The sequence below is a fragment of the Artemia sp. Qi Xiang Cuo genome, chromosome 2 (assembly GCF_049724085.1).
Source record: "Artemia sp. Qi Xiang Cuo chromosome 2, ASM4972408v1, whole genome shotgun sequence".
NCBI lineage: Eukaryota > Metazoa > Arthropoda > Branchiopoda > Anostraca > Artemiidae > Artemia > Artemia sp. Qi Xiang Cuo.
This window is the reverse complement of record NC_142795.1, coordinates 57,120,057-57,264,235: the sequence shown is the minus strand read 5'-3', so window position 1 is coordinate 57,264,235 and position 144,179 is coordinate 57,120,057. Positions and strand designations below refer to the sequence as shown.

The following is a 144,179-nucleotide window of genomic DNA, read 5'->3' as shown; positions in this document are numbered from 1 at the left end:
GGTTGACAAACCCCAAAAAGCCCCCTGGCAAGGGCTGTCACTTAATTTAAATTGATAGCATATAAGGTTTTTTTATTAAGAAAAGAGGATATGTTTGATTCTGGGTCTCCGGGATGCACTGCTAGTTTTGCACTGAGATTTGTCACGACAGGGCCACCGCGTAAAGGTTGTGCACAGCCAGCCCCTTCCACCCCCTAGCATCAAACCCGACTCTCTAGAATCCTCCCGCTAGCAGCGCATGTGCATATGTCTGTGTGGGTTTCATAGGTCTATATACTGCTTGTGCATGGTTATCTCCTATTTAAGTTTGTTTAATTCATTGTCACTATTCTTTCAGATAATTTAATAAAGGCTGCCTACAAATAATGTAGCCAGTTAGGTTACGATGTTTTTATCGAAACTAATATTGATTTGTTGTAATATGAAGTAAAAATAAGACATTTAAATCAAAATATAACCTAAGATCAAACATTGTAGAGTTGCACTTTATCATATTTCTCCTATTAAAAAGTTTTAGACAATAGAAAACTAAAGGCCAAAAGGATTCAACATTTTATTATTTATTTATTATTTTCCACCCAGAAACTCCTCATTTTCTAAAAACAGCTCATTTGACTGGAAATTGAGAGTTCTTATTCTCTTTATAGAGTGAAAAGTGATCAGAGGGTAGCCAACCCCCTTACACTTTGGTCCCTCAAATGGACTCGATCAAATTTTTGAGACAGCTATTTTGTTCAAAACAGTCAAAAATAAAAGAACTAGGCATCCGGGGCTGACCACACCCCAGCCCATGGGGTAAAGGCTATAAGCTTCTCTAATTGCCTATTGTTAACAAATAAGGTTTTTATTAAAGAGGTGGTTGTGCGAACTTTGGAGGAGCCTCATTTGATTGGAAATCAAAAGTTCGAGTTAGCTTTTGAAGAGTCTAAGGGGACCGGGCAGTAATCAGCCTCCCATCATGCCCTTCTATCCCCAAATGCATCCGATCAAAGTTCTGAGATAGCCATTTTGTTCAAAATAGCCCAGAAGTAAAATAAATATAACTCTGGGGTTGACAAACCCCCAAAAGCCCCCTGGCAAGGGCTATCACTTATGCAAGTTCCCTATTGATAAAATATAACTGTTTTCTGTTCAGAAAAGAGGGTATGGGGGATTCTGGATCTCCTGGAAGGGCTGCTGTTGTGCACTAAGATTTGTGAAAACAGGGCCATCGCGTAAAGATTGTGCACAGTTCCCCATCCACCCCCTAGCATCAAACCCGAAACCCTAATATCTTCCCACTATCAGCGCATGTGTATATGTGTGTGGGTATCATCTATGCTGTTTGTGCATGGTTATCACCTATATAAGCTTCTTTAATTCACTGTCAGTTTTTTTTCAGGTCATATAATGAGGACTGGGAAGGGCTGTCACTTATACAAGTTTTCCATCGATAACAATACAAGGCTTTAAAAAAAGGGTACGTTTGATTCTGAATCTCCTGGATGTGCTGCTAGTTGTGCACTGAAATTTATGAAAATAGGGCCATCGCATGAAGGTTATGTACAGCCAGTCCCATCCACCGCCTGGCATCAAACCCAACCCTCTAATGTTTTCCAACTTGCAGCGCATGTCTATATATATATGTGTGTGTGGGTCCCATAGCTCCATATACTGCTTGTATGTGGTTATCTCTTACATAAGTTCGTTAGTAGTACCCCTACTCTGCTTACAAACAGAGCCCTATCCCAATTCCATAGGATTCAAAGGGAGCCCACCCCAGTTTTCAAACGGAGCCCTATTCCATTTCCATTGGATTCAAACGGAGCCCTCTGACGTCACGGCAGCCAAAGGGAAATTAACATTGGATTTTAAATGGAGCCCTCGGACCTCCCACCAGTCAAATTCCCACCCTTGGCAAGAGTTCAAAGGGTAGATCAGGTGTTTTTCTGTGACATACCCTCCCTTTTCCCATAGATTTCAAGCACATGTCCTCTGACGTCACGCGGCACACCTGTACAATGCGGTCAGCTGTTTGTAGGCGACAGCTGGCAAGATTTAAAGGATTTCAGTTTTATAAATACATTCTTAGACCACACTGGCTATACATGACAAACGAAACTCAGAGAAGAGAGAAAGTAACAAAATGAAAAATAAAATCAAAAAGGGTGAAAAAACGAGGATTTTGTCAGCCAGTGAACCATGAAGAAGACAAAATATAAGTGAATATTTCGACAAGGACCTCCGCCAAGTCGTCCTCAGTGCTAAACAAAAAAAAAGAGAAGAAAAAAAAAAAAAAAAAAAAAAAAAAAGAAGAAAACACAGTACAAACAAAGTTGTACAGGAAACTTCGAAAGGTTAGATTCTCGTTTTTTTTTCTTCTCTTTTTTGTTTTTGTTTAGCACTGAGGACGACTTGGCGGAGGTCCTTGTCGAAATATTTGCTTATATTTTGTCTTCTTCATGGTTTGCTGGCTGACAAAATCCTCGTTTTTTCACCCTTTTTGATTTTATTTTTCATTTTGTTATTTTCTCTCTTCTCTGAGTTTCGTTTATTTCAGTTTTATATTATATGATTACTTGGAATGTGATCCGTATAATACACAAGTTTTAATAATCAACTCCCAACCCCTCACCCATGTTTCTAGCGCATGCCCGCTGACGTCACGGTGCACGCCCCCGTTTCAAGCGCATGTTACACCACGCGCCACACCCTCGCCTTTAAAGGGTCAGATAAGTGGAGCTACCAACCCATCGCCCCTGCACAGTGCAGTCACCTGTTCTATTAAAGGGAACAGACATGACAAGACTCCATGACAAACCCCCCTGGACTCCAATGACATCATACGTTGTACCCCATTTGAAACGGACAGGTCTAATATGCTTGACGTAATTTTGCGTAACCCTACCACAGGAACCCATGGGGGAATCCCCGCATGTAACCTGACAATACTCGAAACCCCCAAAGTATTGTTTTTTGATTAGCGTACTAGCGGTACACATTTTATGTAATGATTGCGCATCCATCACTGCCAGATAATCCATTTTGAAATTTTTCGTTGAGAACTCTCAAGATATTTTCTTTTTCGTCCTTTCTTCTTTTTCCCAAAACCCCAAGACTTTGTTCATTAACTTAATGACCATACACACTTTACGTAATGATTGGGCATCCATTACTGCCAGATAAATCAAATTTGACATTTTTTCGACGAAAAACCTTTCTTTTTCGGCGTGTCATTTTTCGCTCGAAACGCCACTCATTTTTTTTCTATAGTTCTTGACCTCCCCAGGACTCGAAAGGTCATTCCCTTCCAATTGAACACGCTCTAACCTAGAGAACTAAGAAGACTTTGTCAATATTTTGTATCTTAAACCATATTCTAAAAATAAACTATTGCACGACACCTGAGATTCCCCATTTCTGGCAAACACTAGAACAGCGTGTTTACAGCCCAAATTTGATACAGTCCGGGGGGTATTTGCTTTCAAGATATTAATAAAGGGAAATGCGTGTTTACTGCCATTTCTGATACACTCCGGGGGGGGGGGTATTTGCTTTCAAGACATTAATAAAGGGGAAATGCGTGTCTTACTCGTGCTAGAGACTAAAATCTTTAACACACAGATACTGTAAATGAAAACAAATTGACGAGCAATAAAACATGAAAAAAAACACGACAAAAAATAAAAGATGAAAATGTTATATTATCATATACCCAAAAAAGAACCATCTATTATAGAAAACCGGGGCTTCTAGCCTGCAAATCCGGGGGGGGGGGGTAGGGGAGGGGGAGTGATATTAGATGCAATTTAAGACATAATAAGAGCTTTTAATGAAATCCCTTTTCATTAACATAAATTCATGGATATTTCACAATATCCTATCAATAGCTTCTGGCTCGCACCTGGTAGCCTTCATTTTCAGAGGATGCATTGATAATAGATGTAGTTTTTTAGGTGTTATTGTGGCTTTAAAAGGATAAAGAATAACATTCCAAATTTAAGGAAAGAGGAAGGGAGAGGACTCCAGGGGAGGGGAAATCGTCTGTGGGGGAGGATATTCAAGCGTATATTTATTGTTATCCAGCCTCCATCCACTAAGGTACCGACCTGCTCGCTGCTCGCCTCCGGGGAAGTGTCCAGTCCCCCTGAACGGCTTCTCTTAGCCCAGGGTACATTTTTCACTAAAATATCAAAACACGGAAAGGAGGGGGAAATTCTATTTCGTGAAATTCTTGTTACCACCCCATGCGCTGTGGGGGGAATTTGGTCAGTGTTGTTTCATTACAGGGACGGAATCCAGCCATCCTAGGCACAGTAAGGGAGTTTGATCTAGGTCTACTGATTTCTGGGTCGGAATCCGGGCTTCGGCTAGGTGATAAAAGAGGCTAAAAACGGTCTCGCTCGAGATAATTTAAAAATAGGCTTTAGTAAAGGTTTTATCCTTGTATGGTATACCAGACAAATACATTAGAGTGATTAGTGCTATGTACGACAATAACACTGCTGCGGTTAAGGTAGGTAATGAGGTAAGCAGCTGGTTTTGTTTTGAATCAGGAGTTAAGCAGGGTTGTGTTCTATCCCCCTTTATATGGATTATTTTGATGGACTTTGTCTTAAGGAGCACAGGAAAGGCAATGGGAGACCACGGAACCAAATGGGAAGAAAAAGTCTCCTGGACTTAGATTATGCTGATGATTTAAGCATCCTAGATGAAAGTGTGAGCAAAATGAATGAAGTTTTAGAGGTTTTGTGAGTTCAGGGTACTAGAATAAGTTTGAAAATTAATGCTAAAAAGACTAAGTCACTAAGGCGAGGAATAAGTGAAGATGAAAAGGTGAAGTTTGGTAATGAAAAGATTGATCAGGTGGACAGCTTCACTTAGCTTGGTAGTCTAGTAAAGATGGTTGGAGCAGTGAAGATGTCAAAAGTAGAATAGTTAAGGCTCAGGGTGTTTTTTCACAGTTACAAAAGTTTGGAAAAATAGGAAGATAAGTCTGCAACCAAGATTAGAATATTAGAAGCTACAGTAATGACAGTGGTCAAATATGGCTCTGAAGCATCGGCGCTCCGAAAATTGGATGAAGATTCGCTTGATGGTTTCCAGAGAAATTGCTAAGGGATTGTTCTGGGTACACGGCTGACTGACCGTATTTCAAACAATAGGCTATACCAAAAATGTGGTTCAATGCCGCTCTCTAGGGCTATAACGAAAAAAAGGTTGAGGTGCCTAGGGTGCATTGTGTAAATGAAGAATGACAGATCTCTGAAGATGATTCTTTTCGGCTAACCATCTAGGGCTAAAAGGAGAGCGAATCATCCTCGTAAGGGGTGGGAGGAGTTCATAAAGAAAGATTTAATTAGAATGGGAACTTCATGGGCGTGCGTAAAAAGGGAGGCTTTGGATAGATTGGGATGGAGGAGGAGCCTGCGTAGCTGTGTTGGCCTCAGGCGGCTTGGTGCTGCGATGAGTTGTTGTTAGTAGTAGTAGTAGTAGTAGTAGTAGTAGTAATAATAGAGAAATTTTCGTTGAGTTTCTATGGCAACCCTCTAACCTCAGAGCAGCCCTGTTTCTAGCGCTCAGCTAGCAAGATTTGTGCCCTGGCAAAATTCCAATCATTGATATATTATTTTTTCTGGAAGACCCCCTGGATTTCCCGTGATGAGGTTTAATATGAATTATTCAAGCGTATCTCAGAAAGAAGTCTCAAAGGACCCCATGGAACTCCAGCATGCCACATACACATGCGTATTGCTTATTAACGGCGATGTATATCTTAAGAAAAAAATACCTAATGGTAGAGCTTGGAAGATCATCATGCGAGAAGGGCAGATGTCCAAACCGATAAAAAGTATACTTATGGTCCAGAGCGGAATGGTGCTAAGACACTGTTTTCACACTAGCAACAGCTCTCTACATGACCCCCCCCCCTACTTTGAAAACAGAGAAATCCTCCCCCTTTCTTTACTAGTGTTTGATACACTAAGTATTTCATCTCACAATGTTACACTATTACTCCCCCTGTGACATACCACTGTCATCCCTCCCCCCCCCCAAAATAAACACTTTTCAGTCATTTCTCGTTAAAAATTCTATTTTCAAGTCATTAATTTGGGTTTTTCGCAAAAAATTCGTGCCACAGTACAGCACTATAACTACTCTAAGACACACCTCTGTCATCGCCCCATCTCCCCAAACACACTTTTCAGACATTTCTCGTTAAAAAATTTATTTCAAGTCATTCATCCGGGTTTTCACGAACAATTCGAGCCATAGTACGGCACTATAACCACTCTGACATCCTTTTACCATCGTCCATTCTCCCCAAAAACACTTTTTAGATATTACCCATTAAAAATTTATTAAGTCATTCATCCGGGTTTTCGAGAGCAATTCGTTCCACAGTACAGCTCTATAACTACTCTAAGACATCCCTCTGTCATCGCCCCATCTCCCCAAAAACACTTTTCAGACATTTCTCGTTATAAAATTTATTTCAAGTCACTCAGTCGGGTTTTTGCGATCAATTCAACCCACTACAGCACTATAACTACTCTAAGAGCCCCCTCTGTCACCGCCCCATATCCCAAAAACACTTTTCAGACATTTCTCGTTAAATATTTTATCTCAACTCATTCATTTGGGTTTTCACGAGTAATTCGACCCACAGTATCACAATATAACCACTCTAAGACACCCTTCTACCATCGTTCCTTCTCCCCAAAAAACTTTTCAGTTATTTGTCGTTAAAAATTTTATTTTCAACCCATTCATTCGGGTTTTTGCAAGCAATTCAGCCCACAGTACCACACCGTAAGTCAAACAGTTCGTGGTAACGAACTGTAAGTAAGGAGCGACCCGGCTCAATGGTAACCGAAACTCTAAAAAACGGGATTTTGATACCAATAGATACATCAAAAGAATCAGATTTTAATTCTGATTTCAAATATATAAGTTTCATTAAGTTTAAGCTTACACATCAAAAGTTACGATACTAATAAAATTTGGCTGATTTTCTAAAAAAGGTGAAAAGGCCCCATAAAATTTATATAACATTAATTAAAATAAAACAATCAGATTCAGTGTATAAGGGAACCCTACTGTAGAGGTTTCAAGCTCCTATCTACAAAAAATGTGGAATTTTCCATTTTTTGCCAGAAGAAAGATCACGGATGCGTGTTTATTTGTTTTTTTTTTTGTTTTTGTTTTTTTTTTTCCCCAGGGGTGATCGTATCGACCCAGTGGTCCTAGAATATCGTGGGAGGGTTCATTGGAACGGAAATTAAAAGTTATAGTTCCCTTTTAAAGTGACCAAAAAAAATGGAGGGCAACTAGGCCCCTCCCACGCTCATATTTTTCCCACAGTCACACGATCAAAATTTTGAGATAGCCGCTTTGTTCAACATGGTCTAAAATATGCTAAACATGTCTTTTAGAATGACTTGATCCTCCAAAGTCCCCAGGGGGTGGGTTGAAAGTTATGACCTTTACTGAGTGTTAACATATAGTATTGGTGGTTGGGTAGTATACAGACTTTTTCAGAGGAGATTTTTTCTGGTAGGTGGGGGAAAGAGAGGGTCGGGGGCTATATGGAAGGATCTTTACATGAAGGAAGTTTTCAGGGGGGAAGGGACCTGGCTAAGAAGGGCGCGCCGGATTTCCCAGCATTATTAAAGAAAAAGATCAGGAATTAAATAAAAAAAACAAGTTTTTCAACTGATCAACTGATTGTGATTAAGAGGTCATTTTTAAAGAACTGCAAAAAAAATTCGAACTATAGTTTAAAGAGCAGGGTATTGACTAGGGGGTGAACCCCCTAATATACATGTTAAAATTTTATGAATATAGAAGTTCGTTACGTAAGTTAATTCTAAGTTACGTATATTTATTACTAATAAAAACGTTCGTAAATAAAATTAAACAAGTTTCGAGAAAGCCATTTAACCAAATATAATATGAAAAATTTGTTTTAATTATTCATTTACGGTGAGCCAAAATCAAAACCTGTATTAATTCAAAAACGTTCAAAAATTAAATAAAAAAAACAAGTTTTTTAAACTGAAAGTAAGGAGCGACATTAAAACTTAAAACGAACAGAAATTATTCCGTATATGAAGGGGCTGTCCCCTCCTCAACGCCTCGCTCTTTACGCTAATGTTTGACTTTCTCACAACTCTATTTTTCTAAACAATAAAAAAACTTTAGCGTAAAGAGCGAGGCGTTGAGGAGGGGACAGCCCCCTTCATATACGGAATAATTGCTGTTCGTTTTAAGTTTTAATGTCGCTCCTTACTTTCAGTTTAAAAAACTTGTTTTTTTTATTTAATACTCTCTAGAATCACTACAATACCTTCCATCATCATTGTAAGCGTCTTCGAACATTTGAAACACACACACACAAACACAAAAAAACACACATGAACAAAAAACACACACACAAACTCCCCCTGCGACACAACACTTTCATCCCTCCCCCCCCCAAACACTTTTCAGTCATTTCTCGCTAAAAAATTCTATTTTAAGTCATTCATTTGGGTTTTTCGCAACAATTCGTGCCACAGTACAGCACTATAACTACTCTAAGACACACCTCTGTCATCGCCCCATCTCCCCAAACACACTTTTCAGACATTCCTCGTTAAAAAATTTATTTCAAGTCATTGATCCGGGTTTTCACGAGCAATTCGAGCCATAGAACGGCACTATAACCACTCTAAGACACCCTTCTCCATCGCCCATTCTCCCCAAAAACACTTTTTAGAAATTTCTCGTTAAAAATTTTATTTCAAGTCGTCATTCATCCGGGTTTTCGCGAGCAATTCGTGCCATGGTACGGCACTAAAAATACTCTAAAACCCCCTCTGTCATCGCCCCATCTTCCCCAAAGCACTTTTCAGACATTTCTCGTAAAATTTTTATTTTCAAGTCACTCATTTGGGTTTTTACGATCAATTCAACCCACAGTACAGCACTATAACTGCTCTAAGACCTTCAGCTATCATCGCCCCATCTCCCCAAAAACAATTTTCATACATTTCTCGTAAAAATTTTTATTTCAACGCATTCATTTGGATTTTCGCGAGCAATTCGACCCACAGTATCACAATATAACCACTCTGAGACACACTTCTACCATCGTCCCTTCTCCTCAAAAATACTTTTCAGTTATTTGTCATTAAAATTTTTATTTTCAACCCATACATTCAGGTTTTTGCAAGCAATTCAGCCCATTGTACCACACAGTACTCTCTAGAATCACTTCAATACCTTCCAACATCATTGTAAAAGTCTTCGAACGTTTGAAACACACACACAAACACAAAAAAAACACAAACAAAAAACACACATGAACAAAAAACACACACACAAACAAAATAAACAAACACAAAAACACACAAAAAAAGAAAAAAAACAAAAAAAACACTCAAACACACACAGACAAACACACAAACACACACACTCACTCACACACACACACTCACATACACACACACACATACAAACACTCACACACACACAGACACAAACACACACACACACACACACATACACACACACACACACACACACACACACACACACACACACACACACACACACACACACACACACACACACACACACACACACACACACACACACACACACACACACACACACACACACACACACACACACACACACACACACACACACACACACACACACACACACACACACACACACACACACACACACACACACACACACACACACACACACACACACACACACACACACACACACACACACACACACACACACACACACACACACACACACACACACACACACACACACACACACACACACACACACACACACACACACACACACACACACACACACACACACACACACACACACACACACACACACACACACACACACACACACACACACACACACACACACACACACACACACACACACACACACACACACACACACACACACACACACACACACACACACACACACACACACACACACACACACACACACACACACACACACACACACACACACACACACACACACACACACACACACACACACACACACACACACACACACACACACACACACACACACACACACACACACACACACACACACACACACACACACACACACACACACACACACACACACACACACACACACACACACACACACACACACACACACACACACACACACACACACACACACACACACACACACACACACACACACACACACACACACACACACACACACACACACACACACACACACACACACACACACACACACACACACACACACACACACACACACACACACACACACACACACACACACACACACACACACACACACACACACACACACACACACACACACACACACACACACACACACACACACACACACACACACACACACACACACACACACACACACACACACACACACACACACACACACACACACACACACACACACACACACACACACACACACACACACACACACACACACACACACACACACACACACACACACACACACACACACACACACACACACACACACACACACACACACACACACACACACACACACACACACACACACACACACACACACACACACACACACACACACACACACACACACACACACACACACACACACACACACACACACACACACACACACACACACACACACACACACACACACACACACACACACACACACACACACACACACACACACACACACACACACACACACACACACACACACACACACACACACACACACACACACACACACACACACACACACACACACACACACACACACACACACACACACACACACACACACACACACACACACACACACACACACACACACACACACACACACACACACACACACACACACACACACACACACACACACACACACACACACACACACACACACACACACACACACACACACACACACACACACACACACACACACACACACACACACACACACACACACACACACACACACACACACACACACACACACACACACACACACACACACACACACACACACACACACACACACACACACACACACACACACACACACACACACACACACACACACACACACACACACACACACACACACACACACACACACACACACACACACACACACACACACACACACACACACACACACACACACACACACACACACACACACACACACACACACACACACACACACACACACACACACACACACACACACACACACACACACACACACACACACACACACACACACACACACACACACACACACACACACACACACACACACACACACACACACACACACACACACACACACACACACACACACACACACACACACACACACACACACACACACACACACACACACACACACACACACACACACACACACACACACACACACACACACACACACACACACACACACACACACACACACACACACACACACACACACACACACACACACACACACACACACACACACACACACACACACACACACACACACACACACACACACACACACACACACACACACACACACACACACACACACACACACACACACACACACACACACACACACACACACACACACACACACACACACACACACACACACACACACACACACACACACACACACACACACACACACACACACACACACACACACACACACACACACACACACACACACACACACACACACACACACACACACACACACACACACACACACACACACACACACACACACACACACACACACACACACACACACACACACACACACACACACACACACACACACACACACACACACACACACACACACACACACACACACACACACACACACACACACACACACACACACACACACACACACACACACACACACACACACACACACACACACACACACACACACACACACACACACACACACACACACACACACACACACACACACACACACACACACACACACACACACACACACACACACACACACACACACACACACACACACACACACACACACACACACACACACACACACACACACACACACACACACACACACACACACACACACACACACACACACACACACACACACACACACACACACACACACACACACACACACACACACACACACACACACACACACACACACACACACACACACACACACACACACACACACACACACACACACACACACACACACACACACACACACACACACACACACACACACACACACACACACACACACACACACACACACACACACACACACACACACACACACACACACACACACACACACACACACACACACACACACACACACACACACACACACACACACACACACACACACACACACACACACACACACACACACACACACACACACACACACACACACACACACACACACACACACACACACACACACACACACACACACATGCCATACACATATAGTGTACGGCAAGAGTACTATGACAAAATAAAGAGTATTGCACCAAGCATAAAATTCATACGAGGACTTGACGTGGTTAATAGTATGGAGCTATACTCATGGTTGATCATTGAAGATTTAGCTGAATCTATTGAAGAATGGTCTAGGAGATGCCACAATTATTCACGGTCCGGTCACATACTGAAAAAATTTCCGTAAGAATTTTTCTTCATAATCTTTTTCATCAGAGTAAATGTATGAGAACACTTGCTTAGAATTATACTTACTATATTATCTATAGGGTTGTTCGCGATTCAAGTTCTTTTATAACTCTAAACACACAAATCTACCCTGGGGAAGCAAAATTATTACTTTCCGCGTGCAATCAAGCTACTAATAAACCTTATGGATACATTTTATTGGATCTTAATCAAAAGACGCCTGATCAGTTGGGCTTAGTAGATGATAATTTTTATAATACAATTAATGTATATCTACCCGTGAATAGTAAAAAAGGTGATTAGTTGCCATCATGAAGCCGAAGAAGCTAAATCAAAACAGACATTTATTTTCCGTCCTAGCTAATTCAAAACCGCAGCTTAGGACAGCTATACTGAAACTTGGAATTAACAACGAATTCATTAATCTCCTATCTGAACTCTATTTAAATTTAACTGAAGGCAATGTTTAACTGTCAGAAGTTTAGACAACAGAAAAAACAACATCGTTCGCTTGTACGTGCCATAGCCATCAAAAAGAAAGGAAATAGCAAAAGAAAACGACTTATTTAAGCAGTTGGTAGTTTTTTTTCATTGTTACTGCAGATAACCGACGGACTTATACACACTATTCTCTAGAAATGGCTAAAACCTCTAAATTGATGCCGATTGAATTTGCTCTTTCACCAAAAGAGCACTTTGAAGATAATCTTGATAAATTTATTAACTATGAAACAATTGCCGATGATGAAAAATTGATGTTGCTTCAAAATTCCCTTCGACGTGTCAACAAACATAAACCTTAATGTGAAATAGCATTTAAAGTAAATGTCATTGATAAACCTACTGAAAGTGCTGCTAATTCTGAAAGTTTGAAATACTCGAAAAAAGAAGATTAACTAACAAGTGTTGTAGACATTTTACCCCCATCCTATCGTGAGCAAAGTAAAATACTCTTGACTTACAGCCATATATCTTATAGTTAATCTTTAAATTTATGGTTTGAATGAAATTACCGGCGCCAGTATCGCAGGTGCAAAGCAATGATGTCTTTAAGTATTGAATAGCATCCGCAGGTGCAAACAAAGTAGCCAATGGTGAAACAGTGTTTCACCAATAAAAAAAGATACAAAGTAGGATAGACATTGTAAACCAGACTTTTGTTCGACAGAGAAAAGTTCAGAAGTGTCCTTCTCTTAGCTATAAATTATACAAAGTAGAACATTAATAATGTAAAACATAAACTTTGTATGACAGGAAAAATTCTGAAATGTCAATCTTGCAGCCATAAATTACGTGAGAGTTAAAATAGCTAATTGGTGTATTCCCTGTCCAATAGGAATATAGGACATACTGTCTGACCAATAGACCCAATGTAATACACTTTTTAGCAACGCCTAAATGTAACCTCTGGCGAAATTGGACAGTATAATTAGTGAGAACTTAGCAATTTCGCACCAGTCTTGGAGTAGAGTTTGAGAGCAGTCTTATGTGAGAGAACTTATGATCTAGCTATTAATAACTTTTGATAATTTGAGATCACGAGTAAACCTATATTAAGCTACATATGCCTCAGTGTTTAATTTCGTCAAAGGGTCTTAACCGTGAATTGAAGTGCAGATTATTTTGATATTCCCGAGATCAACATTGTATTGCAAATGTGAGTAAAAAATAAATACATTACTTTCTTATTTCTTATTCTTCATTTTAGTATTTCTCAAGAACAATTATTCCTTGTGGCTCCAACCGCTCTATAGGGAACCTGAATCCAAGTAGTCTGATTTCAACTCAGTATAGCCATTAACATATGCTCCCCACTTGAACCGCTGTCTTAATCCCCCGTCATACGAAGTCCCCCCTCAAACTATGGTATAAAATCTACTAAATCCCACCAAAAGAATTACACAAACCCAACTCCCCCCATTAGATTTGCAGTCGACGCCAGCACCCGGCACTGGCGCAAAAAATTCAAACTACCGTATTAATACATGGCAAAATTGGCAAACAAATGTAAATCAATTAGCTAGAGATTCCATGGGCATATTTGAATCTTTATTGCAGACACCGACGTATGAAATAAATCCACAAGGCAACGTGTCAGGCACCTCAGAACAATAAATTGGGCCCAGAAGGGGCCTAGAATATTTTATAGGTCCAACCCAATAGTAGTACCGTCTTTTAGTGATAGTAATAATATGTTACCTATATTTAATGATTTTTGTGTGGCAAATGCTTACTTTAATGCACAAATTGACTCTGGTGCAACAGTTAATATCAAAAACTCTTGCGTATTTAATAAGTTGCCTCCGCATATTAGGCGGCAGAGGAATTTTAATAGTCCCAACTTAATTAGCGTAACAGGGCATAAATTGGATGCAAAAGGTTCAATCCGCCTAGATGTAAAAAGGGATAATAGAATTTTTCCGACAAACTTTATAAGGTGCAACAATTTTGTGTATGAAGCCATCATCGGCTCAATTTTTCTAAGGTCTAATAGAGTATTATTAGACGTAGCGAACGAAAGGCGTGTGTACCCGTCAAATACCCCTTCCCTTGCCTTAAGAAATTGTAACAGAAGTTACACAGAGAATGTAACAGTAAATAAATTTCTGGCGGTATAATGTCGCAATCTTTTGAACCTCATGTCTCGCTACAAAGAGGACATGGCATAATCAGAAATTTGTTTACTTATTCTGGAAGACATTGCAGAAATGAAGTAGATTTAAATAATAAGTGGATTGAATCTGCAAAAATAAAAATAGGAGGTATGCGACGATATAGGTCGAATGAAATCAAGGAATTATGGATTATAGTGGAATTATGGAAAAAAGTAAGGAACCCCAATGCGGTTCAGGCGCAGCCAATGTTATTGGCGTATAGCGCCAGTCTAAATTTAATAGACAATGAAAATAAAGAAAAATATTATGGATTCACAATACGGAAAACAAAAGTCCCTCCCAAAACGATACAAAGAATTCAAATATCACAGATGATTCAACCAGTGGATAGCAAATCCGAAATCTGGTTCTTGATCCCGTCGAATGAAATTACTGAAAATATGTTATGCGAATAATAGATTATATCTTACTACGAAGGAGAAGGTTTTATTTGGGTAACTAATAACCACGAAAAGGCTACTACTACAATAAAAAGGGGAACATGTGTAGTTCAAATCCAAGTTATCTCGGAGAATGATTTAGATACGTGGGACAATTCCGAAAGAAACCTAGTTAACGGCATTAGAACCTCAATTAACAAATACCCTCTAACTAAATCGCAATTTTTAAACAAAGTTGAATTGAAGTTATCAAGTATTTTGTAATAGGTTGCATAGGTTGCATCAAGACGCTGGGTAATTGTAGACAGAGAAAAGCCAAGACAGATAGTCCATGTAATTGAGAGGCAAATGTTTAAATGGCAGGGGCACGGGTAAATGGCAGGAGTATGCATGACTCTCTTATTGGACACATACTTGTCAGGTTAGTTTTTCAAAAGGCATGCCTGCCTAGAGTCTTAGGCATGCTGATCAAGAATTCAAAAAGAGGCAAACAAGGCACACCTGCCTATGGTCTTAGGAAGGTTGACCAAGAATTTAAAATTGACATAGGACCATAAATTTGCTTGAAATAACAGGCAAACAATCGTTTAAAGCCATCTTTATCTTTCAAATAGTACCTATTCGTTGCCTAAGCTTAGCCCCACATTCTGAAAAAAATTTGAGTTTTTCCCAAATTTTTTAAATTTTTGGGTCACTTGCCCGAGACTCTGTGCGGGTGGGCGCCCCCAAATATTCTCCCAAATTCCTCTCTCAATTTAGCACTTATAAAGTTCCTTTACCAAGAATAGATGAAATCCTTGACTCTATCTAAAGCAAAAACAAAATTTTTACTTCTCAAAAACAAAACTTTTTTGGATCTTACCCAAGGCTACCACCAAGTGAAAATAGCCGAAAAAGATGTTCATAAAACTGCATTTTCTACAACTGAATGCGGTTCCTATGAATACTTAAGAGTACCTTTTGAACTTAAAGACAAGTTCAATCGCGCTATGTAGACCCTTATCGCATCTATTAAGAGGATTAAAGAATATCATTCACTTTTTTGATGATGTCATATGTGTAGGAGAAAATGCTGAACAACACTTAGCAACACTTGCTAGTGTTCGAGAAATTCAGAGAGGGCAATTTAAAATGCCGGGCCGAAAAAGTAAATCTATTACGACCTAAAATTAAATTTTTAGGAGTTGTAGTGACGCAAGGAGAGATATCCCCAGACCCAGACAAAATAAAATGTGTTGAAACCTCAAACCCCCTAGAACTATGAAAGAATTAAGAGGAATTCTAGGTCTTACTGCTTACTTCAGAAAATTCGTGCGCAATTATGCCCAAATTGCGAAACCCCTCACGGAGTTAACTAAACGGAACTCCCAAAATGTTACCTGGTCCCAGGAAGCTCAAACTTCCCTAAACCGTCTCAAAAAGGCACTGTCTTCGGAACCCATATTATCGTTTCCTGATTTAGAGAATTGAAAATTCTTAATTACGACTGACGTCAGCTCGAAGGGCATTGTCGCTATTCTTCTGCAAATAATCCCGATAGAAAACCCTAATCCTCTAGAGGGAACGCCTAAACAAAAAAAAATAGAAAAAGTTATATGCAATTCGAGTAGAACTTTATCAAAAGGCGAAAGTACTTATTCCGCCACAAACTTAAATTATTATATATAATCCACCACTTGGACAAATTTAGACACTATTTAATTGGTATAAAATTTATGCTACGATCAGACCATAAAAGCTTGCAGTACCTGCGCACTTTCAAAAACGCCACGGGAATTCTAGCTAGATGGATTATGAAAATCCAAGACCTAGATTACGAATTTGTATATTTAAAAGGCAAACAAAATGCAGCTTATGACTTCTTGAGTAGATTCCCAGACAATATGCCGTCGGAAGCCGAGGAAAACGAAATTAACGATATCAATACTAAGAGTAAACTTAAATATAAGAAAAACAAAGTCAAAGACACAGTAAAAGAAAATAAGGATAACTATTGTCCCTTGTCTTTGGAAAATATAAAAAGAAATAAAAAAACGATGAAATGTGTTTATCACTTATTAATTATTTTGTGAATGATGATGCGTAACCAGATAAATTCCAAACTCTTAGAAAAGAAATAGATAATTTTTACTATGATCTTGATGAAGAAATATTATGTAGAATTGTGACTGCTGAGGCAAATAGAAACCAAACTTCAATAATACCTGTATTACCCCAAAACTTAATGATACCTGCCTCTGAATATTTTCATTCAGATATAGGTGGACATTTAGGAATAAGTAAAACCTTCCATAAATTAAAACAATATTTTTACGTGCTGTCAGCATTAACAAAACTTAAAGAATTTGTGAGTACATGCTAAGCGTGTAACTTATTAAAGAATTTGTGAGTACATGCTAAGCGTGTAACGTGTAAACATGCTAAGCGTGAAAATACCCCCAAGCCTCTCCTAACCCCCCAATGGGACGAATCCCGGTAGCGAGGTTCCCCTTCGATATCGTCTCATTTGATTTGACGGAACCCGTGGAGGCTTACCTGTTTCCAACGGAGACCACAGTTGTATTCTTTGAGTTATAGATCACTTTTCTGGTTTTACTTTTGCTAAAACATTTAAAAATCAAGGCACGTACGCCACGAGTAAGGAGTTAGCGAAATTAGTTTTAAAGTTTGGCATTCCAAACAAGGATATAAGTGATAACAGAAGCAATTTTGGTTCAAAAGTAACAAAGACTCAATGTGTTTTCTTAGCATAGAGAAATCGGTAACGTCCCCTTATCTCCAAAAAGCAACTGTTAAAATAGTAAATTGGAATAAATTTTCTCTGAACGTATTAGAATTTATAGAAAAAACACCAGGCACGGTTGGGATCAATTCTTACCCTATTTAACCAACATGATCAGTATTGATTGTCCAAAATAACCAAAGAGAACCCTTTTTATTTATTATTTAACCGCAATTTGAGAATACCGTATTAGTATATTATTGAACCCTGGAAGTACTATAGTAAAACAGAGATTTACACACAAGAGTTCATAAATAGTATGAGAAAAACCTACAAAATAGTTAAACAAAAGTTGGAAAAATGTAAAATAAGTCAACAGCTAAGAAACCTACCCAAAGTCAAAGGGAATATAGATTTTAAGATAGGAAATTGCGTCTACCTAAGGAACGAGGCAAAGACGGAAGGCAAAAAAATTTCCAATAAATATTCTGGACCGTATAGAATAGTCAAAAAGTATGATAACGATTTTACTTCTAAAATGGCGAACCCCGATAATGGAAGAATCTATAAGGCACATGTATGCTGAATAAAAACAGCCAAATTCCCGGAAAGATGGGTATCGCGTCCCTCTTCTACCGAATCGTCAGACGCGGAAGACGAACCCCCTAAATCAAGATTGGCAGAGCTAAAACCCTTTAATTTCAAGCAAGACTATTTTGAGAATGATAGTGATGAGGAAAACTTTGAAGAATTTTTAGCTATGAAAAATCTAGTTTTTCCCAAAAGAAAATCCTTAGTACATGCGAGAATAAAACTGCCAAAAAGTCCAGAAAACTCATCATCAGAGAGCGCAGGAGAATTATATTATACGATATCTCCAAAACCTCAATTTTTTCCTGATAGAATTTCGACACCTTGTCCCCCCAAAAGATTTCCAGATGATATGGTTTCCCCAGCAACCCCAATAGAGAGACCCCTGTCACTACAGGAGGAATTAAACGGAGCTGTAGAAACTCCGGGTATTACTGTTAAGAAAACTGCTCCCAAACATTCAATTAAAATAAACCTGCGAGAAGCTATGGATTTAAAAGCTTTTCCCAAAAAAAGGAGGTAAAGTGCTTTGCCTTGGAATCAAATACCCAAGGATACCCAGGAATGACAGTATCATGATATAACCGTGTCTGAGACCAAACCCAAGCCATTAACTTCATGGAGGGACACACTGGTGAAAAAAATGCTCTATCCCCCTTAAAACAAAGCATTTAAACAATGAAGGAGCCCCGCAAAAACTTTTAATTCCTCTCAGAGTTCTCAAGAGTCTTTCAAATCTTCCGAATTAAAAACTCAAAGCGAGGACGTATAAAATAAACCCTCTACTTCCAGAGTAGAAATATACGAAGGAAGGGCAGGTGATACCTCATAAACGCAAAGTGCCACTTCTAAGAGTTCTAATGCGGAATTCAGTTCCGAAGAATCTGACGGCGAATCAGACCACATGGTAGTTAAGTAATAGGGAAATCAAAACCGATTTCAGCGGCCGCGCACGCGAAGGAAACAAAATTAAAGGGAAAGAATTTTTGAAAAAACAATACAAAAATTTTGATCTTATATCCCTAGCAAAACCGAAAAAGAAAAAGCCGCAAGAAGTCGAGGAGAAAGTAACGACACAATCGGGTAGAACGGTTAAAAAACCTGATAGATGGAATTACCCTTAGTCAGTACAGGATTAAGAGATTTTTAATGGATGGGCGTCATAAAGGAATAATAATTTAAAAACTTGTAGCTCACAAGTAAAAATTATACAACTATAAAAATGCTATAGAAAAATTTTTCTCAACATATACCAGTTCTCGAAAACAAATTCTAATTAAAAAGTCACATTGCCCATAATTAATTCGAATAATTTTCCTTAATATAAAAAGTCTACCCGTACTATTCCAGTACGATGTATCCAGTCCAACTGAAAGAAGCCGGGGAGTTGCCTGACGGTTTGGAGTGTAGTGGAGAATATTACTGAAGTTTCCCGGGCCGAACCCCGAGCCGGTAGACTGGCTCCAGAATCTCCCAATTCCAGGACAATTCCCAATTCCAAAGAACATTTCAAGTGAAATTATATTGAAAAATTGTGGAGGCACTGTTAACTATAGGAAAAACCCAAAGGTCAGGCTAAGAGTTTTCATATAAATGAGAGTGTCTCATATGGTACTCCCCAAAGCAGTATTATCAACCGTAATGCAATATAGTTTAACTCAAAATATAACTGGCTAACGAAAAAGGCCTGATGTAGGAAGTTCGTGGTCAACTGATGACTACAAGTGGTGTTTAAAGTTCTATTTGGCACATTATGCCTACTGAGTAGCTCCCTTACGAAAGACAACCGCATCTCTAGAAAAATGAACCCATCAATCGAAACAACCAAAATGAACCCAGTTATTGGGATTAAAGACGGATTCTTTAACGTGGGAAGTTTGGGCTCTGTTTAGCCTGCGAACGGTGTTTTGTTCAGTTCGTTGGTGAAACGGTGACTATACTCCCCTACGACAGTCAACTTGTATTCCTATAAAACCGACGAGCCGACAAAAGAAGGTATCGAACCATTACCTAATCTAAATGAGAAAAACGCCCAAAAAGTTTCAACTCATCAATCCTTCTTAATATTATACAGACAAAGACTAAAAGCCTTATTAGAACTATTTAATACGGAAATACAAAAATTAAAACAAAGTACCACGAAGATTTTTGAAGTATTTTTTCGAAGAAATAAATACCGTAGGTCTACAAGCCTAATTCCCATCATCGGAGAACTCGCCTCTCGCCTTTTTGGTTTGACAACGGAGGAAGACTTAAACATCCTAAGGGGAAATGTAAAAAATTTGAATAATGCCATGAACGTAACGTTACACATCCAGAAGATACAAGCCAGTATAGCAAATTACCAGAGGGATAAAGTTGAAATGATACCTAAGAAAAGCTCAAAAACTGTAAACGTAATGAATTATTTAAGGAACGAAGTGGATCGCGTGGTGACAGACGCGAGCCTTACCATGGTATCACTCGATATAATTACCATGTCACTACTAAATCTGGCGACAGACGTTAGTAAGTTTGAATTCGCATTATTTGCCCTCTCGGGAGGAACCCTGTCTTAAGACCTGGTAGACCCTTCTAACCTAAAAGGTATTCTAGATGAAATAAAAACGCACCTAACGTTTGGTTTACATTTACTCATAAAGCCAGAAGTATCAAATTTATTCCTTTATTATACAAAATTAAAAGTCCACATCACGGAAATAAATGAACAATTATTCGCAGTAGTAACAATTCCATTGATAAACCAACAATCCGTACACGACTTGTACAAAATTTCGACCTTCCCTGCTAATATAAAGAAGACAAATTCATTTATGACTATCACACCGGAAGCAGAGTATTTACTTGTTGATCAAGAAAGACGAAAATACGCCGTAGCTAATCCACAAGACTTAAAAGGGTGTGTATCATTCAAAAACCTAGTATGCTAGGCTACGTTACCTGTATTTAACGTCGTATCTGGATTTTGTATGTTAGACATATTTTTAAAAGACACACAATAGGAAGAAATACCTGATTCGTTCAAGGCCTTGGTAGGAAGTACTAAACGAGAAATATTCATACACCTTAGATATGATCTTTGGTTATTTTCTGTTCCAAAAGAAACTATTGGAACTTTGTCTTGTTATAATAATGCTGAAAGAATCGATCCAAGTTACAGGACCGATTTACTATTACAAGATGTGGGTACGATAACCATAAAACAAGGATGTCAACTTGTAACTAAAGAATCAACAGTTCAAACGCCGTTAATTACCACGAGCACGAATATAATAAGTCCTAAAATAATCAAAATTAAGGCAATCAACCTGTCTTCCCAATATAGAAAGTGAGGAAAGAAAATTCTCGTTATGGTCCAAATGAGAAAAGAAGAAAGAAACATGAGGGTTTACAAAAATAATAGAGCCGTTAGATTTACATGTTCCCCTATTTACTAATGAAGAATGAAGATTTACGTATGTGGATAATAGATACGAAATATTCTCAACCAATTTTTGGTGTAACATACTACTGACCGTATGTTTCGTATTCGCGATTTCCCTGACTATGAGAGCCTTAGTAACTTTTAATTATGGAAGAACTTTGAGACTAAGAAGGCAAAACTCAAAGGAAGAACACGGGGAAACGGCTGAAATGCAGAAGTTAAACCCGGAACCACACGAAAACGTCGTTCTAACGATGTAGCGTAACTTATGTTTAAATGGTTATTTTAAATCTAATGTAGAATTAAATAAGTGTTGAAGGAAATTAAAATAAAGTGTGTGTGATAGCGTATACTAAGGAACATAATAAGAGACCTTAAGGAATTAATCTCTTATATCGTCGTTATTCTATAGCAACTTAGAAGAAATTCCTATGTTATAGGTTTCCCAATGGAAATTCTATATATTTGAAACCCAACCAGCACTTCGTCCAAGATGAACCCAACCATGTTCGAACTATTCCGTGAAGAAACTATATTGTAAGTGTTTTAAAATTTTTTGCCAAGACGAAAAGAGTGAAGGACAATAATTTACAACAGAAGGAGTGAGTACGCTAAGAGACACGTAAGGTGGTGAAGTAGGTGTGAATTTACAAATTTCACATTTTAATACTTTTGATAATTTAACAACTTCGATAACTTATTATCAGAATTATATAACGAACAAACCCAGTGAAAGTGTTTTAATGATTACCAGTGAATGTATTGAATATATTATTATATGCTTTAAGTCGTTCTTATATATATATATATATATATATATATATATATATATATATATATATATATATATATATATATATATATATATATATATATATATATATATATATATATATATATATATATATATATATATATATATATATATATATATATATATATATATATATATATATATATATATATATATATATATATATATATATATATATATATATATATATATATATATATATATATATATATATATATATATATATATATATATATATATATATATATATATATATATATATATATATATATATATATATATATATATATATTGCTAGTTACTTAGACAGGGTTAATGTAAAATCGATGTATTTACCCATTAATTTAGCGTAGATAGGAAGCATAATTATTCTATAGTTAGCAAAGGATAAAAACTTGTAAAAGGTGAATTTTAAAAAAAAATCTTGTAGTAATAGTAGAATAGTCCCAACCACATAAAACATTTCCCATGATAATGTTTGATACAGTTGGAAATGTAGGAGTCATCAGTGTTAGATGTAAAAAAACAAAAAAAATATTTAGTAGAGAAGCTAGGCTATAGCCATAGATAATCTTAGTCCGGTAGAGGAACTTTAGAAAGGGATATATAATAAATTAAGAAAAGTAATAGAGAAAATTTTAAGCACCCCTGATTAAGCTTAAATAAAAGCATAAAATAATAGAATGTCAATTAAAATGACGTAAGACAAATAGTAAATAAATCGAGAATATTTCAAAAACCCAAGAGTAAGCAAATCCTAATGACGGAATGTCACTATATAATGGGAAAGATAATATATAGGGCCTACCATTAGTAATATGTGATATATTTAATATACAAAAAAATAAAATTGTTTTTTCATTAGGAGGCTTCTGATACAAATGCCTCGTAGAATCTTACACATTTTACTTTTCAGATATAAAGTGTTGAAAAGCTACCGGTCAAATCACGACGCTAATCAAGGTATAGGGTTTTGAGATTCGTGAAAATGCTTGGCAATAAAAATCGTGATATACACAGTTCACAGGATGTTTTAAGTCATCATAGGAATATGAATGTCTAATCATCAGAATATTGAAAATAAATTATTGGGCGCTCAGTTAGCATAATGAGTTTAGTTTGTAACCATAATGAAAAAGTAGCGGGCCCTCCTCAGGAGTTGGGCCAGTCATGTAATAGTTCTTAGGGCGCAGAATCAGGACTGGAAATATATAGTGATGAAAAGTGTTTTTCGCAGGACTATTATTATTATGATTAACTTTGCCTCTATTGTCGTCAATTGAAGTGAAGCCTTGCTCATATACATACATTGTTGCATACCTGAAATGTAAGTTTCAATAAATCCATTACTTTTCTATTTGTGTTTGTTCTTATTATAGGCCTGTATCTCACCGTATAGTAGATAACTAGTTCAATTGTCTCCATCGGAAACGCTCCCAGTAAATCTGATAACCCTAAGAAGAATGATTACGCTCCTGGATTGACGGCTCCCCAGCCTAATTAATCACCTCGCAAGAAAATTCAAATTTATTTTAGTCTATTTTATTTTCTTTCATAGGGATTAGTATGGCTATTTACCTACCTCGGCATTGTACTCATCCCTCCTTCCTGCACAATGAGTACGGTCTGTAGTAGAACAAGTTTACATTGACTCAGCGGATCAAGGCCAAACATAAGTGTCACGAGTAAAACACTTTCATAACGGCAAAGTTGGCGCGATCCTTGATAATACTAAATAAAAAAGTGTTTTAAACTGAAAGTAAGGAGCGACATTAAAACTTATAACGAACAGAAATTATTCCGTATTTGAAAGGGGTTGTCCCCTCCTCAACGCTTCGCTCTTTACGCTAAAGTTTTTTATTGTTTTAAAAAATAAAGTTGTGAGACAAAGTCAAACTTTAGCGTAAAGAGCGAGACGTTGAGGAGGGGATAGCCCCTTTCATATACGGAATAATTTCTGTTCGTTTTAAGCTTTAATGTCGCTCCTTACTTTCAGTTTAAAAAACTTGTTTTTTTATTTAATTTCTGATCGCTTTTTAGTTAATGAAGCTTTTATTTTGGGTCACCCTCATTGAATAAGTAAACAAAATTTGCATACAAATTTTACTTTTCTTTTGCTAAATGGATGTCTCTAAATTTGGTTATGACGTAATTTACAAATTAACTTACGTAACTAACTTCTATATTCGTATTTTTTTCTTCTGGCAAAAAATACAAAGTTGCAGATTTTTGCAGATATGAGCTTGAAACCTATGTAATAGGGTTTTCTGATACGCTGAATCTGACGGTGTGATTTTCATTAAAATTCTTTCACTTGTAGGGGATGTTTACCCCCCTTTAAAAAATCGGGTAAATTTTCTCAGGCTCTTAGCCTTTGATGAGTAATACTAAACTTAATAAAATTTATATATTTAGCATCAGCATTATAAGCCCATTCTTTTGATACATTTATTGACATCAAAATTCCGTTTTTAAGAGTTTCGTTTACTATTGAGGCGTATCGCTTGTTTTTTTATTGTTTTTTTTATTACGTATATGTTATTACGTATATGAGGGGGTTCTCTCTTTAGTCAATACCACGCTCTTTACGTTAAAAGTTAAAAAAATTTTGATTCACAAACCCCTGGATCACAAAGGCCGTTTAATTAGAATAGATAGCTCTTTTGATACCACTAAAAAAAACTGTAGCGTAAAGAGCGAGGTATTGACTTGGGGGAGAACCCCCTAACATACGTTATAATTTCTGTTCGTTTTAAGTTCTAATCTTGCTTCTTACTTTCAGTTAAAAAAACTTTTTTTTTAAATAATGCTTGGAAAATCCAGCGCCCCCTTCATAGAAATGTCCCTTACCCCAAAGAAACATCCTCCGCGGAAAGATTCTCCAGAGTAATCCCCTCCTCTATCCCCCCCCCCTCCAGAAACAAATCCTTCCTGAAAATGTCTGTATACTTCTCAATAACCAATAAATCATGCTGGCAAGTCCGGCACCCCCGTCATGGCAATTTCTCTTCCCCCATGAAAACTTCCTTCATGGAAAGAACCTCCAACATAACCCCCGACCCCCCCCCCCCCACTACCAGAAGGAAACCTCCTGAAAACTTCTGTATACTTCCCAATAACCAATACTATATGTTAACATTGGGTAAAGTTCATAACTTTTAGCCCTCTATCTGGGGACTTCGGGGGATTAGGTCATCCTAAAAGACATATTTATCATATTTTCGACCATGCTGAACAAAATGGGTATCTCAAAATTTTGATCGGGTAACTTTGGGAAAAAAATAAGCGTGGGAGGGGGCCTAGTTGCCCTCCATTTTTTTTGGTCACTTAAAAAGGGCACTAGAACTTTTAATTTCCGTTCCAATGAGCCCTCCTACGATATTCTAGGACCACTGGGTTTGATATGATCACCCCTGGAGAAAACAAAATGAATACGCATCCGTGATCTTTCTTCTGGCAAAAAATGCAAAATTCCACATTTTTTGTAGATAGGAGCTTGAAACGTCTACAGTAGGGTTCTCTGATACGTTGAATATGATGCTGTGATTTTCATTAAGCTTCTATATTTTTAGGGGGTCTTTCCCCCTTTTTTTAAAATCAGCCAAATTTTCTTAGGCGCGTAACTTTTAATGGGTAGCGCCAAGTTTGATGAAAATTATCTATTTGAAATCAGCATTGAAATCTGATTATTTTGATGTATCTATTGGTATCAAAACCCGTTTCCTAGAGTTTCGGTTACCATTGAGCCGGGTCGCTTCTTACTTACAGTTCGTTACCACGAACTGTTTAACAGCTTAAATCCTTAATGGCACAAGTGACACGGTCACAAGTGGTACAGGGCCGACATCCATTGACATTCACCAGCCACACAAAATTCCCCCGGCAGAATATTGTCTGTAAAAACACGGATAAAATTTATGAAAAATTTGGTTTGGATACAGGGTATAATTTTTCAACTCTTCCTCTGGTGATGAATTAAATTCTTAAAATTAGTAAAATAGTTCTGATCACTGAAGTGGATCAGCACTTATTTGTAGAGAAATACATGCTGGGAGGGTATGTTTTCAACGGGGATCGTATCCTTGATACCGACCCGACTGGACAGCGCACCGGTGAAACGTTAAATGCGGTGTTCTTGCATACGATTTGCTTTTTTTGTCGGCAGTGTCTCACTTTTATTGGCCGTGTGGGAACTACCAATGGCTTGAGTCCTTACAATTCATCTTTGTTAGAGGAAAGGGATATGCACTTGACACCTTCAAAGTAAAAGCTAATTGCCGACCTTGAACCGAAACAGAATATTCCTGTACGTCACGTTCTTTTGTGGTGGATGCTGGCCAACTGTTTCAAGTTCACAAAGATTCATAGAGCCCTTCAATTCGATCAAAAGACTTATACGAAGACGTTTGCTGACACCTTTTTCAAGAAACGATCTGAAGCGAAAACAAAGGCAGAAAAAGAGATATTTAAACTTATTTTGAACTTGGCCTTTGGTAACATGTGCGAGAGTGTGCGCAATAGGAGTCGTTGTGGCGTTGTAACTGACCCAAAAGAATGTGCCCGAATCATTGCAGATCCAAACTTCACATCGTGCAAGATAATAGAGTCTAATATGGTTCTTTTACATAGAAAAAAAGAAATATAGTTTTAAATAAAAACATTGCCGCTGGCAATGCCTTTCTAGAAATTTCAAAGAAAATCATGTTGGGCTTTTAGTACAATGTGTGTAAGCTTCAATGGCCGAGGGAGGGGCAAGTTCAAGTTTATTACGGGGATACAGACTTACTATTGCTGAATTTTGAAAAATGGAAAATGGTGACGATTTTGACGATTTGAAAAATGGTGAGCACATTGGCTCCCAAATGTACTACACCAACTTGGATGAGGCTTTTTATCCCGAGCTAGTGAGGCGCCAGACCCGACATCAATTTTGGGGTCTGACTTTCCAAACGGGCAGTGACTTTGTATCCAAATGTGTGTTTCGGTCGAAGGTGTACTGTGTGCAAACCCAAAATGAGATTATCAGACAAGTTTGCAAGGGGGTACCTTCGCACTATATAAAGGGAATTCAACATGAGTGTTTATAGCAACTATATAAAGAATAATCTAGTTCCAAGAGAGAGTTTCATGGCTATTCACTCTTTAAAATAAAAAACTCTACAGTTCCAGTAGAAAAAATGCCATGCCCACCATATCGGACAAAGTCTATGTCCATGCGGACGGTGTGAGGGTACTACCACAAGGTCACTATCTTACTGCAGATCAAATTAATTGTGTACATTACAGAAAAAACTAGGTTTGGAGAAACCCTTATAGTTGGGTGGGGGGGGGCATTTTTTCCGTCAGTGGAGGGAGGGTTATTGTTTTTCTGTCTTCAGGTCAGTAGTGTGTATTTTTTTACTTGTTTATATATAAATATATGTATATATATATATATATATATATATATATATATATATATATATATATATATATATATATATATATATATATATATATATATATATATATATATATATATATATATATATATATATATATATATATATATATATATACTTATCTATTTTTGTGCTGGGCAAAGCGGTAAGTTTAAAGTGTTTTATGTTACCACCCAGTCCTGCCGTGGGCCCTTGCCCCACCACGGCACCTTTCGGAAACTGGTCACCACATCCTCTGGAGGAGGGACCAGCCCTCCGAGGGGGGGGGACCTATTTTCTAAGTTCTTTTTAAAATGTTCCACTGCCATTATAAGCATATAAATGTGTTTTAAATATGCTTGACTGCCATTGTAAATATATTTATATTTATTTATGAATTAAAGAAAACATGTATATTCTATTTCTTTGAGTATTTATTCAACAGATTGAGTTAACTTTGTATTCTGACATTGGAGGAGTATGTATCAATTATAAAAAACACCATTCAGATTCTTTATTTGCGGACCAACAATGTGGGGAAAAACAACACTATTAACGGAAAAATTCAAACTCATGATAAAAATTTTTTAGAGAATCCGAAAAATATCTATTATTACTAGATTGTATGGCAACAGTACTATGACAAAATAAAGAGTATTGCACCAAGCATAAAATTCATGCAAGGACTTGGCGTGTTTAATAGTATTGCGCTATACTCATGGTTGATTATTGAAGATTTAGCTGAATCTATTGAAGAATGGTCTAGGAGATGCCACAATTATTCACGGTCCGGTCACATACTGAAAAAATCTCCGTAAGAATTTTTCTTCATAATCTTTTTCATCAGAGTAAATGTATGAGAACACTTGCTTAGAATTATACTTACTATATTATCTATAGTGTTGTTCGCGATTCAAGTTCTTTTATAACGCTAAGCACACAAATCTACCCTGGGGCAGCAAAATTATTACTTTCCGCGTACAATCAAGCTACTAATAAAGCTTATGGATATTGGATCTTAATCAAAAGACGCCTGATCAGTTGGGAGTAGTCACTGATAATTTTTATAATACAATTACTGTATATCTACCCGTGAATAGTAAAAAAGGTGATTAGTTGCCATCATGACGCCGGAGAAGCTAAATTAAAACAGACATTTATTTTCCGTCCTAGCTAATTCAAAGCCACGGCTTAGGACAGCTATACTGAAACTTGGAATTAACAACGAATTCATTAATCTCCTATCTGAACTCTATTTAAATTTAACTAAAGGCAATATTTAACTGTCAGAAGTTTAGACAACAGAAAAAGCCACATCGTTCGCTTGTACGTGCCCTAGCCATAAAAAAGAAAGGAATTATCAAAAGAAAACAACTTATATAAGCAGTTAGTAGCTTATTTTCATTGTTACTGCAGATAATCGACGGACTTATAAACACTATTCTCTAGAAATGGCTAATACCTATAAATTGATTCCAATTGAACTTGCTCTTTCACCAAAAGAGCACTTTGAAGATAATCTTGACAAATTTATTAACAATGAAACAGTTGCAGATGATGAAAAAATTAATGTTGCTTCAAAATGCCCTTCGACGTGTCAACAAACATAAACCTTACTGTGAAAGATCATTTAAAGTAAATGTCGTTGATCAACCTACTGAAAGTACTGAAAGTTTTGAAAGTTTGAAAAAGCCAAAAAAGAAGACGGAGATTTATTAACAAGTGTTGTAGACATGTTACCCCCATCCTATCGTGAGCAAAGTAAAATACTCTTGACTTATCTAGCTGAAAATGAACAAATAAACGAGAAAAAGAAAGAAGTTATAATCCAGGGCAAACCCTACAATTTAATTGATTTGTTATCAGATTTGATTGTGAATCGTAAAAGACTTGTACCCTTTTATAGTCATTTATATAAACTTTTAAAATCATCAAATTTTACAAAAAGTCTTAATGGGAATAAACATGTTTTAAAACGATTAAGGGAATTTGAAAAATACAAAGAGATATATCATTAGATAGCGCGCCAAGTGGGTCTGGTAAGGGTATTTAGCGAACGCGTCTTTCCACCTCATTTAGTTCGCGAGAGAGTTGCTAAAGTCGTTGGAGTTGAAAAGAAGATGACAAGCGAGTATTTACAGAAGGAACCCAGCTAAACTCTTCACCAAAATCATAGGACCAGAGGTCGTGACTATCAAAAAACTAAAGCCTTTTACCCTCTGCATATATTACATACAGATTTATTGACTCTAGACAAGATTCAAAGACGTGATAATAGACCGTATAAGTATACTTTACTTGTAATAAGTGCTATTAGTCGCTATGCATATGCAGTTCCACTGCACTAAAAGAGAGGTGAGGAAGTTGTTAAAGCTCTTGAAAGTATTCTTGAAAAGGGTTGCTACAAGAAGATTCAAACAGATCGGGGATTGTGAATTTGTTAATCCACGTGTAAAATGGTTTTACTGAAATATAATAGAGTACTCTATCATACTCATAGTTCAATAAAGGCGGCATTGGCTAAAAGTTTGATAAGAGCTGTTCAACTTTTAATTTCAAGATATCGTACATTGAAAAATACTGCTGCTTTTACTCATGATTTAGATAGAATCATGATGATTGATAATCAACGTCCTCATCGATCCTCGTCCAATGTTAGTCCTCTTGAAGTTCATCATAGTGACAATACACTTGACATTTACCTTAAACAGTATTTTAATGTAAAGGCTGGGAAGAAAAAAATTAATGTTGACGATACTGTTCGAATCAATCGAACAAGAAATGTTTTTGAAAAGGGGTCCACTGAACTTTTTAAAGTGTCAAAGGTCTTAGACACTAAACCTGTAATGTATTGTCCTCGTGATATGAAAGATGACGAGATTCTTGACAGTTTTTATGGTTATGAAATGCAAAAAGTTGGAAATAATGGAATGTATCAAATTGAAAAGGTATTAAAGACTCGTACTCGCAAGGGTAAGAGATAGTTGCTTGTTTTCTGGCTAGGATACAACTCTGATCTTTATTCCTGAATTGTCGTTGAAGACGTCCATAATGTTTAGCGATTTTTATGTGACATTCATATCCAATATTTCTGACCCCCTCAACGACGATTTGAATAAAGCAAGGGATTTTTGGAAAAAACTCTCCCCTGTCATTAAATTCGAGGGAAGGTATAAAGTTACTCTTGTTGATTGTATTCTTAGAAATGCATATGGTATCCTAAGAAAGGAGCATACATATGAGATTAAAGTAAGACGCTTCGGCTTTTCTGACGAGGTTGCAGTGTCAAATTTCGGCTCTGATGATTACCCCTATGCAATTATACCTTATGGTTAATACAGCAATATAAGTGATTTGTGTTGAGTAAACAAAAACACTGCATGTCGAACAAAGGGTGGCTTCATATTCAACTATTCACCAGAACAGAGGAGAATTTGCATTAATGTCTGGTTACGGTCTCGGCACTTGGATTGCTGAGCTTGTTCTGCACTATCCCTGGCTAAAAAACATATTTCATCGGTTGCTGCGGATTTTTGCGTCCTCTACACTACATGATTGGGGCTCTGAAAAGGATTTTCAAGAAAGTGTTTCACAAAAGCTCAGGTTCAGTTACCGATCCCTCGGCGAAATTGAAATCATGACAAGGCAGGAAAGGTTTAAAAAGGGCAAGAAAGACCTCATCAGCCTTCAGTCTCAAGTCAGCGCGGAAGCGTAAAGCATCAAACAAGAAAGTAAAAACTGTTAGATAAAAAAAAATTATTTTCCTAGGAATGGCCTATCTACCCCATAAGGAGTCTCATCCCACAGTCGCCTTACCTCTGAATCTTTTCAATACAGAAAATTTAAATGTCAGTATAAAACATGGTAACTATGAACAATTTTATACACAACAGCCACTCTCTGAAAACGCCCATTTTCAAATTTGTTTCAGTGAAGATTATTTTATAGATTTAACTTCATCATTTATAGATTTACGTGTCAATGCTAAAAGATCTAACAATGAAAAACCAAGTGCAGCCGAAAAGTTATACTATGAAAATCGTGTACTACACAATTTATTTAGACACATAAGCGTCTACATAAATGGAACGTTGGTGAGGACGAGCAACAATCTTTAACAACATACAAGCGCACAAACAATTCATGATGATGACTCCAGTGTCCTATAAGCTATTGGAAGGTATGGCTATTGGATATGAAAATAAAACGGACCCTGAAACTACCAATATACTTGGAGCTGTGACAACTAAAGATTTACACTTGGTCGGGAAACTAAATCTTAAGATATTTAATATACCGCAAAGGTAGGCTCCCAATGTTGAGGTTGATATAAAGCTACAGCTTGCACCGTCCAATTTAGTTTTGTGAAAAGTACTTGGCACTGCACCCGGTGTAACAGTCTCTCTCTCCTCGGCAATACTTCAAGTACAAAAACAACAAGTTAGGAGTTGTTGCCCTGGCAATTGAAAAATTAATAGCCTCTGGAAATAATATCAAATTGCTTGTTCCTCATACGGGCACGAAGCGGTGGGATATCGCTACTGTTTCACGAAGCTAAAATGCGTCATCATTTATAATCAGTGATCCCCCTTCCCAACCTAATTTAGCTTTTGTAACAAGTGCTGTTACCACCTGTTGGATCATGGGTAGATTCTCCATATAAATTTGAACTGCTCGGAATCTCATCTCTTGTATGTAAAAGACATGGAATTTTACTCTACAATTTATCCTTTGATAAATCCTACAGGACCTTATATGAATTGACAATAAAATCCCTAGATCGAGATTCAAAATTATATGAAAATGGCATAACCGAAGAAATGTTTGCCAAAGCTCATGGTATCATTGTATTGAATTTGTCCGGTACTCAAGATATGACTATTGTCCGAGCAAGTACTCTACATTTAGAGTGTACCTTTGCTGAGCCGTTGGCGGAGAATATTGCGCTAATCTCACTAAATGAATTTGAGACCTATTGGGTAACTACCCCTTGTGCCCGTGTTCTATTATACGTGGTGCCTGGAACACGGATCAAATAATCAATGTATTAAATTTGGATCCATAAATATCCAAATGCAATTACTATTGCATACCTTCGGATATACTTGAGCATATTCAACGCGTTAACAATACCCTTATCATTGTTAACAGTAACCCATCAAGTGTAAAAACGGGGCATTGTTTATGCATCTCAAACAAAAAAGAATATAGACTTTATTGATCTTCTTGGTTTACCGTATGTTTTACACGCCTCACATTTAAAAATTTCTTGAGCATAGTGGAAACTCTACTGTTCAAAATCGGAAGCGAGTACAAGATTTATCTACCGAAAGCTGGGGGTTTCTTGCACTATTATACTTTGTTTTTCGATGTTGTGGACATACTTACAGTGAATTCTTCATCATTTATTGTGACAGACCTCGATTGAACGACTTTCTAGTTGAAAATACTCTTTCCTACCTCTGTGATATAAATTTCGATGCCTCAAGACTAAAAAGCTTGAAAAATGTATGTAAATTTGTTAATTAATAAAATTTATTTGTACAAAAACACTGTGTCATTTCAGATATCTTCTTCTACGTAAAGGTAATCACCAGAAACGATAAGTGGCGGCAGCTCTTCGGGATTCAACTTGTACTCATTTTGACATACAAAGTCAGGGTCACATTTTCTACAACATAATGTAACTTCACTTTAATTATATCTGTTTGTAAAGTCAATAATGCTATTCTGACTCATACTAGAAAATTCACGTGTTTGAATTTGTTTATTTGGAGCAATGTCACATTCAAAATTATCATATGAAGAGTCACTTTCTTTAACAGCCAAATAAAAGTCTGTAGGTTTATAATCATAGTGACCAGTGTCTTCCCAGCGACGACGTAAAAACTCGACTCTTTTATTATTCCAGCAATTGAAGCGTAGTCCAGATTCTTCTTCCCAAAAAAATTTAAAACCACGACGATACCAGTCTCTTAAAAATAAACTAAACTCGCGCTTAGGGTTTTTCGCAATCATGCCAGGGTAGAGATTTTCACATTCAACGTATTTTTCACAGCAGTAGTTTGAACATAGAAAACCTCTAGGATCTCAGTTACAAATTTTTTCAAGACAGGAATTACAGTCTTTAATTTGCAAAGTATATCCTCTATGTAATTTAAATGCCTTGCATAATCTATACTTTTCCTTATAGTCATCAACAAAAGTCCAGTTCTCACAGGATGACCAGCAGCCGAATGTATACAAGCATAATGGACATGTGTAAAACATTTTTCGATGTTTACTGTCTCACCGCCGAAAAGAAACTGACTGGAGAAAATGAATGTTCTTTGCTAACAGTTTTAACTTATTGGGTCACTAGAGAAATAGGAGGAGTAACTAAAACTCTGGGTGGTCTTCAAACAGATGTGCAATATAATTTTGTTTCGTTTCAACTAATATATTTATACATTGAGTAAATGCCTGGGAGCCACGACACATAAGTCTCAGACAATAGTCCAAAGATGGAGAATCATTTCGTATTATGTCTTCAATCATTCTCTTAGTGAATATTCTTTTCTGCACCGACAATCTTTGAAAATTATCTTCTAGAATTGCCCATTTATGCAAAGTAACAAGATTTCCTACAATTTTCTTTTTGTCCACTTTATTCATTTTAATCCTGACACTCTCACTGCCAATTATAGACTAAGATTGCGTCATCTATATTACACCTGGAAACAGGGGTGTGACGTGGGAATCTTCCCGGCTGGCCGGTTGTATTCCAGGGGTACTGACCGGTTGAATCCTATGGGCTGCGCTGGTATTGCGCAGGTGTGACGTCTTGAGGTACTAGTTGCTCGACTTATACACCCCCTATCTGTGCGTTTAAAATAGCAGCTATCTGTGCGCTTAAAATACCGGCTAGCTATGCGTTTAAAGTGCCTTTGGGGATACTACTTGTCACCTGTAGCACGAAAGTGCTATTTTAGCACTATTTTATCATGAATAGCGCTATAGCACGTGCTATATTAGTGCTATATTAGTTAAAATTGTAGCACTTTCGTGCTACAATTTTTCCTTTTTGCCTTGGACGAAATAATAAAGATTCTGAAAAAAGGCAGAGAAATTAACAAAAAGTGCGCAGCGCCTTTTACCCGTATTTTTGAAAGATTGGCACAAAGTTGATAGAACCTTGACCGACTTTTTGTCGTATTTGTTTTGAAAGATTAGCGCTATGTTTGAAATGACCAGACGAAAATTTATATCCTAAACTAATGTAAGTATACTTTAACGGACCATGCGCGTGTCGCAGCGCAGGCCGCGACATGCACAAGTATTTTTTTTTTTACTGTATCACCGAGAATCGCTGTGTAGCACGTAAATTTGGAGCAATTTCAGCACTTTTGGAACTGACCGGGGTGGCAACCCTGCTGCGGAGCCTGGTTAGGTTCAATTTTATCTGTTGAGTTTGGTATGGGTTGAATTCTGCGTATGCCAATTAAAGTCGCATCCTGTTTTAACTTTTAAGAGTTTTGTAGGAAGTATACGTATGAATCAAGTTTCCATTTTAAGCTACAGGGAGTAATCGCATATAATTCAAAACATGGTACAAATAAGCATGCCTGTCAAATGATAACACCCATAAGCGAATGAATCATCGCTTAGACAATAATCTGAGGCAGATTATCTAATTCAGCGCCTATCTTTTGATAGGAATAGCCCTAAGAAAAAATGCCAGAGTAATTTACAGTGTGCTTATTTACATCAGCCATATACGGATTGGGAGATGTTTCGTTTGAGAATATGCAAGGCTCACCGATTCTTCAAAGCAGTAGATCTTCTTCTTTTTGGGTGGAAACATTAAAGAATTAGGAATGGCAGGGAAACCCCGTTGGCAGGTAATGAGATATTGTACACCTTCCATTTGAAACTTGAGAAATTTAAAAAAAAGGTTAGGCGTTCATTAATAGTTCAAATAGGTAAAAATATAGGCTAATTTGCAGTAGATTTTTAACCTTTCAAGAAGCTGAGGGCCGTATACGATAACTATGGAGAGGTTTTGAAATATTTACTCCAATAAGACGCTAAAAATGACATATTCAAATAAAAATTCAGAGTTTATACGCAATTTTTAGGGGGCCTAGCCTATCAGAAGGCATTTAATATTAGGCCTGCTTCCCGTGGTTTTATTTTTAGAAATTGCTTTAATTGTTGAACTAAGGTATAATAGGTTCTCTGGTACCAGTCTAGGATGGGTCCGGTAAAGTTCTACGAAATCATATTATTGAGTTAGGACTAAAGTGAATACAACACTCGATGCCTTTTGTTATGCTGTCTAAGAATGTAATAATCATTTCTATAGGAAATGAATTTAGGCCCCCCCCCTATATATGACAATTCAGGGGTAGGTTGGGGTGGGTTAGGTATAGCCTATATAGGGGGGGGGCTGAAATTAATTTCCGATAGAAATGCTTATTATATTCGTAATCAGCATAAAAAAGGCATCGAATGGTGTATTCACTTTAGTCCTAACTCAATAATATGATTTCGTAGAACTTTACCATGGATCCTTCTCTGAACTAAACACTCATTAAGAGTGCAGTGTATCCAGTCTTCTGAAGTAATCACAATAAAAAAAAATAGCTTGCTTCATTGCATTCAGAAGATTTATATGAATTCGACTTTTACCTCCAGTCACTTCCATATTAATTCGATTTTGAAATAACTTCCAGTTTAACTCTATCATAAGACCCCCTCACCGAATAGGCCTCTCTTTATACAGTCCCATGTTCAGGGATGTCAAGTCGCGTAAATTTAAGAAGGGGGAAATGTACTTATAAATATAGGTTGAGGGGGGGGGTAAATTAATTAATTTAGATTAGGTGCCATTAGTGGTTGCCCACTTTTAAGGAAAACGTTCTAATAAAATAAAAGTATTACCATAAGATTTCCTATTTTATGTTCTTTCCAAATATCGTAGTTACATTAATGACAATAGCATACACCATGGGCGCCCATAAGCTGAATTCCAGGGGGGCAAACCTCATCTAATTGGCACTTTTAATGATATATAATAGAAATCTCAGAACAAAAATATAAAAATAAGGCAGCATCATTCAGCCAGGGGGGCGGGAGCCCCCCCAGCCCCCCATATGGGCGCCCATGGCCTACACCCCACCCCTCCTGATGGTGCCAAATATAGTCCTAAGAATATATGAAAAAATAAAAGAAAATAATAAAACAATGAAATTGTTACTTTATAATATTTAGCAATATTCTATTAATCAGAGTAATTTAAAAAAAACAACGTTTTTCCGATGGAAGTAAAAAGCGAAGATGAAACTTCAAAGAAACAAGAATTATTGCTTCGCAGTTTATGCGTCATATTTGTGCAAGACTGGTTTATAGAATAGATATTTATTTCAAAAAAAAAAAACTCAATAAAACACACAGAGATCCCACATAGGCTCCATGGCCCGTAAAGGAGAAGAATCACGAATTAAAGCATTCATATATCAAACTATTAATCAATTAAGCACATAAAATTTAAAAACATTTACTGACAAAATAAAAAGGAAAAAGATAAATAGAAAGAAAAAAAGAAGTAAAAAGATTTCATTAAAAAAACAAAAGCCACAACTGAACTCAGGCGAAGCGGGATTCCACAGACCTGGCGAAAAAAAAACTGACTCAAGATACTTCTCAATATTTTTAAGCGGCGTTCACAAGCGTGTTTAGCTAGAATCCCATGTTTAGACACGTGTCTAGCCAGAATCCCCTGTCTAGGCAACGACCGTTCACATGTAAAATTCGGTGCTTAGCTAAAACTACAAATCTAGTTTCAAATTGTCATTTCTAGCCAATCAACAGAGCTTATGTGGCCTTATAATCAACAGAGCTTATATATATATATATATATATATATATATATATATATATATATATATATATATATATATATATATATATATATATATAAGTATGCGGAGGATATCATAACACCTCTCTCCCCCCTCCTCACATTTTCACTGAAAATTAGGAGATATTGGGCTCTAAAAACACTTTTTTCAAATTCCAGGGACCCTTTATCTCCTTACAAAAAGATCCACTGACCCTCTTTTCCAATAACTGAGTCACGACAAAAAACTGTCATAGCTAAATTCCATGAAACCGGACATGTATCAAACTCAGTTGAACGCGTTCATTTTTATAAACTGCTTATAGCTTGGGGAATACATTCAATACCACGCGATATTATTGCTTGGGAAGCTGAAAAGATGAATGTATAAATTCTCAATATTTCTAAATCGATGGACTGTCTCATAATTTCCTCTTGATTGTATGTTCACCATCTGCGTGCCAAAGTTGTTATAGTAACCGGGAACTGCTTGGCTTTAGATTCTCGCAAAGAGAAAAATGTATGGTAAAAATGCTTCCAATCCAACAGAAATGGGGAAGTTAAATTAAAATGAAATAGGACTAACCTCTGTGTCGATCAGGAGTCGAATTGCTGAATGTCCCATTCTTCGAAACTGGTTAAAATAGTCTGCTGACAGGACACTTACCTTCTTTACAGATGATCGAAGGTTCGCGTCTCGTTGGATGCAGATTCTTTTTTATAGGCTATTTCGTTTTCTATGTGGATTCAGGCGATATGAATTTTTTTTGAATGATAGAAAGAATTTTGTTTACGAAATTCGGTAAAAACATCCTAAATCATTGTCCACGTAAGACCAGAAAGTGGGCTTATTTATTTCTCAAATATTAAGCGTTGAATTAAAAGTTATTTATTAATCTTTGAATTTGAGAGTTTTATACTGTTTTCAGTGTCATTGAAAACTTTAGTGGAAGAGGTCGAAGTGTTGGGCGAAGTGAGACTAAGAACTAAACTCATTTTCCGGCTTTTACGAATAGGACCCTTCTGCGTAATAGCGAAGCACAATTAGCCGTCGGAACTGTTGTACTGAGTTCTGGTTGGAAAGTTTAGGGAAAAGAGTGGGAGCACGAGCTCTTTTCCAACTTGATCAGCTAATTATAACTTTAGAAAATGAGCAGAGACTCGACAAACTTTTTATGTTTCTCCGGAATAAACCAAAGGAATGTTTTGTTACGGCCACCTTAAGCAAACATTTGCTTAGTTTTTTTTTATGCAGAAAGAAACGGCAAGAGACGATCTCTGCATAGCGGGTACTTTTGAGGAAGACTTATCTTTTGGGCGGTGTCGTTTTTCGGACACAGAAAAAGGTATAATGAAGAGGGACTAGTCAACTCTGGATATTGTTCATGGGCGTGAAGAAACTAAGCTTCCTGACAAGAGTATGGGGAACTGGTAAGAGTGGAAACTTGCACTAGCGTAGAAGAAAAAATCACCAGCACCAGCTACCTTAGATGTTTCTTTCCACTAAAGTCATAATTCATTTGAACACGAAAAGAATTTCTCGGTGCATATTTTAGCTCTAGTCAACACCAGTTTCTAGTTCCCGAGCACTTTGCGGCGTACTGCCGTTAACTAATTAGTCGAGAAACCTGTTCTTTTTATTCGAAACACCATATCGAATCTTGGCTCATGCTCTGTGAAAAGATGTGGCCCCCTAGTACGTTCCGTGACGATGCACGGGAGTTCAGCGATTAGGTATATGCTTTGTTAAAGAATATGGTGGCAGAAAATGGATCTGAAGTTGAGGAGTATACTGGCAACAGAGAAGATATTGGATATAAAACAGACAATGTATATATAGAAGTTCTATTAGCAATAAAAGCCACCAAATTAATAACAGTGATAACTTTCAAGGAAGACTAGGATATTTAATCGAGGAGTGATTTTAGAAAAAAACTGCGCTATTTGATTCAAATATCTAAATGATTGCTAAATATTAAAGCGACCAGCACAGGATCTCCTTCTGAGTCCTCGGATCATCTTTGATGGAATTTCGAAGTTCCTCAGTTTAGCATATATGGATTATGTTTGAAACTATTCGAAAGAAAGTAATTTTTATAAGTCATTCTTTCTGCCTTTATTAGCTATTTCAGCAGTCTACGTCATAGAAGTTTACAGCTCTTTAGGGAGAGAAGTCGACTTTCTCAAAACAATACGTAGAAGTATTTCGTGCCTCTTTCCAATGGTTGCGAACAATTTCTTAAATACAGGATTTATGTCTTTCCCTAAACTTTATTGGCAATCGGGAATCATCAATTTTTTGAAAAATAATGGCTCTTTTTGATACAAAAAAGCTAAAATTTACTGCTGTACCTTCGCATCAGTCAATGTGATTGGTGCTGAGGCTATCAAACAGTTCGTGGTAACGAACTGTAAGTAAGGAGCGACCCGGCTCAAAAGTAACCAAAACTCGAAAAAACGGAATATTGATACCAATAAATACATCAAAGAAATGAGATTTTTATTCTGATTTCAAATAAATAAGTTTCACGAAGTTTAGTCTTACCCATCCAAACCTACGCGCCTGAGAAAATTTGCCTTATTTTCGAAAAAAGAAGGAAACAACCCCCTAAAAGTCATAGAACTTTAATGAAAATCACACCATCAGATTCAGCGTATCCAAGAACCCTACTATAGAAGTTTCAAGCTCCTATCTGCAAAAATGTGGAATTTTGTATTTTTTGCCAGAAGAAAGATCACGGATGCGTGTTTATTTGTTTGTTTGTTTGTTTTTTTGTTTTTTTTTTTTTTTTTTCCCTGGGGTGATCGTATCGATCCAGTAGCCCTAGAATATTGTGAGAGGGCTCATTCGAACCGAAATTAAAAGTTCTAGTGTTCTTTTTAAGTGACCAAAAATAGAAGGGCAACTTGGCCCCCTCCCACGCTCATTTTTTTTCCAACGTCACCCAATCAAAATTTTTAGATAGTCATTTTGTTCAGCATAGTCGAAAATCTAATTAATAAGTCTTTAAGAATGACTTAATCCCCCAAAGTTCCTGGGGGTAGGGCTGCAAGTAATAAACATTGCCCATTGTTTTAAATATTGTTTTGTTTATTGGGAAGTATACAGCCGTTTTCAGGAGGAATTTTTTCTGGGGGGTGGGCGGGGGGTCGGCGTCGGGGTTACGGGGGAGAATCTTTCCATGGAGGATGTTTCCTTGGGGGAAGGGACATTCCTATGAAGGGGGCGCCATATTTCCCAGCGTTATTTAAAAAACGATCAGAAATTAAATAAGAAAACAAGTTTTTTCAATTGAAAGTAAGGAGCAACATTAAAACTTAAAACGAACAGAAATGATTAAGTACATGAGGGGGTTCGCCTAGTCAATACCTCGCTCTTTACGCTAAATTTTTTTTTAGAACTTTCAAAAGAGCTATCTATTCTAATTAACCGGGCTTGTGATTCAGAGGTTTGTGATTCGAGCAAAATTCGAACTTTAGCGTAAAGAGTGATGTATTGACTAGGGAGCAAACTCCCTAATATACGTAATGAAAACATACGAATATAGAAATTCGTTACGTAAGTTAATTCGTAAGTTACGTCAGAATAAAATTTCGAAAAAGCCATTTAGCCAAAAAAGTGAAAATGAATATGCGAATTTCGTTTTAATTATTCATGTACGGTGAGCCATTTCAAAGCTGCATTTATTCAAAAACGTTCAGAAATTAAATAAAAAAACAAGTTTTTTTAACTGAAAGTAAGGAACGGCATTTAAACTTAAAAAGTAAAGAAAATATTCCGTATATGAAAGGGGCTGTCCCCGCCTCAACGCCTCGCTCTTTGCGCTAAAGTTTGACTCTGTCTTACAACTTTTTTTTTTAACAATAAAAAACTTTATCGTAAAGAGCGAGGCGTTGAGAAGGGGACAGCCCCTTTCATATACGTAATAATTTCTGTTCGTTTTATGTTTTATTGCCGCTCCTTACTATCAGTTAAAAAAACTTGTTTTTTCATTTAATTAGCACACTAAGACATTACAAGCAATGACAACTATAGTCGTCGAATTCTACAGCATTGCTTTATTCAGTTTTAGTCAGCATTGCTTTATTCATTGCTTATTTAGTTAGCTTTCTTGTTGTCCTCCATAACCCCTGTGAGTTTGTCCTTCATAGATTTGCTTGAGGCGATTTTAATTGATATTCGATATTCCCAGAAATTCACGTTATTATTAAAATGTCGTGTTGCGTATCGCTGATAGTTCGCAATAGTATATTGCGTATCGTCATTTTTCATTGTGTAGCAATTATTGAGTTCGCCACTATAGAATAGCTAATTAGGCTACACTAACGACAAATATCGTGCTAATTTTTGTATTCAGTTGAGCTGTTGATCACATTTTTGAACGGAGATAATGCCACTAGAGCATTAAAATGTCCGGCATGTGATTTCACAGAGACCGCCTAGCTCTAGAATATAGCTAAAGAATATAGCTGTAGCTGTAGAATATAGCTAAATATAGCGTCAAAAAGTTTTCACTAAAAAAAAAAAAAAAAAAAAAAAAAAAAAAAAAAAATCAATTTGTGGGGAGGCTGATGAAAAATATCACCAGGGCCTTATGAAAACCATACAAGCTTCTTGGGGTATTTCGTCGGGTGATGTTCCTTTGCAGGCAAGTTATAGGTCATTGGATAATCAAAATAATTTTGCTAGGGATCAGTTTTGAGAGATTGAAACGTATCAGTCTATAATATCTAAGGCTAACACATGTGCGACTTCTATGACAATGGGGATGGACGTGGTATTTCGTAGGAGAGTTAAAGAGACGGAAACGACAAGGCCTGTTCAGCGGAGCTATTTTATTTCATAGGCAAAAGTAAAGAAAACTGAAAGAGAGAAAAAGGATGTGGAACGAAATTACAATATAAGAATTCAGTCTGTGGCAAACACTAGAATCGAATTCGCATTTGATGATGATTTATTTTTCCTGACAGAGAAAATGAAGAAATGTAGAAGAGAAAAAATAAACGCAAAAATGTGACATAATTTGAAAATTCAGTCTGCAATAGTAGCGGACAATAATATTTCTGGCAATATTCATTTGTTAACACAGCAATTTTTGATAGGAGAAAAGAGCTTAAGAGGAAGAAGGAGGAGGTCATTGTCCTCTTGGCGAAAAATAGAGATAATCGGGAGATGGAATCGGAAAGACTACAATGGATCTCGGAAAGTTTGGATGATATCGAAGATAGGGCTGGATTAGGAAAGCCTGTGAAGGAGATTGAGATCTGTCTTATCAATTTTTTGGGGCCCTCTTGGGGAAAAGCCTCCTCGGAGGCTTAGAGAAGATTGTCAGTTCCCTCAAATAGCAGTTTTTAGACCAGCTGTGAATACCCTGCCGAGAAAAAGTCTTCCCAAAGTATAATTCCTTGGAGATATTCTATCCCGTTTCCAGTCACTACCAAATTCCCCTAAACCGCTATCCTGTATAGGCCATTGCTACTTTCATTAGTATCAACACTTGTTCTGTATTTGATCATCCCAAGGGGTGGGATCTGGACAAAGCTTATTCACATTCCTTCAGATTGGTACCCCATTTCCCACCTTAAACGTCACTACGAACCTTTAAATTTTGTGCCACGGGCAATTTAAAGCTTTGCCATGAGACAAGTCTTGTTTTAATCCATGTTTGGATTTGTTTGTACCGACGTAAGTTAAGGGGCTAGTTAAGTCCTTTTGACTCCTGGTATCGTCTCATATAGCAAAACTCTATATTTCGTTTTTTCTGAAATACGATTTCGAGAGAGCGGAAACATTCCTTAATTAATCGTAATACAAATCCCTGATAAGCGATGACCCAGAATCCGAGAGATGATTTTCCCTTTTTAGCTTTTCCATTTTGCTGGTTGCTATGTGATTCCCCCCCTCCCTCAGGCAAGGCCCGATACTAGATAACTATATCAAGTGGATTCCCTTATTCAAAATACCAAACCTGGTTGCAATGGCTATAGAATCCATTATCCTAATTGTTCTCCATTGAAGACATGTTGCATGGCAGCAGAACTTGCGGCCGAGCTGCTAAAAAGCTGAAGTGGATAATGGCCAGAGATGGAAAACTTTGTGTTTTCTTTTTGGAAATGCTAGCTAGTGTCGGACGGTGGTGGTCATTATATTATATATATATATATATATATATATATATATATATATATATATATATATATATATATATATATATATATATATATATATATATATATATATATATATATATATATATATATATATATATATATATATATATATATATATACTATCTTTTATAAGCGAGCAATAATTGTGTATTTATTTATCTATGTATGTATGTATTTTTTCTCGAAAACGGCTCCATATTCTTTTCGGAAAAATCTGCATCCTGGTATATTCTGCCCTTAAGAAAAACGATTTAGTTAGGTCAGACATTTGAGAAAATTCGTCAAGAGCCTTAATTTAAAAAAAAGCTATTTTTATGAGTGACGTCATTTTTATATACATCAATATTGCAATGACTTTGTCGCACTTGTCGCACTTATGTGGACAAATTGAAGATTGTCATGTATGAAGAAGTACATTAAATCGAGGAAAGAGCAAAAAACGGGTAGTTACAAAAATATTTGTATATGTTTTAACGAGGGATTACAACAATTCAAAAACATTAAAAAACAAAAGCAAAACTTTGAAGTTTAGTAGAAATCGTTGTTAGAAATCGGACTTGCTATAATAATCAAATATATTTGAATAGAATTCAGTATTAAATGACATTTAATTGCGTAAAAAGCAAAAATACTGGTAATTGCAAAAATATTTGATTATATTTTAACAAGGGATTACAACCATTCAAAAACCTTGAAAAATAAAACCAAAAGTTTGAAGCTTAGTAGAAATTGTTGTTATAAATCGGACATGCTGTAATAATCAAATATCTTTGAACAGACTGCAGTATGAAAAGAAATTTAGTTGCGTAAAGAGCAAAAAAACTGGTAATTACAAAAACATTTCTATATATTTTAACAATGGATTGCAACAATTCCAAAACCTTAAAAAATAAAATCAAAAGTTTGAAGCTTAGTAGAAATCGTTTTTAGAAATCGGACCTGTTGTAGTAATCAAATATCTTTGAATAGGTTGCAGTATGAGAAGACATTTAATTGAGTAAAGAGCAAAAAAACTGAGAATTCCAAAAATATTTGTATTTTTATATATGTTATATTTTCAAAGCTCGCTACAAATGAGTTATATTTTCTAAGCTCGCTTTTGGCTATTCCCCCTAACCCGATTAGTTTTTGGGGAGAGAGTTTTAGGCGGGTTCGTATTATATGTTGAAGGGTGGCATCATTTACTTTCAATAGTGCAATCTTCATGAGAACCATACAGTGAAGTTGAAAGTCTATGAGAAACCTAAAGCTACTATTCACAAAAATACAAAAACAGTAATTTTGACCCGCGGAATGCCGATTGTCGATATGTTATCGAGCAAAAAATCGTCTATTTAGCCTACCAGTTACAGAAATCTTGCTGACATCAAGTACGACTACAAGGCCGCCCCTAAACATACATGCAGCATAGGTTATCTATTAGGTTTCACCAGATATCTCACTCCTAGCAAAATGCATGGACCGACGCGTTCCTCAATTACGTTGGCTATCTAACAAAACTAGCCCGCCCGTGTAATGTCATTGGATATCATCAACCTTTAGTAAGGCAAATAATCTGATCGGATGACTTTTGAGGTTTGCAAAAATATTGAAGTTAAAAATCTATATATGCATCATTAATCTGTGCATGCAGTCCAAAAATAACGTGCCGTACTTATAGACCGTTTATCCAATAAAACTAACGGTTAAAGAGTTTTGCGCCGTTACTCACAAGCTATTTGGGAGGGGACTGTTTATGGAGAGAGGAGGTACCTAAGGCCCCAAAAAGTATCTAGGACCAAAATTTTAAAACTTTTCAGGAGAGATGCTTTGGATGAATTAAATCATTAATTAGATGAATACGAACCGAGTTGAATTTTATTCATGCACATTCCTACTTTTTGGAGGATATATTGAATTAAGTGGCATATGTCTGAAGGGACAATTTTCTAGCACTTTGAGAAAGAAGAAAATATTTAGAAAGGATAATTACGACATTTGGACCTTAATCATGTCCATGTGTGGAGAAACTGACAAGGATGTGCTTCACTTTATGGCCCTTCCCCCAGAATCAATAAAAACAAGTTTTTTTCAACTTAAAGTAAGGAGCAACTTTAAAACTCAAGTAGAACAGAAATTATTCCGTATGTGAAGGGTTTGCCCTTCTTCTCAATATCTTGCTCTTTATGCTAAAGCTTTTAGGACTTTTATAAAAGCTTCCTATTCTAATTAGACGGCCCTTGTGTTTTAGGAGCCGTTCTTAGGAAATTAGGACAATCAGTCAAACTTTAGCGTAAAGAGGAAGGTATTGAGAAGGGGGCAACCCTTTCACATACGGAATAATTGTTGTTCCTTTTTGTTTATTTTTTTATATTTAATTTCTGATCCTTTTCCAACTAATATTGGTAAATCTGGCTTACCCTCCATGAAAAATACCCCCCCCCCCTCACGGGAAACCACTCCGTATAAATTTTCTCCCACGTAAAATACACACCCTTCCCTATAAAAGTTCCTCCAGACAATCCCATTCTTTCTGAAAATTCCCCTTCCCCGTAAAATTTCTTGAGGAGGATTCAGCCAAAAAAATTGTCCTTAGCATACTTTCATTTGAAAAAGACTTTAATTGCTAATCGTTTTCCGATAACTCTGGAAATCTCCTCTTCCGTAAAAATTTTTCCCGGAAAACCAAACACACTGAAAATAGCCCCCGGAAATCTCCGCCGCAGAAAATTCACCCTCCCCCCTCCCCCAAGAAAATGTCTGTGTACTTATTATTACTTACCAATAAAAAATACTATACGTAAACAAATGGAAAATTTCATGACTTCGAAACCTTTCCCTAGGGGTTGTGGTGAGTCATGTTTTCCCCAAAGGCATATTTACCTGGCATTAAAACCATGTTAAGCAAAATGGCTATCTCAAAATCTTGATCTGACGACTTTGAGGAAAAAAGGGGTGGGAGGGAGGCTAGATACCCTTCAATCTTTTTGACCACTTTAAAAGGGCACTAAAGCTATTAATTTCCGTTCGAGTGAGTCCATTCCCGATATTCTAGGACTATTGGTTCGATGCTATCACCCTGAAAAAAACAACAACAAATAAACACGCATCAGTGATCTTTCTTCTGGCAAAAAATACAAAATTCTACATTTTTGTAGACGGGAGCTTGAAACTTCTACAATAGGGTTCCCGGGTACGTTCAACCTGGTGATGTGACTTACATTAATATCCCTTGACTTTTAGGGGGTGTTTTTCCTCTTTTTTGAAAATCAGGCAAATTTTCTCAGGCTCGTAGATTTTGACGGGCAACACTAAACTTAATGAATCTTATGTATTTGGAATCAACATAATAAGACGATTCTTTTGATATATCGATTTATACCAAAATTCCGTTTTTCAGAGTTTCAGTTACTATTTAGCCGTGTCGCTCCTTACTTACAGTTCGTTACCATGAACTGTTTGATTACAGGATGAAAGAAAAAAAAAATTGTTTTTTAGTAATATAGGGTCAAATGAGCTGTATGTTTCATTAATGAGATAAAAAAACAAGTTTTCGTAAATGAAAATGAAGAATAACATTAAAATTTTTAGAAATATAAACTGTGTGTGTACGATGGGAGTTGGACCCTTCTTTACCCGCACTCATTATGCTAAAGTCTTATAGTGTTTTAAATGTATTCTCTGTTCCAATCATCTGCTCTTGTGTTTGAGTAGTCGTTCGTAAACAATTTAGAATAAGGGATTACGGAGGGGGTAGCCATCCCTCTTCTACATTATAATTTCTGTTTGTTTTAGGTTTTAATGTCGCACTTTATTTTCATCTGGAATTTTTTCTAACTTCTTTTTGTTTTTTAATATCATGTTTAGGGTTACTCTAAATGCGAGAAGGGCTCCCGCTCCCTCAAACCCGACTATTTAAATAAAAATTTAGCTCCCGTACAGCAATGCTTCGAAAAAAGAAATAATTTAGTGCATGGGACATGGTGCTTTCATACATGTTGAATTTCATTGCATAAATCCCATCAAGAACGCGTCCCTTTTTATGGGAGGTTAATTCCTATTTCTAAAATCATGGAAAATTTTAATATGCTAATGATTCTAAAATCAACTTAATAAACAACTTTAAAATCAATATCCTTTGAATATTTAGAATCAGCATGAATGATAGTAAAGCCTTCGATGCTGCTTATAGTTTAAGCAAAATTTCTTTTTTTGGAGTTTGCGCTTCTATTGACAACGGTCTCTCTTCACTTACAGTTTGTCAGTACGAGCTGTTTGAACCAGGGCCCTTTTAAATGCAAAGTAGAGTTGCTACTTCTTCCTTCAATCCCATGTTTTACATTGAAGTTCAGGGAAGTTCCTTGCAGCACCCAGTATCAACCCCCCTCACCTCTCCACCTAAGCACGTGAAAATAATCTTTTATGTTACATAGAAGAAGATTATCTTCCACAAGAGGGCACCGTCCAATGCGTCGCTAGAGCTGAAAAAAAAAAAATAACACATAAGTGTTTTAAGCTCTTTTTCGAAATTCTTAAAAATATGTTTTTGTAATTAACTTTTACTTTTAAGCTAGACACAAGTAGAGTTTATTACTATTCTTGAACCAGCTTTAAATTTGAGCGAAAGTTTTTTTTTTCTTTAGGCTTTTTTTTTTTTTTTTTTTTTTTTTTTTTTTTTTCACTTACTAAGGGGACTAGGAGGGAAAATTTTAAGAAACAAGTTATTGATTATCGACTAAGGAGATTTGAGCATACACTGTTGATCCTTCCAAGCCCATCCGCTTTAGAAACGACAAACAAAGTCCCATTTAGGTGCCATATCCCAGTGTACGATGGCATTGTCAAGACGCAGTTAGCTGTGAGCATTAGCTTTCAAGTGAGTTCTTAAACATATTTCCTCGACGTTCCAGTGCCTCAGCAGTGCAGCAGAAATAGAAAAGGAAAGAGAAAGTCCGATCAATCTTTCATGCTTTTTTATAAATTACTGGTAACTTGTTTTTCTAATTAACTTTTATTGTCGACATAAACATAAATAAGAGTTGTTATTCCTGAATCAAATTGACCTGATTTTTTTTCATTAGGCTGTTTTTTTTTTCAAACCACGTTTTTAGTTTCCACTTGAGAAGGGGGGGGGGTTGGGACGAGAACAGAACACGGGAGATTGTAAATCACCAGTTAAGGATTCTCGACAATGGAGATTATAATGGGGCCCTTGTTACGCTTCCAAGCCTTTCAACTCCAAAAATGGTCCCGAAAAGTAGAATTCGTGCCATATGGCGCTTTGCGATTGCGTCATCAAGGCGAATTTACGAGAAGCACGTAGATAGAATCAAGAGCTGTTAAATGAACCATTAAATATATCTCTATGATCCTGTAGTAGCATGCTAGCCCCGGCGGAAAAAAGAAGGAATATCACTGCAATAAAGCATTTTTCCTTGTTTTTCAAGATTAGTCCAGGACTTTTAGGGTTTGACCCGGACAAAATTGCAATATAAACGAAAATGGTACCAAAATGATCAGAAAAAAATTCTGTACAACATACTAAAAGTCCCCATAAATCCGAGTGGGGCGAGTACCCGAAAAACAGGGGAAAAGGGGGAAATACGGGGGAAATTGGGAAAAATGCCGAACATGCCCAGAAAATAGTTCAAAGTGAGTTTTATTGGGGTTTTCCATACGCTGATCACGAAACTGACATCTAAAATTCAGTATAGAATAAAAGTACTACGGAAAACGGAGAGAACTGGGGGAAGAGAGGAAAAAATTTATAAATACAGGGTAGAAAGCACTTTGAAATATGTTTTCTGGGGTCTTTCTATCTGCTGATCCCGAAACTTACATCTAAAATGAGATAAAGAACATGAGCCCCACCATAACGGGGGAAAAGGGGAAAGAGGGGAAGAAAAGGGACAATTGAAGTCAGGGGTAGAAATCAGTTTTAAATGTGTTTTCTGGGGTTTTCCTATCTGCTGATCACGAAACTGACACCTAAAATGAAGGAAAGAAAACGAGAACCATGAAAACCGAACAAAACTGGAGGAAATAACGGAAAAGGGGAAGGGAAGCCTGACTCCTGAGCCAGCTACTAATGGCTAATAAGTAGGCCTATGGACAAAATAACTCGCTTAAGTATCAAACTTTTACTTTCTTGAATCACAGACATTTCTTACAACCATTTGAATTACTAAACATAAAGAAAACAACCTCTTGGCAGTGATCACAGTATAAAACTTCAGCTATTATAGGTAAAATTTGTACTTTCGAAGGTAATATCGTTGAATAAAAAACTAAAAAAAGAACTTCAGTAACTATAGGTAAAATCTGCACTTTTTAAGGCAGTAGAGTTGACTTGAAAAACATAGCATTGATGTCACTAGTCGAGCTCCTCGTCTTCGACAATCTCGTTGTCCCTGTTCAAACAGTTGATACCCTGACATTCTCTGCACACGAACGTACACGCTAATCCATTTTTCATGCAGCTGCATCGCGAGTTCTCGCAGCCTGTCATACAGTTGCATGTCACGACACTCAAAAGAGTCTGAGGTGCGGGCAACAAATCGGTCATCACAGTTGAGTATTTATGGTCTCTGAGGACCCAACCCCAGTCAGCCGGGTCGAGGTCAGTTGGTTCCCCTTTCCAACGGGATACCTGGAGGCGCACTCCCTGGGAGTGGAATGAAGCTGCAGCTTCGGTTGGCGGAAGCCTTTCAGGCTTAACAAACGCCGTAGTATTTGACGAAGAAACTTTTTCCAAGAAAATTCGATGTCGCAGCTTAGTGAGATCTTTGTTTGGTCGTGCTTTATACAAGCTGAGGAGAAGATATTCACCCGCTTTCACAATTTCATCTTTAGACGATGATTCATCCAGAAACACTTCGCATTTTTTTCTGAACACTTCGCTTTTCATCAAAAGAGATAGCACAGCTTGCTCTCCAAGTCTGAAAACTCGTGAGGTCTTGTCATATCCCAAAGGTTGTGTGCCCTACCAGAAGTAGCCTTAATACGTCCTCCCTTATATTTAAACTTAGTCGAGGCACAAGAACCGTGTTAGCGCTTCTTTTAAGTTTGTTGACAATTGAAAGTAAAGTGTTTTTGCATTATGCGGGAGGTGATCCAAGAGTAGAATCAGAAGGTCATTGTCGTTGCCAAGAACTATTGTTTCAGATTTTTCTGCTTTCGTTACGGCAGTCTCCACGATTAGATAGTCAGCATCGTCCTTCGCATGGACGACTTCAAATCCTTGGGCTCTGAGTTTTTTCCCGATATAGCTTATAATTTACTGTTTGTTCTGAGAGCTGCTAAAAAACTATTCCTTCTTTTTCTGGAGCTTCATCCCTAAACTGAAATCGATCACTTGATGCTGGTTTCCCTTATACCGTTGATTGTAGGTAGCATAATTAGTGGGTGGACCAGCGCTGTATACATAGAAGACCACAGTAGGGGAGGTACAGCGTCGAGTAACGAAACTAACATAGCTGTCACAGATTGAATCATAAGTATCACCAATCTTCCAAGGTACTTGCTGAAGCAGCCAACCTCCGTCAACTACAGTGACACGATCTGACACTGGCAGGTGGTGAATCGAGTCTGTTTTCGCTTCTTTCCATATTGCTTTCGCTAGTGCAGGTTTGTCTGGCTGACGCATTATGCCAGAATTCTCAAACCAAGCGGGCGGATAACTGCACAGTTCGTAACGTAGAGTTTCTGCCATGTCATTTTCAGATGCATGGGCAGCAGTCGAAAGACGTTGAAAAAGCAGTGCAGGGTCGATATGCAAAATCTCGCCATCTATCCTTATGTTCCCATCGGATGCCAGTGTAACGACTTTGTCTTTCTTCCTGAATGAAAATTTTTCGACGGATTGGCCATCCATGCGCTGGAGGATCAGCTCACCTACAGCTTTAGCATCACCTACAGCTTTAGTTGCCGATACGCAAAATTATGCTTGACTTAACAAAAAAATCTCGTCGTACCTTGGTTTATCCTGCTACCATGTCACATTGTGTAAGCATCCACGCATACTGGGGACTATTGGATCCGCTAGATGTCATTCCGTCAGGATGGGTTTTGTCGTCGGCACTGGAACTCCGCGTTGACTAGTCTACCTTGCTTCTTTTACTGAATGTCGAATTAGAACAGGATTATGTTGACGAACCCACGCACGTGTTGATAACGGCGAGGAATACGGAATAAAATAATTTCAGTATCTTTCCGTATTTCTTTCTCGAGTTTTTTTTTGCCTTTTCCGAACATAAGTAGTAACCTATTAAGCACTTTCAACTATACATTCAACTATACAGTCAACCATACATGGAAACGGTACAAGATAATAGTGTATACAATATGAACGATACATTGGAATTGCGCAAGAAAAACCCATGTCATTGACACTGTATTTACACGTGAACATTTTGAAAAGCTGCCAAAGTTTTTGTTTTTGATCAGAATTGCACAATGAATGTATCGTTTGAAGTGGGCATTTTTTATGAGCCAATCAGAGGTTGTTCAATATACGATAACTTGATTTGTGGTTGGGATTTGAATAAAGTGAATGGTTTTCACTACAATTCATATTAGTAAGAGAATTGAATTCAGTGAGAATAGTTTATTTGAGAGGATATTAGTAGAGAAAAAAATGAGTGGTGCAATTACATTACTGGAGATTAATGACGGAGCTAACAGCAGCAGCAACGATATATGAGTACCCAATGTGGCTGTGGAAATAACCGCTGGCTGTAGACTATGCCTTGAATGGGACACTATGTTTGCTAGATATGTGATATCATTAAGCAAGTTTAAACAGGAGGAGCAACTATGTTTTGCTGGAAAAGTGAATATTCTCCATCTAAATAGACTTCGGTCAGCATTGATGTCTTATAGAATTATACTGATGAAAATAAACCGTATTAGTAAATATTACTATTGTAATTGCGCTAAATATATGTGTTTGTAAACAAATACCATTTTCATTTATATTGCATACTGCTATTTATTTTTTTAGTTTACAAAAAGAAATTCTTTATGTTCTGAAGTTGGTTGTGAGAGAGTTAGGAATAAAAAAATGGATTAATATAAGAAGGAGCTAATCATGGAGGATCTAGTGTTTATGGAAAAACATTTGATTGTAGATGACGATTTTCTAGAGCTGTCTATTCAAAGGAAGATATTTTCTCGGGGAATGCTTGTCGATATAATGAAAACTGATTCTCCATCATTAGACTATTGTATGAAGCTTCTACACCGTGGTCCAAACGCATTTACACAATTTATTGATATATTGATCACGACATGGCAAAATGATATTGTATATATACTTTTAAACATTAGTTCTGGAATTTGGGACTTTTTTTTCAAGAGAAAGATGGCGATCAAGGATTATTTACTCCTCTCTCTATCTCAGAAAATTTTTGTTGTTGCTAGCTCAGTTTCATTGTGGCAGTGAGAGTGTCAAAACATGAAAAAAGTTCCATACACGCCTGATAGGCTTTCGCACATTGCACAGTAAGCCGCCAGACGAAACGTACGCAAGGGTCGCCCTGTGAGTCGAAAATCGCGTTCTGCTCGGCTCATGTGATTTGCGTAGGGGATATTTTGTAAAGACTTCAGACTACGACACTCTCCAGGAAAGGGTGTTTGACTTTCATTTTTGTGGGCACCTATATTCCATTAGTTTTATGGATGGTATGGAAAAAAAAAATGAACATGATTTTTCAACTTTATGAAATAATGCTTATTTCACATAGAAAATAAAACCATTTTTCTATAGATTAATGATATAGCACCACCATTGAGTGATGAGACATCAGCATTTACTGGACCAATTCTATCACCACCAACAGAGTTCAGTGACGAACCTACATTAGTTCTAGAGAATATGGAGTGGCATAGAGGTTTTCTTAATGATGTTTTTAGGGATATGGCTAGCCTAGACGACTTGACTAGTGATATTGACATGCTTGAGGATCCGGAGTGGGCATATGGTCTTATGCATTAGCCTTTAAGGGGTGTTACTTGTGCATCTGAATCGGGGCCTCATAATGAAATTCCGAAAAATGACAACACCAGGCTGGCTCGATCAATGCTCCTCAAATGCCCTGGTATATATGCTATCAGACTTAGGAGACCTCAAGCCACCTCCAACCAATGTAATTGAACAGACTGGGGATGGTGTTATTGACAATTCTGTGTCACCCCCCACCATTCTGCTTAATGATATAGCTAGTAGTAGTGCTAGTAGTAGTAATGCAACGCCATAAGTATCCCCTCTTCCAGGTTTTCTTCTCTCCAATTCTGCCTTGCACAACAAAAAGGTATAAAGTGCCAAATTCGGTGACCCCTTTAACTCTCTAGTGTCGGGGAATATAATAACAGATCCCTCGACCATTACACATTTATATACTAATAAGATTCGAGCCATTCTTGAACAACAGATGGGGGCGTGGGGGGTGGGGGTCAGTTTAAAAGCATCAATAGCACTAAAAATATTTTTTAAATGAGAATGCGAGCGAGATGTATTCAAAATACTTGCACACAGAGATGTTGGCAATTTACCCGCATTTATCAAACTACAGGGATTTATTTATTAATTAGGCTAATAGTATTCAAAGTAAGTGAGAAAACTATAACAAAGGGGTAGTGGTTGGGTGGTTTTATATATTGAAAGTTTATATTTTAATATTTGTAGGTTTAAAACGGATTTTATTGTAAGAGGTGGGGCGGGGGAGAGGGCAATTGAATTAAAATATCATTCAGATTTAGAGGGGTGTAGGGGGATACAACGAATCTGTTTCGATACGAGGCTACAGTGTTTCAAGTATGCATTTTTAATTGCAGCATACAGACCTCTGCGCAATGATGCCACTAAGAAAAAGTTGGATGAAATGGCAGTTAATGGTAGGGAGGGTTCAAAGTTCCCAAAAGTAGATTTTAATTGTTTAAATGGTCAATTTCCCGTGACACTAAAAAGAATAGATATTTTTGAGCGGGCTAATGCACATTTAAAGTTTGGTGTCACGGAGTTACAGTATGAAACAGAATTTGAAGAGGGTCAGCGTTCCAATAAGAAGGGTGTATTATTTCCAGTGCGAGCTCCTTCAATTGAATCAGTAGAACATTGGGTGTGGCTTCTATACACCCCACCCAGAGACTTCGATTAAATTGGTCATTTCAATCCAATTACGGATATTAGTAGGGTTCTAAGTGAGGGTAAAAAGCGTGGTGGTGTGTGTTATTACTGTCCAAGATGTCTCTCAAGATTTCGCTCTGATTTAAAGTTAAAGCATCACATGAAACACTGTAAACGTCACCGATTCCAGGCTGTGGAGACGGTAAGCGGAGATAGAGTGATCTTACGCTTTGAAAATATCCAAAGTACGCTTCGGCATAGCAGTAAAATCGCCTCGGAATGTAAGGCTAAACTTACAGACGTGTGTGATCCGTCAAATTCAATTCTTGGTAAAATACATGAAGCCATAGGGGTCTCTTACGCTCATACGCAACGGGATTCCAATAATACCTTGCAAGTGCTGAAGGTAGTTGCAATTTTGAGCGACGAAAACTGCAAGTGCTTGGTATTGGCGAGTAATCAAAACAGCGAACGGTGCAATTTTGCACCTTCTTTACGCAAAATATATTATGCTCCTATCACCAGATGACATAGTGGCCATTAAAATTCGTAAAATGTGTTGGGTTTGCAAGGGAGAATTTGATGATGGTGTTGTGAATGTGGGGAGGAGGAAGGTGATCGATCATGATCATTTGTGGCAGGAAATTACATCGGGTGGGAGTAACTTTAGAGGAGTAGCCCATCAGTCATGCAATTTAAACGTTAGACAACAAGATTTCGTACCTGTTTTTATACACAATTCCAATTACGACTTAAAGTTTGTTCTTCCGGCGTTGGCTTGTACTGCCAAGGGTGGAGTTTTAGATGACGCATGGATATATTGTTTCTTTTTCATATAATATCCTACCCACATCATTGGAGAAGTTACTGCTGCTAGAATTCATTAGGAAAACTGTTGAAAAGGGTGACACGTGCCTGAATAAAACTCGTTTTTTAGTCTCTTTCAGCTTCTTCCCCAAATCTTTAAGTCAATTGATTCAGGTGCAGAAAAGTGACAATTTTGATAGCTTCCCCTCCTCAAACAGCGCTTCCCCGATGATGAAATGTATGATTTATTAACGTGTAAGGGTATATATCCATATGAATATTACAACTCTGGATCGAGGCTAGATTAGATGTCACTACCGGCCATCTAAGCGTTTTACAATTATATTAGTGAGTGTGTGTGCATCACTAATTACAACGATTTTTTTAAGTAGGTTCGGGAAAAGGGTGGGCGTAACAAAGGGTGGGATTATTGTAAACTATACTTGGCCAGTGACGTACTCACTCTTCTGGACATTGTGTGCAAAAATAATAAAAGTGATATTATTTTAAGTGCTTTATTCTAATAAATGTTGTATTTTTTTATAAATAAACAAAAAAAAGTGTATTTATTTAAGTGTTTTATTTTTTTCTCTGTTCCTATGTAAATGTTGTATTTTTTACTATAAATAAATTAAAAAAAAAGTTTATTTATTTAAGTGTTTTTTTTTCTCTGTACCTATGTAAATGTTGTATTTTTTATTATAAATAAATTTAGAAGGTGTATTTATTCATGTTTAATGTGCATTTATTTTCAAACTTATATTTTTTTTTAAGTGTTGTTGCTTTATTTTGAGTATCAAATAGAAGATGTTATTCTTTATTCGTCTTCTTCTTCTTCTTCTCATTCTTGAGCGAAGTAGTAGTAAGAAAATTATTTAGTCATTAGACAGCCATAGTCTACAGTTAGTTGTCTAGGTGAACTGTTGAAGGGAACATGTATCAATTTAAAACACCATACAGATCGCTACTGTGTGGGCCGTCAATGTCAGGCAAAACAACACCCTTAATTAAAATAATTAAAAATTGCGACAAAATGTTTGTGGAAAAGCCGAAAAAAATCTACTATTGTTACAGTATTTGACAGGAGTCATATAAAAAAATAAAAACAATTGGCACGACGGGATTGGTGCAGATACAATTCATACAGGGACTTGATGTTTTCAGCATTATTGAACCAAACTCTTGGCTGATCATTGACGATCTGGCTGAATCTGTCGAACAATTGCCCCAGAAAATGCTACAACTATTCACTGTTCAGTCTCATCGTGAAAAGATTTCCGTAACTCTGGTTCTACGCAATCTCTTTCTTCAGAACAAATTCATGCGAACACTTTAATTGAGCTGCACCTACTATATCATCTAAAGAGTTGTTCTTGATTCTAGCTCGATAATAAATCTCAATAAACAAATCTATCCAGGCTCACCCAAATTTCTGCTCTCAGCATACAATCAGGCAACTAATAAACCATACGGCTACATCCTATTGTATCTTAATCAAAATACACCCGAGGATCTGAGTGTAGTCACAGATATTTTTGACTATGAAATTACAGTATATCTCCCAGTGAATACTAAAAATACCTATTAGTTGCAATCGTGACACTGAAGACACTACATGAAAATATACATGTATTTTTAGTTCTAGGCTCTTCAAACCCCTTGCTTAGGAAATTAATGCTCATGCTCGGTATTGGCAATGATTTCTTTAATCTAATATCTGCAATGTATTGAAATTTAACAGAGGGTAATGTTCAACTTCTAGAAGTATTTAAGCAACAGACGGAGTAACATTGTTCCATTTTACTCGTATTGGCTTCTAAAAAGAAATGAAAGAATTTTAAAAAGAAAATACTTCTTCAGGTGGGCGTTAGCTTTTTCACACTTTTACTGCCAATAATTACAGGACTTGTAAACAATTTTCTCTAGAGAATTGCAAAACCCTATAAATTGACTCCAATAGAACTTGCTCTCTTAACCATGGAAGACTTTGAGAACAATCTAATTGAATTCCTTGAAATTGGGAATATTATTTAAATTAAGAAACTACTTTTACTTCAAGATTCCTTTTATGAACTTGAAAAACATAAACCGTGTCATCTGAAAGATACTGCTGCTGATGGTATTAAGCACAAAAAAAGAATCATATCCTCAAGATTCTGCTGGAACACAATTATAGAAGGAGGATTTGGAATCGATTGTATTGAAAATTGGAAATCTAATGCCCTACTAATAGTGGGAACAATTTACACAACCCCTAACCTATCTCGCGGAGAGTGGTCAAGATCAGATTCAAGTTGAGGACAATGGGAAAGGGATTATAATTCAGGGCAAGAGCTATAATCTGCTTGATTTAATCTTTGATATGGTTTCAAATTGTAAAGGACTATTATCATTTGACGCTCATCTATACAACTTTCTAAATACATTAAACTTCCCCAAAAGTCTTATTAGCAAAAGACAAATTCTAAAAAATTAAATGAACATGCACCGTCAACAGCATCAACAACAACACCATTAAAACATGAAGAAGAAGAAGAAGAAGATTTTAAATCAATCTTGGAAAATACTAGCACACCTAGTGGAAAAAACTTGACAATGGTGGCGAGGAAAAAACGAAAACGTATTATGTCACCATCACCATCCAGTATACAAAAGGGTAGCGGACTTTACACAACGTGTTTACATTTATAAGGGCAAAAGAACTAAACGATGCCTTGGAGAAAATAGGTGAAACATTGGGTTTAAGTTTCCCCGCCAATCTTCCAAAATTCACGAGTGCACGCACCAAAAATGTAAGATAATACCTCCTAAGTGAATTAATTCACTCTATGCCTAGGAATCTTAGACTTTGTAATAATCTTTGTTAAAAAAATGAAGTCTTTTTCACATTACAATATAATGCAAACAGATCTCCTAACTCTAGATGAGCTTCAACGACGTCACAATACACCGTACAAGTACATTCTACTTGCAATCAGTGTTTTTAGTCGTTATGCAAATGTAATTCCATTGTGAACAAAGAGAGGATTTGAAGTCGCTCAGGCCATTGAAAGTGTTCTCGGACAGGATTCGTATAAAAAAATTCAAACGGATCGTGGTAGTGAATTTGTTAATCCTCATGTTGCAAAATTAATAGAGAAATATAGTACACTGCTCTATCATAGTTATAGTCCTATAAAGGCTGCATTGGCCAAACGATTGATAAGAACTATTCGAATTTTAATTTCAAGATAATGTATATTGAAAAATACACCGGCTTTTATTCATGATTTATATAAAATAATGTTGATTTATAATCAACGACCCCATCGATCATTGTCAAACTTCACCAACGGAAGTTCATCATTCTGATCATGATACAATTGACACTTTTCTTAAACAATATTCCAATGACTTGATTGTCAAGAAGAAAAATAAATTCAACTTTAGTGTTACTTTTCTAATTAATAGAATAACTAATTTTTTTGAAAAGAGGAATTACTTGTGGTCCACAAAACTTTTTAAAGTGGCAAAAACCGTAGACACTAAACCCATAACTTATCGTCTGCTTGATACCAAAGATGAAGAGATTCTCGGTGGCTTTTATGACTATGAACTGAGAAAATTTTGAAATAAAAGTGAAATCTACCGAAATGGGAAGATCTTAAAGACTCGGACTTATATGGGTAGGAAAGAGGTATTTGTTTAGTGGCACGGATGTAACTTTGGTATGGTTTCCCGGTCTAGTGTTGAAGTCACTTACAATGCCCGAAGCGCACCAGGTAAAAGTTAAGCCCAACGTGCCCATCCCTCTCTATAGTAAATTGTATGTAACAGTGACTTTTGGACAAAACTTTCTCCCGCCATCGTATTTTTAGGTACATATGAAGTGGCCCTTGTCGACTGTATTCTCAAAAATACCTATTACATCCTGAGAAAGGATCGAGTGTATGATATAAAAGATACCATTCGATTGGACACTCTTTTTCGACTATGAATGATTTGAAGCACTTAAATCTAGCGAATATCCACATGCCAAATTGAAATATATTGAATACGATAATATGACAGATTTGTGTCGTACAATCAATAGAAAAATATCATATCGTAGGAATGGTAAATTCTATTTTAATTATTCATGAAAAAATGATTAAAATTACGTTACTTCAACTGGTGACACGGAAATCATTATTTTTAAAGAGAATTCTAGAGACGTTATTGGATTTAAAAGGAATTTGATCGATAGGAAAAATGCTGTCGCCGATTAATGTACGGATCAAGTTATTTTTTCTGATTATACTCAAGGTTTTGACTTAGAATCTTGCATATTTTTATATGAGTCCCTTGTGGAAAAATCGAGCTTCGGCAATTCAAATGTCCCCCTCCTACGTGTTCTTGAACGAAAAACAACTCATGAACTTGTTCATCACTATAATATAGAGCATCTTCAGTATGTTCCTATAAACACTTCATATTTGGAACTGTATCAGTTATCACTACGAAGTGAATTGGGGGATCCTCTAGCAATACAAAAAGGCTTAGCAGTGATAATATGGAATTTTTAAGCCATTGTCGGCGATAGCATAATCATCTAATATGAAAAATAGGAGATTCCATTTGTCTGTCCCGATATCGATTGCTATGTTGGTGCTTTGAGTCCACGTCAAATAGGCAATGGATTGGAATACTACAAGGGGCGTACTACAATGTCTGGCTATTGCCTTGGTAGCTGGTTTGCTAGGCTATTTCGTTCTGCACTACCCCTTGCCAGAAAATATATTTTTCCTGCTGCATCGAATCTTTCTGCCTCCACACTACAGGACTGGAGGTCGGGCAAAAATTTCAATGAGAGTGTTAAAGAATATATTGGATCTTCAGAAAGAACCTTTGGTAAGCACATAAAAACTTAGTTAAATGTGGAAGGATTGAAAATGATACTTTCGTGTCATTCACTCATCAGTCTCCACCCAGGTAGGAAGTAAAGAACATCAACAAGGACTGTGAGGAATAAAGCAAGGACGACCAATAAGCGGAAGATGGAAAAGAAAAAGATTGTTAGATACCAGAAGGATTTCTTCTCGTAAGATGACTTATCTCCCCCACAAGGAAGCATATCCATCAATTAGTTCCTCATTGAATCTATTCAATGCTGAAAATGTTGATGTCAGTGTCAAGTATGGCTACTATGAACAATTTCATCCCCAACAACCCCTCTCGGGAAATATACACTTTCAAATATTTTCCAATGAAGACTATTTCATTGATTTGTCATCAACATTTATTGATTTAAATGTTGCGGTGATGAAAAAGTCAGATAATACAACACCAAATGCTGGCGATGGTCTCTCCTATGAAAACTGTATTCTACTCAACCTATTCAAACAAATTAATGTATTTATTAATGGTACTTTGGTGAGCACTAGCAATAATTTATCCAACTATGCAAGCTACATACAATTTATGATGATGACACCAAAGGCATACAAGGAGTTGAGAGGACAAATATTGGGCTATGAATATCGATCAGGTGTTGATAATGACGGTGAGTTGACTACTGCAGTGACCCAAGAGTATCATCTGGTTGGAAAACTAAATCATGAGATATTCAATATATCCCAATGGTTACCCCCAAATGTCAAGATTGACATAAAGTTACAGATGGCCCCATCGAATTTCATTTTGAGAAAAACGCTTCCTGCAGCACCCGATACAAATGTCATTATCACATCGGCAATTCTCCACGTCAGAAAACAACAGGTTATGAGCTCTGTTGCATTGGCAGTGGAAAAGCTAAGAGCCAATGGCAACAACATTAAACTTCTCGTCCCCCATACGATCACCAATCAACGTCACATTGCCACCGGCTCTCGTAGCTATAGCGATTCATCATTTATCAATGGAGAAATCCCATCAAAATTGGCTTTGGACTTTGTGAAGAGTGGTAGTGCCGTTGGATCCTGGAGAGAATCCCTCCATGATTTTAATTTTTTCGGTCTATCTAGCCTTGTGTGTAAATTGAATGGTATCCCACTGTACACTCTATCATTTGTCAAAAAACCTATAGAACTCTGTACGAGTCGACCATGCAATCCCTAGATCATGACTCTCAATTATTTGAAAATGGAATAGCCAACTCGAGATTTTCAAACCGTCCGGGGGCAATTTATTATAGCGTGTCAGCACCCCAGAATGTAAAGTAATCGCGAGCAGGGAATGTACGTTTAGTATGTGCATTTGCCGACATTCTGGCAGTGAGCATCATGTCAATATAATTGAGTCAATTTGAAGCCTATTGGTAAATCCCTCCTTCGACGGCAGTGTTCTACTAGACCTAGCACCATGAACACAACCCAAATAATCAACGTATTTAGTATGAATCCATACATGTCCCAGTACAAGTCATATTGCATACCTTCGGACTTCATTGAAAAAATTCCAAGTGTTAACAATACCTTAATCATTGTTAATAGCAGTCCATCGACTTTGAAGACCGTCCACTGGCTATGCATCTTTTAAATATCGAAGAATATTTAATTTTTTGATCTTTTTGGCCTATGGTATAAATTATACATGCAATACATCAGCAACTTCATTGAAAGCATGAGGGAAACCATGGTTTAAAATCAAAAAAGGGTACACCATATAATGAATAGGACATGTGGCTTTCATGCACTACTCTTTTTAATTTTCAGATGTCGTTGCTACACCTATAAGGAGTTTCTTGAAAGCTACGTTGACTTACTTTAATTTGATGACTATCTAATATAGAATATACTTACAATTGTACTTAAAATTGATTTTCGTGCCCTACTGATAAAATGTTCTAAAACTATATGTTAAATTGTTTATTAATAAACATTCATATACCTGGTAAAACGGCTCTTGTGCACTTTAGACTTCATATTCTACTCTGTCAAGGTATTGGTCTACAACGAATAGTGTATGTCGATTATCCGAATTCACAGTGTACCGATGCCCATGTATTGCAATGTCAGGGTCAAATTTTCTACAATAGAGTGTGACTTCACTCTTGTCATATCTCTTTGTATAGTCAATGATACTATTCTCTTTCATTCTATAGAATTCACGTGTTTCAATTTGCTTATTTGAAGCAATTTCACAAACAGTTGTCAAGTGTCGAATCTCATTCCGTCACAGCCAAATAAAAATCAGTGGGCGTATAATCATAAGACCCATTGTCTTCACAACGATGACGTAGAAGTCATATTCTTTTGCTGTTCCAGTAGTTGAATCTATGACCCGGTTCCTCCTTCCAGAACAATCTAAAACCACGACACCAATCTCGTAGCAATAAACTAAAATCACGCTTAGGATTCTATCCAATCATAGCTGGATATGTATTCTCCCACTAACTACATTTATCATAATGGCAATTGGAGCATAGGTGGCCTCTAGGATGAGAGTCATACACCTCTTCAAGACAGGAATTACAACCTTTAATTTGTACAGCATATCCTTTATGCAATTTACACGGGTTGCATAATCTACACTTTTCATCATACTCATCAATCATTGTGCAATTCTCACATGATGACCCGCTGCCCAGTGTGTACATACATATGGGACATGTATGGAACATTTTTTCATGTGTTGACAATCTCACTGCCACAATGAAACTGAGCTAGCAACAAAAAAAATTTTCTGAGATAGAGAGAGGAGTAAATCATCCTTGAGCATCATCTTTCTCATGAAAAAAAAGTCCTAAATTTTTAAACTAATGTTTAAAAGCATATCCACAATATCATTTTGCCGTGTCGTGATCAATATATCAATAAATTGTGTAAATGCGTTTGAACCACGATGTAGATGCTTCATACAATAGTCTAATGATGGAGAATCAGTTTACATTATATCGATAAGCATTCCCCGAGAAAATATCTTCCTTTGAATAGACAGCTCTAGAAAATCGTCATCTAGAATCAAGTTTTTTCCATAAACACTAGATTCCCCAAGATTCGCTCTTTCTCAAATTTATCCATTTTTTAGTCCTAACACTCTCACAACCAACTTCAGACTAACCAGAATTTCTTTTTGTACTCTAAAAAATATACGCTAGTCTACTATAGAAAGAAAAATACCTTTGATTTAGAAACAATTTTATTGAACATAATTACAATAATAGTATTCACTGATGCATTTTATTCTGTAATTCTGATTGAAGTTTATTTATATGGAGAAAATTCACTTTTCCAGCAAAACATATTTTCTCCTCCTGCTTAAACTTGCTTAATGATATCACGTATCTAGCATACATAATGTCCCATTCAAGGCATATTCTACAGCCAGCGGTTATTTCCACAGCCACATTGGGTACTCTTATATCGTTGCTGCTACTGTCGGCTCCATCATTAATCTCCAATAATGTAAATGCACCACTCTTTTTTTTTCTCTGCTAATATCCTCTCAAATAAACTATTCACTCTGATTTCAATTATCTTACTTATATTAATTGTAGAGAAAACTATTTCCTATATTCAAACCCCAACCTCAGCTCAATTTAACGTGTATGGAATAACCTCTAATTGGCTCATAAAAAATGCGCACGTCAAACGATGCATTAACTATACAATTCCGAAAAATAACAAAAAGTTTGGCAAATTTTAAAATATTCACATGTAAATACAATGTCAAAAGCATCTGTTTTTCTTGCGCAATTCCAATGTATCGTTCATATTGTATACACTATTATCTTGTATCGTTTCCATGTACGGTTGAATGTATGGTTGAATGTATAGTTGAAAGTGCTTAATAGGTTACTACTAACCTATGGGGTAGCCGAACCTCTATAGATCTCCTGTATTAACATTTGTAAACATTTCCACATGCTTTCTACCCCTACCCTGTATATTTCCCTTTTTCCCCTCCCTCCCCCCCATTTCGCCGTTTTATGTTAATCAATTTTTTATATCATTTTTGTTCTCAATTTCGTAATCACCAGATAGGAATACCCCAGAAAATATCTTTCAAACCGCTTTCTACCCCGACCCTGTATTCTTCTCTTTTCTCCCCTCTTTCCCCTGTTCCCCCGTTTTCCGTAGTACTCTTTTTCTATACTGAATTTTAGATGTCAATTTTGTAATCAGGGTATATTAAAACCCCAGAAAACTCACTATAAAATATTTTCTGGGCATGTTCGGCATTTTTCCCATTTTCCCGCGCATTTCCCCCTTCTCCCCTGTTTTTCGGGTACTCGCCTCACTCGGATTTATGAGGACTTTTAGTATGTTGTACAGAATTTTTTTTTTGATCATTTTGGTACCATTTTCGTCTATATTCCAATTTTGTCCGGGTTCGACACTTTTTTGAGCTAAAAGTCCTGGACTAGATGGGGATTCAAAACGTCCAGTAAAGAGCTTTCGATAACGGCTCCCTTAGCGGTGCACTGTTCATTTCAATCTATCGCCATTTTCGTAGAGTTTCAAGAGTTTTTTTTTCAAAATTCCCGAAAATTTGTTCACACAATGACCTTATTACTACTAAGAGGAACTTATATAGCAGTTGTCATTCTTAAATCTTGCTTAGATGAATCAATTTCTCTCTAGACAGTTCATTTTTTCAAATATATTTTTAAATTCTGATTACTGTGCGGTCCGCTCTTTTCTAGGTTGCGACTGTTGCTGCATCCATGATAAAGCGGTTTTCTTGTATAGTCCCTCTGCGTTATTAAAAAAAAAAACAAGTTTTTTTTTTAACTGAAAGTAAGGAGCGAAATTAAAACCTAAAACTAACAGAAATTATTCCGTATATGAAAGAAGCTGTCCCCTCCTCAGTGCCTCACTCATTATGCTAAAGTTTTTTTTTCATTTTTAAATTAGAGTTGTGAGAAAGTCAAACCTTAGCGTAAAGAGCGAGGCACTGAGGAGGAGACAGCCCTTTTCATTTTTGGAATAATTTCTGTTCGTTTTAAGCTTTGATGTCGTTCCTTACTTTCAGTTAAAAAAAGAAAAAAAAATTATTTAATTTCTGAACGTTTTTGAATTAATCCAGATTTTGAATTTGGCTCACCATACATGAATAATTAAAACAGAATTTGCACACTAATTTTACCTTTTTTTTTGCTAAATGGCTATCTCAAAACTCTGATCGGATGATTTTGAGAAAAAAGGGGCCGGGGAGTAAACACGTATCCGGGATCTTTCTTCTGGAAAAAAATACAAAATTCCACATTTTGGCAGATAGGATGTTGAAACCTTTACAGTAGGGTTCTCTAATGCGCTGAATCTGATGGTGTGATTTTCATTAAGATTCTATGACTTTTAGGGGACCTTTCTCCTTTTTTTCGAAAATAAGGCAAATTTTCTCAGGCTTCTAACTTTTGATGGGTAAGATAAACTTGATGGAACTTATATATTTAAAATCAACATAAAAATATAATTCTTTTGATGTATCTATTGGTATCAAAATTCTGTTTTTTAGAGTTTCGGTTACTATTGAGCCGGGTCGCTCCTTACTTACAGTTCGTTACCACGAGCTGTTTGCTTGAATAGCTAATTCTTTTCATGTGTCTTTTTTCTGGGAAAGCTAGTGAATATGTATTGCAGGTGTAGTTGAAAGTAGAAAACACGGAACCTTGGAACTTGGAACAGCAGGGATGACTGAAAGTCATTTGGTAAAGTGTAAATGGAAAATGCTGCGGGAATTTAGTCTGTATCCTGAGAAAAATATGAATAACATGAGGAAATATCCAGCGCCAAAACCCTGTAGATCAGGTGGTATGTGCTATGTGGGGTGTAAGTTCACTACGAATGGCGGTACAAGTGGCTCTCCGAGATACACATCAACTGGTGGTGAGATGGAAACTCTTCCAACTTACCAATTGGGTGGTGAAACAAAATGCGACATAAGTTCAATATTGTACAATTGACATGGACTGGCTTTTTCAGTGAACTAAATATTTTTCAGCAATCCAATCTGAGCAACAGAAACGGAAGGAAACCGTGCAAATAGAGGCATCCCAAGGGTTACTGATTCTTGACTCGTATACTGTAATTTCGAATGTAACCCAAATGTTACATTCGTAACCCAAATTGTATGTTATTTGAAATGAATAATAATTGGATAAATTCCTATAACATTTGCTTATGATGAGTGATAGGTCCGATTCTCTCTTCTTGTGCCAAAATATCTGACACATATTGTCTTCTAGCAACTATAATGAACTTCCTAGCCGCACCCCCTTGGCACAAGTCCATTTTCAAAGGAAGCGAGCTTAATTATTCGTGGCAGAGAAAGTTTCATTTTGAGGAGAAAAAAGAGATGGCCTCCGCTAAATTAATTATTGTCTGACTGTTTTTAATCTGTAATTTCTTTAACATTTGTAGCAGGTCATAAATCGATTAAACTTTATTGAATTAATTGTCAAACAGACAACGAAAAATTAGAAAAATATGTGAGTGGAAAGAAAACGAGATGAAACAAACAAGAAGCACTTCGAGCATTTACATATGCCGTGTGTTGCCAAAACCACCAAGACCAGACTGAGATGCTCCTTTGTTGTATCCAGCCTAAACAAAAAAGTTTAGCTTTAAGTTATTAAACTTTAAAGGTTTATAGCTTTTATCAGTCTAGGATCGCCATCCTACATTTAGGAATTTATTTGCGGATACACTAAGATATTATTCCAAGGACGTATCCAGGGGGGAGGGCTATTGGGCTTACCACCACCCCTCCTCCCAAAATTTGTGTCCGACTCGTAAAAAAGTAACGAAATGCCTATAAACAAGTTTTGAAGCGTTTTGTAAAGTTTTCTGTACCCCCTCCCTCGACCAAAAAGCCTGGATACGCCCTTGGAAGAGTCAATTGATTGGTTTGTCACTAAACTTTCTCAAAAGGAGATGTAAATCGATGTCGTTTCTGATTGGGTCAGCTGCTTACTTGCCATTTTATGTCGAAAGGCTACGGTTGGTCGTGCAATTAATATTTATGCTGTGTGAATATTACCTATCCTGCATAGTCGTAAGCATTTTTATGTTCTCTTATATCTTTAAGCTATTAAGCCGAGGGACACTGATACGTAGGCAAAAAAAAACTTCAAAAAATTGTTTCACCTGAAAATTAGTCAGTAATTTCCTTTTTTGATCAGCTAGACCTTGCATTACTTTTGTTCAGTACAGTTGCTTGACGTTGAATACTTTGGATGATTCCAGACTAAAATACTAAATAGCTCAGCATCCCCCCCCCTAAAAAAACGGGCCTTCAATTTCATCTATCGAATCGCCTTGAAAATTAAAGTCATAACCATCTGGGTTTGGTGGACCTCTGTGCACAAGACTGAACCAACGGGATCTTAAGAGGATTTTAAGTTCTGGAAGAAAAATGTGGTTATATCCGTTCTTAGCTTTAAAAAGTTTTTTTGTTTACGCTGATCTACTTTAAATTTCAAGCCGTGCAGACACCTCAATTAGAATTTATGCGGCAGAGGGGGCGTTAATTAAGACAGCAAAGATCGGGTTACATTGATTCATTATGCCCATTTTTTTCACCATAATAATTCCAATGGTAAACTTTTTGTTCCGATCTATAACATAATTCGAAGCTTTCAAATGTTTTGAAGCTCTTTTTCAAAACTCTCTTAAATGGGTTTTGGTCATTTTATTCTATTTTGAAGTTTAAGATGGAAAATCGTTACCATTCCTGAATAATTGTTAAGCGACAATTTTTCTTATGTGAAAGTTTATGTAAAAATATATTTTTTGGTTTTCAGTGAGTATAGGCTTTGGCTCACTCTTTACTATTTTCCAGCTATTGCTGCAACGATGGTTGTCTTTCCTTTTCTAGAGGATTTGTCCTTTTTTAAGTATGACTATCGAAGCTGGGTTAATCGAAGCACACTACTGAATAGAAGAGTTTTCTTTTTCAGTCTAGTATGCTGGTATGCAGTCACGTTTATTTCATGCCTTTATTTAGTTAGGTGGATTTGAATTCAAAATACTGTAGCTATCTAGTCTATGGATTAACGGCGCTCCTTGACTACAAACGTCCTTCTGTCGGCCGCGCGGCAGCTAGGATTGAACCCCGGGCTTCATATTGCAAAGTAGACATCAATCTTCTTTGTCACCAGAGGAATAGTAGCCCACAATTGTTGCATGTTTTCTTAATTTTGTTTCTTGTCTTATTTTATGTGCTCCTAAAGGAGAATTCACAATCTGCCATCTTTCATTGCTTTGGAAATTATTTTCTGGAATTTCGGGAAAAGGTTAGAGTTTACAAACTTTGTCAGGTTGTTTTTAAACAGAAAGAGAAGAATGGATTTGAAAGCAGCGTAATAAGTTTTCTGACTCCTACCTTGTTCTTTGAAAGGGGAGTATTTTTCAACTTTGTTCGTTTTTGTAGCTGTATCGAATTACTTTGAAAGCTGGATAATTTTAAATTCCTTCCCTACTGACATTTCTGGTATGTAGCATCGAATGATGAAATATAAATGATGGTATGTAGCATCGAATGATGAAATATAAATGATGGTATGTAGCATCGAATGATGAAATATCTAAAAATTACACTGCTGTTGATTATCGTAACAATCTCATTAAAACTGGGAAAAATAAACTACGAGGCGTGTTTTTTAAGTAAGGTCCGTCTGAACATAAGTACACAACGAAAGGTTATTTCAGAAAAGTATATTTATTTTCAGAAAGTACATACGTTACTCTATTTGTCAGCATACTTACCAAGTTTTTTCAAACATTGATCATACCTCCCAACTAATTTTAAAGTAAACTCTACGTTAGAACTTGCCGCCGGCTCCAATAACCATGAGTTTACTACCGTTTTTACGTCGTGTTCATCATTGTAACGGTTGCCACTGAGGTGGCAACCGGTTGAACTGGAGACAAAACATGGATTTTGCATATGGTGCCCAAAACGGGGCAACAGAACATGGAATGGAAACACATACACACCCTTGAAAATTTGAAGGTCGAACAGACTCTCTCCCAGCTCAAAATCATGGCGTCAGTGTTTTGGAAAAAGCATGGTGTTTTTCGGTCGACTTCATGCAACGAGGAACCACTATCAATGCAGAAGCATGCTGTCTAACCCTCAGAAAGCATCGCAGAGCGATTAAAAAACAAAACAAAAACAAACTTGGCATGCTGACAAAGGGAAGATCCTTCTTCGTAAAGAAAAAAGGGAGGGTCCTTCTTCGTGACAATGCAAGATCTCAGACTGCTTGTTAGACCCGCAATTTGTTCGACAGTTTTGACTGGGAAGTTTTAGAACACCCACTATACAGTCCTGATCTTGCGCCGAGTGATTACTATCCGCTTCTCCACCTCACACAGTACCTCGGTGGCAACCGTTACATTGATGATGACGACGTAAAAAGAGAAGTGAATTCTTGGTTATCAGAGCAAGCGGGAAGTTTTTATACAGAGGTTACTTTAACATTAGTTGAGATGCATGATAAGTGTTTGAAAAAACTTGGCAACTATGCTGTTAAATAGAGTAAAATGTGTAGTTTCTGAAAATAAATTTAATTTTTTGAAATAATCTTTCGTTGGGTACTAATGTTCAAACGGACCTTACTTAAAAAACACGCCTCGTATTTCCAACTACTTTAAACAGTGCTGTCAGTTAAGCCATGGCTTGTCTGCTTTGCAGAATTGCGAAAATATAGCTTCAATTCTAATTAAAGGGAACATTTTTTCTTAAGTGTGTTTCTTATCCTGTAACTTTGAGGTGGATCTGATAACATGTACATGGTCAACTAAATCAAAGTAATGTTGATCAGATGATTACGCCACAAGATCAAAGACTCCCTTTTATATGGATTTATATTGTGCAGTATTTCCTATTGAACGTTAAAAAGTAACATTGCAAATATTTCTCATTTCCAGTAAATCAGTGAAGACAATTTAGCGTTAAAAGTGTAGGGTTTTGCATATTCGTTTACGAGAAAAACAAATAACAATGTTTACATGAAAAAAAAAAACAACATAAATTAAGTTTAGATACCAAATTGATTCTTACAAGTTAGGAGTGAAATAAGAACTTAAGCTGAGAAATAACTTAGAATTGGCTTTGATACTTTTAACTCAATTTTGTTTCAATTAATGAGCTGAATGTTTTCTCTGTAACTACTCTCTTCATATGATAAACTTTTTTTTGTTTGATTGAATTTTTACTTTAAAGCATATTAGAAATATTCACATTTTGACTTGCGTATAACAGAAATATAAATCCTAAAATAGTATCCAGTATTTTGCCTGTGGTCACATAAATTTTGGATTATTTTGTAATATTTATAATCACTTAGATATTACTATTTGTTCTATCCCATCCCTCTAGGAATTAAAAATAAGCAAAATAATATCTACAGTTTACTGCTCTTCTACTCCAAATAATGGGAAAACAGGCCTATCTCGAGAACTTTTCTAGTCCTAATGGTGAATCAAAAGACCGTCAATTATACTCACTTGTAAGGATAAGTGCCCTTCGGACGCTCGCAGTTGTTCTTCTGTGAAAGTTCTTTCAACTTTCTCTGCCATTTTTGGTCCTAATGTCGGGCCAGTATATTCTGGATGCTTTTGGGTCTAAAAATGCAAATAAGAAATTTTATTTAAGATAGATTTCTAGCTCAGTTTTCCGGAAGTTGCAATGGCTAGTGCCCTTTTTAATTGTCGAAAGTGATTGGAAGGCAACTAACACCCCTTTCACGCCCACCATTTCCCCAAAACACATTCAATCAAAATTTTGAGATAGCCATTTTGTTCAACGTAGGTGATTTCAAAATAGAAATTATGTTTTTGAGGAGGACACTCCCCCCATAGCCCTCAGGGTAAGGGTTAAAAGTTATGCCCTGGGGGCATATAAGTTTTTTTTAGAAAGCTTTATCGTAGAAATTTCAAAAATGGCTCATCCGATTGGAAATTCAAAGGGTTAGTGCCCTTTTTAATAGTCGAAAGTGATTGAAGGGCAACTAACCCCCCCTCTCACGCCCAAATTTTCCCCAAACACATCCAATCAAAATTTTGAGATAGCCATTTTGTTCAACGTAATTGAAAGTTCTGGAAATTAGGTCTTTGAGGATTACAACCCCCCCCCAGCCCTCAGGGCAATGATTACAAGTCATACCCAGGGGGATATAGGATTTTTATTGAAAGTGTTGTCGTAGAAACTTCAAAAAGGGCTCGTTCGATTGGAAATTGAAATGGCTAGTACCCTTTTTAATAGTTAAAACTGATTGGAAGGCAACTAACACCCCTCTCACGCCCACCATTTAACCAAACACATCCAATCAAAATTTTGAGAGCCATTTTATTCAACGTAGTTGAAAGTTCTGGAAATTACGTCTTTGAGGATGATAGAGCCCCTTAGAGCCCTCAGGAAAGGGTTATAAGTTATGCCTTGGGAGCATATAAATTTTTTATTGAAAGCTTTGTCGTAGAAACTTGAAAAAGGGCTCATTCGATTGGAACTTCAAAGAGCTAGTGTCCTTTTAATAGTCGAAAGTGATTGGAGGGCAACTAACCCCCCTCTCATGCCCAGCTTTTCCTCAAACACTTCCAATCAAAATTTTTAGATAGCCATTTTGTTCAACGTAGTTGAAAGTTTTGGAAATTAGGTCTTTGAGGATGACACCCCCCCCCTCCGACAGACCTCAGGGCAAAGTTTGTAAGTTATGCGCTGGGTGCATATAAGGTTTTAATAGAAAAAGTTGTCATAGAAACTTCAAACATGGTTCATTCGATTGGAAATTGAAATTGCTAGTGCCCTTTTTAATAGTCGAAAGTGATTGAAAGGCAACTAACCCCCTTCTCACCCCCACCATTTCCCCAAACACGTCCAATCAAAGTTTTGAGATATTCATTTTGTTCAACGTAGTTGAAGAAAATGAATGTCTTTACTGAAAAAATTCTTTTAAATTGTTTTCTCTTTTATAACTTTAAGAAATAAAAAATTAACTTAGACTTTAATGAACAAATATAAACATATGTATACTAAATCGACAATGCACATTCTCTTCAGTAAATTCATTTGAATTTTTTCAATAAAGTACAAACTATATTCTGGCTTTTAGAAAGCAAAGGGGTTTAGAACCCTACTCATATCAATTTCTACTCGTTTTGAGTTTAACTTTTTTAAATTTCTGTTTGTTTTGGGTTTCATTTATTTATTGATACTGTTTTGTGGTAGTTGTATGCTTGGTAGATTATTTGGATATATTTTTTTTTATTTTCGGTTTAATGGAGTTCTTTATTTTTATTTTTTTGAAAAACTTATTTTGTGCAAAAAGTTTTTTTGATTAATTCTGCTAAAAAAGCAAGACTTGGAAAGTTTATGCCAACTATTTATTTAGATCAAACAGTTCATGTTAACGAACTGTAAGTAAGGAGCGACTCGGCCCAATAGTAGCCAAAACTCTAAAAAACAGCATTTTAATAACAGTAGATACGTTGGAAGAATTGGCTTTTTAGGGTGATTCAAAATATATAACATTATTTAAGTTTAATGTTACTCATCAAAAGCTAGGAGCCCGAGAAAATTTGCCTGATTTTTGAAAAAGAGGAATAACACCCCCTAAAAGTAAAAGATTCTTTATGAAAACCACGCCATCAGATGCAGCGTATCAGAGAATCCTACTGTAGAGGTTCCAAGCTCCTGTCTAAATAATGTGGACAAGCAAAAATAAAGAATTTCGAGTTTTTTACCGGAAGAAAGATGACAAATTCGTGTTTACTTGTTTTTTTAAGAAAGATCGCTCAACAGCACAAGGGCCGTTGAATTTGAATGGAGTATTTTTAAAGAATTTTGAGACTTTAGCATAAGGTAGGGTTGAGGGAGGGGCAGTCCCCCTCATACGAAGTAATTGCTGTTTTTTTTACAGTTTTAATGATGCTCGGTACTTTGAGCTGAAAAAACTTTCTTTCTTTAGTTATTGTCCTTCAAGGACGCCTTAAAACATGCCGCCTTTTTTCATTCACTTAATTCAAAGACTTGATTTTAATGATAGATGGGCCCTGGCTGACTTATGGGGCAACGAGGAAAGGTACCAAATGTTATATGCTATAATATCAATGTGATGGCAGCTGTTCTTTGATGACTTCCCTCAATCCTTATTTAACGCAGCCTACATCAGTTGAACCTCATGTGACTCAATTTGAGTTACATACCACTCAACCACTGTTTAATTCAACCCCGGTTTATCTGAGCGCAATGTGACTCAACCCCCTTCAATTCAATTCAACCATCCCATCAATTGTTTATATACCAATAGGTTAAGATACCAATAATTTGAATTTGTCTAATTGAGGCGCCAGTTTGAGCTTTTTAGTAAACGTTCAAAAAGTATTAAATCTGTTTTCTCAGTAAAAAACTCCTGATAAGATGTAATCAATAGTGCATATCATATAGTTTTGATTAGTAATGCTAGAAATGGAAAGCTTACAATTCTGCCAAGGGCGTAAAGAGACAGGGTAACTTGAGGAATGTTTCGTCTCTCAAATAAATCAGCTGTCTGGAATATTTCTTCTTCTGGAACTCCATATTTCTTCACGGCGGCTTGAAATCTGGAACACAATGTGGTGCGTCAAGATAATTTGAGCACAAAGTTTTTTTTTAACAGAATATAAACTCGAGCTGTTGATTAGGGATTGAACGATTTTATTGGAAATAATTTTTATTCCATCTATTTGACATTGAGGATGGGAAAATTGTCAAATGTCTTACGGTAGCGTTTTTAGACATTTAATGAATATGATTATACCAAAAGGAATCCTGGACACATCCAACTATTTTCTTCTTTTTTTTGCTTCATAAATACCTGTTACGAGGAAGAACATGAATCTTTTGCTTTAAGTATTGTACCGTATTATGTTTTGGGCCAGTTAAAGTAATAACGTAGAGAAAATCCAGCTAATACTTTCTTTATTCAACAAAAGAAAAAAGAAAGAGAGTGGAAGTGAGAGACAGAAAAATTGTATATAGGTGGAAAATTCTCCAGAATTCTGAAAAACTAGATGTTTATTGAAACACAAAACCAACGCAACAAAACAGGAGTAGAAAATGAAAAATCCTTGAATGAACAAGAAAAAATGAAAGAATAATTCTTAAAGCTCTCAATAGTCTTTTCCCACCCATAAAATTAATAATTGTTACGATACGATTTTAACTCTTTCTAGAAAAAAAAAATCAAGAACTTTGTTTTGAGTAGAGCACTAGTTTTTTAGAATTCTAAAAATGTAGGGGAGTATCACGAGCCAATTTGTTTACCAGGCCAAAGCCCGTTGTTGATACCGAAATGTTTTCGACAGAAAACATTTTATCAGTGCAGGATGCGGCTTTTTAATGCTCTTTTCAAATTTAAATCTACAAAAGTATGCTAAAATGATGTAGTAATTTTGAATTCGACTTTTAAACATTTCTTTACATGTTGGATGGGTTCTAGTTCTATTGGCGGCAATTGAAGGGAAGGGGCTGCCCATGCCCCCTAGTTTTTGCCGTCAATATTTTAAAAATTTCATGATGGCGTTATCAAGTGGACTTTAAAAAAACTGATTAGATATAAAAACTTAGCTTTTAAATGAGCCTTTAAACAGCTCTCTATCATGTTGTAATGGCCTTCTAGTTCTTTTAGTCAGTAGACGATTTAGGGATAATATTAAGCAGGCTAGGTGGGGGAAATAGAAGAAGGAGGATTATAAACCTGTGGATTAGTGTTTTCAACCTTTGAGATTATGATAGTACCCTTTTCATTCATCCCAGCCTTTCCATTCTAGAAATGACACCCAAAGTGCACTTTTTGGTGCCACATAGCCCTTTGTGCTATCGTTATCTAGTCGATTTTATAAAAAAGCGTATAGCTATAAAAACTAACTTTTACATAATTCATTAAACAGCTATTTATGCTGTTCCAGTACCAGCCTTTCCATATCGGAAATGACACACAGATTTTACTTGTTCGGTGCAGCCTTTTTTAAATGATGTTATCAACTTTGATTTATAAAAAACGGTTAGATATGCAACAAGCTTTTAAATGATCCCTTGAAAAGATCTATGATACTCTAGTAGCCCGTGAGCTGCGAAGAAAAAAAAAAGGAAAAAAAGAAGACACATCAGTGCTACCCATCAAAAAAACGATTTTTCTTGTTCAGGCTCTTTTTCAAAATTCTTGTGAATTACAATCAAAATAAAAGTTAGTATCGCTGAATCAGCTACAAAGGACACTTTTTTTTCACTAAACAGGTATTAAAAAAAGACAAATTTAAACTTTTGGTTAATATGGACTGTGGTTAGCATTTTACTTGGTTGTAGCTTTTGCTGCAACCATTATATTATGCAAGCATACGGCCAAAATTTTCAGGTACACATTTTAGTTTTTACTTTTTTTGTTTTGTTTAAACGCCTGAACACAATAAATTGCTTCTGCAAAAAGGTTGAAAACCTTATTTTCGCTGTCCTTTTGAAGTATGTATGTCTTTTTGTTAAATATCAGATAATTTATGATAAAAACAGGAAAATTCGATCTGATATTTATCGGATTTGGTTTCACGAATAAATGTTGCTAAACTCCAAGTTAAATTTGCTGCCCATTAATGACAATTCGAAGCATAATCAGCCGTCAAATGTTAATGCTAGTGGATGTAATAGTTATTTCAAGTGTTTGCAGCGCTTTGGGACCTAGGCTATGTTTATTGAGTTAATGCCACAGGACGAAAAAATCCCTTAAGGCCTTTAGAAACTAGGACTATTTTTCCCTGTATAATTGTACATGTCGAGAAACCCCAGCCAATCATTAATCTTCAGGTCTAAAAACAATCGTGGTGTTGCACAACCGGTACCTTCGGCCATATAACTTCACAGTCAAATCGTTTGCGACCCGCAGAAGAAAATATACACTACAATTGCTTTTTCTTTTTTACACTTGTTGTTTGACATGCTCTATTGGTAGTATTTAAAGAAAACAAAAGCTACTTGTTAAGAATCCAGTAAACACACGATAAGTGAAGTTTCGTTAATGCTAATGAAATAAAACAAAATAGGAAGAAAATATACCGTAATAGTTTAGGAACAAATTTGGGCTATATATTTGCACATTAGGGGGGAGATGGGGGTAAAGGATATTATATATTAAATACGTAATCTAAACTAACCTAACCTAACCTAGGTACCTTTTTTTCCCTTTAACCCCCAAAAACTAAAGTTTAAATCTTTTTCACGAAGTGAGCAATACCTCACTATGCAGCGGAAACCTGTTTTTCATAAAGCATCTTTGAGATTTCGCTGCGGTTCTTCTCGCGTGTTTACTAAATTCTTAACAAGTACCAAACAAAATTACAAACATGCTCACCGGATTTGTTCCTGGTACTATTAAATAAAAAAAAACAAGTTTTTTAAACTGAAAGTAAGGAGCGACATTAAAACTTAAAACGAACAGTAATTATTCCTTATATGAAAGGGGCTGTCCCCTCCTCAACGCCTCGCTCTTTACACTAAAGTTTTTTATTGTTTTAAAAAATAAAGTTGTGAGACAGAGTCAAACTTTAGCGTAAAGAGCGATGCGTTGAGGAGGGGACAGCCCCTTTCATATACGGAATAATTTCTGTTCGTTTTCAGTTTTAATGTCGCTCCTTAATTTAAGTTTAAAAAACTTGTTTTTTTTTATTTAATTTCTGATTGTTTTTTAGTTAATGCAGCTTTTATTTTGGCTAACCGTCATTGAATAAGTAAAGAGAATTTGCATAAAAATTTTACTTTTCTTTTGCTAAATGGATGTCTTTACAAATTAACTTACGTAACTAACTTCTATATTCGTATATTTTTCTTCTGGCAAAAAATACAAAGTTGCAGATTTTTGCAGATATGACCTTGAAACCTATGTAATACGGTTTTCTGATACGCTGAATCTGATGGTGTGATTTTCATTAAAATTCTTTCACTTGCATGGGATGTTTCCTCCCTCTTTAAAAAATCGGGTAAATTTTCTCAGGCTCGTAGCCTTTGATGAGTAATACTAAACTTAATAAAATTTATATATTTAGAATCAGCATTATAAACACATTCTTTTGATACATTTATTGACATCAAAATTCCGTTTTTAAAAGTTTCGATTACTATTGAGCCGTATCTCTTGTTTTTTTATTGTTTTTTTTTATTACGTATATGTTATTACGTATATGAGGGGGTTCTCCCCTTAGTCAATACCACGCTTTTTACGTTAAAAGTAAAAAAAAATTTTGATTCACAAACCCCTGAATCACAAAGGCAGTTTAATTAGAATAGATAGCTCTTTTGAAACCACTAAAAAAAATGTAGCGTAAAGAGCAAGATATTGAATTGGGGGAGAACCCCCTCATATACGTAATAATTTCTGTTCGTTTTAAGCTCTAATGTTGCTTCTTACTTTCAGTTGAAAAAACTTGTTTTTTTTCATTTAATTTCTGATCGTTTTTTAAATAATGCTTGGACATCCGGCGCCCTCTTCATAGAAATATCCCTTACCCCAAAGAAACATCCTCCACGGAAATATTCTCCAGAGTAACCCCCTCCTCTAGCCCCCCCCCCTCCATAAAAAAATCCTTCCTGAAAATGTCTTTATATTTCCCAATAACCACTAAATAATGCTGGAAAGTCCGGCACCCCCTTCATGGTAATTTCCCTTCCCCCATGAAAACTTCATTCATGGACAGATCCTCCAAAATAACCCCTGACCCACCCATCCCACCCCCAACCCGAAAAAAAACCCTCCTGAAAACTTCTGTATACGTCCCAATAACCAATACTAGGCCTATATGTTAACATTGGGTAAAGTTCATAACTTTTAGCCCTCCCCCTGGGGACTTCGGGGGATTAAGTCATCATAAAAGACACATTTATCATATTTTCGACCATGCTGAACAAAATGACTATCTCAAAATTTTGATCGGGTGACTTTGGGAAAAAAATGAGCATGGGAGGGGGCCTAGGTGCCCTCCAATTTTTTTGTTAACTTAAAAAGGGCACTAGAACTTTTAATTTTTATTCGAATGAGTCCTCCCAAGATATTCTAGGACCACTGGGTCGATACGATCACCCCTGGAGAAAAAAAACAAAAAAATAAAAAAACAAATAAACCCGCTTCCGTGATCTTTCTTCTGGCAAAAAATGCAAAATTCCACATTCTTGTAAATAGGAGCTTGAAACCTCTACAATAGGGTTCTCTGATACGCTGAATATGATGATGTGATTTTCATTAAAGTTCTATAACTTTTAAGGGGTATTTCCCTTTTTTTCGAAAATCAGCCAAATTTTCTCAGGAGCTTAACTTTTGATGGGTAGGACTAAACTTGATAAAAATTATATATTTGAATTCAGCATTGAAATATGATTCTTTTTATATATCTATTGGTATCAAAAACCCGTTTTCTAGAGTTTCGGTTACCATTGAGCCGGGTCGCTCCTTACTTACAGTTCGTTACCACGAACTGTTTGATAAGCTAAAATCCTATGCAGTATTATATGAGGACTATGAAAAAAAAAATTACAGATATTCAATTGTTTCTCGTTCTACTGCGATCGTAAATCCTTTCAATCCATAGTTTATAGGGCGACCAAAATGTTCTGATCCGAAAAAGAGGGCGACACATAAATCTTACACTGAAGTACCTGAATTTACTGAAGTCCGCTGTGGGATAATGTTGTAAATTCTTTTATCAATGGCAGTGCCATGAATAGACTTTTTTTTTAACTGCTCCTAAATTTGACAAGCGATCTGTAGCCCGTGTTCTTCAAACTTCACAACAAATGAAATTCTGTCTCTATGCTCAGTTTTGCTAGGATTGACTACAATCTTAGCACTATTGATATTTTATCACCTAAAAAAAGATGAAATATGCAAGACTTGCCTTTGGATGTTTTCCATTAATTTAAAACTGCCTCCAGATGTTTGTATTTTCGTAACAGAGCCGGGTGCCAACTTGTTAATGAGTTTACATAAAACAACACCGTCTTTTAGCACATCTTCGTAGGGTCCTGCTGGTAGTTTTTCTCCAATGACTTCTTGAATCCATTGTAAAACCTCCGTCTCTTGTTGTTTGTTTCTTCCCTGAAAATTCTCAGCCTTAATTCCTTGTTTTATCTTTTAGAACTTCAAACATGGCTTAATGTAAGCAATCCTCTTAATGTATGGATCAATGGAAATATGGTGAAGAGAATGTCCTTAAGCAAAAATTTCAAGCCATCCCTACCCAAAAAATAAGAGGTTATTACCAGAATCATCCCAAAATCTACAGATTATTTTATGGGGATTCGAACAAACCCGCCGTAGAAATAAGGAACGACTCGGCTTTAAGTAACCAAAATAGTAAAAAACGGAATTTTGATTCAGTTTATATATCAATAGAATTAGCTTTTAATCCCGATTCCAAATATATAAAAATCCTTATGTTGAATGTTACCCATCAAAAGCATGAAAATTTGCTTAATTTAAAAAAATGGAGTGATACCCCCAAAAAGTCAAGCAATCTTAACGAAAATCACACATTCAGATTCAGGATACCAGAGAACCTTGGTGCAGATGTTTCAAGCTCCCATCTACAAAATAGGCAATTTTGTATTTTTTTTTTGGGCCGAAGAAAGATCACGGATGCCTGTTTATCTATTTCTTTTTCCCCCTAGGGTTGACCGTATCGAACCAATGATAATAGAAGATCGGGAGATAGCTCAATGGAATGAAAATCAAAATTTTCAGTGCCCTTTCTAAGTTGTCAAAAAGATAGAAGGACAACTACCCTCCCCCTCAAACGCCCCTTCTTTCCCCAAAGACAACCGATCAAATTTTGAGATAGGCATTTGATTCAGTATACAGTAGTTAAAAAGTCTATCAGCTATACCTTCGGGGATAACATGAGCCCCACAGCCCCTGGGGAAAGGGGCTGTAAGTTTTACAATTTGTCCATTATTTACATATAGTGTTAGTTATTGGAAAAAAATCCTATTTTTCTTTGGGACGGGGGATTATCCACGGGAAAAATTTTTCGTGTGGAGGAAAGTTTCTAGGGGTAATTTTCCAGAAAAAATTTTACACGCGTGGAGTGGAAGAGTATTTCTTGGCATGATTTAAAGGAACGGTCAGAAATTAAATTTAAAAGAAACAAGTAAGGAAGAATATCAAAACTTAAAATGGACAGTAGTTATTGTCTATATGAGGGGGCCTCCCCTTCCTCAAACCTAGCTTTTTACGTTAAAGTTTGACTTTTTGTCTCAATTCTTTAAGAAAGGCTGCTCAAACAAGGGCCGTTGAATTTGAATGAGAAGTATTTTAAACAACTTTAAGACTTTAGCACAACAAGCAAGGGATTGACAAGGGGGTATCCCCCCTCATATAGGGAATAATTTCTGTTGGTTTTAGGCTTTAACGTTGCTTCTTACTTTCAGTAAAAAATGTTGTTTTTTGTTTAATCACCAAAATGATCCTTTGAAAGATTTCTTTGAAATTAAATTAAAAAAAACAAGTTTCTTCAACTGAAAGTAAAGAGCAACATTAAAACTCAAAACTAACAGAAATTATTCCATATATGAAGTGATTGCCCCCTCTTCAATACCTTGCTCTTCACGCTATGTTTTTAGCACTTTTAAAAAAGCTTCCTATTCTAATTAAACGGCCTTTGTATTTCAGGAGTCGTTTTTTAAAAATTGGGACAAACAGTCAAACTTCAGCGTACAGAGTAATGTATTAAGAGGGGGCCCTTCATATACAGAATAATTTTTGTTCGTTTTGAGTTTTAATGTTGCTCCTTAGTTTCAGCCTGTTTTTTCATTTAACTTCTGATCGTATTTTAAATGAAGCTGGTAAATCTGGCTGATCCTCCATGAAAAATTATATCGGTGTATGTCTAGGAGCAGTCCAGTACATAAGGAAACATGTAAAGAAAACAATTCTTTCTTCATAATATGCAGAATAATCCTATTTAACATATTTTGCAGGGGGAGAACCTTTATCTTCACTTCTTTCCTTATATTTCCTGTTTTTCTGTCACATTTTAAATATTTGTTTCTATTCTCTAAGTTTTGAAAATCCTTTATAAACAGACGCCCATGTGCCATCTACCTAATCTAACCTGACCTTACTTAACTTAAATTATCAGTATTTGTCTATCGATATGTTTTTAGTAGGTGGTAGTGATGGTGTCTACTACGAAATTACTACTGAATACTACTGAAAACTACGAATTTAGATTATTTGAAAACGGAAAATGCAGTCGAATTCATGTTTATTTTTCAGAATTTTGTTTAAAAAAAGTTGTACAACAGTGAAAGAAGTGAAGATAAAGATTCTCCCCCTGCAAAATATATTAACTAGGATTAATATGCAGATTATCAAGTAGAATTGTTTTCTTAACATGTTTCCTTGTGTACTCTACTGCTCCTAGACTTACACCATTTTCTCGTCTCACGGGAAACTCTTCCGTGGAAAGTTCCTCCTAAGTAAAATACACCCGGCCCCGTATAATTCCCTCCAGACAATTCTATCCTCGCTAAAAATTCCCCCTTCTTCAGTAAAATCTCTTGTGGGAGATTCAGCCTGAAAAATTATTCTTAGTATACTTTCACTTGAAAAAGATTTTAATTACTAATCGGTTTTTCGATCACTTCGAAAATCCCCCCTTCCTTGGAAATTTATTCCCGGAAATTCAAAGCAACTGAAAATTTTCCCCGGAACATCTCCGCATGCAAAATTGAGTTGCCAAAGAGAAAGCAAGACAAATAAAAATAATTTTGCATAGGAATTCTGTCAAATCCCCCCAGTTTAAAATTTCCCCTGGAAAGTTCGCTCCCAGAAATTTCCTTCCCCGCGATTTTGGCACTTTTGATCACTTTGTAATTATTTCTTATTTGCAAAAATTACTAATTTGCAAAAAAGCTAATTTTGTAAATTGTGATGGTCAAACCTAATTTTGATGTTGTCCGCTAGTTTGACTAAAATTTGGTCTTGGCCCTGTTTGCCATTATTTGGTAAGATTTTAATTTTTACATAACTTCGATTTGTACATTATCCAAAAGTAAAACATTTCAAATAATAATAATAATAAAATTGTCAAAAAATAACAGTAACTAATGCAATTCCTCTGTGCCCCTCCCCCTCCCTTAGGGATTGTTTTGATATCGAAAAATCATAATTTGAAGAGAAACATACCACCATGATTCGGCTGACTATCCTATATTTGCGTTTATCACCTTTCAAAAACAAATATGTTCTTTCCCCAAAGAAACTGTAAAGCTTTCTAATGCTGGTCAAACGATATTGGCTCTGGATACACGGGACGTCATGTCATGAGGAAGATGTCCTTAATTATGTTGGCCAAGGATGAAAGCGACGACTTATGAACTTACGCCAAAATAGAAATTCGCTTAATTTCTGATATATAGCTAACCGGCAATGAACTTTATGTATTCAAGAGTTTTCTTGTTGGCACATTATGGCTGCAGATGTAGCTGAAAACTAGTAAATTGTGACCTACACCACATAGTAGCGTAAAAAGAAGAAGACATTATAATAATTACAAATGGGCTTTACAGGTAAAACAATAATTTGTAATCATCAAAAATGTTCAAGGATTTAGAGTAAAGAAGCCTGAAATCCTTACAGATGACGTCATGTAAAATTAAAAACCCCACCATTGAAATCCCCATTGTCGAAAGCCCTTACATGGAGACTTTCAGTCTTACTCTTAAACAACAAGGAAAATTACACTTTAGCACTTTAGGGCCTAACTTTTATGTCTCCTCTTTTTCTTTTCTTCCCTGAGGTGATCGAAATGAATAAAAAATCATAGATAATTATCAAACAGTTCGTGGTAACGAACCGTAAGTAAGGAGCGATCCGGCTCAATAGTAACCGAAACTCTAAAAAACGGAATTTTGATACCAATAGATACATCAGAAGAATCAGATTTCTATCTGAAGGTCCCCTAAAAGTCATAGAACTCTAATGAAAATCACACCATCAGATTCAGCGTATCAGAGAACGCTACTATAGAAGTTTCGATCTCCTATCTGCAAAAATGTGGAATTTTGCATTTTTTTGCCAGAAGAAAGATCACGGATTCGTGCTTATTTGTTTTTTTTTGTATGTTTTTTTTCCTAGGTGTGATCTTATCGATCCAGTAGTTCTAAAATATCGTGAGAGGGCTCATTCGAAAGGAAATTAAAAGTTCTAGTGCCCTTTTTAAGTGGCCAAAAAAATTGGAGGGCAACTTGGCCTCCTCCCACGCTCATTTTTTTCCCGAGGTCACCCAATCAAAATTTTGAGATAGCCATTTTGTTCAGCATAGTCTAAAACCTAATTAATATGTCTTTGAGGATGACTTAATCCCCCACAGTTCCCGGGGGAAGGGCTGCAAGTTATAAACTTTGCCCATTGTTTACATAAGTATTGGTTATTGGGAAGTATATAGGTGTTTTCAGGAGGAATTTTTTTCTAGTGGGGGGTCGGGGTCGGAGTAGGGGTTACAGGGGAGGATCTTTTCATGGAGGATATTTCCTTGGGGGAAGGAACATTTCCATGAAGGGGGTGTCAGATTTCCCAGCATTATTTAAAAACTGATAAGAAATTTAATAAGAAAACAAGTTTTTTTTCAACTGAACATAAGGAGCAACATTAAAACTTAAAATAAGTTGAAATCGTTACGTATATGAGAGGGTTCACCTCCAGTCAATACCTCGCTCTTTACGCTAAAGTTTTTTAGTACTTTCAAAAGAGCTATCTATTCTAATTAACCGGCCTTTGTCATTTGGGGGTTTGTGATTCGAACAAAATTAGAACTTTAGCGTAAAGAGCGAGGCATTGACTAGGGAGCGAACTCCCTAATATACGTAATAAAACCATATGAATATAGAAATTCGTTACGTAAGTTAATTCGTAGGTTACGTCAGAACAAAATTTCGAGAAAGCCAATTAGCCAAAAAAAAAGGAAAATTAATATGCGAATTTCGTTTTAAACATTCATGTACGGTGAGCCAAAATCAAAGCTACATTAATTCAAAAACTTTCAGAAATTAACTAAAAAAACAAGTTTTTTTAACTGAAAGTAAGGAGCGACATTAAAACTTAAAACGAACAGAAATTATTCCGTATATGAAAGGGGCTGTCCCCTCCTCAACGCCTCGCTCTTTACGCTGAAGCTTGACTCTGTCTCACAACTTTATTTTTTAAAACAATAAAAAACTTTAGCGTAAAGAGCGAGGCGTTGAGGAGGGGACAGCCCCTTTCATATACGGAATAATTTCTGTTCGTTTTAAGTTTTTATGTAGCTCCTTACTTTCAGTTAAAAAAAGTTGTTTTCTTTAGTTAATCATGAGTAAGGAAGTAATCGGATAGTCAAGAAGCGACGCTTCTTGACTACCAAGGTCCCTGCGTCGGTCCCGTAGTTTGTTGCTACAGCAAAGGTTCGATATCTGGGTCCCGTATAACCAAACTAAGGTCAAACTCACTGCGCCACCGCAGGACAAATACCACAAGTTTGGGCTAACTTGAATGGAAACTAAAGGTTCTAGCATTTTTGTTTAAGTCATGAAAGAGATTAAACCGCAACAAACTGCCATTTTTAGCTACAAAACTGTGGTTTTCCCTGGCTTTAAAGCCACCACCCCTCGTACTAAAAAACGAGAAAATCTCTTTTTTGTATGGTTGTTATCACTTTTCTGTATCTCATTATTAGTTTCTATTATTTTTTCTGTCCGGACTAGTAGATTACCTTAATATCCCAAAGAGATGTTTAAGTAATCATTTTAAAGTTACAGCCTTTACGATTCTTCTAACGTGTATCTGATAAATGTTGTCGTTAGTTCATTGTTAAGTGCCAAATGCCAACTTCTGGTGTGAAAGAACTGAGAAGAGCAATTAACAGGAAGTGTATCATTATGTCTCCACGGTTGGAAACCTTTCAAAAGGGGGTTCACAATTCTCCTTCTTATATCTCTCCTCACACATCCCTTAGCAATTTAAAATAAAAAAAGTTCAATAATCGTTTTTAATAAATAATAGCCTAATCAGTATTTTATTTATTTATTTTCATGAAAATAATTGATTTTCTTATGTGCGAATTCTCAAAGTTACCGGCAACAACATACCCCTTGGACTCAAGTTGTATATATTTTTTTTTAGAAAATTCTAGGAAGATTGGAAGTAAAACCCATAGTTTAACAAAAATCATATTGAATTCTTTAGTTTCATCCCTAATAATAAGCAAATCTTTTTGAAGGTTTGTTGCTTATATTTGGAAAATAGGGAGAAAGCAAAATTTAATTTAAAAAAGTTTTCTTATGGAAGTAAAGAGCGAGGTTGAAAGTTCAAATGGACAAAAATTACTGATTTACATATTACGGAAGATGTCTAAGAAATTAGCTCGAATAAACTGGCTCGTCACATTTCGCAGTTGTTTTTTTTTTTTTTTTTTTTTTTTTTTTTTTTTTTTGCAGAACTCTTAAAACTAGCGCTTTAGTGAGAATGAATTTTGAAAAGCTTTTTTCACACAATCAGTTTTTCAAAGAAAAGTAAAGAGCTACATCAAACCAAAAATTAGAAAAAAAGACAAATCATTTTCTAAGGGTAAAACTACCACAAATCACCGTCAATAGTAAATGAAACCCAAAACGAACAGAAATTACAATTAATAACTGAGTCAAACTCAAAACGAGCAGGAACTAATGTGAGTAGGGCTGACGCCCCCCCAATTATTTCTGAATACCAGAATATTATTGAATTTAACTGAAAACAATACTTGGTTCGAGCTGAATATTTTTATTTCTCATAATATCGAAAAAAAAACACCATCGTATACAACATTACAAAAAAATAACAACAGCAGATGAATACTTCTTTGTCAGCTCAATTTTAAATGTGGAGATGTTAAGGGTAATATATTATTCATCCGGGGAGGGGGAAATTTTCGCCCGGTTGCAAGTGTCTAGAGGATCTATCTCTGGGGAACGGACTTTCCACAGGAGAAATTCTCCATGGGAGAACGTTCTGCGAGACTAAATTTCCACTGGGGGAAGAGTTTTCCGGGAAACCTTTCCCACGGAGGGGGATTTCTGGCACGATATAAAAAACAGTAATAAATTAAGGCCATTTCCAAATGAAAGGGTGCCGAGAAGAATTTTTTAGCGAAATCGTTCGCAAGAAAGGTATTGGTCTGTTGTGAATTTTCCTGGTGTGGGTATTTTAGGTGGAGGGAATTTCCGTGGAGGGAGGACATTTATATGAACGGGGAGCCAGACTTCCCGGCATTATTTAAAAAACGACCAGAACTTAAATTAAAAAAAAAACTATATTTCAACTGAAAGTAAGGAGTGACATTAAAACTTAAAACGGACAGAAATTATTGCATATAAGAGGGGTGCTGCTCTCTCCTCAATACCTCGCTCTTTGCAGTGAAGTTTGACTTTTTGTCACAATTCTCTAAGAACTACACCTGAAACACAAGGGCTGTTTAATTAGAACAATAAGAAGCTTTTTTAAAAGAACTAAAAAACTTTAGCTTGAAGACCGACGTATTGTGGAAATTTCTCCCGGAGAATTCCCTCTAAAGAAGAATTCCACCATGCACAAAATAGAGTAGACACATAGAAAGTACAAGATAGCTACCTCAAAATATCAATCAGATGTCCTAAGGGCTAATAAAAGGACCATATTTCAAATTGGCTGGACAGGGCTGGCTGGTCTTTAATCTCACTCAACTTTGAACAAAAAGAACTAGAACTGTCAATTTCCGATCAAAAGGGTATCCTCCGAAGTTTCTACGACCACAGGGGGGAGATTTGGGACGAGGAGGGGGCATCCCTTTACTATACAGAATAATACGTTTTGAAGTGTAATGTTACTCTTCACTTTCGTAATAATGGCGTAGACCAGAAAACTTCCCGGATATCAAAAGAGATTATGTATCAACATTTACCTTCACCCCCTTCTTAGTACTAATTCTGTATTTTCCTGACGGCTCAATGAAAGTTAGGGCGTTTTGGCATTAAATACACCTTTTTAGGCCTCCAGCCCCCCTCCCTAAGCAGCGAAGTGGTTGTCCTAAAAAAATATTGGTCTTGTTTCTTCCAGTATTTTCGTTAGCCTTATAAAAACCCCATTCTCAAATTTATTTTCCCTATTTTATCAAACTTTGTTAACTTAAACTATTGCTTGCTTATTTGGAATAAGGAGTCCTGTCCAGTTTCACATTTTCGCTCAAAAAATGTGAACATATTTTCTTGAGACTTTCTCCTATAGCGCTGAAAAAAGGAAGCGGTCTTCCTCACGAAATACAAATAAAAAAGCAGGTTCTTTCAACTGAAAGTAAGAACCAACATTAAAAATTAAAACGAACAGGAATTATTACGTATCTGAAAAAGGTTGCCTCCTCCTCAACACCTCGTTCTTTACGCTAAAGTTTTTAGTACTTTTAAAAATGCTTCTTATTGTTCTAAATAAACGACCCTTGTGTTTCAGGAGTCGTTCTTATAGAATTGGGACAGAGTTAAAACTTGAGCGTAAAGAGCGAGGTCTTGAGGAGGAGGCAATCCCCTTCATATACGTAATAATTTCTGTTTGTTTTAAGTTTTAATGTTGCTCCTTACTTTCAGTTGAAAAACTTTTTTTTAAATTTAATTTCTGATCGTTTTTTAAATAATCCCAGGAAATCTGGCCCCCTCCATGGAGAAATACCCTCCCCACGGATATATCCTCTACGAAATTTAATCCTGGTGAAAATTTACCCAGGACAGCTACTCTTAACAACTCCACGCGTAAAATTGAGACGGAAAAGAGAAAGAAAGACTTATAAAAAGAATTTTGCAAAGGGATTCTTGCAAATTCCACCAGTGTATAATATCTCCTGACAAGTTCACCCCCTGAAAATTTCCCTTCCCATGGAAAATTCCCCTGTGGAAAAACTACCAGCAGAGAATTTGTCCCCCCCTCCACACTAAAATGTATGCTTGCTTACCAATAACTAATACTATGCGTAAACAATGGGCAAATTTTATAACTAAAAGACCTTTCCCCTGGGGCTGTGTGTGGGGGGGGGGTATATTATATCCAAAGGCGTAGTTATTGGGCGTTTCAACTATAATGAACAAAATAGCTATCTCAAAATTTTGATCGGACGATTTTGGGAAAAGGGGGAGGGGAGGGGGCCTAGTTGTCCTCCAATCTTTTTGGTCACTTAAAAAGGGCACTAGAACTTTTAATTTTGTAGGCCCCCGTTCGAATGAGCCCTCTCAAGATATATTAGTACCACAGGATCGATATGATCACCCCTGAGGAAAAAACAACAAAAAAAAACAACCACAAAGAAACACGCATCCGTGATCTTTCTTCTGGCAAAAAACACAAAATTCCAAATTTTTGCAGATAGGAGGTTGAAACCTCTACCGTATGGTTTCCTGATACGCTGATCTGATTCTGCGATTTTCATTAAGATTATATGACCTTTAAGGGATGATTCTTTCTTTTTTCGAAAAACAAGGGAAATTTTCTCTAGCTTGTAGTCGTTAATGGTAAGACTAATCTTAATGAAGCTTATATATTTGAAATGAGCATAATAAGCCGATTCTTTTTATATATCTATTGGTATCAAAATTCCGTTTTTTTAGAGTTTCGGTTACTATTAAGCCGGGTCGCTTTTTACTTACAGTTCGTTACCTCAAACTGTTTGATTCGTCTTGTTTCTTCCAGTAGATGAACTATTGCTAGCTTATTCAAAATAAGGATTTCTGACCATTTTCGCATTTTGCTCAAAAAATGTTATGAAATGTTTGATTCCATTAATTTTTTCCAATTTTGTTACTGAAAAAACTTATTAAATTTCAGGGTGGGGAGGGGAACGCCAAGCACCGTTTAAAATAGTGCCTTTTAAGTTACAACAGTTAAAGTGAGATAGATTATCCTTCGCGTGAATTAAAATCTTCTTTATTCGTTAGCATCTTTGCAGTGTCTTGAGAAGAAAAGATGGAAATTCTGATATAAACCTTATTTTTTTTCCCCCAGACAAATGCCGAGTGACGATTTTGAATTCAAATATAAAATTAAAATCTATTTTAAATGACGTAAATGCAGTTCAAGAATATTTTATTTCAGAAACCAAAAATTTGCCAGGTGGAAACAGATTAGTAATTAGGATCCTTTTTCTTGGCATAAAGATTACCTCCAAGTCTGTGCACCGCCTACGCAAATTTATTATAAACAAATCATTTGTTCTAGAAGGCGGAAACTTCCGGGTGATGGTGAATGTATTCCATGCCAAATTAAGTGCCTATTATTATGGAATGCTTAGTATCTCCCTAGGAACTCTCTGTGAACCTAATAAAAAAAGATAGAATAAAAACTTTATGTGGTTTTAATTCTGCAGAAAAAACGATTTTCCATGAAAAAAAAAACCCCTCGATATTCGAAAAATACCGTTTTTTATTTGTTTTAAATAAGAAAATTCCTTACACACTATTTTAATTCTTCTGCGAGTGAATTCGTTTTGTTAGAACAGAGACAATTCGAATAACAGCAATGAACTTATTCAGGGAGTATAATAGTATTTTCTCTATGATTTAAAGCTTTTGAAATGATCTCAAGGTTTAGTGCAACATGTGTCTTGGAATTTTATTTATTGACAAATCTTGCCAGTCCTTTTAAGGTTTCCCTACTTCATGTTTTTTTTATATTTTTTTGTGATATTTGTCACAAATAATTTTGAAAGAATGAGCATATCAACGTGGCTTGACGCTGGGTCAAGCCAGCCAGCATGCAAAGCCAGCTTCAAAGCTGGCTTTGAAGTTGAACCTTGAAGTAACCTGAAAGAAATGAAGTTACCTCAAACCTTGGAGCAAACACAACACATTAGATTTGTAGACACAATAGTTATTAATGCTATGAGTGGTTTACTTAGAGGGCCAGAATAGGTATTGTCTAGTTTGTATGTATTTAGCAGGTATTTATGAAACTAAATTTTTTTTTATTTGTCATATTGAAACTTCTTTTTTTCGAGAGCCCAATAGTTAACTATCTCATGCATTATTTTGAAGGCAAAATAGAAGTAATGCTTGCACACACTTCATGTTACAAGCATTCATTGTTTCGTTTGAGGTTCGGTGATATGTTTGGCTCGGGGAGGTTTTTTTTCAGCGACTGCTAGTTCGACGATCAACAAACATTCTCAAAACTGCTGCAGTATAACCATATTCTCTGCAATCGCTAAGTGACTCCATGCCCGACTTACAGTAGGTAGTGTATTTTCTTTGGCCACTGATTTGTTTTGCAGTTCTTCGTCACTGCTTCGATATCCTCTTGTCAGGGTGTCATAGTATGTGGCGGAACCACTAGAGTTGTCTGCATTTGACAGTGCATCGTGAAGGAAGGCAGTTTCTACCTCAATTTCGGATGTGCCATAGCTGCTACGATCATATCACTTCCTCTTCAGAAAAAAATATCAAAGATGCTTGTGGCGTGTTTCCGGTTTCCACGATTAATAGAGATATTACTGAAACTGTGTTTCATTTAATTTCTCAAACGTTTGTTTTTGTAAGTAAACTTAAGTGATAATACTGGTAAAAAAAAAAGTAAAAATCGATGGTTTATATTCATGACTCTGAAGTTTAAAAGTTCACAATGGAAACAAATTTAGGCCAAATTTGAATTTCCTAGAAAGAAAATATAGATAATTTTTCTTAAAAAAATTATTTCTACTATTTTTTATTTATTTTATGATTAATCCAATGTCACGCACGAGTTGGGCTTTAGACAGTCGGAAATGTCATTTTTTTTTCACGCGTAATTTGGAAGCATGCTAATGAAATTTGAAAAAAATAAAAATTTCAGAAGCCTCTCTAGTGACTCCTCTTCTCAAAACGTGCAAATTTAAATCAACCGGCATTTTATTTCTATTCAAGTCTAGGCTAGACAGATCGTCCCCTTAGAGCGGTTTTGTCGTAACTAAGGTTTTCAAAATTCCAAGAAAAACGACATTGAAAATTTCACCTTTGCTGGAACTTACACGGTACAACCGATTTTCTTCGCAAATACATAAAAAAAAGAGAAAAAATAACAAGGAAGGTCTCCCCAATATGACATGGAAAAGGTAAAGTTTTCATTGTCGAAACTTGAAATGAAATACAGATACGACAATCCGCCCTTAACGAAATGGGAGTAAACTTAGATACGATAAAATGGTGTGGGCTGCCTATTCTTTTCACCATGAAGATACGACAAACGAGTTCTTATGCAGCAACACTATTTGAAAAAGTATAAAAATTACAAAAAACGTCAGAAACGTTTATTTTTTGTTGAGTTTCTTTGCCGGCCGCCGTTTTGCTTCAGTGGGATCCTCCTCTGGACAGGGATCTCGCGTAGACGGAGAGGCTTCCAAACGTTCAGCATCCCCTTGGCCTTGTATTACTGTTCAATCTTGGTTTCAAAATACTCCTTGTCTTGGTTGGGGATGAACTTCAAGAGATTCTTGACATCTTTGATTTTCGCCTCAGGTAGATCAATCTTTTTGCCACAAAGTTTGGGCAAAACAAGACGTTCAACAACACGGACAGCCGAAGTGTTGGGACATTTTTTAACCGAAGTACATTCTTGTGATATAGTAGCCATTTGCAAGTCTCCAGAGAAGGAAGTTTTGAACCAAACTCTCTTAGCGTTATCCTGACGGAACTCAAGTTGTTTTACCTTTGAATACGGTACCAACAAGTACTTGTACAGCTTTGCTGACTTTTGAAAGTCAAAGAACTTTGACTGGGTCATTTGCAGGACATTAAAAGGATGTATCCTTCTTACTTTCAGTAACTTCCTCGCCAGATCTAGTGGGGAAAACAAATCAAGATGCTTTACCCCCGCTCAATAGTGCTATTTACAGCATCAACCTCCTGTATACTCGAATGACCTGGTACACAATACTTCATAACCACTTGTTATAAGCGCGGAAATTTTCCTAGAACATCTTGGATGGTGAAGCCTATAATTGAGTTTCGGTTCTGGGACACGCAGGAGTCCGACCAAGTAATTAACTGGCGGATATCAGGGTAAGTATCAAGGACTTTTTCCAGTATGGCCACTAGTCCACTAGCTATTTCGTTTGCTCCACGTCCAGCCTCAAACTCGGACCAAATGCAACAGTATACCTCATTGATTTCCTTGCCAGTCCTTCTCTGGAATGAAAGAATTGCCGTAAGGTTGAATGTAGTTTTCTTCCTTTTATAGAAAAATGAAGAAACATTACCCCGGGGCAGCGGAAAAACATTCTCCAGATCAAAACAAAGTAGGGGAATAGATAGGTTTGACCTGTCCATGTAACGTTCAATCTTGGTCTCAATTTTACTTTTTACATGAGCCTCATACTTGTCTTTTACTTCCTGATCTATTTCATTTCGGTTTTCTTCACTTACACGTTTTTCCTCGCATACATCACATTGATCTGTTTTCGGAATATGAAATGACAAATTAAACTGCGTGTTGAAGATCTCACGATACTTGAACTCACTAACATCATTTCTTGCTAGTTCTCTGCAGTATTCCTGATACAGTTCATATATTTTGCGAATGTTTAGATTTGCCTCCAAGAATTTTCTGGTAGACTTGGCTCGAGTATAATGCGATTCAACGCACGGGAAAGATTCAATATGCTTTTTCACTAGTTCAGTGTCCTCGTTACTAGTTTTGTTTCGAGGTACCTGTACTGCCTTTGGATTTGGCATTCCTGTTGTAGCAACATTTGAATGTGCGTAGTAAACTCTTCTCTCTGAAATATCAAGAGTAGCCAAATAAAATGTCTTGCAAATCCGGACTGTTTTCGTGTTAACGACAAAATAATATCGCAGTGTGCAACTCCTGCGCGTCTCCACTTTCTTCTTGGTTTTAGTCTTGGTTGGAACGGTCTTAGTTGTTTTCAAGTAAAACATTTTCTTCATATCCTTACTTAGTCTCCAGAAATCATCAAAAATCTTTTGTCTCTCTTCAGAGGCAATAGCCTGACTGCAATTATAATGACAATCCTTATTACAAACAACATCCTTCACTGTCTTCTCTTTCCCATGAGTTTTCTGGTTGTTAGGATTCATATATACAATACCAGAGTTTACTGCTGCCTTGATCTTTGTCTTAACCCAGTTCTTCCTATCTGAAATTCGTTTTCTGGTCTTTTTACGTGAATTAGGATGATCCACTGTATTGCTTTGACTATTTAGATCTGGCTCGGTTGTTTCTTGTACAGGTTCAGCATTATTGGGAATCTTGAGGTGCTCCTGATTTTCCGCTGCCACTGAACCTGTTATGGCACTTTAACTAGAACCACAGCCAACACTGACATTAACCTCTGAAAAGAGATCATAATCCACATTTTCTTGAAGAGCCTCAGCTACTTCCTGATCAGATTCTCGGAAATTTAGTTCTGAAAGGCTGCTTGCATCTAGTTCGGGTCGATAGAGAGGATCACTGCCTTTTTCTGAATCAGAAGATAGATCTTCCTCGCTAGAAAAAACAAACAAAAAACTATAGCTCAAGTCTTGAGTACACCAGTCAGAAAAGTTCAAGGAGGCACACTTGTGCCTCTTTAAAGAGGCGACCCACCACAATGTTAAGCGATTTTCGGTCCTAGCGGTCGCATAGAGATGGCAGTGATCGCATTTTGTAGCCTAAGCTCAAACTAAGAAACATGTGAAATTTCACCCCCCTCCGACTTTATCTTCATGGGGGAAAGTGGGCCGGAAGTTTCGACCCTCCTTCCCTGTTTTCCAAAAACCAAATATAGCCACTTAATGTTCATCAAGTTATTTATTTTATCTGACACGCCTACAGGCCACAGTTGGCAACGGATCCAGGTGAATGAGGACTCATTCGAAACAGAATTCGACCTGTTAGGGCCTTTTGATATTTTCAGACCAAAAAAATTATCCCCCAAATTTACATTTACGAAAAACCTCGTTTTCCCATAAGAGCCCATGTTAATTTTTGAAATTCCTAAAAGCATAGTATTTCATTATTAAATTAGATCAAAATAGTCCTCTTAACCTGACAAGACCAACTGCAAGCTTTCAGTTGTACCTCATATTCCCTGTGCGTGTTAAGGTTCGAACTTTTGACTCAGCCTCTTTAACTCTTTAGAAAACGTAGTTTTTTTTTCAAATAATACTACACAGGGCCGGATCCTGGGCGGATCCAGCCTTCCAATCCAGGGGGGGGGGGGAAATCGCGACAAAAAGGGAGGGTGTGTACAGAAAATTTTCGGTACTTTTTAAACACATCTTTCGATCTTTTTCAAAGCTTACAGATTCTATCTCATAAAATCCCTAAAACAGTATTAAAAGTGGAGTTTATAGTCCGTCTAGGGGAGGGGGGGATCTTCATAATATTGTAATTGCAACACACATTAAAGGAGAAGCACTCAAAGATCATTTCTGTAGTTAGATGGTTGTCAAGCTCCTGTATGTTGTGTGTGGGTCAGATCACTTAGATCTTTAAGGGTGTGTCCAAGCTTGGCAGCTAAAGCTACAGGAAGATCCAGAGCTGTAAATTGCTTAACAGACAGGCTGCTGCATTACAAGGCAACACTACCAAAATATGACCATAGCCAAGATTTATTCTGACCACTGATATGCACCAAAAACCATAACAAATCAGGTAGCCTATTAAATAGGCTACCTGATTTGTAGCCTATTTAATATTTTGTTTCAAGAGTATATCAAATTTTGATATACTCTTGGAACAAAATCTTAGTCAATTCCACAAAAATGAGGTACCTGGATTCCTGCAAATATTGTGCAGCTTGTGCGGATGTAAACAATGTCCGTTTGGGTCTCATTTTGAAACTTTAACCAAATCTTTTCTTCTTCAAAAGTATACGTTGACGGAGTTACGACAAAAATGCCCATGTAATTTTCCCATATGAGGTACGACAAAACCGCTCTTAACAAAACGGCAAGATGTGAGATACGATAAACGAGAAATCTGGGGAACTTCTAGCTGAGCTACAACAAAATGGTCGACGGAATCGGACAGAGCGAAAAATTTCACGTTAGATGGCAGTCCTAACTTCACTTTCCGAAAAAGTTGAAGATACAATAAAACCGCTCTCAGGGGACGAGATGTAGTGCTTTCCTCCAGCGTTTTTAGAGCGTTCGCCTGCTAACAATAAGGTAGCTTTTTCAATAAAAATACAGCGTTTTCTTGACAAATGTTTTAAATTCATAAGAAATGGACACTCAAAAGAAGAAAATCTGTTATACCAGCAATGAATAAGCATATTAGGTAGATTTTATGAGCTGTAACCTTTACAGCATGTATTTCTATAGATCTAGTATTGAAAATATTCTGTTTTGATAAGGAAAGCTCTTAATATTCAATAATTCATTGTAAAAAGCGCTATAATGACGGGCAATCTAGGAAAAATCCCAAGGTCCATTTTTATGTAATTTTTATGAAAGCAAATTTAAAAAGTTTTTGACGGATAAAACCTTTTCTCCAGTTCCTAAAAACAAAATTAAATTTGTCCGGAGTCTAAAACGTAATTTCTATGAATTATTTTTAGTTTTGGTGCTCATACTCCCCTTAAACGCCACCAACTTACTTGTGCTTGCAGCATGACCAGGCGTTTTCAGCCTCACAGGGAATCCAAAATTCAGATATTTCATGTGAATTTGTTTAACCGTATGTTTCCCAGACTCTCGGCTGTTGAGCTTGCAGAGTAACATCACGGATGTTCCAACGGAATCTTGGGAGACATTGACAATCCAAGATTGGAGACACCAGGATTCAAACCCCCATCCCGAAGGACATATGATTGCAAGTTCAGTGTGGCATTCACTCGACTAGGGTCTTTAAACAGTGCTTTGTGCAAAGTAAGCACGCTGAATTGGAATGTGTCTAAAACTGAAGTTAGATGTATTGAAATTGCCACACTGACGCCCCTGATAATGAACCCATACGTTATTGAAACTAATTGCTTTTGAAAATTGTTGTTTACGACAGTAGGCTCTTCAGTTATTGAAACGCTTTCTTTTGTAAATAAAAAACATTTGTAGAACTACCTATTTTTTCTAGTCTGCAGGCAAGAGAGAACCAGAAAAAGAAAATGAAGCTCTCGAATGGATCAAGGAAGTTACTGGCGAAACGATTTCTTTCGGTAAGTTTTTAGTGAAAGCACAAAGTAAAGAACAAAACATCTTTCCTAAATTCATTTTTGCAGTGTCATTGGGGGGGGGATACATCCCATGATTTTTGGCCATCCCCCTTATATTTGGAAAATACCCTTGTTGGTATTGTGATTGAGAAAAAATTGCACCCCCTCCCTTCTAAAACTTGTCCCCACTAATTTTTAAATTGATGCCACTGAATTTGTATATGTTTTTGCATGGTACTTAAAGATTCTTCTTAAACGGAGCCAATTCAAATTTTCTTACCAAAGGCCCGTTGTCCCTCATCAAACTTCTAAAACCTTTCTTCTTGAATGACAAAAACAGATTTTACGCTTGTCTAAGTATCGAAGCCTTGATTTCCGTGTATTTGTTTTTTAATCATATAACTTCCTTGTCCTTTGGTAAGTCAACTCGACACCATGGTTGGTTCCGACTGATGGAAAGTCATAAAAAAATTTCCTTATCAACGATTTCCGTAAACTATCTTATCTTAAGGGCTGGACACACGTAGCTGATTTTGGGAACTGATTTCCAAATCAGTGCCAATTTTAAAAGAAATCGGCATCGATTCGAGCTTGATAAATTTGGTACAATCCCTTTATACGGGCCTCTCTAAAGAAGTCCAACAAGAGATGCTACAGTCAAACGGCAGAGACCCTTTGAAAAATCCGTTTTTACAAGATGATTCAGACACCACTGAGAGGATTATTTTGTCTAGCATGGTTTTAATTGCGTAAACGATACTAAACGGTGGTTTTTTGGAGTTTAGATGGGGAAAAAGGTACCTAGGTTAGGTTAGGTTACGTATTTAATATATGCAGTGCTTTGCCCCCCCCCCACCCCTAATGTGCAAATTTGCAGCCCAAATTTGTTTCTAAACTATTATATAGTCATCCTATTTTATTTTATTTCATTAGCATCAACCAAACTTGACTTTTTAGAGAGGCCCGCAAAATGGGATAGTACCAAAAATTTTCTGGTTTTCGGCGCCGATTTTTATCATTATCATCGTCATCCAAGATGACGGATGATCATGTATCATAATACATAGTCATCCAAAGATGTGTGTTGAAAGACCCCGCTACTGATCTGAGAACTAAACTGAGAACTAAGCTGAGATCAATCATGCAACTATTAATAAACTTCAGTTGACTATTTGTGTCCATGATGTTTTGTTTTGGAAATCTCGCGCAATAAATTTTTCTTTCAACAAATTTTTCTTACCGCTATCGTCTGTCCACTGATGCTGAAATCGGTTCCCGAAATCAGCTACGTGTTCCGAGCCCTTTAGTTCTTTTTTTGGCTTTCTTGGCACTAGGAAATAACATCTGATGTGTAATCATTTCAACCAAAAAGCAAGGTTGAGGATTCATACTTTGATAACCAAAAACAGTTGATATTTGACATCATTGCGGCTCTTGGTATGTTTTTTTTTTTTAACTTAAGATGGACCATTGGATGGAAAATATAGAATAAAATTTGACTGTCATGACACTCTTCACGTCGTTTGCATTCAAGTTGGATACGTTTTTATTTTCTTTATCGGGAGCAAGTGATATTTTCATTCTACAAAATTTCACGCTAAAATTGAGGTCAAACTTCAAACTTGGAGACTTCAGCTGTTCAGCTCACAATTTATAAATGTTATATGTTTGAAACCTTTCAACTTGTCAAATTTTTGATAGTAAAATATGAGTTAACATGTCCGAAGACAGTTCCCAAATCAATATTTTTTTATTTATTACAAATCAGGGTTGCCAAAATTGCTTCATTTTCGTTTGAATTTTGTATGAATCTCACGCAAATAACAGATTCATGATGAAGTTTAAAGTAGCTGAATGGGGCTATCAGAATACGCAGGAATTTTTCAATGAATATTGGCTAAATGCAAAAAAGGTGGAAACAGCAGTGCCTTCAGTAAGCTATTTTGTAAATCATGTGTTCTTTTAAAAAGAATGAATATTTCCATTACCTTCTAATGCACTTCCTTATAAAACAAGTTTAGGAAAGAAATCAAGCACTACATAATAGTTGATGATGTTCTGGTTGATGATGTTCTGGTTATATAGCCTGAGAGATCCGCATTGCTATTTTCAACGATTATGTATTATTATTAAAGAATAAACGAAACCCAAAACGAACAGAAATTAAAATAAACGATTAATGCAAACATAGAGATTAAAGGCACTAACATATAACAGTAAAAATATCAAGTCAAACTTAAAACAAACACAAATTACTGCAAACAAGAGTTTGGCTACTGCGCTTTTCTTCCTTCCCTAATCGTAAAAATGTAAAGCATGTTGCGGTTATTTTTTGGAGCAGAAGCAGATCTATGCTCTTTGACAGCTTGGATACACTTATACGTTTTTGATTTGGTTAAATTTTAGGAGCAGAAGTAGTGATAGAAGTAGCCCCGAAAGTTTGAACATAATATCATCAGTCATTCTTGGGATACTGCTGATATGTCTTATTGGCAATCAGCATACACACAGTACTTTTTGATTTAATCTTGAGGCAACATCTAGTTTTTAAACATAATTGACAAATTACATAACTTTGGGTGGTTGACCTACGCAATAGCCCTAGAGCCGCAGTTACAAGATCGTTCAGCTATGCTGAACAAAATGGCTATCTTAAATTTCAATTGGAAGTGTTTGGTAAATTATGAGCTAAATAGGAGGGCTGATTGCCCTCCCATCCCTTTTGACTCTTAAAAAGGGAACTAGAACTTTGAATTTCCATTCAAATAAGTTCCTTTAAAATATCATTGATATTATTAGCTATGATAGAGCAGCGCTGCCTATAATATTGCTTATATACTCTTTTAATACTTGGATGCGTATAGTTTTTTCGTTTATTAGAACTCCCCCTAAACGTTTCAATCTAATGTACCTTAGTGTCATTAGTTATAGTAACCGTAGAAGTAGTATGAAAAGTATTCACATAGTGTCTTCTACCTAGTTCAAAATCTGTCATAACTTACCCTGAAGAGTTTAACTTAATAATGTATACCGTTTTTGTGATATTGCTTTGACAATCTATTGACAATCTAAATGATCATAGTTTGTTTTGATTTAGTTCAGCATCCGCCTAAATATTCCTTGAAAGCTTCACTTTAATACCCTTAGCTTATATAGTAGCAATGGTTGTAGGTTGTAGTAGCAGTAGTAGCATTAGTAGCAGTATGCACATAGCACCTTTTTTTCAACATCCCCTTCAATGCGAGGTGAAATTCTCAACTTAACACTATCAATCGTTCGCGAAGCATAGCTGATGCTACCTCTTGACAACTTATGTGTACACAGTGTGTTTCGACTTATTTCAGTGCAGTTACGATATTTTCAGTGGAGTTTCGATGCAGTTTTCACCTTAATACCATTAGGTTTATTAGTAGTATTAGTAGCACTAACAATTATGGTATTAGCAGCAGGAGTAGAGCTAATGGTAGTCGTCCTAGCTCTAGAATTAGTATTAGTAATAGCAACATTAATAATAGTAGTAGAAGCGGTTGTTGTGAGAATAGAAGCAGTAGTATTATGATGCAAATATTGTCTTTTGGTTAGTTCAACATCCCACACAACCAAGGGCATACACAAAGGGAGGGTTTGGGGGTCTTGAACTCCTCCCAAAATGTTTTTTTTACTCGTAAATACACAAGAAAAACGTACATAACTAAATTCTTTATGCGTTTTTTGATGTTTTTTCGTGTACCCCCCCCCCTCCGAAAAAAAAATCTTTGAGTAAAACCCCCTCCGAAAAAAAATCCTGTGTACGGCCTTGCCCACAACAAGTTTTGTAAATTTTAATTTCACACATGAAACTGTTCCTTAGATATTGCTGATATACCCTTTTGACAACCTGCATACGGATGGAAGGTTCTCATCCGTACAACAGACATTTTCAGGAATATTCTCTGAAAATTTCACCTTCATTCCCTTAATTATAGTTGTAATAGTAGTCACAGCAGTACTATAACTGTTCAGCTTAATACAATTAGCCATTGCTACGATATTGTCGATTTGCTCTTTTGATAACCTGTATATTCGTATATTTCTTGAAATTTTCGTCTTAATGCTCTTAACCTTACAAGTAGTTTCGATAGATGTAGCAGTTGGAGCAATAGTAATAGTAGTAGTAGAACTAGTAAATGTTGCAGTAGTAGTAGCAGCAGCATTAGTAGTAATGTGCACATATTGCCTTTTGGTCAATTGGTCTTCCCGTTTAAGTATTCTCTGAGAGTTCCAACTTAATAGCCCACGCAAATCCATTCTGAAGATAAGCTATTTTGACAATCTAAATGCACATAGTGTCTTTTACTAGTTCGAATTTGCCATCAATATTATCTCAAGTTTTAGCTTCATAGATTTAGCGTTAATAGTACTAGTATCACAACAGTTGCGGTGGTAGCAGTAGTAGTTGTAGTGTTAGCGCTGTATTAGCAGTAGTAGTAGCAGTAGTAGCAGCAGTATTATTAACGGTAGTAGCATGTACATATTGCCTTTTGGTCAGTTGAACATGATACCCCGGAACTTTCAATGTCAACCAAACGAGCCTCATCTAAAGTTTACACAACCATCCCTTCCTTAAGAACCTTAAATGCCTCAGGGGCATAACTTACAACCCTTGCCCTCAGGCTCTGGTGGTTTGTATAAACCTCAAAACCCTTGTTATATGATTTTTAGATTATTTTGAAGTAAAAGACTGTCTTAAGTGGGGGGGGGGGACTTGTTGCTCTCAAATAACTTCGACTCTTAAAAAGGGCACTATAACTTTCAATTTCAAATCTAATCAGCCCCATCTGAAGCATATACGACTGCCCATTCCACAAAAACCTTATATGCCCTCATGGCATAACTTGATCCCTATCCCCAGGGTGCTTGGGGCTGTGTCAACCTTAGAGGTATTATTATATGTTCCTTGGACTATCTTGAACAAATTGCTATCTCATAATTTCAATCAGATACGTTTGTTGAAAACAGGAATTGTCAGGGGAAGGGGGGGGAACGCCCTTCATCACTTTTGACGTTTAAAAAGGAACTAGAACTTCCAATTTTCAACCAAATGAGCCTCTTACATAACTTACAACCCTCGCTCCCAGCCTCTGGTGGTTTGTATCAACTCCAAAAGCCTTGTTAATATGATCTTTGGACTATTTTGAATAAATTGACTGTCTCAAAATTTTTTATTCGATGTATTTCGGGAAAATACGAGGTGTTGAGTGGGGGGGGGGGATAGCTGCCCAAATCACTTTGACTCTTAAAAAGGGTACTAGATATTCTGATTACAAATCCAATGACTCCCCTCCGAAGTATATACGACCATCCTTTCTATAAAAACCAATAAGTACCCTTCAACATTCACTGAAAGTTTCAACTAAATGTCATTAGCTGTTCCTGGGACATTTCCAATACGCCCTTTTGACAACTGAGATGTACATAGTATCTCTTGATTGAATATTGTTGTCCTTTACCGCTCCTAAGATATTGCACAAATTGCAGGTATTGCATTAACTTGATGTAATAATTGTTATCAAAATACTTTTTTATTGGCCCGAATCGCTTCCTGCCTGCAGCTCGCTGCCATTAACCATTTGGAAACTGTCTAAAATATTTATTTTGATTTTATACAAGATTTTCTTCATTAAAACATTCCAAACTTCCGAAAAACTAACAAATAATTCATATCTTGAAAATTCATGAAAATAAGAATTCTATTTGAATTAATGGACAAGTTCCATTAACTATGATCGGTGTCCATCGGCCTTGGTTGATCTTGATAGATTGTTTGTGGTTTTAAAAATTCCCTTCTACAGGTGAGGTCCACATGATAGTTAAGTGTAAACCGGGCAAGTATAAGAAAGGCTGGTATTCCTATATAAATAACGAAAAATTGTCGTTTCTCTTCAAGAAATGGCTGTGTGCTGAAGAGGCTTTGCACGACGTGATGAACTTGCGTAATTCAATGACTATAGGGCTTCCAAATTAATGATCGTTTTCAAATAAATCAAACTTTCCTTTCCACCTGTTCTCATAGTTTTCTCTTAAATGCCCTAAATAAACATAATACACCTTTATAGAATTCGGATGGCCCAGCCAATTAAGTTATGGGGTAGGACGGAGGAAGGGACTCAATGGGATCGAATCCCTAAATCCTCTGCATAACTATAGCATGTGCTGTTACGAGAAACTTTGTCCGTACTCCTTTCTGCGGACTAGACCAACGATTGTGACTTTTTTGCACGAATTTATTTTTGACTGCTTTTCAATTTTAATTTTTGGCTATTGACTCTATTGGTTTTCAGGTCTTGGGGGAGGGAGATTACCGGGAAACCCTCTCTATTTCGTTAGTATTTTAAATCCGCGCTGGGACCTTTATTGATTGTTTTATTTGGGAATTTTGTCAATTTTGGACTATTTGCTCTATGAAAGGAGGGGAGTCGCTCCTCCAAGGATCAGTATCTACACTTGTTTGTGCACTAAATTGACTCTGGAAATTTTATCTCTTAGAGAACTTTGAATTTTGATGACTTGTATTTTTTTTCGTTCTTGGGAGGGAAGAGAAAAATCCCTAAAATTTAAGGAAAAACCCATTACTAATACTCAAGTACTGGTAACTCACTGTGGCAACAAACTGCCCGAGGCCAACACAACTACGTACGCTCTTCTCTCCATTCCAAAAGTTATACACATAAGAACTATATACATAAAAAACACGTGAGATTTGGAGAAATGACGCTTGATGTATTTTATGAAACGATATGATTTTAAAATCTTAGAAATCTAGATCTGAAAGAAAAATTCACATCCATATTCCAATTTTTCCCAAGTATTTGTGAATATTTTAAAATTTATAGATTTATTGTAGATTTGTTGACCTAAGAATTAGAGTGAAAAAAAAACTACGGAGAAGTTTTGTTCCTTTTATTCTTTCTTTTCCATTATAATATTAAATATTTTTTTCTTAACTGTTTTTTTCTGTGGACTGTTATTCACATCAATATTTTCATATTTATTTGCATGTTTTATAACAGTCAATTATAATAGTCAATAAGGACTTCTTCGTTAACCTTGTTCATTTGCTCTTCATCTGTACTTAACGTTAATTTACAGAAGTCCCGTATGAAGAGATTTTGAGGGATGGAACAGTTCTTTGCAAGTTAATGAATAAAATAAGCCCTGGATCTATACCTAAGTTCAACCAGAATGGAGGACAGTTCAAATTTATGGAAAATATAAGCAAGTAAGTAGGAAGTTTAAGCGTGACAAATGTTATTCCTAATCCTAATAATTCAATGCATATTGTATAGCCATTTGGAAAAAAACTTCTTTTGTCTATTGGCTAGTCTTTCCTCCTTCAGGCGTATCTAAAAAAATTGTGGAAATCGATATGAATAATGTAATAGATTATATACAGAATATATAAAATACATTCCAAATTACATATTTACAAATTTACATATATTCAAAAATACACGTATACAATTAATAAATATATAAAATAAAAATACATAAAATACATTCAAAACTTGGTCCTAGAACAGGTTTATAGTACCAGGGGACCAAGCATTGCTTGGTGAAAAGAAAGACATTTAAAAAAAAATATCTCTTTTCATGAATTGGTACCCTGAACTATACAAAGGAGAAACAAACTTACTTTACTAGAAATTCATTCCAAAATAACAATATTTCGATTTGAATACTGTTTATCTAAATGTCAAAGCTTCAACTGATCCCCTTTTTCTTATTGTCGTTCAAAAATCGGTTGTCCTGTTCTGTTGCATAACATTAAGCAAGGTGGCTAATTAGTTAAGTAAGCACTGTATACAAGTTTTATTTGCCCAGTCCCTTATCAGCACAGCATGGTTTCACAAATAAACAACTTTATTTTCGTTATGGGGTCTGATTACAATTATCATCTATCCAAAAAGTCAGGTGATTCAATTTCTTTACCTCAATGCCATCTATTTTAAATAATTTGCTCAGGGGTCTCTAATTTCTGTCAGCAAACGATCTATAAAAAGTACTACGGGAACTGGGAGTTTTATTCACACTGGATAATGGTAATATGCTAATTTTCAGAAAAGAATGTAATGCCGTTTACTAGACAAAATCTATATATAAAGACATAACATATATACAATTATTGCTCGTTTAATAAGATTAATTAAAAAAAACTTTCCAAAAAATAAATTTTACAAAGAAAAGTAAAGGCCATTTTAAACTTAAGCTCAGCAGATACAAATACCTTTTAAACTTCAAACTCAAAACGACCAGAAATTACTATTAAAGAATAAATGAAACCCAACACGAACAAAAATTAAATAAACAGTCATAGCAAAAAACATACAACAAGTAATAATGTAAATCAATAAATAAATCTTAAAGTGATTAATGCTTAGATTGAATATGAAAATCAAGCTTAAAACGAAAACTAATATTTTGCTATTAAAGTATAAATGAAACTTAAAACGAATAGAAATTAAATAAACAATCAATGCGAACAAACATACAATATATATTAATGTAAATGAATAAATAAATCTTAAAACAAGTGAAACTTAAATTGAATATGCAAATCAAGTTTGAATCGAATAAAAATAACTACAAACAAGAGTTTGGGTATCGCCTCACTGCTAAAGCCTAAAACTTACTGCGTCATTGGCGCTTTACTGAAAACAATTCTTTGAAATATTTTCACTTTTGTAACTTTAAGAAATAAAAAATTAATTAAGACTTTAGGGAATAAATATCAGTATATGTATATCAAATTGGCAATGCATATTTTTTTTTCAGTATACTCATTTGAATTTTTTTTCAGTAAAGAGCAGATTATACTCTGGCTTTTAGAAAGCAAAGGGGTTTTGAAACCCGCTTATATTAATTTATGATTGTTTTGAGTTTAAATCTAACATACATTGAAAATTTTTTTCGTCTCAGATTTCATTTATTTATCGATACTGATTTTTTATAGTTGTATGCTTTGTATATTATATGATAGTCGAGACGCCAGGTGTTGAAAATGTGAATAATACCATGATGGAATGTGGCTTCTACGAAAATTAGCCTACCCTCCACCCCCTAAATTGACCAGGTGGATTCAAAAATACCAATGGCACTAGCTTGCGAGTGGTGGAACACTCCGAAACTTGACATTTTATTATATTTGGGTGTTTCATGCAAGAAAATGCATGTTCCACAAAGTTTGAGGTGCAGTTTTCCGCTCAAATAGAAATGCCTAGAAGCCATAGAATGTTTTCATAACAAACTAACACGATTATTTAAAAAAAATGGCAGAGTTAAAAAAAATGGCAAAACTATGTGAGTCTTGAACAGTCTTGGAAAGTATAACCAAAATCAAATTGAATATTAGATATATAATGATATTAATTGTTGAAAGATCCTTCAGTTCAAGATTTTTTTTCACTTTAATTTTTATTTTCATTTTCAATTCTGTAAGAACTGGAAAATAATAAATTTGTATTATACGAGTAATTCGTTTTCAGTGAAGCACCGATGACGCAGAAGGCTTTAGGTTTTTAAAGTTAAAGAAGGGGGCAGTATCCAAATTTTGCTTGTAGTGAAACTATACTTGTCTTGACCAATCTTGAAAAGAACTAATAAATTAAACTGAATATTTGATGCATAATGATATTAATTGCTGAAAGCTCATCAGTTCAAAATTTTACTGTAATTTTAATATTTATTTTCAATATTAAGTACAAAAGAAAACATTTGTAATACAATTCGTTTTCAGTAAAGCACCAGTGACGTAGTAGGTTTTAGGCTTCTGCAGTGAGACGATACCCAAAATCTTGTTTGTAGTTGTTTTTATCGATCATTGATTTGCATATTCAATTTAAGTTTCACTCGTTTTAAGATTTATTTATTTATTTACATTAATATATATTGTATATTTGTTCGCATTGATTGTTTATTTAATTTCTGTTCGTTTTAGGTTTCATTTATACTTTAATAGCAAAATATTTGTTTTCGCTTTAAGCTTGATTTTCATATTCAATCTAAGCATTACTCGTTTTAAGATTTATTTATTCATTTATATTATTAGTTGTTGAATGTTTGTTTGCTGTGATTGTTTATTTAATTTCTGTTCGTTTTGGGTTTCATTCATTCTTTAATAGTAATTTCTGGTAGTTTTGAGTTTGAATTTTAACAGGTATTTGTATCTCCTGAGCTTAAGTTTAAAATGGCCTTTACTTTTCTTTGAAAAACTTATTTTTCGGAAAGCTTTTTTTATTAATTTTTGTTCGTTTTGATTGCAAAAAGTTTGAAGTTTTTATGGCATGGGGGGTGCTTTTTACTGTCCGATCACTCTTGACTTTAAAAAACGGATCTAGAACTTTCAATTGAAATCGAATGAGGCTTTTTTAAAAGTCTATACGATTACCTCTTTGATATAAAAACCTTATATATGAACAATAGACAGCTTGTATAACTTGTGGACAGCGATTGACAACAATGAATTGATTGAAAAAATAGCTCCAATAAAGGGGTTTAGACCATTTCACTTGCTGACACAAAGGGATCACGACTGTTTGGAATTGACCTTAATAGGAATTTTTGTGCCAAAGCAATTTTCCATCTATCACAGAGTATGTATTTTAACCTTATAATTGGATTATTATAATAGATTTCCTATGTGTTCTTCCCATACGAAGCCCCGTCCCATGAGTTATAAAACCCCCTTAATAAGTTATGCCCCAGGGCATAACTTACAACGCCTACCCCCGGGCCCTGGTGGGCTGTGTCGACACCGGAGTTTTTCGTTATCAGAACTTTGAACTATTTAACAAAATGTCTATCTCAAAATTTTTATCTGATGCATTTAGGGCGTGGAGGAGGGAGAGGGGCTAATTATCCTCTCTCAACCTCTTTTTGCTCTTAAAAAGTGAACAAGAACTTTCAATTTACAATAAAATGAGCCCTCTCTAAAGTTTAGACGAGCATTCCTTCCACAAGATATAATATGAAGGATTCGGAGAATCCTTAAATTACAACCCTTGCCCTGCGGGCTTTGGGGGAGTTGTAATCCTCAAAGACATAATTTCCAGAACTTAAAATTACGTTTAATAAAATGGCTGTCTTAAAATTTTGATTGGATGTGTTTGGGGATAAAGTGGGCGTGAAAGGGGGGTTAGTTGCCCTCAAATCTCTTTCGACTATTACAAAGGGCACTAGCCCTCGGAATTTCAAATCGAATGAACCTTTTTTGAAGTTTCTACGACAACGCCTTCAATAAAAACCTTATAAGCCGCCAGGGCATAAATTAGCACCATTGCCCTGGGGACTTTGGGGGATTTTTCTCATCATAAAAATATGTACTATGCGGAATTCAACCACACGGAATAAAATGGCTCTCTAAATTTTCATGGGATATGTTGTTGGGAATGTGGGGCTTGGGGGGGGGGCTAGTTGCCCGCCATTCACTTTCGACTATTAAAAATTGCGCTAGAACTCTCAATTTCCAATCGAATTAGCCCCCTTTGAAGGTTCTACGACGACCCCTTCCATATGAAGTGCATCTGGGAAAAAAAAATAACAATAAATAATAAAACATTGGAGCCGTATGGCCTTTGCTATAGGCAACGCTACAGCGTTGCCTCTGATAGATCATAAATACATTAGAAGGGATTTAGGTATAGACAGCCCATCCTCTAGGCACCGAACTTCTATTTTATTGGAGGTTGGGGGAGGGGCGGGGCTGGGTTTTGAGATTTGTAACTCTATTTTCAAGTTAGTTTGATCGTATAAACTGAAATTAACAATTTAATGTTATGCTTAGTCGGAGTTTCCGACTATGGTATAAAATGGTCAGGTTAGGTATTTTTCTTACAGCTAAAGATACGTTGTTTTGAACGATTTGTCCCCTCCCTTTTTCGTGCTAAATGATGTACTGTATTCCATGCGGAAATGTAGATCTTTTCGCTGGATCTATCCCCCAAAAAATGGATTGCTAAGTAAAGGAACACTTCAAGACTGGATTTATGCTGCTGAAGTTGACACAAAAAACTAAGTTTTTCTGATCGAAGTAAAGAGCAAAATAACAACTTAAAACGGACAAAACTATTGCTTCTCTGTCCATGGGATATTAATGCAGAACTAGTACTTTACTGAAAACACAACACAATGTAATGCTTTTAGTACATAAGAAACACAGTGACGTTTTTATATGACTTGAATTCACTTAATCTGAAGTAACTTTGTTAAAATGGGCCCAATTTAATTATTAACTTTGTTTTTGTTTTTAAAATGAATGTTTGATGATTAGTAGAAGTAATTGAATTACTGTAGTCGACATTATTTTATTTCTTCTTGATTTTGAAAAATACTAAAGTATGTCTCCAGACCTTCAAATTTATATTACTAGCTCTTGATATTGCAGCTATTCAGACCAATAAGTTACCTTATAAATCAGTATGCCATTTTTAATTCAGCTTAGCAACTTTGCGGTCACTAATATATTACTACTTTATTTCTTGAGTTTTGGAAGAATATAAATTGTATCAGAGCCAACACTCTTGCGTTGCCAATAGTAATTAGCCATAAGCCTTCAATGCATTATTCTTTTTTTCAGGTCCATTTCATACGGAAAGGGTGATTGCGAAAAGTTCAAAGGGGATTCATAGGATTGGAAATTCAGTTTAGTGCCCTTTTTTAACAGTAAAACGGATAGGAGAGCAATCCTCCCCCCCCCCCTCCCCCAACCGCACTTTTTTTGCTTCCCTCCCCTTGAAGATATCTGATCAAAATTGGATATAACCATCTTATTTAAAATAGTATAAAGGTCAAATAACCATGTATCCAGGGATGATATAACCCCTCAAAACCCTAGGGAAAAGGGCTGTAAATTATGTAAGTTAACCATTGTTTAAATATAGAGTTTGTTACTGGGAAGGGGGCTCATGTCTAATCCCAGGTCTCCAAAAACTCCAAATAGATTAAGGTGAACTTAAAAAAAAACTGTCGAACAAAGTAAAAAAATAATAGGTGCATGCTTGTTGCCAAAAAGGCGTATCGGTAATATCTCAGGAACAGCTGAAGGTACTAAATAAAAACTTATTGGGTATGTAAAGCGGGATACTGAGAATTTGACCAGAGGACAACTAACCTCTCTCACCTTTTTAGATGTACCCCTCAAAACTGATTGAAATTCTGAAATAGCCATTCTGTTTAAAATTTTCAAAAGATCTAGTAACTATACTTCTGGAGATACTATACCACCAACAGCCCTTGGGACGAGGGTTGTAAATTATGCAATTCGCCAGTTGTTTACGTAAAGGACTAATAATTTGAAAAAGAGGAATGTTTGATCTTGGGTGGGCCCGAAAAGGTTACGGGCATTAAAGTGAAACTCCTGGAAATATTGAAGGGGATATTAAAGTAAATCAAAAGATACTATGAGCATCAAGGTTATCAAAATATCCGAAATATCTTAGGGACGGCTAAGGGTATTAACTTGAAATATTCAGGGCCAGAACTAATACTACTATTTCTGCGACTACGACTGCTTACGACTGTGCCCCTTTGTGACTTCAACTATGACTACTTGCTACTGCAATTAATTGTAGCTGCTTGCGACTGTGATTGTGACTACTTGCGAATGCAATTACTTCTACTTGACATTACTTTCTGGAAATGCTGGGGGAGGGGGGGGGTTGATCAAAACCAAAACACACTGTGTACATGCTGGTTGTAAAAAGGGTGTGCCAGCAATATCTCAGGAACGACTAAGGGTATTAAGCGGAAACTTTCAGGGCGTGACGAAGGGAGCATTGAAAAGCCATCAGAAGGTAAATAGCCAACCCCCTCACCGTTTTAGATTCCCTATCAACACTGATTGAAATTTTCAATTAGCCATTTTTTCAAAATAATCAAACGGTCTAATAACTATACCTCCGACGATGCTTTGCCCTCCACAACCCCATGGGGAAATTTTGTAAATAAGCAAATTGGCCATTGTTTACATACAGAATTTATCATTGGGGAAGGGCGGAATGTTTGATCCTTGGCGTTTCTGAAAGGGCTAAGGGTATTAAGGTCAAACTTCATGGAATTTTCCAGGAAGTCGCAAGTAGTTGCAGTCGTAGTTCCAGGTAGTTGAAGTAGCAGCCACAAATATTCACAGACGTAAATAGTAACAGTCACTGTGTCAATTATTTGGAGTCATAGTCGCGAGTAGTTACAGCCACAGGCCTAAGTAGCTGCAGACACAAGTAGTTGCTGCAGCCACAGTCGCATGTAGCTGCAATAGCAGTTTAAAGTAGTTATAGTCGGAGTCTAAAGCAGGTGGACTCACAGTCACAAGTGGCTGGAGTTACAATTAGTCACAGTTGCAGGTATTTGCAGTCAAAAGCAGTCAGAAACGCAAGCAGTCACAAACGCAAGCAGTCATAGTCGTAGATATTCACAGTGGCAGTAATAAATAGTTGCAGTGGCAGTAGTAGTAGTAGTAGCAGCAGCATAAATAGTAGCTCTAGTAGTGGTAAATGCAGCAGAAGTACTAGTAGTAGTTAAAGTAGCCCCCACAAGTTCAATTTAATACCCTCAGCAGTTCTTAAAACATGACTTATTCTTTTTTGAAAGCCTGCATACATATAGTGCGTTTTCAATAAATTCAACATACACCTCAATCATCCCCTGAAAGTTTCACCTTAATGCCCTTAGGCATTCGAGAGACAATACTGACACGCCTTTTTAAGATCCAAATTCAGTTAAATATTGTACTCAAAATGCCCTGAAAGCTTCCGATTAATACCTGTAGCCGATCCTAAGAAATTGCAAATACACCATTATGACAAAATTGGATAGGCATAGTGTCTTTTGACTTAGCTTGGCGTCCCCAATAACCTGCTCTTAAAGTTCCAAAGTAACACCCCTAGCTTTCCCTGGGATGTTGCAAATACGCCCTTTTGACAATCTGGATACACATAGCATCTTTTGATTTAGTTTTACAACCCCCTAAATTTTCCTGAAAAAAATAATGCCGTATTCCGTTGCTTGGACATTGTATCTATGTCATTTTGATAACCTGGATGCACTTATACCCTTTATACCCTTACGAAGAATGCCCTATTCCGTTGCTTGGACATTGTATCTCTGTCATTTTGATAACCTGGATGCACTTATACCCTTTTGATTTGGTTCAACAGTAGCAGCAGCAGTAACAGTAGTAGTAGTTTTAATAATTGCATCCCTGAGAGTTTCAATTTAATACCTTTAGCCCTTCTCGAGATATTGCTGATATGTCATTTTGACAAACAGCATGCAAATAGCACTTTTTGATTTAGTTTTATCGCAACTTAAACTTTTTCAGAAATTTTCTACTTAATAGCCTATTCCGTTCCTGAGAAATTGTATCTTTGCCATTTTAAAAACCTGGATGCACATGCACTCTTTTGATTTATTTCCATAGCAGAAATAACAGCAGCAGTAGTAGTAGTATTAATAGTCCCTAGAAGTTTCAACTGAATACCCTCAGTGGTCTTGAGATACTGCTGATTCACCCTTTCGACATCCAACATGCATATAGTACCTTTTCATTTAGTTTTACACACCCCTGAATTTTTCCTGAAAATTTCAGCTTAATAGGCCTACCCTATTCATTGCCTAAGATATTGCATATATGCCCTTTTTGTGACGTCAATGCCCTTAAAAATTTTGATTTAGTTCTATAGTAATTGCAGTACTAGCATGAGATTTTAGACTTAATGCCGTCAGCTTTTACTATAATGTTTTTGATAGACCCTTTTGCCAACCTGCATGCATATAGTTTTACAAACCAATCAACTTTCTCCAATAATTTTAACTTAATACCCTATTCCCGTTTAAGACATCTCTTTTAAGCCGTTTTGAAAACGTGGATACGTTTAAACTGTTCTGATTTAGTTTAATAGCAGCAGCAGTAGTTGTAGAAGTCGGCTAGTAGCAGTAGTAGTAGCAATATTAGTAGCCCTGAAAGTTTTAGCTTAATACCCTAAGTTTCAACTTAGTACTGTAAGTTGTTCCTGAGATATTGCTGATACACCCTTTCAACAACCTGCATGCACATAGTGTGTTACAATTTAGTTGAACGCCGCTTTAACCATTCCCTAAGAGTTTTACCTTAATACCCTTAGCGTTAGAGATAACAGTAGTTGTAGAAGGAGTGGGAATACTAGTAGTGATAGCAGTAGTAGTGTTTGTGTATTAGTAGAGGTAGCTGTAGTAGTATTCGCCTAGTGCCTTTTTTGCTAGTTCAACATGCCCCTCAACATGTCCTGACAGTTTTAACCCGATACTCTAGGCCGTTCCTGAAATATTGCTGATACGCCCTTTTTATAACCTGCATGCACTTTATGTGTTTTGATTTATTTTAAGATCCCCCTCAACAGTCGCTAAAAGCTCCTCCTTAAGCCCTTTGCCTTGAACATCCCCCCTCTAAAGTCCCTGAAGAACAGTAATAGTACTAGTGATAGTAGTAGCAGAAGTAATATGCACATTGTGCCATTTTTTTTTTATCTCAACCTCCCCCTCAACATGCCTTGAGAGTTTCAACTTGATACCCGAAGCCGTTCCTGGGATATTCATGATGCGGCCTTTTGATAACCTGCATACATACATTTGTCTTGAGTCAGTAAAAATTCCCCTTAATCGTAATAATACTAGTAGGAGTCATAGTGTTATTATTATTATTATTACTAGTAATAATAATAATAATAATAATAGTGCTGCGGTAGAAGTAGTAGTAGTAGTATATAGATGGTGCGATTCGATTGGTTCAACATAAGCTTTCCATTGAGGGTTGCCCCAGCACATTCCGTATATGAGGAGGGCTATCCTTTCCTCAACCCTCGCTCTTTACACTAACGTTAGTAGTAGTAGTAGTAGTACTAGTAGTAGTAATAGTAGTAATAGTAGTAGTTGTAGTATTAGTAGAAGTAGTAGCAGTAGTAGTAGTAGTAGTAGTAGTAGTAGTAAGAAGTAGTAGTAGTACGCACATATTGCCGTTTGATCAACTGAACATCCTGCAATGAAAGTTTCAACTTAATACCTAAAGCTGTTTAACACCTGCATTCACAACCTTAACAACCTAGTAGCAGCAGTCGTAGCAGGATTAGTAATAGTAGTTGTTTTATTAAGCCGTTCCTGAAATATTGCTGATTCTCTTTTGACAACCTGCATTCACATAGCATATTTTTCATGTAGTTCAACATCCCCTGCAATTTTTACCTTAATACCCTTAGCCTTAGTAGCACGGCTGAAGCACCACTAGTAATAGTATACCGGTGGTATTTGTTTCAATAAAAGTAGTAGTAGTAGTAGTAGTAGTAGTAGTAGTGGTAGTAGTAGTAGTAGTAGTAGTAGTAGTAGTAGTAGTAGTAGTACTAGTAGTAGTAATAGTAGTAATAGTAGTAGTTGTAGTATTAGTAGAAGTAGTAGCAGTAGTAGTAGTAGTAGTAGTAGTAGTAGTAGTAAGAAGTAGTAGTAGTACGCACATATTGCCGTTTGATCAACTGAACATCCTGCAATGAAAGTTTCAACTTAATACCTAAAGTTGTTTAACACCTGCATTCACAACCTTAACAACCTACATTCATATAGTATGTTTCGATTTAGTTCAACATTCCGTGCAATTTTTACCTTAATACTCTTAGCCATAGTAGCAGCAGTCGTAGCAGGATTAGTAATAGTAGTTGTTTTATTAAGCCGTTCCTGAAATATTGCTGATTTCTCTTTTGACAACCTGCATTCACATAGCATATTTTTCATGTAGTTCAACTTCCCCTGCAATTTTTACCTTAATACCCTTAGCCTTAGTAGCACGGTTGAAACACCACTAGTAATAGTATACCGGGGTATTTGTTTCAATAAAAGTAGTACTACTAGTAGTAGTAGTAGTAGTAGTAGTAGTAGTAGTAGTAGTAGTAGTAGTAGTAGTAGTATACACATAATTCCATTCGGTTAGTTCGACATAAACTTTCTATTGGGGTCTGCCCCAATACATTCCGTATATGTCCCTTTCTCAACCCTTGCTCTTTAAGCTAAAGTTTGACTTTTTGTCACAATTCTTTAAGAAAGACTGCTCAAACAAAAACTTCTCATTTGAACGAGAAGTATATTTAAAGAACCTTAAGACTTTAGCGTAAAGAGCAAAGGTTGAGGAAGGGACAGTCCCCCTCGTATGCAACCCCCTACCTCCCCCCTTCAAAAAAATCCGCTAGACAATTCCAACTCCACTAAAAAATCCCTGGAATTCCCTCTGGAAAGCTCACCCCCTGGAAACTTCCCTCCCCGTGAAAAATCCTGCTTGTGGAAGATAACCCCTCTTGCAACCCCCCCCCCTGAAAAATTTTAGTATTCATCCTAATAACAAATACTATATGCAAATATTGGACAAACTTCATAACTTACAGCCCTTTCCCAGGGGGTCATGTCATCTTCAGAGGCGTAGTTATTGGACCGCTTCAACTATGTTGAACAACTTTATCAAAATTTTGATCGAATGAATTTAGAGCAAAAAGGGTGCGGGAAGGGGCCCAGTAACTTAAAAATGATACTGGAACTTTTGATTTCTGTTTGGTTGATCTCTCTTCCAATCTCTTAGGACCATTGGTTTGATACGATCACCCCTGGGAAAAAAAAAATAAATAACCACGCATCCGTGATTTTCCTCCGGGGGAAAAAATATAAAATTCCACATTTTTAAAAATGGGATCTTCAGACCTATGTAGTAAGGTTCTCTGATGCGTGGAATCTGATAGTGCAGTTTTCATTCCGATTTCTTGAGTTTTTAGGGGTGTTTCCCCCCTAAAAATTTGCATGTATTTCGTGTTTTCCAAAAAAGAACTAGATAAATAATCAAGGTATAGTTTCTATAGTTTTCTATATGAAATTAAATGAAAAGGCTAAAGACAGATAAAGGCTTAAAATGGTAAAAAAAAAAAATTGTATAAACTGTCTTGGCCAGTTTATTCTGACATTGTCAATGGTCTCTTGGACAAAGTTATTTAGGTTTAAAATTGATTTTCAAAAGAATAATGAAAGAAAAAAAAATAATGGTGGAGACTGATGATTTCTTTATGCTCTTGTAGGTTCCAGGAAGCATGTAAAATCTATGGGGTTCCCGAACAGGATGTATTTCAAACGTCTGATTTGTGGGAAAGGAAAGATGTAGCAATGGTTACAACAACCCTTTTCGCTTTAGGACGTACTGTGAGTATTATCTATGTAGCTAAGGTATTTAAAACTGGTAGCAAAGTTATTAAGAAAAAACGTAGCTATTCTAAAAATATTTCATGTATTTTTCTTATGCCTGATGTTGCTGCAAGTACTGTCGCAGCCATAGTAAGGGTAAAGAAGTTAGTGGTAAGACCTGTAATTCCAGCAATTCATCTAAGGGTAAAAAAATAAACGAAAGCCGTTTGAAAATGCTTGAAAAATTTAGCTTCCAATTTCAGGTCTGTTGAGTTCTGCAGTTTAACTAATTATTCCATTTTTATAAAAATAAGCAGAGCGTATGAACCCACTTTCAGAAAATGCACATCTGTATGCTTCACAAGCTACTCACCATCCTGCCTATTAACTGGCGTTAAAAAATAGTGTGAACAAAAAAATGGTGTTTAGAAATTTAGGCAGAGGTCATGACCCTCTCCTAGCTCCGAAAGAGTGATCTAAACACCATAGATTTCTGTCCCAAGATAGAGATTTAATAAAAGATTCGTTTTAAGCTGTGTCTTACTCTTTTTGATTCCTGAATTCTTGTTGGAATGTTAGGCTTCTAAATTGACTAGCTCATAAATTTTGTTAGTTTGTTTTTGGAGTGTTAGTTCTACCACTACATGGCTGTGCGTTTTTAACATAAAAGAAAATAAAGCACTCGCAAGAGAAGGGTGAACATTTTATCTCCATTCAGCCACATGCATAAGTTTTGTATTGGCCACTTTACAAGAGACTTACAAAAAACTTCAAGTAGTTTGTTGTATTCTCATCCCTGCCTAGATCAGGGGTGTGCTAGCTTTCCCTCTCCTGATTTGAGTTATTTCGTTACTAAAAGGTACAGTTTATGTGTATTTGGGTGATATGCCAGATCAACAAAAATGTACTTTCATGGTACATGCACTTACTGAAGTCGAGCGTCTTCACCCGAAACCATAGTTTTTTAGAGTCCTCCTCCTCTCCCAAAAAAAAATGTAGCGTATCATCATCTTCATTCTATGATGCCAATGCCTCCTTGGCTTGAAAATATACTCTCAGTCTACTTTTCGTTTTGCAGTAGGGCTTCTACGATATGCTAGAAATTTGATGCCTTAATTTTCATCAAGATTACTTCCTTTTTGGGTGGTATTTTACTCCTTTTTTTGAAAATTAGGCAAATTTTCTTAGGGTCGGAATTTTTGACCCAGGACTTCAAGCTTAATGAATTTTAAATACTTGAAGTTATAATAAAAAACCAATTCGTTTATGTGGATTTTGTTATGATAGGTAATTTTTTGTAGAATTCTGGGGACTTTTAGCCTGAGGCGGTCCTTATTTACATTTTGCTACTACTAACTGTCTGAGATATGCTATCAGTATCTAATGACAGTCTGCTGAAAGTAGTCCCTCATCAAGGATCTCGTTGGTTTACTGTTGACGCTTTTTTTTTTATTTTTATATTTTTCCGATATTGTTGTTTTTGGCATTGTTTAGTCAGTTTTTTAGTTGTTGTGCTATTTTTATGATTTTTTTTATTATGACTCCGAAATGCGAATTCGGGGCTTGCGATAGTCATTTTTTAAAATAAATATCTTGTATTATCTAGTACCTTAGAATTACTTCCACCCTATTTCACATGCTGATATACTCCAGAGCCTACCTCGGCAGCTTTTTTGTTTTATGATTTTTTTTATCATTGATTCTCCCCAAGTAAAAAAGCTTCTGTTACGCCTAAGCAATTAAATCTCTTCTTTTCGCTTTTGGGGTCTTTTAGTGGTCCCCTTCACTGATTACAGCCAACTGGAATTAAATTTTTATACTTTAAAGATACAATATCTTTATGCTTCCAGCTACTACGTTTCTTTAGGTTGCAATGCACAACCCACAACCCAGTTCATCAATCTTGTCTTTATCTTTGTGGCCTTCACACTAGTATTTTTATCATTTGTGGCCTTCACACTAGTATTTTTATCATATTTTCTCTTGGCATTGTTTCCTTTTAGTTTAAGGATATTTGATCAGTATTTGCATTTTTTTAAGGGAAATCTTGGTATAAAAAACAACAGAAGAAAGAAATTTATGCAATTGTGAATCAAAGAGATATACAAATTTTTTAGTCTCTTTATCATCTGCCTTTCGAGCTCATTAAGTTCCAAATCACATTAAAATTCCCATAAATAAAGTGAGTAAAAAAGAAGAATAATAATTTGGCTCATACTTAATTCTAAATATTTATATTACATTTTACCGAAAAACTAAGATCTTCACTTCGGAATGCTATTTTTTTTAGTTAACGCTAGCTTTCAGAGCTAGGTTATTTGTAAAAGTAGAGGACTCTTTACCCTGCATTTACAAATCGAATATTAGTTGTTGATAAGTGTTTAAGCTCGGGGCTACCATACAAATTTGGGTAGACAATGGATGGACAATCCTTAAATAAACTTAGATTGCAATTTACTATAAAAAAAGGATTAATGAAGGTCCTTAGTTTAAGAATTGAGGCTCTCTGTAGCTTGAAGAAATTAGCCGGTTTATCTTTTACTCCCTTTTGCTACTTAAGTTCGACTTTTGGTAGTACAATTTTTCATTCTTGCAATTGTCTCATTGACAAGTTTTCGTTGGATAATGAATTGTGATGCCAAATGTTGTTTTTATTTCTCACAACAGGATTCAGCAGTTCTAAAACGAGTAAAATTAAATGATTTTGGTCATTTCTTTTCCCTAAATCATACGGAATATCCTCTCTTGCATCTCCTCCTAGATCCAGCACGGATATGTTATACCCGTTTTTTTTGCAATAAATTGCTAGTTCGTAATAGTCCTTGTATGCAAAATTCTATTAAATCTCAATGTCTAGATTACTTGGCGAAACCAATTACATAGACGTTTTTTATTCACAGACATATAAACATCCAGAATGGCAAGGCCCATGGCTGGGGCCTAAGCCTGCATCACAAAACCGTCGAACTTTTACAGAAGAACAATTGAGAGCAGGTGAAGCCGTGATTGGCCTTCAATATGGCACTAACAAAGGAGCTACTCAATCTGGGCAAAGCTTTGGAGCCACGAGGAAGATATTACTAGGAAAATAATATTGCTTCGATGCTGCTACAAATTTGTTGTTTAAGTGAATACTTTACTACTATGGAAAAAATCTATCATTTTTGATTTATTTTTCTTTGTTTGTTGTCATAATTTTTTTTTGCTTCTTTTTAAAATATTGGCTCATTTTTTCTTGTTACTATTATTGTTTTAATATATTTTGTTCTCTTATCTATTTTTACTTGTTCCTCCACACACTTCTAAAAACAATTTTTTTTAAAGAAGGCTATTGCTGAGATTAACTTAAAAAAACTGTACGGAAAAGAAGTTTTTCGTAGACAAGTGAAGAGTCATATTAAAATTATGACGAGCAGAAATAAAGTTTTGTTATAATTCAAACATAAAACGACAAGGAATTATTAGCAAAGAACAAATGAAACCCAAAAGGAATAGACATTAAAATAAATAGTCATATCGAACATCGAGATAACACATTCTGATATACCTGAATATATAAATCTTAAAATGAGTAAAAATTAAATTGGATATTCAAGTCAAACTTAAAACGAACAAATATTACTGCAAACAGGAGTTTCGCTACTGAACCCCGCCCCCTCCCCTCCTCATCCATTAAAGTTCCAGGGCCTGCTACATGATTCGTGCATTATTGAAAACTAAATGTATTTTGAACTGTATGCTTTAATGTTTCAATACATCGACGAACAAATAAATAATAGATCACTATGATAATCAAGGTGACTAGAAAGAACTAATGAAAATATGCTGAATATTTAATGTATGATGATATTAATTCATGAAAATGTCAACAATTCCAGATTTATTTATTCGTAATAGTTTTTTATATTATTCAATAGAAAAAATGAAAAAAGATTTGTAATAAATTTTGTTTTCAGTAAAGTGCAAATGACGCAATAGACTTTAAAATTCTTACGGTTAGGAGAGGGGAGGGGGGCGTTCCTGTTTGTAGTAATTTTGTTCGTTTTAAATTCAACTTAAGCATTCAATTTAATTTTTACTCTTTTTAGGATTTATTTATTCATTTATATTAGTATCTGTATCTTGATATTTGATACGATTATTTATTTTTATTTCTGCTCGATTTGGGTTTCATGTATTCTTTGAGAATAGTTTTTGGTCATTATAAGTTTGAATCATAATAGGACTTTTTGCTCGTCTTAAGTTTAATATGACTTTTTACTTTTCGTTGAAAAACTGCTTTTCTAGAAAGATTATGAAAAAACAATGAAACATAAAAAAATAAATAAAAACAGACATAGATAGTTGCAAGGGATGGTGTCCAACTTTTATTTTGGGGAAAGGGGACGGTGACGAGGGAAATATAAAGAACCCAAGCCATCGATCAATTAAATACCAAGAAATGTAAAGAACATACACAGGATACTATGGGAATATGAAATCCAAAGAATGAAAATATTATGCAAATATTTTGCCTGTATAGACAGCGAGGCTTACTCGATGCATGCAAAATAAAAAAAAAGATAAAAAAAACTCTAAAAACCTTTTCGATGCAAAAAGAATCAGGGTCCACAAATATAAGACCCCCCCCCCAATATTCTAATTGATAAGAAAGAAAGTCATTATGTATGAATTTTCGCAGACGGAATCAATTTTCTAAATGTTTTCAAAATTGGAGTAATTTAAAATATTTAAAATGCATTTTAAATGTTGTAACTTTTTTTTTACTTTTGATAAATAAAAAACTAATAAGACTTTAAGGAATTTATTGAAATTAATGCTTATTTTTTTCAGTGAAGTGCAAATTATATTCTGGTCTAGAGAAGGCATGGGGATTGTCAGCCTTAATTGTGTTAATTTCTACTCGTTTGGTTATTTATTGTAATTTATGTTTGTTTTGGGTTTCGTTTATTTATCAACGGTGATTTGTGGTAATTTTAAGCTTGGTAGAATGCTCGATTTTGTTTCTGCTCATTTTTGGTTTTATGGATTTCTTCATTTTTCTTTGAAAAACTTATTTTGTGGAAAAAGCTTTTCAAAAATAATCTTGAAGCAAATAATATTGTTTAATTTAGGTTTATACCTCCTCTATTTGACCTAAAAAATAAAACTTAATACCATTCCCGGAAAATGTTATTTATGCTCTTTGACAACCGATATATAAAGCATAACGGGCAAATTGTATAACTGGGGGGTTGACATACCCAATATCCCTAGAGATATAGTTAATGAACTGTCAGACTATACTGAACAAAATGCCTGTCCCAAAATTTTCATTGGAAGTTTTTGGGAAATTATGGCTCTAAGGAGGAGGGATGCTTGCGCTCAAATGACTCTTAAAAAGGGCACTAGAACTTTGACTTTCCAATCAAATTAGCTCCTTTAAAAGTTTCAGTGATATTATTAGCTATGATAGAGCAGTGTTTCCTATGATATTGCTTATATGCCCTTTTGAAAACCTGCATGCATATAGTGTTTTTGTTTAATTGAAATTGAAACTGCCCATAAACGTTCCCTAAAAGCTTCACTTTAATATTCTTAGCGTCATTTGTTACAGTAACGGTAGAAGTAGTATTAAAAGTATACACAAAGAGTCCTCCGGCTAGATCCAAATCCACCACAACTTACCCTGAAAGGTCTAATTTAATAATGTATGCCAATCCTGAGATATAGTTTTGTCAACCTTTTAACAATCTCTTTGCTCATGGTTCGGTTTGATTTAGTTTAACATTCAACTAAATATTCCTTGAAAGCTTCAACTTAATTGATTAGGTTTCAAAATAAAGCTAAATACCATCAACCGTTCCTGAAGCATTGTTGCTACGTCCTTTTAACAACGTTTGTAGGCATAGTGTGTTTCAATTTTGTTGAATACAGTTTCAATATTGCCCCGAAATTTTCGCCTTAATTCCCTTAGCTTTATTAGCAGTTATATTAGCACCGGTAGTAATAGTAGTAACAGTAGTAGTAGTATTAGTAAAAGTAGGAGTGGTAATAGTGTTAGCAGTGGCATGCACATAATACCTTTTTGTCAATTCATATTTTCCTTTAATCATTCTCTGAAAGTTTCAACTTATTACCCGAATCCATTCTTTAGATATGTCCTTTTGACAATCTGCATAAACATACTGTGTTTTGATTTAGTTTCCCCTTTAATATTCTGTCAAATTTTCACCTTCATACGCGTAGCCTTAATATTTACTACAATCATAGTAGTAGTGGTCGTAGTATGGACAGTAGTAACAACAGTATTAATAGCAGTAGTAGCAGGTCAAGTATTACCTTTCGACCAGTTAAACATCCCATTCATGATGCCCCAGAAGTTTCTTCTTGATACGATAAGCCGTTCCAAAAATATTTTTGATACCATATCAGCAATCTGTATGCACATAGTATGTTTAGAATTAGTTCAGTTTTCCCCAAAATTTTTCCTCAGATGTTTATTTTAATACCCTCAGCCTTGGTAGTGCTCGCTACTGGAGCAGTAGTTTTAGTGGTGGTAGTAGTAGTAGCTGTATTGGTAGAAGTAGGAGTGGTGGTAGTTGTAGCAGCAGTAGCGTACAAATATTGCCTTTTGGTCAATTGTTCATCTTCTGTATCATTTCCTGAAAGTTCAAATTAATATACTCAGTAATTCCTGAATTAGGCCCTTTTGACAACCCGAATCCGCATAACGTGTTTGATTTAGTTCAACATTCCCTTCAACATTCTCTGAAAGCTCACCTGAATGCCCCTTCTCTTTTTGGAAATTAAAGGTCAAACATACATACATTTCTCAATAACATATACTACATGTAAACAACGAAAGAAATGCCTAACTTACAGCCCTTGCCCTGAGGACGGTAGGGGATTTGACATCCCCAAAGACATCAATGTTGGCTCCCCAAATGACATCCCCAAAGGCATCAAAGGCATCAACATTGTTGCCCAAAGGCAATAATGCTGAAGAAAATAGATGTCTCAAAATTTTGATTGGATGCTTGTTTTGGAAAATGAAAGGCGTGGGGGGTGCTTGTTGCCCTAAAATCATTTTTGACTATTAAAAAGAGCACTATAACTTCCAATTTCCAATCAAATGAGCCCTATCCAAAGTTTTTACGACCACCCATTCCATAAAAAAGTTATATGCCAGGGCATAATTTGCAACCCTTTCCCCAGGGCTCTGATGGCTTGTTTCAACCCTGAAGGGTTTTTATATGATCTCCGGACTATTTTTAACAAAATGACTGTCTCATAATTTCGGTCAGATAAGTTTGGGGAAAATAGAAGAACGGGGAGGGGCTATTTGCCCTCCATCACTTTTGACCCTTAAAAGGAAACTAGAACTTTCAATTTCCAATTAAATAACCCTCCTCTAAAGTTTATTCGACCATCTCTTCCATAAAAACCTTATATGACCCCGGGGTATAGCTTCCAACCCTTGCCCTCAGGTTCTGAGGGGTTGTTTCTAACCCGAAAGCCTTGTTATATGATTAGTTTTAAAATATTTTTCCACAAAACAAGTTTTTCAAAGAAAAGTAAAGATCTTCATTAAGCCAAAAATGAGCAGAAATGAAGTCAAGTAATCTTCCAAGGGTAAAACTACCACAAATCACTATCAATAAATAAATGGAACTCAAAACGAACTGCAATTACAATAAACAGGCGAGCCAAACTGAAAACTGGAAACAGGTTAAGAGTAGAAGGTACAGAGTAGGGCTGATAAGTTCTAAATTGATATACTCAAATTAATATAGTTCTAAATATAAAATACTTAATAACCCCCATGCCTTCTCAAGACCAGAAAATAATTTGCACTTTACTGAAATAAAAAACAAATGACCGTGGATTGTAAGTTTAATTTACATATACTGATATTTATTCCATAAATTTTAAAAGTTTTTTATCTATAAAAGTAAACAAAATGAAAACATTTAAAATGTATTTTGTTTTCAGTTGCAATAGAAGCAGTAGTTGAAGTAGTAGTAGTAAATTTAGCAAAAATAGTAGTATTAGCAGTAGTGTGCATATATTGCCTTTTGGTCAGAGGATGTTCCCCTTTAATTTATTTATTTTGATGTTCCCCTTTCATTCTCTGAAAGTTCCAACTTAATACCCAAGTTAATTCTTGGGATACGCTCTTTTGACAATGTGCATGCACATCGCGTCTTTTGATTTAGTTCAAATTCCCCTCAGTATTGTAAATTGAATAGTGTGGCAGTAGTAGTTGTGGTGGTTGTAGTAGTATTGGTAGCGTGCAAATATTGACTTTTTGATTATCTCCCTTATCATTTCCTGTAAGTTCTAAATTTATATGCTCTGTCATGCCTAAGTTACGCTCTTTATACAATCTGTATACACATAATGCTTTTTGATTTAGGTCAACACTCCCTTCAACATTCTCTGAAAGGCTCACCTGAATACCCTTCGTCTTCTTGGAAAGGAAAATTAAAATATGTATACCTGTCTCAATAACATATACTGTATGTAAACAATGAACGAATTGCCTAACTTACAGCCCTTGCCCTGAGGACTGTGGGGGGGGGGGGGGAGTTGACATCCCCAAAGATATATTTACTGAACCTTTTAACAGTGCTTAAAAAAATGGATCTCTTAATGGATGTGTTTTTGGGAATGATAGGCTTAGGGGGCTGATTGCCCTCCATGCACTTTTGACTTTAAAAAGGCCACTCAAACTTCAAACTTCCAATCAATTGAGCCACATCCAATCCAATGTTTATACGACCACTCGGTTCCATAAAAACCTTATATGCCCTGTAGCATAACTTACAACCCTTACCCCTGGGCTCTTGTGGTTGTGTCCACCCTAAAAACATTGTTATATGCTCTTTGGACTGTTGGTAACAAAATGGCTCTCTCACAATTTCGGTCGAATGTGTTTTGGGGACTAGAGAATGTAATGGGGGCTAGTTTCCCTCCATCACGTTTGACTCTTAAAAGGGAACTATACATTTCCAATCAAATCATCCTCCTCTAAAGCCCACACGACCACCCCTTCAATAAAAACTTTATATGCCCCCGGGGTGTAGCTCAGAGCCCTTACCCCTAGACTCTGGGGGTTTGAGTCAATCCCAAAGGATTTGCTGTGTGATCTTTGGAATATTTTTGAACAAATTGCTGTCTAAATATTTTTATCGAATGTATTTGAGGGACATACGACGTGGAAGGGGGTAGCTGTCCTCCGATCACTTTAACTCCTTAAGGGGCACTAGAACTTCTGATTTCCAACCCATTGAGCCCCTTCCGAAGTTCATGCGACGAACCTTTTCATAAAAACCTCATAAGCCCTCTTGGTATAACTTATAACCTTTGCCCTGAGTGCCGGGGGGGATCGTCATCCTCGAAGATGTATTTTCTGGACCTTTCAACTACGCTGAACAAAATGGCTATCTTAAGGTTTTGATTGGATGTATTTGGGGAAATGATGGACGTATAGAAGGTGGGGACTGGTTACCGTCCAATCACTTTTGACTATCAAAAAAGCTACTAGCCCTTTCAATGTCCAATCGAATAAACCCTTTTTGAAGTTTCTACAACAACAAATGGCCATCTCAAAATCTCTATCAGATGTATTTTGGGAGAATACGACGCGCGCGCGTGTGAGTGTGGGGGCTATCTACTTTGATCACTTTGACTCTTAAAAAGGGCACTAGAACTTCTGATGATTAATCCAATGAACCCTTTCTAAAGTTCTTACGACCACCCATTCTATAAAAACCTAATATGGCCCCAGGGCATAACTTACAACCCTTGCCCTGAAGGCTGTGGGAGGGTGGTCATTCTCAAAGACAAAATTTTCAGACCTTTCAACTATTTTGAACAAACAACTATCTCAAAATTTTAATTGAATATCTTTGGGGAAACGATTGGCGCCGGGGGGGGGGCGTGTTGCCCTCCAATTACTATTAAAAAAGGCACTAGGCCTTTCAGTTTCAACGCGAATGAGACCCTTTTAAAGTTTCTACGACAAATCCTTCCATAAGAAGTGCCCTGGTCTAAAAAAAATAAAATAAATAATACATTGTACCCACATCGCTCTTTACTTAGGCAGTGCTATTGCGCTGACTATAATCTTTTGACTATTTTGAAAAAACGGCAATCTCAAAATTTTTATCGGATGCATTTGGTAATAAGAGGATTTGCGGAGAGGGGGGGGGGCTTTTTTCCCTCCGATCACTTTTGACTCTTAATTAAAAAGACACTAGGACTTCTGATTTCTATCATAGGACTGATTCATATATTCATAGGACTTGTTCATAGGACTGATTCATAGGACTGATACGACGCCCTTTTCGAGAAAAACCTTAAGCCTTGGGGGGGTGTCAACCCCAAAGACAAAATTACTGGAGCTTTTAAATATGCTAAACAAGATGGTTTTTGATGGGATGTGTTTAAGAAAATGATGGGCATGGAGGGCGGGGGGCTGGTTGTGGTTGCCCTCCAATTACTTTCGATTACTAAAAAGGGCACTGGAACTTCTGATTTAAAATCCATTGAGCCCCCTCCGAAGTTTCTACTGCCACCCTTTCCATGCAAAAATTAAATTCCCTAGGGCGTAACTTACAACCCTTGCCCTGAGAGCTGTGTGTGTGTGTCTGTAGGGGGGATGGGGTGTAATCTTCAAAGGCATAATTACTTGACCTTTCAACTATGCTGAACGAAATTTCTATCTTACAGTTCGGATTGGGTGTATTTGGGAAAATGATGTGTGGAGGAGGCTGGTTGCCCTCCTATCACTTTTGACTATTAAAAAGGGCAGTTGAACTTCAGATTCCAATTCAATGCACCTGCTGCGAAGTTTATGCGCCAATCCTCTCCATAAGAAAAACGTATATGCCCCCGGGGCATAAATTACAACCCTTGCTCTGAGAACTGTGTGTGTGTGGGGGGGGGGAGAGGATAATCTTCAAGGGCATAATTACTCGACCTTTCAACTACACTAAACAAAATAACTATCTCAAAGTTTTAGCAGATGAATTTCGAGAAAATATGAATTCGGGGGCGGCGGAACTTCCGGTTACTAGAGCATAACTTACAACCCTCGCCTTGAGGACTGTGGGGGAGGCTGTCATCCTCAAAGACACAATTTCTTGACCTTTCAACTACGCTGAATAAAATGGCTATCTCCAAAATTTTGATTGAATCTGTTTGAGGAAATGAAAGGCGCGGGGGGGGGGGGGTTGGATGCCCTTCAATCACTATCAACTATTAAAAAGGGCACTTGAGCTTCTGATTACAAATCCAATAAGACCCCTCCGAAGTTTATACGACCACCCTTTCTATAAAAACCTTATTTGCCCCCAGAACATAAATTGGAACCCTTACACTTGGGCTGGGGGGGGGGGGGTGTTCCCCAAAGACGTAATATCCAGATTTTTCAGCTACGTTGAACAAATTTTGACTGAACAAATTTGAAAATCTCAAAATTTTGACTGGATGTGTTTGGGGAAATGATTTGAGTGGGGAGAGGGATGGTTGCCCTCCAATCACTATTAAAAAAGGGCACTAGCCCTCTCAATTTCTAATCGAATGAGCCCCTTTTGAAGTTTCTACAACTTCTTCTATACGAAGTACCCTGGTTAAAAGCAAAAAAAAAAACAATAATAAACAAAATAAACAAGTAATTAATTGAGCCCTCATTGCTCTTTACTTAGGCAACGGTATTGCACTGCCTTTGATCTTAAGACTATTCTGAAAAAAATGATAATCTCAAAATTTCTATTGAATGCATTTGGGAAAAAGACGACTTTGGGGGGGACTAATTGCCCTCCAATCACTTTTGACTCATAATTAAAAAGACACTAGGACTTATGATTTCCAATTGAATGAGCCACCTCTGAAGTTTGTACGACTACCCCTTGAATACAAACCTTAAATGCTGACAATGGGCAACTACTATAACTTATAGCCCTTGTCCTGAGGACCGTGGGATTGTCATCACCAAAGACATAATTATTGGACCTTTCAAATATGGAGAACAATACGGCTATATCAAAACTTTGATTGGATGTGTTTGGGGAACTGATGGGCATGAGAGGGGGGGGGGGTCGGCTGCTCTCCAATTACTTCTGAGTATTAAAAAGGTTGCCAGAACTATCAATTTCTAAACGATTGATCCTCTTTTGAAGTTTCTACGACAGCTTCTTCTAAACAAAGTGCCCTGATCTAAAAAAAATAAATCAAATAAGTAACACATTGTGTCAACACCGCTCTTTCCCTACGCAGCACTATTGCGCTGCCAATAGTTTCTGATCGTTTTTTAAATACTGCCAGGAAATCCATCTCCCCTCCATGGAAAAACTCCACAGAAAGATCCTCTAGGCATTTCAGTTCCAGTCCCCAAAATAACCTTTGTCATCTCCACACGTAAAAATGAGTTAGCAAAGAACAATTAAGATAAAATGAAAATATTTTTTTATAGGAATTTTGGCAAATTCCCCAGTGTAAAATTTCCAATGAAAAGTTCATATCCAGGAAAATTTCTTTCCATGGGAAATTCTCCACTGGAAAATCCCCCAGAAGAGAATTTACCCCTCCCACAGCCCCAAGGGCCCTGGGGGCATATAACGTTTTTATAGAAAGCGTTGTCATACAAAAAAGGCTCATTCAACTGGAAATTCAAAAAGCTAGTGCCCTTTTTAATAGTTTAAAGTGTTTGGAGGGCAACTAACCCCCCTCTCACGCCCATCTTTTCCCCAAACACATCCCATATAAAATCAAAATTTTGAAATAGCCATTTTGTTCAAAGTAGTTGAAAGTTCTGGAAATTAGGTCTTTAAGGATGACAACAACCCCCCCCCCACCACAGCTCTCAAGGCAAGGGTTGTAAGTTATGCCCTGGGGGCATATATGGTTTTTATAGAAAGCGTTGTCGTAGAAACTTCAAAACGGGCTCAATTGATTAGCAATTGAAATGCCAAGATAAGATAAGATTTATTCATAATCAATTAATCATACAAGAAAATACATTGTGCTAATCCCCCAAAGGCTCCTAGGCCTGTAATAGAGAGGGAATACATACCGTTTAAATCAAACACTAATCAATAGAAAAACACTAAAATATGCCTACATTGAACAATCGAGTCAATACATAAAATCCAATTACAACACTTCTAATCCCCTTCAAAAGGCTCCATGGCCAGGGATACAAGGGGGGATGAGAAAAAAAAAGAAAATACAATATATCCAAACAACCACAATAGAAAAAAAGAAATCAATCGCCAAACAACATATAAAATTAAAAAGAAACCATACCTGAGGCCTGGCAGTCACAGCGCAGAGAAGACCACCATATAACAAAACTAAAGATTCAGGGGACATAAACTCCAAAAAAAAAAAAAAAAAAAAAAAAAAAAAAAAAAAAAAAAACCTATTCTGTTTGATTCTTAACCAAATGGTCCTTAAGAATCCTCTTGAAAGTGCCAAACGAGTGTCATTTCTGTACTGAAGAAGGCAGGGAGTTACAAACCTGATGACAAGCGATGAGGGATTGAAATCTGACCGCACAGTGGGAGTAGGAGGAATGCAGATATTATGTGACGAACGAAGGTTATATGGAGCTGAATCAGAAATAAACTGAGGAGTTTTTTGAAGAGATTTTGGAAGATTGCCATGAAGCTGAGGAAAAACAAAAGAAGCACAAGAAAGAATGTAGATAGACTGTAGTTTTAGAAGCGGTCTTGGTGAAGAAGGGTTGGTGTCAATAACCTGAGGCGGTGTTTTATCATACATGACACAAAGCGACCGCAGTGTAGAAGGAAAAGTAGACATCCATACTATGGGGAAATAAGAGACATATGACTGGACAAGGCAGAAAAAAAGAAGCTTCAGAATAGATCCAGGAAAGGTGTGTTTGAGTTTTCGAATGACACCCAAACTCCGTGAGACCTTAACCCTGATCATGGCTATATGGTATCTAAACGAAGCAGGATACTCATGAAGCAGGATACCAAGAAACCGGACCAACCGATTCTTTGGTCTACACAAGGAGCCTTGTGATACCTGAAGCTGTATCAGTTGAGGGAAAGCTACACCACTTCGAGACAAAATAAGAAAATATGACTTGGCAACATTCAAGGACAAGTAATTCGCCTCAGACCATGAAATTTCTCTCTCAAATATTGCCACCAGAGTAGACCTGATATCACAGTCTATCTAGTCCCAAAAGTACTGTCGTCAGGAGAAGCAACGAAGCAATCTTCATTAGAAGTAGCATTGGGACACGAAGTAACATCCGGATGACACAGATTGCAGCATACCAGAGGACTGGTATTCTTGACTGCTAAAATTAGATCATTGACGTAAATCGTAAATAAAACGGGGCCAATAACAGATCCCTGGGGGACGCCATATTTTACTTCAGAAGGACTCTGGAAAAGTGGATTAGTGGAAATAAGTCTACCAGAAAGATATTATCCAAACCAAGGGAAAACATTTGATCTTATACCAATATGCGATAATTTCCAAAGAAGAATCTGATGAGTCAAACATTCAAAAGCTTTACGAACATCCAAAAATAAAGCTGCCGGGATAAGACCAAAATCTATTGCCGAATGAATGAAATTCAAGAGAGATGCGCAAGCATGCTCTGTAGAGTGATTCGCTCCTAATCCGAACTGGAAATCATGAAAAAAAATTATGACATCCAGATAACTAAGAAGCCTGGATAGCATAGCCTTCTCAAAAATTTTGCTGAAAACAGATAGAAGAGAAATTGGCCTATAATTAGCAGGATCACTCCGGGACCCACTTTTATACAGCACTATAACCTTAGCTCGCTTGAGTGATTCAGGAAAAATTCCTTTCACGAAAGACAGATTGACAAGCTCAGTCAATGGTGACAGAATAGCAGGCAGAACGGCACGGATAACCCTTATAGGAATTCTATCTGGCCCTGAAGACGATGAACCTTTAAGTGCATTTACGATCCGACATACCTTAAACTCAGAAAGAGGGGTCAAGACAATTGACTCTAAACAGGGGGGTCCAAGATAGGCTCTGAAATCGCAACGAGGAGTTGTCGAGCTCACAGAGGACGCAGTCGTCTTTCTTATATTAGCAAAATAAGACGTAAGCTCTAGCTGAACATTTTCTTCTCCTTGGACAATTTTACCATCGACTATCAGCATTGTTGGAACTGAGGGCGGAGGGGGAGTAGGTCTAAGTAAAGGATGAATAACTTCCCATGTCTTCCCAACATCCTTTCCACACTCAGAAAATTTCCAGTGATAATGCTGAGACTTGGCCTTCCGACACAGAGAATTAAATATACTCCTATAGGCCTTGAACCGCTGATGATGAGAAGCAGATGACGAAGCCTTGTATAGCTTCCACAGATAATTTTTCCTTTTCCAGCTTTTATGGAGACCTGGAGTCATCCACGGATTTAGCAGTGCTAACCTTTTCGAGGTATGAGGCGCTGGATTCTGGTGGCAAACTTCTAGGATACCTTCTTTTACTGAATCATAAAAGAAATCAAAAGAGTGGTTAAAATCCGATTCAGAATCCAAACTATCCTATGGCTGATCAGTCAAACGAGATTTAAATAGACTGATCTCACTGACACCAAAACGGAAAAATGGGAGATTAGATGGCGAAGCTTTACACTGCGATCGATCAGCAGTACTTTATCGTGAAGTTGCAGGGAAATGATCAGAAATATCACTAACCATCACCGAATTATCTAAGACATCTAGTGACAAAAAAATATTATCAATAAGTGATGCATGCACCTCAGTAACTCGGGTTGGTATACAAACTGAAGGTAGTGTTCCCACAGAAAGCATCATTGACAAAAAATCTGCAGCCGAAGCAGAATTTTGATCCAGCAGGTTAAGGTTGAAATCCCCCATAAGGATAAGTTCGCAAGGATGCTTTTGGACTAAGTCCAAAACCTCTTCCAGAATTTTCATAAACGAAGGAATAGATCCACTAGGGGATCTGTAAACCAAACCGACAACTAAATCCTTACGACCTGACTTAATCTCAATAAAAAGAGATTCAAAGATTCCTTCCTCATTTCTACTCAAACCACTTCGGAAATTATATACAAGATGATCGGCAATATACAGGGCAAGGCCGCCTTTCGCCATCTGTTTCCGGTTCATCCTCTCCATCCTAAATCTTTGGATATCTAAAAGCAAATCCTTTTTTGAATCCAGGAAAGTTTCCAATAACCAAAGTTTCCAATAATCCAATAACATCCGGAGTTCCACCACTGACGATCCGTTTCAGCTCATCAAAAGAGGAGCAAAGTCCCTGAATGTTTAGGTGAAGCACAGAGAAAATACCATCTCGTTTAGAAGAGGCAGAACCACTTAATTGCGAAACATATTTACTTTCAATAACCGATTTAGGATCATTATAATTCCTATATCTACTTCCAACTGAATTATTAATTATAGTTGCAATATATAAAGGATTATTTTGTAACTCAACAAAACGTTCCCCCAAAGAGTTGATATCACCCTGGTCACCAAAAGAATTAATCATTTTACTTACGGTTACGGTGGATGGTAGATCCGCTCCGCGACCAAACTCGCCAGACCAAAGGTTAACGACATCACAGCAGAGCTATGGCATCTATGCAGAAGAAAAATAATAACATCGAAAAATGACATAACAGAAGTAATAAAAAAAGAAAAAATACCGACAAGTGCACACAAGAATAAATACAAACAAAAAAAACTTTTTATACAAATAATACAAAAAAGATTAAAAAAAAACAGAGAATTAAAAAATGAACCAAAAACTAGAGATTTAGTAGAGCGAAAAAAAAGAAAGAAAACGGACAATAAACAAACAATCCAGGATAAACTAAAAAAACAAACAGACAGAAAAAAAAAACTAGATACAGTCAGCAAGAGACCATATTTTTTTTATTGGAGTCCCGTCACAAGGCTTTGCCAATATTTGACCCCGATCAGACCAAGCATTCCGCTGACCGAATCTGTCTTTCGCCGCATTCAAAATATCTCGTCTCTGCTTGGTCAGAGACTCAATAACAAAAATACCACTAGGGGTCAACTTGGATTTGGTCTTGAACGCTTTACAAGTAACACTTTTGCTAGAAAACTTCACTATTATCAGAACAACCCTTGGAGCAGATGGAACCACCTGAGTTGAATCAGTTGTAGCAGCATTTTTCAGCCTAAGTCTATGCACGTTCACGACCTCATTTGTACTAATTTCAGGCAAAGACATCTTTTTATTAATAGTTAGCAACACAGCAGAACGAGTGTCAACACCAGTTTTCTGCCTAACACTGTGAAAAACCAGGCTATCTAGTAGTGATTCTTGTTCATAACTATCCAACTTATTCTCCAGCCTGTTCAGTCTGTCCTCTAAATTTTCAAGTTCATTACTCAGTCCCTTTAGCGACTTTTCAATTCGCTGAAACTTGGGGTTAAATTCAATCATGAGAGTGTAAAGTATTTATATCGAATTGATGTTAAATACTTTACAAGAGCATCATAAATTTGACTAGCAATAAGCTCAGTCGATTCCTTAAGAGAGTCTGAGCTAGCCAGTTTTTCCGAAACTTTTTGAGTTATACTGTCCATCAGGTCATTTTTGGTTTTATCCAGTTCAGCTGGGGTAGCTACAAATTTCTTTTGTATCGGGATAATACTGCTAGATAATGCTAATGCTGGGCCATTTGCTCTGCTCTTATCATTACCTCTCAGCGCAAGGTATGTTTTTGATAGTCTCATGTAAATATCAGGCGTAGTAGCAAGCTCTTCAAAAGGTTTTTTTGAACCAGGAGCGGACAAATTAACAGTGGTAGAATCATAAACTTGGAGATTTGCATCCACGAGTCAAAATTCATCATGCAATCCATATCCAAATACCGTAAGAACTGGCTTGCCTCCTGTATCTTTATCAGGTTTGATTATTCTGACTGTCCTGAGGGGATATTCCTTGAATTTCGCAAAAGCAAGATCAAAATGATTAAAAGCCATGATTATCAGTAACAAGATAAAAAAGAAGCAAAAGACTTATCTTTACGTGATGTCAAACAAAATATTCGAAATAAATATTCAAAAAGTCCAGCGCCAGCCAGCTAATGTATAAACCAAAACAGGTATTCACTCGATTTTACGTCACCACGGAGGCAGGGGGAGGGGGGTTATCACCAGCCAGCATTCACAATTGGGTGTTGGATGTAAGAATTATCCAAAATCTAAATGAATATCCTGAATCAAGGTCACTTTAACCCACAGCAAAATGTTACGAAATAACCGTCACTGAATTAGCTACGGACTCTAATTGATTCCGGATATAATCCTTTTTCAACACTTGTTCAAAACTGGAATTTTATCCTTTTGAAAGAACAAGTTGGTCTTAACAATCCTTTTTGCTAGTCGAAAGTGATTGGAGAACAACTAACACCCCTTCCGCGTCCACCATTTAACAAAACACATCCAATCAAAATTTTGAGATAGCCATTTTGTTCAAAGTAGTTGAAAGGTCTGGAAATTATATCTTTGAGGATGACACTCCCCCCACAGCCCTCAGGGTAAGGGTTGTAAGGTATACCCTGGGGGCACATAAGGTTTTTATTGAAAGCTTTGTCGTAGAAACTTGAAAAAGGACTCATTCGATTGGAAATTCAAAGGACTAGCGCCCTTTTTGATAGTCGAAAGTGATTTGAGGGCAACTAATCCCCTCTCCCACCCACCACTTCCCCAAACACATCCAATTAAAATTTTTAGATAGTCATTTCGTTCAACTCAGTTAAAAGTTTTAGAAATAAGGTTTTTGAGGATGATAAACCCCTCAGAGCCCTCGGGGCAACGGTTGTAAGTTATATCTTGGGGGCATATAAGCTTTTTATAGGTAGTGATGTTGTAGAAACTTGAAAAAGGGCTCTTTCGATTGGAAATTAGAACGACTTGCGCCCTTTTTAATAGTTGAAAGTGATTGAAGGATAACTAATACCCCTCTCGAACCTACCATCTCCCCAAACACATCCAATCAAAATTCCGATATATCCATTTTCTTCGACCCAGCTAAAAAAGTCCGGAAAGTAAGTTGGTAAGGATGACACTCCCTCCACACCTCTCAGAGCCCGGGTTGTCAGTTATGTCCTGGGACTTGTATGTTGTAAGTGCTTTTTTAATAGTCAAAAGTGATTGGAGGGCATGTAACCTCCCCCTTACGCCCACCATTTTCCCAAACACATCCAATGAAAATTTTGAGATCATTGAGACCAATTTGTTCAACTTAGTTGAAAGGTCCGGAAATTATGTCTTTGAGGATGACAACCCCCTCATAGCCCTCAGGGCAAGGGTTGTAAGTTATTCCCTGGGGCATGTAAGGTTTTTATAGGAAGTTTTTTCTTAGAAACTTCAAAAAGGGCTCATTTGATTGGAAATTCAAAGGGCTAGTGCCCTTTTTAATAGTCGGAAGTGATTGGAGGCCAACTAACCGCCCTCTCACGCTCACCATTTTCCAAACACATCCAATCAAAATTTTGAGATAGCAATTTTGTTTAACGTGTTTGAAAGTTTTGGAAATTAGGTCTTTGAGGATGACAACCCCCCCCCCCCCAGCCCTCAGGGCAAGGGTTGTAAGTTATGCCCTGGGGGCCTATAGGGTTTTTTATTGAATGTGTTGTCATAGAGACTTTAAAAGGGTTCATTCGATTGGAAATAGAAAGGGCTAATGCCTTTTTTTAATAGTTGAAAGTGATTGGAGATTAACTAACGCCCCTCTCACGCCCACCATTTCTCCAAATACATACAATCAAAATCTTGAGATAGCTGTTTTGTTTAACGTACTTGAAAGTTATGGAAATTAGGCCTTTGAGGATGACAACCCCCTCACAGCCCTTAGGGCAAGGGTTGTAATTTATGCCCTGGGGGCACATAAGGTGTTTATAGAAAGCGTCGTCGTAGAAACTCAAAAAGGGCCCAAACGATTGGAAATTGAAGGGCTAGTGCCCTTTTTAATAGTCGAAAGTTATTGGAAGGCTTGACATTTTTATTGTAAAGACCGATGTGGGTACAATGTATTATTATTATTATTATAAATAAAAGTTCAAATAGGGATAAAATCCTTTTAATAGACAGTGTTTTTTATAACAATGATAGAAATTCACAAAAATACCAGATATTTCGGTCACATATACAGTGACCGTCATCAGTGATAAAACTAAAATAAAACAATTTAAACCAAAAGTTTATATACTAAATCAAATAACACTACATATTGTTTAAATCTCTAATTCTTTTCAAAGCAAAGGCGGAAGTTATTCTCTTTTACCTTCTTGGATTCGGTTCATTAGCGTTCAATCATATAACATTTGGACATAGGTCAACTACATTGGGTGAATTGAACTTTACTCTGTTAGATTTTAAAAAATTATCATATATAGAGTCCAGCCCATATTCACCTGTATCCCGATTCAAAGCAATATTCTTGAATAAGATTTTCTTTATTTCAAGAGTTTCACCAAAAATTTTGCTTTAAACCCCGATCCCTAGAAATCAAAGAGACATTCTCAAACAAAATAAAATGGTCTGGAAAATTAGAAATGTGTTCTGAAAGGACTTAAGTGAAATATTCAGACCTAGAATCTTGCTTTAAAGCCAAAGAAATAGAATCTTTGTGTTGTAATAATCTCATTTCCAAACTCTGGTTAGTACGTCCCACATATGAGCTTCCACAAGTATATGGGATCTGATAAACCCCACTTTGCTTCTCCAATGAATTTAGACCCTTCCCAAATTCAGAAAACTATCCAAAGTATTATTACTCTTTAAAGCTACCCTTAGACCATTGTTTTGTAAAATTCTTTTAAGTTTTTCACTTAGCCCGGGTACATATGGTAAGGAAAAAAAAATATCCTTCTCCCGAGTTGTCTCCAAGACTTCCTTAGAAATCTCTAGAAACCTTTTTCTTATTTTGGAAAAAGTCTGGTTAATTAACAATTTTGAATACATGTTGCTTATTAGTATTTTCTTTAGAAAAGACAACTTCTCCTCAACAAATTTTGGAGAGTAAATACTAAGGATCCGATCAGTTAAAGAAATGATCAAGCCAATTTTTACTTGGCGAGCGTGACCGGAACTGTAAGACAAAAATCTATTGTTATTTGTCGGTTTTCTGTAAATTTTAAAATCCAGATTATTTTGATTTTTCAAAAGAAGAACATCAAGAAAAGGAAGTTTTCCATTCTCTTCTAATTCAACAGTAAACTTTAAATCCCCCTCCCAAACAATTAAAATGTTCCAAAAATCCTTTTAATTCCTCCTCCCCATAATCCCATATTGAAATAATGTCATCCATATACCGGCCCCAGAAAATATGTTTTAAAAAATATGAATCTAACGCAATTGTTTCAATATTCTCCACAAAAATATTAGCTAATAAAGGCTAATATTAGCTAATAATAATAAGCAGATTTAAAGTATTATTTTCTTTTTTCCTGAAAAGATTGTGTCAATATAACACGAACAGAAAGTAATTAAAAAAAAACTTTTTCCAAAAAAAAAGTTTTTCAAAGAAAAGTAAAGAACTCCATAAAACCAAAATGAGCAAAAACAAAATCAAATAGTCTACCAAGCGTGAAACTACCACAAATAAGCATCGATTAATAAATGAAACCAAAAAACGAACATAAATTACAATAAATAACCGAGTCAAACTCGAAACGATCAAAAATTAACAGGAGTAGGGCTCAAAACCCCTATGCCTTCCCAATTTACATTTTACTAAAAAAATACAAATGAGTGTGCATTGTCAGTTTAATTTACATATACTGATATTTAGTAATCAAAATGTTAATATTATTCGATTTATTAAAGTTATAAAAGTAATTAACATTTATATTTTTTCAGTAAAGTACAAATTATATTATGGCCTTGGGAAGGCATAGGAGTTTTGTGCCCTACTCATTTTAATTTCTGCTCGTTTTGAGTTTGACTCGGTTATTTATTGTAATTTCTGTTCGTTTTATGTTCCATTTATTTATCGATGCTGATCTGTGGTAGTTGCACGCTCGGTAGATTATTTGAATTTATTTTTGCTCATTTTTGGTTTAATGGAGTTCTTTACTTTTCTTTGAAAATTTATTTTGTGGAAAAAGTTTTTTTTAGTTAATTGGAAAAAGAAGGCATGCTTGATCCTAGGTTTCCAAAAAGGATTAGGGTATCAAAGTGAAACCTTAAGAAAATGTTGAGAGGGATGCCGAACACAATCAAAACACACTACGTGCATGGGCGCCCATAAGCCGAATTACAGGGGGGGGGGGGGAGCAAACCTCGTCTAATTGGTACTTTTAATGCTATATAATAAAAATCTCAGAACAAAAATATAAAAATAAGGCAGCATCATTCATACAGGGGGGGGGGGGCCCTCCCTGCCCCCCTCCCTTATGGGTGCCCATGACTACGTGCTTGCTGGTTGTCAAAAGGAATGTCAACAATATCTAGGGAACGAGTGAGGGTATTAAATTGAAACTTTCAAGGTGTGTTGATGGAATGTTATAGAGCCGGGTTGGATGGCAATCAGACCCTGCCTTCCTTGCCCTTTTTCAGCTCTGCTCAATACTGATCAAATTTTGATATTGTCATTTTGTTCAAACTAGTCAACAATGATTGAAAAATAAGTGATAACACTGACAGAAATCTTAAAAAGCCATTTTATTCAAAATAGTCACAACAACTAATAGCTATGCCTCCAAGAATGCCATACCGCTTCAGCCCCTGAGGCAAAAAATATAGGTTATGCAATTTTACAATTTTTTACATGCAGGATTTATTATTTGGAAAGAGGGGAATTTTTGATGCTGGCTCAGTCAGAAAAGGCCAAGGATTTTGTTGTTAAATTTGGAAGAGCTTTGAGGGATACGTTGAACTAAGTCAAAGGAAACAACAATATCTTAGAAACGGCTAAAGGTATTACCTTAAAACCTTTGGGGCCATTACTATTACTGCGGCTTCAAATGCGACAGGCTGCGATTGCAGCAGGCTGGATCTAATGACTCCATGGCTAAGTGTACCCTATTGCCAGATAAGAAAGGTACTATTTGGTGCTTTATAAGTACCTTTTTCAAGGTCAATCAGGGAACTTGGAAATACTGTGAGGAAAATGCGCAGTTGCACTGAATACTAACGGTACAATGTTAAAGATCCACGAAGGGGACTAGATTTCTGGGAAATTGATTACATAATCGAAGGGGACTGAAATTTCTGGGAAATTGATTATATAATCGACGGGGAATTCTATGTTAATTGATCCACTAACGGGACAGGATCAATGACACCTCTTTCAAGGTCAATGGGGGAACTTGGAAATACTGCGGAACGAAGTTTGCACATGCGCACTGAATAATAACGGTACAATGTTATTGATCAACGAAGGGGACTAGATTTCAGGGAAATTGATTACATAATTGACGGTGAATTCTAATGTATTGATCCATGAAGGAGACATGATTTCTTGGAAATTGATTTGCATAATTGACGGGGAATTCTATATTGATCTACCAAGGGGACTAGATTTATGGGAAATTGATTTGAATAATGGACGGAGAATTCTAATGTATCATAAGGAGATTAAGAAACAATATGGCTTCTCTACTTTAGTGTCAGAGATAAATTAATATTCTATTTTTAAATATGGCTTCTCTGGTCTTTAGTGTTAGAGATAAATTAATATTCTTTCGAAACCTTAATAGTGTAACTAGGAACACCTTAGAATTTTTCAGAAATTCAAACGAGATACAAGACAGATTGAATATATTTTACGCGGGAAATAGTTTCCTGGGAATTTTAAATGTGACAGCGCAGGGACTCCAAAACAAAGGAACATTCAGAAATTGCATTTAGGGATTATTTGGGCGAAACAACCTAACCCGACATTTTAGGGCCCCTCCCCCAACTTTTTAGGTCCATACCCCCATTTTTTTTACTTTTTTGAAAGTTCTTTTTTAATTTTTTTTATTATTTTCTTAAAATGATATATTTTTCTTCTTTGTTTTTAGTTTTTAGTTATAGTTTAGTTATAGTTAAGAGTTTTAGAGTTTTGAGTTTTAGCTAAGAGTCTTAGCTTAGAGTTTTAGTTAGAGTCATAGTTTAATTTAGTTTTAGTTAAGAGTTTTAGTTTAGAGTTGTAATTTATCTTTAGTTAAGAGTTTTAGTTTGGAGTCATATCTTAGAGTTTTAGTTAGAGTTATAGTTTAGTTTAGTTTTAGCTAAGTGTTTAAGTTTATAGTTGTATTTTACTTATAGTTATGATTTGTATTTTAGATTTCCGTTTTGGTATTAGCCTAAGTTTTATTTAGAGTTATAGTTGATTTTCGTTGTAAGTCAGAGTTTAGAATTTCAAGTTAGAGTCTCAGCACAAATAGTTCTATCCACAGTCATATTTGTTTTTAATTTTAGTTAATAGTATTTTCGACTCTTATTTTAGTTTAGCTAAGACTTTTAGTTTAAAGTTTTAGCCTAGAGTCTGAGCTTAGAGTCTTAGGTTGCACTTTTAGTTTAGTTTAGTATTAGTTAAGAGTTTTTGTTTAGAGTTGTACTTTAGTTTTAGTTAAGAGTTTTAGTTTAGAGTTGTAGCTTAGTTTTAGCTAAGAGTTTTAATTTAGAGTTTAGTGTTTTAGCTTAGAGTCATATCTTAGAGTTTTAGTAAGAGTTATAGTTTAATTTAGGTTTAGCTAAGAGTTTTAGTTTAGAGTTATAGTTAAGTTTAATTTAAGAGTTTTAGTTTAGAGTTTAGAGTTTTAGTTTAGAGTCTTAGCTTAGAGTTTTATTTAGAATCATAGTTTAGTTTAGTTTTAGTTAAGAGTTTTAGCCTATAGTTGTAGTTTGGTTGTAGTTAAGAGTTTTAGTTTAGAGTTTAGAGTTTTAGCTTAGAGTCATATCCTTGAGTATTAGTTAGAGTTATAGTTTAGTTTAGTTTTAGTTAAGAGTTTTAGTTTAGAGTTGTAGTTTAGTTTTAGGTTAGAGTTCTAGGTTAGTTTTTGGTAAGAGTTTTAGTTTAGAGGTTAGATTTTTAACTTAGAGTCTTATCGTAGAGTTTTAGTTAGATTTATAGTTTAGTTTCGTTTTAGTTAAGAATTTTAGTTTAGAGTTGTAGTTTAGTTTTAGTTAGGAGTTTAAGTTTAGAGTTTTAGTTTAGGGTTTTAGCTTAGAGCTTTAGTTAGAGCTACAGTTTAGTTAATTTTAGTTTGGAGTTGTTGTTTAGTTTTATTTAGAGCTATAGTTTAGTTTAGTCTTAGCTAAGAGTTATAGTTTAGAGTTTTAGTTTAGAGTCTTAGCTTAGAGTTTTAGTTAGAGTTTTAGTTAGAGTTATAGTTTAGTTTACTTTTAGTTAAGAGTTTTTGTTTAGAGTTTAGAGTTTTAGTTTCGAGTTTTAGTTTAGAGTCTTAGCATAGAGTTTTAGTTAGTTATAGATTAGTTTAGTTTTAGCCTAGAGTCTTATCTAAGAGTTTTTCGTTATACTTTTAGTTTAGTTTAGTGGTAGTTTAGTTTTAGTTAAGAGTTTAAGTTTATAGTTGTAGTTTACTTTTAGTTAAGAATTTTAGTTTAGAGTTTTAGCTTCGAGTCATATTTTAGAGTTTTAGTTAGAAATATAGTTTAGTTTAGTTTAAGAGTTCTAGCTTAGAGTTGTAGTTCAGTTTTAGTTAAGAGTTTTAGTTTAGAGTTTAGAGTTTTAGTTTGGGGTTTTAGCTTAGAGTTTAGTTAGAGCAATAGCTAAGTTAATTTTAGTTTAGAGTTGTAGTTTAGTTTTGGTTAAGAGCTATAGTTTAGAATTTAGAGTTTTAGTTTAGAATCTTAGCTTAGATTTTTAGTTAGAGTTATAGTTTAGTTTTAGTGAAGAGTTTTAGCTTAGAGTTGTAGTTTAGTTTTAGTTAAGAGTTTTAGTTTAGAGTTTTAGCATAGAGTCTTCGCTTAGGGTTTAGTTCGAGTTATAGTTTAGTTTTGTATTAGTTAAGTGTTTTAGTTTAAAGTTATAGCTTAGTTTTATTTTAGAGTTGTAGTTTAGTTTTAGTTAAGAATTTTAGTTTAGAGGTTAGAGCTTTAGCTTTGAGTCTTATTGTAGAGTTTTAGTTAGAGTTATAGTTTAGTTTAGTTTTAGTTAAGAGTTTTAGTTCAGAGCTGTCGTGTAGAGTTTTAGTTAGAGTTATAGTTTAGTTTTAGTTAAGAGTTTTAGTTTTGAGTTTTAGTTAAGAATTTTAGTTTAGAATTTAGAGTTTTTGTTTAGGGGTTTAGCTTAGAGTTTTAGTTAGAGCTAGAGTTTTAGTTAGAGCTATAGTTTAGCTAGTTTTAGTTTAGAGTTATAGTCTAGGTTTATTTAAGAGTTATTGTTTAGAGTTTAGAGTTTTAGTTTAGAGTCTTAGTTTAGACCTGTTGGTTAGAGCTATGTTTTAGTTTAGAGCATAAGTTTAGAATTGTGTTTTTGTTTTAGTTGTGAGTTTTAGTTTGTAGTTTCTTTTTGATATTAGTATACAGTTTTAATTAGCGTTATAGCAGTTAAGAGTTTTAGTTTAGAGTTTTAGTTTGGTATTAGCTTAAAGTTTTAGTTAGAGTTATAGTAGTTAAGAGTTTTAGTTTAGAGTTTAGAGTTTTAGTTTAGAGTCTTACCTTAGAGTTTTAGTTAGAGTTGTATTTTAGTTTAGTTTTTGTTTAGAGTTTAGAGTTTTAGTTTAAAGTTTTAGTTTAGAGCCTTAGCCCAGAATTTTCGTAAGTTATACATTATTTTAGTTTTAACCCAGAGTCTGAGCTTATATTTTTTCGTTGCATTTTTAGTCTATTTTAGCGTTAATTTAGTTTTTGTTTAAATTTTTAGTTACCAGTTATAGTTTTATTTTAGCTAAGAGCTTTAGTTTAGAGTTTGGAGGTTTAGCTTAAAGTTGTAGGGTAGAGTTTTTGCTAGAGATGCGGGTATAGGATAGTTTTATTAAAAAAGTCTAAGTTAGAATTGTAGATTAGTTTAATTCAAGAGTTTTAGTTTAGAGTTTAGAGTTTCAGTCAAGGTTTTAATATTAGTGTTTAAATTATATCTAATGTGTAGTTAATTTTAGTTTATAGTTGTAGTTT

General features: G+C 36.2%; 2 protein-coding genes across 2 annotated transcripts; one reads left to right on the top strand and one right to left on the bottom strand.

Annotated features, from left to right (window-relative positions):
• Nucleotides 1-36,649: 36,649 nt before the first annotated feature.
• Nucleotides 36,650-120,363, top strand: LOC148955415 (muscle-specific protein 20-like). Its single transcript, XM_089102194.1, has 5 exons — nucleotides 36,650-36,730; nucleotides 97,803-97,884; nucleotides 105,010-105,139; nucleotides 116,988-117,108; nucleotides 119,991-120,363. Exons 1-5 carry the CDS (start codon nucleotides 36,707-36,709, stop codon nucleotides 120,180-120,182), a joined length of 549 nt encoding a protein of 182 aa, XP_088958320.1. The 5' UTR covers nucleotides 36,650-36,706; the 3' UTR covers nucleotides 120,183-120,363.
• Nucleotides 68,124-84,075, bottom strand: LOC148955416 (muscle-specific protein 20). The gene is made up of 5 exons (XM_089108184.1): nucleotides 83,922-84,075; nucleotides 80,632-80,831; nucleotides 75,198-75,318; nucleotides 72,226-72,342; nucleotides 68,124-68,316 (listed from the first exon to the last, which is right to left on the bottom strand). The coding sequence occupies exons 1-5, from the start codon at nucleotides 83,925-83,927 to the stop codon at nucleotides 68,251-68,253; spliced, it is 510 nt and encodes a 169-aa protein (XP_088964310.1). The 5' UTR covers nucleotides 83,928-84,075; the 3' UTR covers nucleotides 68,124-68,250.
• Nucleotides 120,364-144,179: the final 23,816 nt, after the last annotated feature.

Excerpts from the sequence above, each read along its gene's own strand:
- LOC148955416 (XM_089108184.1), bottom strand. Across the intron at positions 75,319-80,631 it reads TTAATGGAAAACATCCAAAG|ATTTCAAGCCGCCGTGAAGA; the intron begins GCAAGTCTTGCA and ends ATTGTGTTCCAG. Across the intron at positions 68,317-72,225 it reads AAGGGCACTTATCCTTACAA|GCTGGATACAACAAAGGAGC; the intron begins GTGAGTATAATT and ends TTTTTTGTTTAG.
- LOC148955415 (XM_089102194.1), top strand. The coding sequence starts at position 36,707 with ATGGCAGGGAAACCCCGTTGGCAG. Across the intron at positions 97,885-105,009 it reads TGGCGAAACGATTTCTTTCG|AAGTCCCGTATGAAGAGATT; the intron begins GTAAGTTTTTAG and ends GTTAATTTACAG. Across the intron at positions 105,140-116,987 it reads TTTATGGAAAATATAAGCAA|GTTCCAGGAAGCATGTAAAA; the intron begins GTAAGTAGGAAG and ends ATGCTCTTGTAG.